The following is a 144,179-nucleotide window of genomic DNA, read 5'->3' as shown; positions in this document are numbered from 1 at the left end:
CTTTACATTATATAAAATGTAGGCAACTTTTTGAAAGCAGTAACTATAAATATTTTATTTTATTTTTAATATTACCCTTTCTACCATCAATACACAATGCTTCCTGCTTCCTGTGGATAATGGTTCTTGTTCTCAACAAGGCCCAACAACTTTAGCAAAGCTTGACTCCCAAGGACTCTTGTCATTTAATCCTCCACACTGGTCCCCAACCACTTGGCCCTATTTCTTTTCTACTGAAGTGCTATTCAGTCAAAAGGGCAGGTTTATAGGTGAATACGATTAGATAAGCTGGGTTTACATTGAAAGTCTTGACTTTCAAGAGGACATGTGCCTAAAACTCTAGGAAATAGAAGTCTGTGTAAGTTACCAGAATGATCTGAAGATGAACTGTAATTCATATTTCAAGTTTCAGTGTCAAATTAAAACAAAGCATGTCAGTTCAACTCATAAATGTTTCCTCTGGGCCAAAACAAGGATTAAAAATAAATGAAGTAAATTGAAGAGACAAAACCAAATCTATTTAAAGTAGAAACTAAGTGTGTATTCAAATTTTAGAAGTCATTTTGAAGTTCCCTCTGGTACTACTTTTTATTAGAAAATATCCTTATAAAGTCATGATCTCATTAACAACTTCTGAAACAATTCTGTTTTCTTGCCTTTAGGAAATTTAATAAATCTATCCCCAAGAGCCTGTAGGCTGACCCAAATTTTTAGATGTTTCAAAGTTACTGACCCTGACTGGCTGTTACTACTTTCATCTCTATTATAATGATTTGGACATGATTTAATTATTTCTGGGATTCCAACCTCAAACATTCTCCAAGTCACAATTTCATAGCACTAAAAAGAATTGCCTATAAAGAAAATGTTAATATTCAGGTTTTCCCATGCACCCCAAACTTTAGTATCTCATTGCCAACTTGATATGTTTCCTTGAATGCCCATCAACATGTCATGTCCTAAATTCAACAGGTCCCCAAGTATCTTGCAGTCCTTTCCCAACTCCTACCTTAATTATTATCAGTACATTCTTCTAGTTAGTTAAAGCCAAAAAACAAACAAACAAACAAACAAAACCCTTGCATTTATCCTTGACTTCCCTCTTCTTATGTCTGAACTGAATCCCTCTGAAAATCCCGTTGCGCCTACCAACAAAACACAATTGAAATCCGGCTGCTTCTCACTACTTGTGTTGCTACTGTCTTCGTGACGTGATTTTTAATTTTTTTTTATAGACATGTTCTGCTAATGAATCACTCTTTCTCTGCCTTCACCTCCAAAGGCAACATGAATGATTCTGTTCACACGTGAGTCATATCATGTCAGTCTGCTAAACCCTTCTGCTTAGCAACTGCTATAACCCGAGCCCTAAGGAAGTCTGAGAACGTCCTAAGTGGGCTGGTCCCTGCCTTCAACTTCACCTCTCATTTCAACAGTTCTCCTCCTAAGATTTTGTATTCTTATTGTCACCTTGTTGTGTAGAGTGACATTTCCTGAGCACATTATTTTAAAATAAACTGTGTGGCCCGACCTGAACACACCTTATCCTTTCTTTTGCTTGTTTTCCCTCACTGTCACCAATTAACTTGATATAGACTATGATAATAATAATAAGTATTTATGTACATATTTATTACTTTCTTCAATTCCTGGAAAACATTAATACCTTATGGGAGGAATAAGCTTATCTGTTTTGTTCATTTTTCTATCTCCAGTGCCTAGAAAAGCACCTGGCACAAAATAACATTATTAATATTGGATATTAATTTGGATATTAATAACTAACTCAGGGGAAAAAAACCTACTCCTGAAATTATTATTTAGATACTGTCTTATGAAAAGCTTACCATTCTGTGAAAACACTGCAATATTTCTTTAAATTTGCCTTTACAAATGTGAGTAATACTTATCTGCTTAGTTTCATAGAGCTAAAGATTTTGATTAAGTGGATTTGGAGTATGCCATAATTATTGGATGTCTTCTTGTTTTTCAGAAGGAATCTGCTGAGGGCTTTTTCTTTATTGTACTCCACATTAAAAAAATACAGTGAAAACAACTACCATAGATATTAGCTTAATGTTAAGTGTAAACATTAAGAATCATTTTTATTTGCACTTTGAAAATTTAGACAAGCTCATAAAATGTTGAAGTATATTCAATTTTGTAGTTATTTCTTCATGCATTTGAATGTTAGAGAGTTAGGCACTATTACTGAAATTACTAGTTCAATGTTTCCAAGCTAACTTTGACTTCATATTTCATAAAATTATAATATTATGGGTATTTAGAGATAATTTAGCCTTGATATTGCAATAATATTTATTTCTCAATCAGCATGTAATCAAGAAAATAGCCTGATCATTTTTTTTCTTAGCACTTGACAAGATTTCCACTAATAATACATTATTGTCATTTTTAATGACTGAACATATTTGATAAATATAAGAATTTTGAAATAATTGAAGAAACAAATCTACTCAGAAGAGAAAAACTGTAGCCAATATTGTGAAAATATATTATTCATCTTTTGTCATAATTATCATATGCATATTAGCTGACTCCCTAGGATATGGTAATATCATTCAAGGAGTAAACTTAAGTAGGATAAAACTGTTTTTAGCACAGAATATGGAGGGCTATAAAAAATTAAATTGAAAATGAAGTATGACGCACTTAGATACTGATATGAAGGCACTGAGAAGGAAAAGTGTAAGAGGTACACAGTTAAATTAGGAAGTTAAGGTGAAAGAGTGTTTAAAACATAGGATGTGGGAGTGACCTCAGAGAGACTTACTCCTTACAGCAAACTCCCTTTAGGAACAGTGGTGGTGCTTGCTATGGTCATTGCAGCTCCACAAAAATGGAGGAAAACACATAACCCTAAAAGGAAGAAGACAAGTGGAGCATGTGTATGTTAGTTGCTCAGTTGTGTCCAATTCTTTATGACTCCATAAACTGAATAATAGCCTGCCAGGCCTCCATCCATACATCCTCCAGGCAAGAATACTGGAGTAGAGCATACAGATCCATTAAAAAAAAAAAAAAAATTAAGAATTTCCCAGAATCTCTACCTGGAGTAATTGGTGAAGCCTTCTCCCTACCAAAGCCTATCTGTAAGGACTGTGAGAAGTGTCTGTTTCTACAAACATGTAGATAAGACATGAATGTCTCTTGTATTGACATGTAGAATAAGGGGAAAAGACACAACTGAAAAAAAAAAAAAAAAAGAAGAAGAAGCATCTCCAGCAACCAAGTCTAAAGAAATGAAGATGTATGAAATGCCAGAAAAATAATTCAAAATAAACATCTTCAAGAAGCATAGAGAAATTAAAAAAAAAGATGCACAATCAAGCAAAATCAGAAAAATGATAGATGACAATAAAACTATAAGAAAAGAGACAAAAGGTATAAAAATAAATGAATACCTAAATTCTGGAGTTGAATATAATCAAAAATCCAATAAAGAGCTTCAGTATTTGACTTGGTTGAACAGAGGAAGGAATCATGGAATTTGAACACAGTAATTTGAAATTATTCAGTCAGAGACAGAAAAAGAAAAATAGAACGAAATGAGTAAAGGAAAACTAAGAGTCTTATGAAAAACCTCAAATGAATAGATATGCACACTAATGGAGTCCCAGAATGGCAAGGAGAGAAGGTTTAAAAAATAAAAAAATAGTGTCCCTAGTATGCAGGTCAGGAGCAACAGTTGGAACTGGACTTGGAACAACCTACTGGTTCCAAATAGGAAAAGGAGTATGTCAAGGCTGTATATTGTCACCCTGCTTATATATATATATATATATGCAGAGTACACCATGAGAAATGCTGGGCTGGACGATGCACAAGCTGGAATCAAGATTGTCGGGAGAAATATCAATAATCTCAGATATGCAGATGACACCACCCTTATGGCAGAAAGTTAAGAACTAAAGAGACTCTTGGTGAAAGTGAAAGAGGAGAGTGAAGAAATTGACTTAAAGTTCAACATTCAGAAAATCAAGATCATGGCATCCGGTCCCATCACTTCATGGCAAATAGATGGGGAAACAGTGGCTGACTTTACTTTTCTGGGCTCCAAAATCATTGCAGATGGTGATTGCAGCCATGAAGTTAAAAGGCGCTTACTGCTTGGAAGCAAAGTTATGACCAACCTAGACAGCATATTAAAAGCATATAAAAAGCAGAGACATTACTTTGTCAACAAAGGTCCATCTAGTCAAAGCTATGGTTTTCCAGTTTTCATGTATGGATGTAAGAGTTGGACTATAAAGAAAGCTGAGCACCGGAGAATTGAAGCTTTTGAACTATGATTTTGGAGAAGACTCTTGCGAGTCCCTTGGACTGCAAGGAGATCCAACCAGTCCATCCTAAAGGAAATCAGCCCTGTGTGTTCATTGGAAAGACTGTTGTTGAAGTTGAAACTCCAATACTTTGGCCACCTGATGCGAAGAGCTGACTCATTTGAAAAGACCCTGATGCTGGGAAAGATTGAGGGCAAGAGAAGGGGACAACAGAGGATGAGATGGTTGGGTGCTATCACCGAATCAATGGACATGGATTTGGGTGGACTCCGGGAGTTGGTGATGAACAGGGAGCCCTGACGTGCTGCGGCTCATGGGGTCGCAAAGAGTAGGACATGACTGAGTGAGTGAAGTGAAATGAAGACTCTCTAAATTTGGGAAAGGAAGCAGACACCAGATTCATAAGTCCAAAGGACTGCAAAAGCAACACAGACGTCTACACTGGAGTACGTTATAACCAAGTTGTCAAAAGTCAAAGACAAAGAGTGAATTTTGAAAACAACAAGAGAAAAACCTCTTAGCATGCACAAAGGAGGTTCTTGTAAGACTATCAGTGCATTTCTTAGTGCAAATCTTGTAGGCTGGAAGATGGTGGAATGATATACTCAAAAAACTGAAAGAAAAACCAAAAAAACTGTGTACTAAGAATACTACCTCTGGAAAAACTGTCCTCCAAAACTGAAGAAGAGGAAAAAAAAAATTAGACAAAAGCTGAGGCAGTCCATTACCCTTAGAACTGATTTAAAGAAATACTAAAAGGAATTTTTAAAGTTGGTAAACAGCAAATGAGAAAGCACATGAAAGCACAAAATTGCTGATAAAGATAAATATATAGACAAACACAGAATACTGTAATATTTGTGTGTGTAAATCAGTTTTAATTTTACTATAAAGGTTGAAAGGAAAAGGTATAGATTGTTATATCTAGAATATGCTCAGGAAAGCTTCATGGTAGCTAGAGAGAAGAGGTACACAAAATGCATATAAATTGAGCTCCTTGATTATATAAATTAAATGATTGAATCACTAAAAATATAACTAATAGCTGTACGCTATTTATAAGAGACAGGGAAGCCTGACATGCTGCAGTCCATGGGGTCTCAAAGAGTTGGATATGACTAAGATAATGAACTGAACTATTTTAGATTTAAGTAAACACACAGGCTGAAAGCAAAGGGATAGGAAAAGACATTTCATACTAAAAGTAAACAAGAGAGAGTAAGAATGACATTACTTATATCATACAAGATAGACTTTAAGTAAAAACCTGTTACAAGAGACCCAGGAAGACAATACATAATGATAGAAATTTCAATTCAGGAGGACATTTAGACATCAGAGCACCTAAATATGTAAGACAAACTTAAAACTGAAGGGAAAAATGAACGGGGATATAATATTAAGATACTTCAAGACCCCACTTTCAATAACACATGGAAAAAACAGACAGTCAATAAGGAAATTGCTTTTTAACAATGCCACATCCCAAATGGGCCTATTAATTTAAGATATAAACAGAGCATTTCACCTCAAAACAGTTGTATACAGATTCTTCTCCCAAGAACAAATAGATCTTTCACCAGGAGAGGTCTCATGTTAGGACACAAAACAAGTATTAAAAAATTTTTAAATATTGAAATCTTTTTGTTTCAAATGTAGTTACTGATTACAGTGAGATGAAATTTGAAATTCACAGCAGAGGAAAGTTGGAAAAGTCACAAATATGTAGATACTAAAGCATCATGCTCCTGATCAACTAACAGATCAGAGAAATAAATAAATAAATAAATAAATAAATAAATAAATGAAAATCAGAAAATGTCTTGAGAAATTTGAAAATGAAAACACAACATATGAAAACTTATGGGATACATCAGAGACAGTATTAAAATGGAAGATTATATTGGTAATATGTCAAAAATGTAGAAAGATCACAAATAAACAACCTAACTTTATGTCTCATTGAACTAGAAGAATAAATTATTCCAAAAATCATGAAAGGAAAGAAAGAACAAAAGTAGGGCAAAAAAGAACAAAAGAAAGATAGTAAAAAATCAAAATAAGAGTTGGTTTTGTAAAAGATAAAATTGTCCAATCTTAGTTAGGCCAATATAAAATAGAGAAGACAAATAAAATCAGAAAGAACACTACAGCTGATATCACAGAAATGATAAGTTGAATAATCTTAAATTAATGGCCTAATTTATAGAAACAAATAACCAAAACGACTGAGTCATGAAGAAATAGAAGCTCTAAACAGAGTAATAGCTAGTAGAGATTTAATAAGTATTTAAGAAACTTCTAAACAAAGCAATCCTAGGTTCATATGGCTTCACTGGTTAATCTTATCAAACATTTAAAGAATTACTACCAAGGTTTTTCAAAGTCCTTCAGAAAGTTTAAGAGGAAGGAACAATTCCCAATGCATTACATAAAGGCAGTATTACCCACATACAAAAGACAGGCAAAGATACTGCAAGTAAAGGATATTGCAAAGTTTCTGATGAAAATATATCCAGATGAAATCCCATGGGTGGAGGAGCCTGGTAGGCTGCAGTCTGCAGGGTCATAAAGAGTTGGACACGACTGAGAAACTTCACTCACTCACTCACTCAAACTTCAACAAGGGAGCAAAAAGTACACAATAAGGGAAGCATAGTCTCTTCAACAGTGGGTGTTGGGAAAACTAGATCTCCACATTAAAAATAATAAAATCAGGCCCTTATATCATATTCAAAAAATCAACTTAAAATGGACTTAAACATAAGACTTGAAACTATAAGTCTCCTGGAAGAAAACAGAAAGAACTTTTTGACATTGGTCTTGGCAAATATTCCCTAGATATAACACCAAAACATAGGCAAATATATATACAAGTAAAATTACATTAAACTAAAAGTGTCTACACAAAGAATCAATGAATTTAAAAGTCAACTTATGGGATGAGAAAATATATTTGCTAACCATATATCTGATAATGTGTTCATATACATAATATGTAAAGAACATCTGTAACTCAGTAGAGAATATCAATATAAACTCTAATACTTTGCCCACCTGTTGCAAAGAGCTGACTCATTTGAAAAGGCCCTGATGCTGGGAAAGATTGAGGGCAGGAGGAGAAGGGGATGACAGAGGATGAGATGGTTGGATGGCATCACCGACTCAATGGACATGGGTTTGGGCGGATTCCAGGAGTTAGTGATGGACAGGGAGGCCTGGCATGCTGTGGTTCATGGGGTCACAAAGAGTTGGACATGACTGAGTGACTGAACTGAACTGAACTTGAGTAGATATTTTTCCAAAGAGGCTAATAGATATTTTAAAAAGTGTGTTCAATATCATTAATCATCAGAGAAATGCAGATCAAAAGAATGAGACATCAGACCACACTTTTTAGTATGGCTATAATCAAAGGAACAGAAGATAAGAGTGTTGGAGTGAATATGGAGAAATTGGAAAACTTGTACATTGTTGACAAGAATGTAAAATGGTACAGCTGTAATAGAACATAATATGAAGAACCCTCAAAAAATTAAAAATAGACAACTAAATGATTTAGCAGTCCTACTCCTCAGCATATAACCAACATAGCTGACACAGGATCCCAAAGTGAGTGTTTTAATTCCTGTGTTCATTGGGCAATTATTCACAAAAATAAAGACATGGAAACCACCTAAATTCCAACTGACAAATAAATGGATAAATAAAATATGGTATACACTTTTAGTGGAATACTATTCAACCTTTAAAAATAAGAAATCCTTCCATATATAGGTATATAGATAAACCTAGAAGAAATTATGCTAGGGAAAATAAACCAGTCACAGAATAACAAATACTGCGTGATTCCACTTATATGAAATATCTGAGATTGTCAAATTCAAAGAATCAGAGTGTAGAAGCATGTCTTCCAAATTCTGGAGGGAGATTAAAATAGGAGTTTTTCACCAAAGATTATAAAATTTCAATTTTGCAAAATGAGTAAATTATAATGGTTTGTTATAAAACACAGTGACCAAACTGAATAATATTGCATTGTATGTGTAAAACATTTCAGATAGTACAGCTTATGTTAACTGTTCAAAATTAACAAAATAGGGAGCAATTCACACTTTAATTGTTGCTCTCCTGGTAAGTCAATTACAAAAATACTGAACAAGTCATTGGATTCTGCAGTACGATGATTGTTAGTGATCTTGTTTGCAGCTGGAATTGGGGGAAGAAAATCCAGAGTTGAGGCAACGGAAGTGGAAAATTCAATAATTTGACTCTGAGTAGCAAAAGCTAAGCCAGTAACTTGGAGGAGGTGCAAGACAAAAAGCAGTAAGATCTCTGGTTAAACACAAGACTTACAGGTAGCTTCCTGTGTTTGACACGAGGTTTTTAATAATCAATTTAAGTAAATAACTCAACTTCCTTATGCTTCATTTTCCTAATTTATAATAATTGTAATACTACCACTTGACACAGCAGAGGATTAAAGCAGCAATCCATGTAAACATGATAGAAGTCTTCCAAAATTGTGGGAGAAGGCGAGGGTGGGATGTTTTGAGAGAACAGCATCGAAACATGTATATTATCTATAGTGAAACAGATCACCAACCCAGGTTGGATGCACGAGACAAGTGCTCAGGCCTGGTGCACTGGGAAGACCCAGAGGAATCGGGTGGAGAGGGAGGTGGGAGGGGGGATTGGGATGGGGAATACATGTAAATCCATGACTGATTCATGTCAATGTATGACAAAAACCACTACAATATGTAAAGTAATTAGCCTCCAACTAATAAAAATAAATGGGAAAAAAATCAACTAATATTTTCATTACAATCATTAAAATTCTTTTTGTTGCCTATCAAGTAGTATTTTCCAGGGTATTTTTCCTCAGCTACAAAGTAGTTTTACTTATTTTCTGGGAACTCATTCTAAGGAAAAAAGAATTCTTTACTCCTGATATTTCTCATGAGAGTGCAGATTATTTCCTTTGGCTTCCCTTATTCAAGTATCTGTATTGTCTTTTTACGTTGTAAACTAGATAAACTACTTCTGTAATTTATTCAGAGGTAAATTAGCAGACTGAGGAGTGAGTCTGTGGTCAGAGAAGTCACTATCTTAGAGAATATATTTTATTATCTGATATGTATCTTTATGGACATTGGAACTACTATGGTAAAGATCAGATTTCAGTAACTATCTTTCTCTCAATTGCTATTTTTTAGTCACTAAGTCTTATCTGACTGTCTGTGACCTCATACACTGCAGCATGCCAGGTTTCCCTGTCTTTCACTATCTCCTGGAGTTTGCTCAAACTCAAGCCCATTGAGCTGCTGATGCCATCCAACCATACACAGCTTCATTTCCCTGGCAGTTGGAAAATCCACCAAGTAACCCTGCATCATTGGATTTTTGTTTTTAACTTTGCAAATCCAGTAGAAGTGTCAAAAAAAAAGAAAAAAAATCTGGCTCTATATGCCACTATGTACTCTGTTGAGTTCTGGTGGCTGTTCAAAGGGGAATTCAATCAGCATGCCCTGCATGTACACCATTCTCTGGCTTCTGGTCATTTATCTCCCAATTAACAGTTGCCAAAAATCTGTGTCAGAGTGTCCTTTATTTATATCCATAATTCCATCTTGTTGCCTCATGAGGGGAATTTAGTAGAAATTCAGTAAGGTGTCTCTGATGCATTTGACAGGTATAGATATCTTTACAGCAATTCCATCCACCTTACATTATATTTAACAAAATACTTTAGTGATTCTGAGTTTGCAATAATGATGCAAGACTTTCTGTATTATGTATAACTGTGTTCACATTATTGAAGACCTACAGGAATGGATGGAGTTTAAGTCAAATAATGATTTTGTGTCTATGAGATAGTCAATTCACCATCTTGCCTCATAACAGGTAAACAAGGAGGACAGGGAGAAAGGGAAATGAATTTTCCATATAGTCCAGATCTACTTATGTCCTTCAGTAGTTACTTAACCTCAGTGTTTCTAGAAAATGAGCTTAATGACAGTGACTACTTTGCAGAAGAGATTTGAGATTTAAATGAGTTTAAATTTTTAGGTATCCATGTAGCTGTGACTGGCACATAATGAACACTATGTGAGTGTTTGCTTTAATTTTAACACTTAATGGCTACTGAATGTTCTATTATGTCAATATATTTATTTAGCCATTCTAATATGTATACTTTCATTTCTTAGATTTTGCTATTATCAATAATGCTACCATATAAATGCCAGTCTTTGGGGGTAGTGACCAAAATGGCAGAGGGGTAGGAAGCAGAGTTTACCACCCTCCACAGAAACATTGAAAATACATCTACAAGTGCAATGATTCATACATAACAGCTACTGGGTAGCAACAGAAGACTTCAGAAACCTGAAAGACAAGAAAGCCTCCACATAACCAGTGGAACAAGAAAAAGAAGGAATTAGGACACAGCCTGCACACTGCGGAAGGCACTGTGAAAGAGGAAAGTTTCCTGCACCTTGGGAAAGCTCTTCACTGGCAGAGAAATTAGACTGGACAGAGGGGGAGCTTCAGAGCCTAAACAGAGAAAGCATAAACTGATTTGTGGAAGGCAAAATGGAAAGTAGCCAGCACAGTGGGTTGACACTGCCACCCTGCCTTCTTCAACCTGAGACCATCCTCTGTAGATGAGGGTGAGTACTAGGTTCTAAAGCTTAGCTCTAAAGCCCTGTCCTAGGAAGAGAATCAGGGTTGGATGCTGAAACTGCCTGAAGAGTTTGAGCCCAGGCAAATGAGGATGTACTTTCTGAGGGTGTACTAGGAAGAAGCCTGGGCCCACCAAGCAGGTGAGATACCATTATTGAAAAGTGCATGATAAAAGGATTATCATAAAATCCTCTATCCCTGTGAATGCTCCCCAGGCAACAGACACCAAATATATGAGCTCTGGGGATGGGTGCTAGTCACCACCATCTTGGGCTCTAGAGGTTGGAACTGGTCACCTCTTCTAGCACCACAGGCAGATGCCAAGCCTCACCCATGCTGACATGGGTGGGAGTGGTCAGCTGTAGTCACAAGCAATTCTCACAGTGGGCCCCAGGACTGACTCTGTTATCCAAGGAGGATACAGATGGCTTCCATGACTAGGAAATCTGTCCAGAGGAAAGGCTGAAACCACAGCAGAGTCACAGTAATCATCTGAGTAATGAAGAAGAGGGGCTATCTCTACTCATGGCTCTGAAAACTGCAGAATTACACCTCTACTGACAACTTCCTAAATCCAGCACCTGTAAAACATCTGGAAAGACAAGTGGTTTGGAGTTGAGATGGGTTTGAACTTAGAGGCTGTCTCTACAGCTGACAGAGGTGCACAACAATTATTGCATGTCTACTGCAGTCCTGGGACTTGACCTCAGTTGCCTGAACTTGTGGTTGGGTGAAAACAATGCATAAGGGTCACCAGCACCTAATATTGGCATATCAACAGTTAAGGTGGGGCCAAGAGAAGTGCCAACAACCTTATACTTCATGAGCCTGCACAGTGGATGAAAGGGGATACAACAGAGCACATTCACAGGTGAACAACTTCAGAAAAGATATATTCAGTGGCTTCTGACCCAGTGGGAGTACTCTAATCTTGCCTACCTTGCACTTCAAATCAGAAACACAGCTCAGAAACAAATCCAGAGTCTCTACACCAAAAGGTAGGGAGCAGACTCTGCCCTGACAGAGCAACAACAACCTCAGAGCAAAGGGGAGGCCCCACTCAATGTCCAGAGCAGATTTTTGTCACTACAACACCAATCAAACTCCCTATTAAGGGGATAATAGCACAGGCCTGTGGACCAATCTTGCCAATCAGGGGACAGATACCAGAAGTGAGAGGAGGTATGATTTTGAAGCTTGAAGAAGGGAGAGTGCTAACACAGATATTTTAACAACATGAGAAGACAAGCAAATGTGTTGCAGACGAGGGATTAAAATAAAAATCTACAAGAATAACTAAGTAAAATAAAAACAATATATCTCTTCAAAAGTATTGATGGTTTTGAACTACGATGTTGGAGAAGACTCTTGAGAGCCTAATGTACTGCAAGACTGCAAGGAGATCAAACCAGTTAATCCTAAAAGAAATTGGTCCTGAAAAGTCATGATCACTCACCTAGACCCAGATTTCCTGGAATGTGAAGTCAGGTGAGTCTTAGAAAGAATCACTATGAACAAAGCTAGTGGAGGTGATGGAATTTCAGTTGAGCTGGAACCCTAAAATCTGATGCTGTGAAAGTGCTGCACTCAATATGCCAGCAAATTTGGAAAATTCAGCAGTGGCCACAGGACTGGAAAAAGTAGGTATTCATTTGAATTCCAAAGAAAGGTAGCACCAAAGATTATTTAAATTATCGCACAATTGCATTCATCTCATACACTAGTAAAGTAATGCTCAAAATCTTCCAAGACAGATTTCAGCAGTATGTGAACCATGAACTTCCAGATGTTCAAGCTGGATTTAGAAAAGACAGGGGAACCAGAGATCAAATTGTCCAAATCCGTTTGATCACTGAAAAATTAAGAGAGTTCCAGAGAAGCATTTTATTTCCTTTACTGAATATGTCAAAGCCGTTGACTGTATGGCTGTCTACAAACTGTCAAAAATTCTTAAAGAGATGGAAATAACAGACCACCATACCCATCTCCTAAGAAGTCTGTATGCAGGTAAAGAAGCAGCAGTTAGAAAAGGATATGGAACAACAGACTGGTTCCAAATCCGGAAAGGAGAACATCAAGGCTGTATATTGTCACCCTGTTTATTTTACTTATATGCAGGTTTCATTATGCAAAATGCCAGGCTGGATGAAGCACAAGCTGGAATGAAGATTGCCAGGAGAAATATCAACAACCTCAGATATTCAGATGACTCCACCCTTATGGCAGAAAGTGAAGAAGAACTAAAGAGCCTCTTCATGAAAGTGAAAGAGAGTGAAAAATTTGGTTTAAAACTCAACATTCAGAAAACTAAGATCATAGCATCCGGTGTCATCAGTTCAGTTCACTTCAGTCACTCAGTAGGGTCCTAATCTTTGTGACCCCATGGACTGAAGCACACCAGGCCTCCCTGTCCATCACCAACTTCTGGAGTTTACTCAAATTCATGTCTATTGAGTCAGTGATGTCATCCAACCATCTGATCCTCTGTCGTCCCAATCTCCTCCCTGCTTCAATCTTTCCCATCATCAGGATCTTTTCAATTGAATCAGTTCTTCGCATCAGGTGGCCAAAGTATTGGAATTTTCTCCAACATCAGTCCTTCCAATGAATATTCAGGGCTGATTTCCTTTAGGATGGACTGGTTGGATCTCCTTGCAGTCCAAGGGACTCTCAAGAATCTTCTCTAACACCATAGTTCAAAAGCATCAATTCTTCAGCACTCAGTTTTCTTTATAGTCGACCTCTAACATCCATATATGACTACTGGAAAAAGCATAGCCTTGATTAGATGAATTTTTTGTTGACAAAGTAACATCTCTGCTTTTTAATATGCTGTCTAGTTTGGTCATAACTTTTCTCCCAGGGAGTAAGCATCTTTTGATTTCATGGCTGCAGTCACCATCTGCAGTGATTTTGGAAACTAAAAATATGAAGTCTTCCCCTGTTTCCACAGTTTCTCCATCTATTTAGCATGAAGTGATGGGACTGGATGCTTTGATCTTTATTTTCTGAATGTTGAGCTTTAAGCCAAATTTTTCATTCTCATCAAGAGGCTCTTTAGTTCTTCTTCACTTTCTGCCATAAAGGTGGTGTCATCTGCGTATCTGAGATTATTGATATTTCTCCTGGCAATCTTGGTTCCAGTTTGTGCTTCCTCCAGCCCAGCGTTTCTCATGATGTACTCTGCATATAAGTTAAATAAGCATGGCGACAATATACAGCCTTGAAACACACTTTTTCTGATTTGGAACCAGTCTGTTCTTCCACGTCCGGTTCTAGCTGTTGCTTCCTGCCCTGCATACAGATATCTCAAGAGGCAGGTCTGGTGGTCTGGTATTCCCATTTCTTTCAGTATTTTCCACAGTTTATTGTGATCTACACAATCAAAGACTCTGACATAATCAATTAAGCAGAAATAGATGTATTTCTGGAACTATCTTGCATTTTTGACGATCCAGCAGATGTTGGCAATTTGATCTCTTGTTCCTCTGACTTTTCTAAAACCAACTTGAGCATCTGGAAGTTCCCGGTTCACATATTGTTGAAGCCTGTTTTGGAGAATTTTGAGCATTACTTTACTAGTGTGTGAGATGAGGGCAAATGTGTGTTAGCTTGAGCATTCTTTGGCATTGACTTTCATAGGGATTGGAATAAAAACTGGAAAAAGGTTTGGACCTTTTCCAGTCCTGTGTCCACTGCTGAGTCTTCCAAATTTGCTTGCATACTGAGCGCAACACTTTCACTGCATCATCTTTTAGGATTTGAAATAGTTCAACTGGAATTCCATCATCTCCACTAGCTTTGTTCATAGTGATGTTTCCTAAGGCCCACTTGACTTCACATTCCACGATATCTGGCTCTAAGTGAGTGATCACACCATCACGATTATCTGGGTCATAAAGATCTTTTTTGTACAGTTCTTCCATGTATTTTTGCCACCTCTTCTTAATCTCTTCTGCTTATGTTAGGTCCATATCACTTCTGTCCTTTATTGAGCCCATCTTTGCATGAAATATTCCCTTGGTATCTCTAATTTTCTTGAAGAGACCTCTAGTCTTTCCCATTCTATTGTTTTCATCTATTTCTATGCACTGATTACTGAGGAAGGCTGTCTAATCTCTCCTTGCCATTCTTTGGAACTCAGAATTTAAAATGGGTATGTCTTTCCTTTTCTGCTTTGCTTTTTGTTTGTCTTCTTTTCACAGTTATTTGTAATCCCTCCTCAGACAGCCATTTTGCTTTTTTGCATTTCTTTTTCTTAAGGATGGTCTTGCTACATTTCTCTTGTACAACGTCATAAACATCCGTCCATAGCTCATGATTCATTCTGTCTATCAAATCAAGTACCTTAAATCTATTTCTCACTTTCACTGTATAATCGTTAGCAATTTGATTTAGGCCATATTTGAATGGTCTAGAAGTTTTCCCTACTTTTTCAATTTAAGTCTGAATTTGACAATAAGAAGTTCATGATCTGAGCCACAGTCAGCTCCCAGTCTAGTTTTTGCTGACTGTGTAGAGTTTCTCCATCTTTGGCTGCAGATAATATAATCAATCTGATTTCGGTGTTGACCATCTGGTGATGTCTGTGTGTACAGTCTTCTCTTGTATTGTTGGAACATGGTGTTTTCTGTGATCAGTGTGTTCTCTTGGCAGAACTCTATTAGCTTTTGCCCTGCTTCATTCTGTACTCCAAGGCCAAATTTGCCTGTTATTCCAGGTGACCTCCTACTTTTGCCTTCCAGTCCCTTATAATGAAAAAGACATCTTTTTTGAGTGTTAGATCTAGAATGTCTTGTAGGTCTTCATAGAACCCTTCAACTTCAGCCTTTCCAGCATTACTGGTAGGAGTATAGACTTGGATTACTGTGATATTGAATGGTTTTCCTTGGGAACAAAGAGAGATCCTTCTGTAGTTTTGAGATTGTATCCAAGTACTGCATTTCAGACTCTTTTGTTGACTATGATGGCTACTCCATTTCTTTTAAGGGATTCTTGCTTACAGCAATATATATAATGGTCATCTGAGTTAAATTCTCCAATCCAGTCCATTTTAATTCACTGATTCCTCAAATGTTGATGTTTATTCTTGCCATCTCCCGCTTGACCACTTCTAATTTACCTTGATTCATGGACCTAACATTCCAGGTTTCTATACAATATTGCTCTTTACAGCATTGGACCTTGCTTCCATCACCAGTCACATCCACTACTGAGTGTTGTTTTCACTTTGGCTGAATCTTTTTAATCTTTCTGGAGTTTTTTCTCCACTGATGTCCAGTAGTATATTGGGCATCTACAAACCTGGGGAGTTCATCTTTCAGTGTCCTATCTTTTTGTCTTTTCATACTGTTCATAGGGAATAGTACTGTTCATGCTGTTATCTCTTCATGGCAAATAGATGGGGAAAGAATGGAAACAATAAGAGACTTTATTTTGGGGGGTGTCCAAAATCACTGCAGATAATGAAATTAAAAGACACTTGCTCCTTGGAAGATAAGTTATGACCAACCTAGACAGCATATTAAAAAACAGAGACATTACTTTGCCAACAAACTCCATCTAGTCAAAGCTATGGTTTTTCCAGTAGTCGTGTATGGATGTGAAAGTTGGATCATAAAGAAAGCTGAGCGCCAAAGAACTGATGCTTCTGAATTGTGGTGTTGGAGAAGATTCTTGAGAGTCCCTTGGACTGCAAGGAGATCAAACCAGTCAATCCTAAAGGATTGAATCCTAAAGGTCCTGAATATTCACTGGAAAGACTGATGCTGAAAGAAGCTCCAATAGTTTGGCCACCTGTTGCAAAGAACTAATTCTTTGGAAAGACCCTGATACTGGGAAAGATTGAAAGCGGGAGGAGAAGGAGACAACAGAGAATGAGAGGGTTGGATGACATCACCAACTCAATGTACATGAGTTTGTGTAAGCTCCCGGATTTGTTGATGGACAGGGAAGCCTGTCATGCTGCACTCCATGGAGCTACAGAGAGTCAGGCATGAACTGAAGTGAGGTTTGTCCTACTTTTTCTTCCAAAGAGTCAACATCTTTTAATTTCGTGGTTTCAGTGATTTTGGAGCACAAGAAAATAAAGTCTGTCACTGTTTCCCTTTTTTTCCCATTTATTTGCCATGAATTGATGGGACTGGATGCCGTGATTTTTGTTTTTTGAATGTTGAGTTTTAAGCCGGCTTTTTCACTCTCATCAAGAGGTTCTTTTCTTCTTCTTAACTTTCTGTCATTAAAGTGGTATCATCTGCATATCTGAGGTTGGTATTTCTCCCAGCAATCTTGATTCCAGCTTGAGATTAACACAGTCAGACATTTTTCATGATGTAATCTGCATACAAGTTAAATAAACAGGGGGACGATATGCAGCCCTGATGCACTCCTCTCAAGTTATGAACCAGTCCATCTATGGTTCTAACCATTGCTTCTTGACCTGCATACCAGTTCTTCAGGAATCAGGTAAGGTGGCCTGGTATTACCCTCTTTTTAAGAACTTTCCACAGTTTGCTTTTATCTGCACAGTCAAATTACACTCTCATCACATGCTACCAAAATAATCCTCAAAATTCTCCAACCTAGGCTTCAGTAGTTCATGAACTGAGAATTTCCAGATATTCAAGCCAGATTTAGAAAAGGCAGAGGAACCAGAGATCAAATTGCCAACATCTGTTGGATCATAGAAAGAGCAAGAGAATTCCAGGGAAACATCTACTTCTGTTTCCTTGAATACACTAAAGCCTTTGACTGTATGGATCACAACAAGTCATGGAAAATTCTTAAAGAAACTACCTTACAAATCTCTTGAGAAACCTGTATGCAGGTCAAGAAGGAACAGTTAAAGCTAGACAAGGAATAATTGACTGGTTTCAGAATTGGGAAAAGAGAAAGTCAAGGCTGTATATTGTCACCCTGCTTATTTAATGTATATGCAGATTATATCATGCAAAAACCAGGCTGGATGAAGCAGAAGCTGGAAACACTATCACTGGGAGAAACATCAACAACGTCAGGTATGTATCGGACACCATGTTAATGGCATAAAGCAAAGAGGGAACTAAATAGACTTTTAATGAATGTGAAAGAGGAGAGTGAAAAAGCTAGTTTAAAACTGAACATTCAGAAAACTAAGATCATGACATCCAATCCCATCACTTCAATGGCAAATAGATGGGGAAACCACAAAAACAGTGACAGGCTTTATTTTCTTGGGTTCCAAATTCACTGCAGATGGTGACTTTAGCCATGAAATTTAAAGATGTCTGCTCCTTGAAAGAAAAACTATGACCAACCTAGACAGCATATTAAAAAGCAGAGACATTACTTTGCCAACACAAGTCCATCTAGTCAAAGCTGTGGTTTTTCCAGTAGTCATGTATGGATGTGAGAGTTAGACCTTAAAGAATGCTGAGCACTGAAAAATTGATGTTTTTGAACTGTGATGTTGAAGGAAACTCTTGAGATTGCAAGGAGACCAAACCAGTCAATCATAATGGAATTCAGTCCTGAATATATTTTGGAACGACTGATCCTGAAGCTGAATCTCCAATACTTTGACCACCTGATGCAAAGAGCTCACTCACTAGAAAATAACTTGATTTGGGGACAGATTGAAGGCAGGAGGAAAAGGTGATGACAGCGGATGAGATGGATGGCATCACTGACTCGATGGACATGAGTTTGAGCAAGCTCCAGGAGTTGGTGATGGACAGGGCAGCCTGGCATCCCTGAGTTCACAGGGTCCCAAAGCATTACACACAACTGAGCAACTGAACTGAACACAGTCAAAGACTCTAGCATATTCAATGAAGAAGAAATAGACTTCTTTCTTTTTTTTTTTTTTATTTTATATTTTTAATTATTTTTGGACACCACAGCCATTTTGTATTGGGGTATAGCCAGTTAACAATGTTGTGATAGATTCAGGTGGATAGTGAAGGTCTCAGCCATACATATTGTTTTTCCTATGATCCAATGGATGTTGGAATTTTGATCTTTGTTTTCTGTGCCTTTTCTAAATTCAGCTTTTACCTCTCAGAAAGGTCTTGGTTCATATACTGCTGAAGCCTAGCTTGAAGGATTTTGAGCATTACCTTACTAGCTTCTGAAATAAGTGCACTTGTACAGTAGTTTGAGCATTCTTCGGCATTACCCTTCTTTGTGATTGAAATGAAAACACCTTTTCCAGTACTATGGCTATTGTTGAGTTTTCCAATTTTTTGTCATATTGGGTATAGCACTTTAACAGCATCACCTTTTAGGATGTGAAATAGCTCAGCTGAAATTCCACCACCTCCACTATCTTTGCTCATAGTGATGCTTTTTAAGGTCCCTTTGTCTTCACGCTCCACGATGTCTGGCTCTAGGTGAGTGACCATACCATCGTGATTATCTGGATGATAAAATCATTTTTATATAGCTCTGTGTGTTTTTCCACCTCATCTTCATCTCTTTTGCTTCTATTAGGTCCCTGCCATTTCTGTCCTTTGCTGCTTCTATCTTTGCCTGAAATATTCCCTTGAAAGTTGCTCAGTCATGTCCGACAATTTGCAACCCCATGGGCTATATAGTCCATGGAATTCTCCAGGCCAGAATACTTAAATGGGTAGCCTTTCCCTTCTCCAGGGTATCTTTCCCACCCAAGGATTGAAATCAGGTCTCCCGCATTATGGGCAGATTCTTTACTAGCTGAGCAACAAGGAAAGTCCAGGAATACTAAAGTGGTTAGTCTATCCCTTCTCCAGCAGATATTACCAACCCAAAATCAAACCAGGGTCTTCTGCATTGCAGGTGGATTCTTTACCAATTAATTGACCTATCCATTGGTATCTCCTAATTTCTTGAAAATATCTCTAGTCTTTCCCATTCTATTTTTTTCCTCTGTTTCTTTGTATTGTTCACTTAAGAAGGTTTTTTATCTCTCTGTGCTATTCTCTGGAACTCTGCATCCAATTTGGTATGTATTAGGAAAATATTATTTGTCTTTCCCTTTTTATAGGAAGTGTATAGCAAATTTCTTTCAATTACATTGCTTTTGCTTGTTTTTTTAATACCTTTTTGGAGCTAATTAAGATAAAAAATTATATTAGTTTCAGCTGCACAGCATAATGAATCAGTGCATGTATTTATTGTGAAATGATAACCACAAAAAGTCTCACAAAGCTACTTTTCATTTCTTTACAGTAATTCTCATTAAATTTGTGATTGTCATATTTTCCATTCTCCTATTAATGGAATCTCAATTCTTCAAACTCTATGTAGTTTGAAAATAGTGAATTATGTAGATTTGTGGGGGATATATAAGAAGATCATTCTATATATTTAGGCTTGTTTCTAAAAGAAAAAGATATTGTTTGGTGTATGGAGAGGGATTAATACACAATTTCCCTTCACTAGTATCACTCCTTTGCCAGATAAATGCTTAGAAACAAAAACAAACAAACAAACAAAAATAGACTTTTTATGGAGTTTTTAACTGATTGAAGTTAATTAATTCACTTATGGTATGTATAATAACTCATATATATATATAATATATATATAATGTCATATATATATATATGACATATAAGTTAAATGTCTGCAATAATCCTCATAATAGACAAAAGTTCAATAGCAGTTTTGTTTATTGTTCACATGAAAGGAATGACCTAAGGTTAACTATAAATAACACAACTTAGATATATCCAAGTTTGACTCAGATCCTTGTGCCTTTTCAAGTACAAAAGAAGTATAGCAGATAGATCCAAAAATAAAGGAAAGAAAGAAGAACTAGTAATAATAGAAGACATAAGAAATTTGAATGACAGCTGTCATTTCAACTGTAAGAGTGAAAGCTAGAAGACTGTGGAATAAGATTATCAGTGTGATGAGATAAAATTATTCCTAATTTAGAATTGCTTACTCTAAATATCTGTCTTTAAAAAAAAGTGAATGAGAGAGCGAGACATTATCAGAAAAATGAAAAATAAAAAAGAAAGATCATTCCACCTTTAATAAGGGCTTTCAAAGTATACACTCAGGAAGAAAGGACAGAACACCACAAGAAATACATAAGAACCAAGAAGGTATATTTTGTGTGAAGAATACAAATAAACCTCAAAATATAAATTGGATAAAGTAGTTTATAAGAGTAAGGGAAGATGCTATAATCTTATTATATATCAGTCAATATTATCTATACACTGTTAAATGTGTTGTTAGAACACACAATTTATAAAGAAATGTTTTGCTATATGAACAAAATATATAGACATTAAATATAGAACAAATCTAAGATTAGACGTACAAGACAGGCTAGAATATTTACATCTTAGAGCAGTCAAACAGTCTAAGTATATCAAGAGAAATAGCATATTTATGCACCAGGAGACTATCTTAATTGTCAATTTGATCTATAACTTCAGTGTAATTTGAATCAATATCCCAAAGGACTTTATCAAGAAATTTGGTAAAATGATTGCAAACTTTGATTGGTCAGCCAGGTGATGGCTGTGATGCTCTCCAATGAGAAATGGGTTGACATGACCTAATAGATGTCGACATCCATTACAAAGGCAGAATCAGAACACAGTTTGTCCCCACACCATTTAAAGAGGAAAAAGAGGCCAAAATTTAAAAATAGAGCAGAAGATTATGATGTCACTATGGCGGACACTTTTTCTAACACACAAACAAAAACAGAAGCACATACACACAAATGACATTCACATTCAAGATATGAAACCTGGAAGAAAACACTGGTATACTTGAGTCTCAGCAAGCTCCAGCAGTTGGTGATGGACAGGGAAGCCTGGAATGCTGCAGTCTGTGGGGTCACAAAGAGTCGGACATGACTGAGCAACTGAACTGAACTGAAATGAATGTGACTACATTAATATTAAAAGTTTATAATAGCTAAAACACCAACATTTAAACAGTCACCAAGTAGAACTTTCATTGTACATAAATAATAAAAATTAATAATTAGATTTTATATTAAATTATATAAAATAGTAAGAAAAGACTTGCAGCTTATTAATTTGTATTTAAACTCCTGAAACAAATTGTTGCATTATAATATATACTCTAATTTATTGCATATGTTTTTAAAAATATATATTACAGAAGTATATATGATGAAGAAATTCCAATTTATTTATTATATTTTCCTTGTTTCCTGCAATTCTTTCATAAAATCAGTTTTGATAGAGTCAGAAACAGGACAATTTAAAAAGTGGAGACAACAAAAGCAAAACTATACATGTATGTTGTGAACTACATACACTAAAAAGCTTCACACAAAAGGTAACCATCAATGAAATGAAAAGGCAAGCTATAGAATGGGAGAGATTATCTGCAGACACTGTATCTGATAAAGAATATATATATATATGAGGCTTTTACAGCTCATAGTCAAAAAATAATAATCCAGTGAAAAAGTGAGCAAAGGACCTGAACTGATGTTTCTCCAAAGAAAAAATGCATGCATGGGTGCTCAGCCATTCAGTCACATCTCAGTCATGTCCCACTCTTTGTGACCCTATGCACTGTAGCCCACCATGATTTCCTGTCCATGGAATTTTCCAGGCAAGAATACTGAAGTGAGTTGACGTTTTCTAATCCAAGGTATCTTCCTGACTCAGAGATCGAACCTATGTGTCTTGTGTCTCTTTCATTGGCAGGTTGTTTTTTTTAACACTGAGCCACCTGGGATTCCCAAGTTAAGACATGCAAATAACTAACACATGAGTGAAAAAGATGCTCAACATCTTTAGTAATTAGGGGAATCCAAATCAAAACCACAGTGAGATATCACCTTATGCCTGTTAGGATGGATTCATTAAAAATTAAGAAAAATAATGAAAACTAGATGTGACAACAGACTAGTCTTCTCACTGAAACATGCCTCCATGAGTATAGCATGGAAGAGTTGACCTGTTCTGTCTACAGGCATCCCATTGCATTGCCTGTGATCCACATTAGTGTTAGTTGTTCAGTCGTGTCTCACTCTTTGCTACTCCAAGGATTGTAGCCTGCCAGGCTCCTCTGTCTTTAGAATTCTCCAGACAAGAATACTGGAACAGGTAGCCATTTTCTTCTTCAATGATCCACATTTGGGCAACCATTTTTTAGCATGTCATTTTAATGTTAAAAATATGAGAATGTAATTTATTTAACTATAGACTTACTTCTATGCATGCGTGTGTGCATATTAAGTCACTTGAGTCATGACCAATTCTTTGCAACCCTATGGACGGAAGCTTGCCAGACTCCTCTGTCCATGGGGTCCAGGCAAGGATACTGGTGGGTTGCCAGGCTCTACTCCAGGGAATCTTCCCAACTCAAGGGTAGGGCTCACATTTCTCATGTCCCTGTATTTGCAGATGGGTTCTATTCTACTAGTGCCACCTGGAAAGCCCACTTCTATAGGTGAGTCACTAAATGCAAAGTTATTTCTGTATTTTATCTAGTAACCAGTCAAGTAAACAGCAATGCATTTGAATATGAGGAAAAAGTTAAAATAGTAGTAATAATAATAATATTAATAACAATGGGACTTTTGTTTAATTTACCTAAAAATCTATGTATTATAATCTTTAGTTTGTATGCAATTGGTTTTATAAATATAGTTATTAAATACCTTATATCTCTGCCATCAGCATTCCAGAAAGGAAACTGTACTGTCTTAAAGCCTCAAGTGTTCCAGTAGTTGCTGGAATGACCAGCCATATCCATGAATAGACCTTGGTGAAGACTGAAAAAGAAGTAAAAGTACAGTCCCTAACCAAGAACTGCAAACACCTATCCATCAAAGCCATCATTTTAAAAAGCAAAAGACCAGTATTTTATACAAGAGAATTTTGGCTTCTGTTCATTTTAAAAACTTTTTTTATGGAAGAAGGAAAGCCACATGAGAAGAAATCAAAGCAAACCAAAATTGATTTTAACACTAACTTTTGTTCCTGCCTCTAAAATGCATAGACTTGTAGTGAAGCTATCTTCTGTTATAAGGCACAAATATTACCCTCAACAGTTATACAAGCATAAACACTTAAATTACCTACTTAGTCTCCTTACTGTCATGGTTCTCTTGATTTATGGCATTCCTTAATATGAATAAATTATAGCTATTGTTTCAATATGGAGGACACAGTTTTGAACCTTAAGTCATATTTCAAAATTTTATTTGTAAAATGTATGTAACTTGTTCTCACTGCTTATAGAGAACATATATAGGGCATAATTAGTTTGTAATTGAATTTTTGTGTTTTTTTTAATATGATCTTTTTAGTCATGAGTCATAAAAAAGAGTGGCTTCCTACCTTTTTGAAAGAAAAGATAACAAGAAAAGATATCTTACTAACCAAACAAATGTATTCAACTAAAGACTTTGCAACGGACCAAGACAACTGTTCAGAGAGAGCTTTGTAACTGAAATGCACATTTAATTACACTAGCCATTCATTTTTGTTGGTTATAAACATTTAGGAAAACCATTCTTAGATATAGAGAAACCAAAGGAAAAAAATGATAACTTCATTTATGGCTCTCTTCCTGGAATGAATTATAACTGAGCAGAAAATATAGAGAAGTTTATAAGCATTCAAAGTTGGAGAGGCAGAAAAAGTGTCCCTTCCCCTTATTGATAATAGCTTCTAAATGTGAGAGGAACTGAAGACCTATTTCTGCAATATTCAGAAAAATGTGATGGACCCATTACCTATACACAGCCAAATTAATATATAACACATCATCTGAGTACCAAAATATCGGAATACTTCTGTGATAGAAACAAAATTGCAAAGTATTTGTAAAGCTGAGATATATTCCTTAGTGTTTCTCCTCTAAAAATGTAATTATATACTGATTCATTATATATATATATATATATATATATATATATATATATTTCTTTTTTTTTTTTACCAAAGGTTTTTCATTAAGCATAGAAAGCAAAATATTTTTCAAATGCAAGAGGATTACTGCATTTATGTAATAATATATACTAAAAACAGGTTTTGCTGACCCGGAAAAAAGATGGGAAAGGACATGGCAAGGAAGGCTTTGGTTCTGAAAGTATAGGATAAAGAACACAGTATAATTAGTTATTTTCTATGGAAGTGCTATAGTGGAAAGGTTAGCTTTGTTGTTTAGTCGATAAGTAGCTTCCAACACTTTTGAGACCCCATGGACTTAGCCCTCCTCTGTTCATGGGATTTCCCGGGCAAGAATACTAGAGTGGGTTGCCATTTCCTTCTCCAGAAGTTCTTCCTAACCCAGTGATTGAACACGTGTATCCTGCATTGTCATGTAGATTATTTACTACTGAGCCTCCAGGGAAGCCCAATAAAAGCTAGAATAAAGAAAAAATATATATAAGTCAAGATATTGAGAGAAGTTTTAAGAGCAAGGTTAGATGAGGAAAGGAGAGACGGAAAACGCAAATATGATTGCTGCAGGGCTAATGAAAGGAAAACAATGGATTGTTAATTTTCTGGCAATTTACTGAGAGAAATGGTGCCCTCAGCCAGGGCAGGATTTTATATATAGAAAAAAAACTTTTGCAATCGCCATCTGAGTAAAGCAGGAAGTTGTTAGGCACAAGTGTCATCAAGGTGGCTCAGATGGTAAAGCATCTGTCTATAATGCGGGAGACCCAGGTTCGATCCCTGGTTTGGGAAGATCTTCTGGAGAAGGAAATGGCAACCCACTCCAGTACTCTTGCCTGGAAAATCCCATGGAGGGAGGAGCGTTATAGGCTACAGTCCATGGGGTCGCAAATAGTCGGACTCGACCTTCACTTTCACTTTCACTTTAAGGGGAGAGGAGGAAGGGGGTCCTAAGAAATCTGAGTATACATTTGACTGAAAAAGATAGAACCGAAGACAAGAAGCCCAAGAACCCACAAGGAAAAAATTTAAGCCACAAAGAAATTTATGAACTCAATGAGATTTATTTATTTAACAGACAAAGCAAAAATCATTCTCAAAATTAAAATAAACACTAAAATATGCTGCTATATCGTGGAGAAATTAAAAACCTAGATAAAATGGATAAAAAAAAAATAAAATGGATAGATAAAATCTCCAAGGAAAGTACTATGGAATACAGGAGGTAGGGGTCATAGAAAGGGCAAGGAAAACCTAATTCATGTTAAGTTGGATCTGGATGAATGCATGGCTTCCCAGGTAGCTCAGATAGTAAAGAATCTGCCCGCCAATGTGGGAGACCGGAGTTCAATCCCTGGGTTGGGAAGATCCCCGCAAGGGCGATTCAGTTAGGTGACTAAGGATGGAGGAAAGTCTATTTCAAAGACAGTAGCAACACAAGTGCTTTACAACATGTGGTCCAGCATCAACACCATCAGCATTACGTGGGAAGTAACTGGAAACCAAAAAAAAACTCAAGTTTGGACACCAAATGCAGGCACAATGAATCACATGCTTTGGAAACAAGGTCCAGCAACATTTTCACAAACCCTTGGTTATTTTTAGCTTGACTAACATTTAATTACACAAGCAAACTAGAAACAAGTAAGAACATCTTCCTGTCACACATAATGAAAGTTATTCTTAATCATTTATTTTCCTTTTAATTTTGTACATGCTATCAGTGCACATATTTTTAAATTGTGTTTACTGTTACATAGACTGTCTCACAGAATATCTAAAATCCCACATAACTAGGACATAGATAAAGAAATAAAACATTCCCAGCAATCCAGGAACTGTCTTCATATCCTTCCACTAATTATTCCCCACCCTCAACTCCCAAAGACAAAGACTCTCCTGAGTTTTTATAATTTAACTTTGTTTCCTTTCATTTGATCCTTATATGCATGGGGCTTTGCATTACGTTCTCTCTTCTGTTTTTTCATATTGTTTGTGACAGTTTAGATAAAGGCATGACTCTGTGTTTTTAACTGTATAAACATAATAAAATTATATATTTATTCTAATGAGGATGGTCATCACTTAGACAGTTTATAGTTCAAGACTTATGAGTGATTCTGTTACAAATGTTCCTGCACTGTCTCTTATCACTTCCTTATAATAATATATAGGGACTTCTCTGGTGATCCAGCAATTGAGAATTGACTTCCACTTCAGGGGTCACAGGTTTGATCCCTGACTGGGGAACTAAGATCCAACATGCCAGCTTGGTGCAGCCAAAGGAAAAAAAAAAAAAAAAAAAAAAAAATATATATATATATATATATATATAATATTCACATATATATTACATTTGTATATATATTATATTCATATATATATTATATTCATATAAGTGTATATGTGTATACCTACTATACACACACACACAAACACATGCATATATATATATATACATATATATATATATATATATATATAGTCTATGAGCAAGCATCACTCTGCAAGTCACCCATTTTTATAACACTCCCTCCAGTGTATATATAATAGAATTTTGTTACTGGTTTAGATTTTATTTCCTTTTACTAATAATAGTTGGTAATTTGGTATATTGTTGTGAAGAAACTATTGGTCCTTTTTCCTTTATTATTTAGTTGTTATATATATATATATACATATATATATACTTAAATGTATATATAGAGTTTTTGCAGTATAAGCATAATATATGAATATACATATATACTTTGTATATTTCTATTCATAAGAAGGAGTTTCTGATATACTGAGCATTTGGTGCTTATAAGTGTGAGAAATGTTTTGTCCCATTCTCTTATTTAGTTTTCAATCTCTAATGTCTTTGAATTAATAGATGCTCTTCTTAAAGCAATTTTAATGATTTTCATCATCATGCAAAAAAAAAATCTTACCTTTCAGATTTTTTATTGCTCTACCTTTCACATTTAAATAAACAAACTGACTGGATTGATGGCTATTTTTACAAGATATGAGATAGGAGATAGGGGTTAGGAAATTGTGTCTGTGTGTCCCTGTGTGTGAAATATATATATAATGCATGTGTGAATATATAATTACTTCATCAAAATTTTTGAGATTACCATTCTTAGAACCATTTAAATTTATTGTCCCTTAAATATACAGGATCCTAATTCTATCGATGTGACATCATATTCAGTCACTCAGTCATGTCCAACTCTTTGCAACCCCATGAACTGCAGCTCACCAGGTGTCCCTGTCTTTCACAGTCTCCCAGAGTTTTCTCAAACTTATGTCCTTTGAATCAGTGATGCCATCCAACCAGTTTATCCTCTGTCATCCCCTTCTCTTCCTGCCTTCAATCTCTCCCAATATCAGGGTTTTTTCCAGTGAGCCAGCACTTCATATCAGGTGGTCAAAGTATTGGAGTTTCAGCTTCAGCATCAGTCCTTCCAATGAATATTAAGGGTTGATTTACTTTAGGATTGACTGGTTGGATCTCCTTGCTATTCAAGGGACTCTCAAGAGTCTTCTCCAACACTACAGCTCAGAAGCATCAATTCTTTGGCACTCAGCCTTTGTTGTGTCTAATTCTCACATCCGTACATGACTACTGGAAAAGCCATGTGGTATGTGTTAAGTCCTTTCAGCCATGTCCAACCCTTTTGACCCTATGAACTGTAGCCTGCCAGTCTCCTCTGTACATGGGATTCTCTAGACAAGAATCCTGGAGTGGGTTGCCATGTCCTCCTCCAGGGGATCATTCTAACCCAAGAATCAGACCTGAGTTTCCTATGTCTCCTGCTTTTTCAGGGAGGTTCTTTACCACTAGCACCACCACTTTGACTAGACGGACCTTTGTCAGCAAAGTGATGTCTCTGCTTTTTAATACGCTGTCTAGGTTGGTCGTAGCTTTTCTTCAAAGAAGCAAGCATCTTTTAATTTCTTGACTGCAGTTACCACGAGCAGTGACTTTGGAGCCCAAGAAAAAAAGTTCTATCACTGTTTCCATTTTTTCCTCATCTATTTGCATGAAGTGATGGGACCACATGCCATGTTCTTAATGTTTTGAATACTGAGTTTTAGGCCAGCTGTTTTGCTTTCATCTTTCACCTTCTCCAAGAGACTCTTTAGTTCCTCTTAGCTTTATGCCATAAGGGTTTGCATGTATAATTTTATTGATATTTCTCCCAGCAAACTTTATTCCAGCTTGTGCTTCATTTAGCTTAGTATTTTGTCGGGTATTAAATAAACAAGATGACAATATACAGCCTTGAGATACTCCTTCCCCAATTTTGAACCAGTCTTTTCTTTCACATCCAATTCTAACTATTGTTTCTTGACATGCATACAGGTTTCTCACGAGACAGGTAAGGTGATCTGGTAATTCCATTTATTGAAGAATTTTTCACAATTTTTTGTGATCCACACAGTCCAAGGCTCTAGTGTAGTCATTGAAGCAGAATTTTAATCTTAAATAGACCTAATTTGATTATGTTTTATTACTACTTTTCAATAATAATAATGTAGTTTAATTTCTCACATTTAATTCAAAATTCTTTCATCATTAGGCATGGAACTGGATGCTCCATAAGCTATTTGCCTTCAATTTCAGAATAATTTTCTGGAATGAAACTGGAACTTTCATATTTTTTTCTGTCCTCTAGAAATGTGTTATCCAGACAGAGCCAACCAGCCACTTAATGGTGATAAGTGCAAAAGACACATTTCTCAATTTAGCTACAAAGCTCAGTACAAAAAATGTCAAATATAATGTTAATAATATCTTATACTGATGATGATTGAAATAATTGTACTTGGGATCTATAGGGATAAATTAACTGTATTATTAAAATTAATTTCATTTATTTTGTTATATTTTTTAAAGTGGCTACTAGAAAATGTCAAATGTCATGTGACTTTATTTTCTTTGAATGTGGTTGTCCCACAACATAATGAATCTAATTTTGCAATTTTGACAGAGTTCAAAAATTCAGAAAATTCAAGATATGTGAAATTTTAGATGATTATCTAATTATTTTCTTTACATTTATGTTATGTTATTAGTATATTTGCTTCCCTGTTGGCTCTGCTGGTAAAGAGCCAGATTGTGGTTCTGCCTGCAATGTGGGAGATCTGGGTTCAATCCCTGTGTTGGGGAGATCCCCAGAGAAGAGAATGGCTACTCACTTCAGTATTCTGGCCTGGAGAATTTGATGAACTATATAGTCCTTCGGGTCACAAAGTTTTGGACATGGCTGAGTGACTTTATATATTAGTATATTCATCCATTCTGTATTTACCTGTGATAATTTTGGTACATTGTTTTTTCAGTTTTCTTGGCATAAAATTGCTAACTGTTTTATTATACTTTCAAGGAATATAATTAAGTATACACATATAAATCACCATTTCAGTACTCTTAATCTCATGCAGATCTATTCTCTCACTTGATAAGAATTATGAAAATATTGACTTTAACTTTTATTTTTGAAAAAAAGCTTTTTTTATTTATGAATCATGAATTGCAGATTTTTATTTATTCTATGAAGCTCCATAGAAAGGTGAAGAAATACACTGTTTTTCAAGTCTTCTTCTGAAATACTGACTTTTCACAACTGTGATTTCAGTTTCTTTGAGAAACATGCAAGTTTTTCTGGGATTTGCATATTGAGGTGCTTTCAGAGGTTAAGCAGATCTCTGTTCAAATATTTAAGGCTTTGATTAAACAGGAAAGTGAAAATAGGTATGTAGAGGCTTTACTCTCCTATGTAATTGAAGATCCACTAATTGGGAGCTTGAGGTTGACAGCTTTAGAATAAATGGCAAATTGTTTTTTCTTTTCTTTTTGTTAATGTCAACTTGTTGCTGCTCAAAATTAGTTCTCTAACTAGAAATACAGTTTCTCTACTAGAAAAACATGCACATATTAAGTAAAAACTTTGGCTGATGGATAGTACTTAGTCTCTTGCATCCAAATCTAAAACTACACACTAGAACATATTCATTATGTCCCTCTTTTCAAATCACACCTAAACCCTGATGCTTGGAAAGATTGAGGGCAGGGGAAGAATGGAGCAACAGAGAATGAGATGGATGGCATCATCAATTCACTGAACACGAGTTTGAGCAAGGAGATCAAACCAGTCAATCCTAAAGATAACCAATCCTGAATATTCACCAGAAGGACAGATGCTGAAGTTGAAGTTCCAATACTTTGGTTACCTGATGAAAAGAGTTAATTCATTAGAAAAGACCATGATGCTGGGAAAGATTGAAGGCAGGAGGAGAAGGGGATGACAGAGGACAAAATGGCTGGATGGCTCTACTGACTCAATGGACATGAGTTTGTGAGTTTGAGCAAGCTCCAGCAGATGGTGAAGGACAGGGAAGCCTGGCATGCTTCAGCCCAAAGGGTCACAGAGAGTTGGACATGACTGTACGACTGAACAACTGGGCCTGCAAAGATACAGACAAGGCTTAGTTACTGGACAACAATAACAGAATATTATTCGGGTTCCAAGAAGCAAGTTTGACCCCTAGGTTGGGAAGATTCCCTGGAGGAGGGCTTGGCAACTCACTCCAATATTCTTGCTTAGAGAATCCTGTGGACAGAGAAGCCTGGTGGTTTGCAGTCTATAGGATCACAAAGAGTTGGCACAACTGAAGTGACTCAGCATGTGTGCATGCACACCCTCTACATAGCTTCCCAGGTAGCTCAGTGGTAAAGAATTTAATTGCCAATGCAGGAGACACCAGTTTTTGATAAGAATTACTAAAAGATTGGCTTTAATTTTATGAAACAACTACTTTTGATTTATAAATCATAAGTTATAGATTTTTATCCCATTCTCCTGCTAGCTGGAGAAAGAAATGGCAACCCACTCCAGTGTTCTTGCCTGGAGAATCCCAGGGCCAGCGGAGCCTGGTGGGCTGTCATCATCTATGGGGCCGCACAGAGTGGGACATGACTGAAGCGACTTAGCAGCAGCAGCAGCATCTCCTTCTAGCAATATCTCTGCTCCATAGATGGGTGAAGAAATCACCCTACTTTTTGAGTCTTCTTCTGAAATGCTGACTTTTCACAACTGTAATTTCACTTCTCTGTTTTCTCAGTTTCTTTGAGAAACATTAAAGTTTATCTGAGATTTGCATGTTGAGGTGGTTTCCAAGATTAAGCAGATTCCTATTTGAACCTTTAAGGTTCAGGAAGATCCCCTGGAGAAGGAAACTGCAACCCACTCCAATATTCTTGATGAAAAATTCCGTGGACAAAGGGGGACGATAGTCCATGGGGTCACAAACAAGTCAAACGAGACATGGAGACTCAACAACAACAACACCCTCCACACACACTAACACAGTATTTTAGACACCATCCTAATTTATATTTCCTGCTACTTCAAAGTTGACAATTGGAAGACAATTTATTTTAAGGTCTTCCCAGGTGGCACTTAGTGGTAAAGAATCTGTCTGCCAATTCAGCAGATATCAGAAATGCCGGTTTGATCCTTGGCTTGGGAAGCTACCCTGGAGAAGGGAATAGCAACCTACTCCAATATTCTTGCCTAGAGAATTCCCATGAACAGAGTCTGGTGGACTACAGTTCACAGGGTGGCAAAGAGGCAGATACAACTGCAGTGACTTAGCACTCATCCCTTTGTTCCTGTGTAACTTATTTTGATCTTGGCATGACTCTTGTATCTTTGTGTTCTTATCTAATTCAGTCTTGCACTTTATGCTTCCTGCAGACACTGCTCACTTTCTGATGAATGACACAGCAATAGGTGTATTTATTGAACTGCCCTCCCTGTGCCTCAGTTACCTCACCAATAATGGACACCTCAGTCATTTCAGGCTGCTCTAACAAAAATACAATAGATTGGGTAGTTAAAAATGATAGAAACTTATTTCTCACAGTTCTGGAGACTGAAAGTCCAAGATCAGTGTATGGACATGGTCGGGTTCTCGTGAAGGTCCTCTTCCAGTTTGCAGAATGCCAAATATTCTTGATATCCTCACATGGTGGGCAGTAGAGAGAGGAAGAAAATGCTCTCAGGAATTTTATAAATCACTAACCCTACTCGTGAGGGTTCCATTCTAAAGAGCACATCTATTCCAAATTACGTTCCAAGGCCCTACCTCCTAATAGCATCATATTAGGGTAGCGTTGTGTGTGTATGCTCAGCTCTGTCTGACTCTTTTTAATCCTATATGGACTAGACCAACCAGGCTCCTCTGTCCATAGGTTGCCATTTCTTTCTCTAGGGCATCTTCCCTACCCTGGGATCAAATTCATATTTCCTGAGTGTCCTGCATTGGCAGATGGATTCTTTATCACTGTTCTACCTGGGAAGCACACTAGGGTAGGATTCAGTTCAGTTCAGTTCAGTCGCTCAGTCATGTCTGACTATTTTCGAACCTATGAATCGCAACATGCCAGGCCTCCCTGTCCATCACCAACTCCCAGAGTTTATTCAAACTCATGTCCATTGAGTCGTTGATGCCATCCAGTCATCTCATCCTCTGTCATCCCCTTCTCCTCCTGCCCCCAATCCCTCCCAGCATCAGGGTCTTTTCCAGTGAGTCAACTCTTCACATGAGGTGGCCAAAGCATTGGAGTTTCAGCTTCAGCATCAGTTATTTCAATGAACACCCAGGACTGATCTCCTTTAGGATGGACTGGTTGGATCTTCTTGCAGTCCAAGGGACTCTCAAGAGTCTTCTCCAACACCACAGCTCAAAACCATCAATTTTTTGGCACTCAACTTTCTAACAATATCTCTGAAATATCTAGCAATATCTAGCAATAACAGTCCAACTCTCACATCCATACATGACTGCTGGAAAATCCATAGCCTTGACTAGATGGACCTTTGTTGGCAAAGTAATGTCTCTGCTTTTTAATATGCTGTCTAGGTTGGTCATAACTTTCCTTCCAAGGAGTAAACATCTTTTAATTTCATGGCTGCAATCACCATCTGCTGTGATTTTGGAGCCGAAAAAAATAAAGTCTGACACTGCTTCCACTGTTTCCCCATCTATTTGCCATGATGTGATGGGACCAGATGCCATGCACTTAGTTTTCTGAATGTTGAGCTTTAAGTCAACTTTTTCACTCTCCTCTTTGACTTTCATCAAGAGGTGTTTTAGTTCCTCTTTACTTGCTGCCATAAGGGTGGTGTCATCTGCATATCTGAGATTATTAATATTTCTCCCTGCAATCTTGATTCCCGCTTGTGCTTCTTCCAGCCCAGCATTTCTCATGATGTATTCTGCATATAAGTTAAATAAGCAGGGTGACAGTATACAGCCTTGAAGTACTCCTTTTCTTATTTGGAACCAGTCTATTGTTTCATGTCCAGTTCTAACTGTTGCTTCCTGACCTGTTTATGGGTTTCTCTAGAGGCAGGTCAGGTGGTCTGGTATGCCCATCTCTTTCAGAATTTTCCAGAGTTTACTGTGATCCACAGACTCCAAGGCTTTGGCATAGTCAATAAAGCAGAAATACATGCTTTTCTGGAACTCTCTTGCTTTCTCAATGATCCAGTGGATGTTGGAAATTTGACCTCTGGTTCCTCTGCCTTTTCTAAAACCAGCTTGAACATCTGGAAGTTCATGACTCACGTATTGCTGATTCCTGGCTTGGAGAATGTTGAGCATTTCTTTACTAGCATGTGAGATGAGTGCAATTATGCAGTAGTTTGGGCAATTTTTGGCATTACCTTTCTTTGGGATTGGAACGAAAACTGACCTTTCCCAGTCCTGTGTTCACTGCTGAGTTTTCCAAATTTGCTGGCATATTGAATGCAGCACTTTCACAGCATCATCTTTCAGGATTTGAAATAGCTCAACTGGAATTCCATCACCTCTACTAGCTTTGTTCATAGTGGTGCTTTCTAAGCCCCACGACTTCACATATCAGTATTTAAATTTGACTGTTGGGGGCATAAAAATTTAGTCTATGACAAATGAGCATAATGACAGGATTTGTATAATAATAACTAATAAAGTGTATTTAGAAAGCTGTCTGCTTTCATCAAAGAAATTCAAGCAAAGAACACAACCATTCTCATGCATTTACATATAGTTCAACAGCTTTTTCCATGAAACAGTAGTACTGTGTGGTTCAAGAGATTCCATAGACCTCAAGTCTAAAATAATTGCTTTCTGGATGTTTAGAGAAAAGAATACAGATACTTTGTATAAAGGAAAAATATTAAGGATTCAACTCATTGTTGTGGGTTCAATCCTTTGTGGGGATTTGAGGAGAAGTTCAGTGTAATGAGAGCCACATTTCAGGAACTTAACAAAGTCAATAGCTCTTAAAATGTCATGGCATACATGGTTGAAACTGAATTAATAACACGAGAAAAAGAGTATTTAAATGTTATTTTTAAAGCACATATAAAGTGAATAATTTAAATATATTTACCATTTACCGGAAACACTTAAATATAATCTTTCCATACAATGACTTTTAACATGGATGAATAGTAATGCTTGTCTCAAATATCCTTTCTTATTTTGAAGCAATACTTCACTGTGACAAAGTTTTAAAGCTGTAATCAAACATTAGTCACCAAGTTAGCTGTCTTTCTTCAGTTCTCTTGTTTATTGTTTATTTCACTTTTCTTATCCTTAAGCAGAGCTCCTAGCAATCATTTCTTTTTCTTCCCATAAGAATGAAAGGGAAATTATTCTCCTATTTGGTGATGTCTTTGTGTTGCCTATCCTTAGAGTAGAATAACTTTATTCTTACATGAAAGTAGATTAAAATGAATTCATGTGAATAAAATATTCAACCAAATGCCATGCTTTCTTTTCTACAGAGTTGTTTTAGAAGTTTTTAGCGCTTCATTAGAGGATTGACAAGAAAAAAAAATACTGAAATAATAATAAAGCACCGTAGTATAAAATTATCTTCAATGCACTGTGATTTTTTGGATGTATACACCATATTAGAATAGCAGAAACTAGTTTGCTCTTAGAAACCCCTTATCATTGGCATTAAATAAAATATACTTTAGATTAGTTTAATAGGATTTCTGCTTAATATCCTACTTTAAATTATTTGGGTTATGTGTGTTATATATGCATGGTTATATGTGTATTTTAATCAGTTGAAAATGAAAATATACATCACCTGCTTTTGCATCTATCCTCCAGTAATGCTTTTTACATTGAACAGGCTTTTTTTAATGCCTGTTATATATTTTGATATATTTTCTGATATTATATTTGATATAAATATTTATATATTTTATATAAAGGGGTTTATTTTCACATGGAAACTCATGAAAACACTCCAGTGAATTGAATAAACAGAAAGAGAACCCAACTATTCTAAGATCTAGCAATACATGCTCCCAAATAGTCATAGTTTATTTTTCTTCTTAATAGTGGCCCCAATGTTTTCAGTATATCTATTATTTTATTTATGTGTGGACAATCTGTAGTATATCTCTTTGTGTATTTACCATCTTACCGAAAGCAGTAATAGTAACTGAAACATTCTGCTAACTCTATGTTTTCCAACCTGTTCTGCTATAGCAGTTGAATAAGCATGCATTTCAAGTCCTCTCAAGGTACTTTGGGTAATACTTGATAACGTGTATCCTCATCTTTTCATTCTTTCACATTTCCTCACTGCTCACCACTCAGTAAGCCAATACCACAAGTTTTAAATTCCTGTTATGAGAAAACCTCAATTTTGATAAAATATTCTGTAATTGTAATCTTAGAATAGGTTATGTCTTAGAATAGGTTATGTCTTTCAACAAATACACCTTAACAATGTTGTCCTCACACAACAGTCTTTGGACAATGTCTGATACCTCTGCAAGGTTCAGTTCTGTTCAGTTCCAACTCCCAGAATTTACCCAAACTCAAGTTCATTGAGTCGGTGATGCCATCCAACCATCTCATCCTCTGTCGTTCCCTTCTCCTCCTGCCTTCAATCCTTCCCAGTATCAGGGTCTTTTCCAATGAGTCAGTTCTTTGCATCAGGTGGCCAAACTACTGGAGTTTCAGTTTCAACATCAGTCATCCCAATGAACACTCAGGACTGATCTCCTTTAGGATGGACTGTTTGGATCTCCTTGCAGTCCAAGAGACTCTCAGGAGTCTTCTCCAATACCACAATTCAAGAGCATCAATTCTTTGGCTCTCAGCTTTCTATTTAGTCCAACTCTCACATCCATACGTAACTACTGAAAAAACCATACCCTTCACTATATGGACCTATGTTGGCAAAGCAACGTCTCTGATTTCTAATATGCTGTCTAGGTTGGTCATAACTTTCCTTCCAAGGAGTAAGCATCTTTTAATTTCATGGCTGCAGTCACCATCTGCAGTGATTTTGGAGCCAAATAAATAAATAAATAAATAAAGTCCGTCACTCTTTCCACTGTTTCCCCGTCTATTTCCCATGAAGTGATGGGACCAGATGCCACGATCTTAGTTTCCTGAATGTTGAACTTTAATCAACTTTTTCACTCTCCTCTTTCACTTTCATCAAGAGGCCCTTTAATTCTTCATTTTCTCCCATAAGTGTGCTCTCATCTGCATATCTGAGGTTATTGACATTTCTCTCTGCAATCTTGATTCCAGCTTGTGTTTCCTCCAGCTCAACGTTTCCCATGATGTACTTTGCATATAAGTTAAATAAGCAGGGAGACAATATACAACCTTAAAATACTCCTTTTCCTGTTTGGAACCAGTCTGTTTCATGTCCAGTTCTAACTGTTGCTTCCTGACCTGCATACAGGTGTCTCAAGATGCAGGTAAGGTGGTCTGATATTCCCATCTCTTGGTAAATCTTTCCGAGTAGAGACTCAGGGATTCAATCTCCTGAAACATTTTAGGTCCACCAATTGGCACACATGGCTTCCAAGTGGTCCATGAAAGAAAGGTGAGAGATAGAAAAGCTTTGACCTGAACTTAATGCATAGATTCTCTACTGGAATCTCATTGACTAGAACACATATGGCATATGAAGATGGCTTCAAATTACAGGAAACCTTTGGGATAATAGTTGAACTTACTGTCTGCACCATACTGTCCCCAAAATCGTGACTGTCTTTAGTGGGATTTCAGCTGACAAGCTGGTTGACTCCTTCCTCAACACTTCTGGCTCCTTTTGACTCTGTGCCTTCATGCCCTGCTATCTGTATTTACAGAACTAATCTAGTAGGCATATATTGCTGTTAAGTATAATAGGGTTAAGGAGAATGCATGTATTTGTATTACTTATCCACCATTAACTAAGCAACTATGTGATATGTTGTAAGTTGCTTAACATCTAGTAAAATGTTTTTTTTTAAGTTAAAATTCAATTATAAAACTGGATAATAATGACCTTTTGTAAATTCCAATTTTGTCTTAAAGATTTTCTAAAATACACACATATGAGGCAGTATCACTCAAACATAATCTTACCATGTTATTAATTAAAATTGATGTCTTAAATATTTTCATCTGTCATTCCTTATAATTATTAATAGGATAATATGTTATACATTACAATGCTGAGGAATTTATATTCATTCTTGTTCTTGCAATCAAAATAATTACTCAAGTACTAGTGCCCTGAAATTAGAAACTGATTTATTTTATTATAATAATGTCAATGGTGTGGCCATTCAGCATTTTATGCTGCCTTTATACCTTTATATTTCAGAATTGAACACAGAACTCAAGCTTCAAATCAATTATCAATTAATTGATATCATATTTTCTAAGTGAGTTTTTGCTTTGGTTGCTTTTTTTTTTCCCCTTTTGGTTGTATACTGTTGCTAAATAACAACTCTTCGTAGCTGTTTCTTGATACTCTTGTTCACATAATAATTAACGGATTTTATACAAAGATTTTTTTCAATGAACATGTTATATACTTGTTGACCTTGGGTTACAAATTGTCTGGTTGACAAAGTTAAGAACTTGAAGTATTCATTTTTAAATTTCATTTGAAAATTTCTGGAGACCAGTTGTGCCATTTTTAATAGGAATTCAAATGTTTCTCCATTTACCCCTTCCCAGCAAGTATGAATTGTTCAAAGACCCATTCATTACCCAATAGGGAATAAAAGAATAACTTTTGCTTTTAAAATAAAAGATTAAACAGTTATGGCAAGAAATGTCAGGCCAGTACTGCAAGTACCTTTTATTGCCACTAGGAGGTGCCTAGTAACAATGTGCCAAAGGAATCCAAGAAAGGTCTCTCAACCTTGCAATGAAACAGGTGTTTGTTTATCCAGTTTCATGAAATTTACAGTCAAACTGCCAGACTTGAGACTTATCATGGTTACATTATTTGTTCTTTTTGCATGATCTTAGGGTTGGGACTAGAGGAAGGCAGGTGCCTTTCCTAACGCACAGGCCTTAAGGAGTGCTCACTCATGTTGCATCCAGTGCCGAGTGTGCAGACACAACTCTGCTGTTGATAGACATTATACAATATAAACATGATCATGGACAATACACAATATAAATTATTGTGGATACAAAACCAGTAACAATAAATCTGAAGGAAAAAATCATATGATATACACCCTCCAATCCTAATCGAATTAAAAGAGAAATTGACTGTCAAAAAAAAATTATGAGAAAACTCCAAATATTTGGAAATAAAACATATTTCTAAAATAACCTGAGTCAAGAAGAAACTAAAATTGAATACACATATACACAGCACATGAAAATTTACAAAATGCAGCTAAAACAATGTTTGCAAGGACATCTATCATTCTAAATCCCTATGTTAAAAAGGAAAAAAAAAAATCTTAAATCAATATTACAAGTTTCTACCTTAAATAACTAGAAAAAGCAGATCAACTGAACCTAAAATACACAAAATAATGAAACAACAAGATTAATGCAAAAATCATTATAACTTCTAAGAAAAAAATGATAAAAAAAATTTTTTTTGAGAAAAACAAAACTGATGTGGCTTCAGCTGGACTGACCAAGAAATAAACAAGGTAAGACAAATACTAACAAAATCAGAATTTATATTAAATAATATAATTATTATTCAAAATTAAAAGTATAAGGAAATACTATCAACACCATTAGGCCAAGAAATTAGACTATTTAAATGAAATGGGCAATTTGGAAAGATGCAAATTACTAAAATTGTCCAAAGAGGTAATAGAAAATTGATGCCAGTTTGCCAAGTAGTTAATCATAACCCTTGCAAAATGTACAAAAAGTAGAAGAGAAAGGGAGACTTTTGAACACATGTTGTGAGGCACTATTACCCTTATACAAATGGCAGGCAAAAACACAATACAAAAAATCATTATTGAATATACACAGAAAATCCTTAACAAAATATGAGCACAACGTAAAAAGCATGTTTTTGTTACAAAGTGGAATTTTTTTTTCAAGAATGCAAAACTGATTTAACATCTAAAAACTAGTGAAAATGCAATACACCACATTACTAGAATGAAGAACAAAACCACACAAAACCCAGGCAAAAACCGTCAATAAAATCCAACACACATTCATTATAAAAACTCTAAAATAGCTTAGAAAGAGAACAAAATTCTCTCAAACTGATGAAAAGCATCTGAGAACATTGTCTAGTTAGCATTACCCTAATGAAGTCATACTGGCAGATTTTCCCTGAACAAGAACAAGACAGTGATAGCCACTTTCACTATCTTGTCAAGGTTAAACAGGATGTTTCAGGCTTGGATAGGGAGAAAAAAGATATAAAAATCATACAGATTGAAAAAGGAAAAGTACAACTACCTTTATTAACAGATGTCATAATCTTATATAGAGAAATCCTTAAGAAATGCAGAAAAGAACTGCCAGACTAGTGACTATGTCTATAAAGTTTTAAGGATACAAGACAAAATATAAATGTTAATTGTATTTTGATATACCACCAACAAAATTTCAAAAATAAAAATTAAAATTATTATATTTTCTAACAGTATTAACATGATAAAATGATTACATATAAATTTAACTAAATAAATGCAAGAATTTAACCGCAAATGATATAACATTGAAAAAGAAAAGAAATAATATCTAAACAAATGAAGAGATATTATGCATTCATTGGTTGGAGTTTCATATTGTTGAGATGGTAATTATTCCCAGTTTAGCATATTGATTCACTGCCATCCCTATCAATAGTTTAGCAAGATTTTCTGAAGAAATTGACTAGCTTATACAAAACTTTATACAGGATTGAAAAAAAAAAGAAAAGACAAAGTTGCTGACTACCAAAATTCACATAGGCTTGTGAGAGAGAATGAGAACTCCATATTGACAGAAGTCAACTCATGTTTATGATCAGTTGATTTTTCACATTAGTGAAAAAAGCAATTAAATACAAAAAGAAAGAACACTTTTTTCAAAAAAATTTTTCTCAGGACTCTTATATACCAACATGTAAAGCATCATATCTATAGATATATATTACATAACACATTTTTCATATATACAACTTATGTCCTTATATCAACTTAATGCAAAAAAATTGATTCAAATGGAATTTAGCTCTAAATTATTCACTAAAATGATAAAAGATTGTGATAAATCATAAGAAAAAAATCTTTACACTATTGGTTAGACAAAGTGTTTAGACATAAGAACAAAATCATTATATATAAAATAAAAGTTGCAAGTTGAACTTAATAAAAATGAAAAAATAGTGATAATTTAGTTTTAATTAAGACGAAATTTTTCATATCCAAAAGTTGTTAACTGAAAATATGAGAAGTCTGTGGGGTCTGCATGGATGCACCTACAGCACTTGGCACATGAGTCTATGGCTCAGACAAAGAATCAGACTGTGATAAGGGATATCATCGCTGGATCCCTGGGTAGGGAAGATCCACTGGAGAAGGGAATGGCAACCCACTCCAATATTCTTGCCTGGAAAATCCCATTCAGTGAAGATCCGGGCAGTCTACAGTCCATGGGGTTGCAAAGTGTGGGACATGAATGAGAGACTAACACTTTCACTTTCATGAAAAGTAAATGCAAGAGAAGAAAACATATTTGAAAGTCACATATATAATAACAGAACTGTACTCAGAATATTAAAAGAGCACTCACTACTCAATAAGAAAATACATAGGACAATTTAAAAGTTATACATACATGAAGAGAAATATCATTATAAGATATATACAAATGACTAATAATCATGAGAAAATGTTCAAAATCTTTATTCTCGTGGGAATACACATTGAATTGAGATACTATTTCACTTCCACTAGAACAGGTGTAAGGAAATGGAAAATGTTAAATGTTGGCAAGAATGTGAAGCAATAGAAATTCTGGACTTTGCTGGTGTTAAGGTAAAATGGCACATCTACTTTGCAGAATTACTTGACAATTTTTTTTTAAGTTGCATATAAAATTACAATGAAAATGAAAGTAGCTCAGTCGTGTCTGACTCTTTGGGACCCCATGGACTATACAGTCTATGGAATTTCCCAAGCCAGAATACTGGAGTGGGTAGCCTTTCCCTTCTCCAGGGGATCTTCCCAAACCAGGGCTCGAATCCAGGTCTCTCACACTGCAGGTGGATTCTTTACCAGCTGAGCCACAGTTGCAATACACCTCAGCAATTTCACTGCTAGATATATATTTTATGCAAGAGCTACTAAAATATATATCCACCCAAATACTCATGAGTGTATTAGTAACTCATAAAAGTTAGTTGCTAAGAGAATAGATCTTAAATGTTCTCATCAAGAGAGAGAAAAAAAAAAGCAGTGACTGTGTGTGGTGATGAATGTTAACTAGACTTACAGTGGTGATGCTCTCACAATATATACATACACTGAATCATGCTGTTATACTAATATAATGTTATATATCTGTTACATCTCAATAAAAATGCTAAAAAGTGGAAACAACCCAAATGTTTGCCAACTTCTGAATGAATAAGCTAAATATTATATTGAATATATTTTGAATTGTTTTCTGACAAGAAAGAGTAACAATATAGTGATGCTGTTGTTCAGTCACTCAGGTGTGCTCTACTCTCTTTATGATTCCATGAACTGCAGCACACCAGAGAGACTTCCCTGCCCTTGACTATCTCCCAGTTTGCTCAAACTCATGTCCACTGAGTCAGTGATACGTCATCCCCTTCTTCTCTTGTTCTCAATCTTTCCCAGCATCAGGGTCTTTTCTAATGAATCAGCTCTTCACATCATTTGGCAAAAATATTGGAGCTGATATATGCATGAAAAACCCTCAAAAACTGTATTCTAAGCAAAAGAAACCAATCACAAAAGACAATATATAATAGCATTCTATTTCTCTGATTGCAGAAATTGAATATGGAGAGACAGGCTAATGGTTGCCTGAGGCTGGAATTGGAGTTGGAGACAATGAGCCCTGTTTTGGTAAAGGAGATGAGCTAAAATAGGATCCTGCTGGTGGTTCAATAACTGTATACACTTGATAAAGTTATTGGATTATCTATTTGCAATGCCTGAATTCTATGAGGCATAAATTATATCATGATAAATGTGCTTAAGGTGATTTTGTGGGAGGGAGGATCGGGATGGGGAACACATGTAAATCCATGGCTGATTCATGTCAATGTATGGCAAAAACCACTACAAAATTGTAAAGTAATTAGCCTCCAACTAGTAAAACCAAATTGGAAAAAAAAAAAAAAAGACGATTTTGTGAACTCTAGAGACTTTCCTTGTTAAGTTTTGCCACATGCCTACGTTCATATTTTCTTCATCTCTGTATGTATGTGTGATTTTTTAAGGTCCATTCTGTGAGAAGTCACTGAAATATTGTGTTTCTCAGTTTTGTTGGAAAGGATCAATTAGTCAAAACTGAAACTCAGCATATATCTGGGAATGTGCAAATGTGAATCTAACTCACAAAAAAGTGGTTTTAAAATATATTTCAACATTACTAAACTGTTTGAAGAGTATGAATAAAATTCTAATTAATGTATCATAAATTTTAAACTCAGGAACATCAGAAAATCTACTTAACTTGGGTATGTTCGTTTTTCTCATTTTAAATATAAACCCCAATCTCAAAAACACAGGTCAATTTCATTTTATATTATTCTGACAGAATCCTCCCTTACAAACATTGTGCTTTCATAAAGTTTTCATTTTTAGTTATTTAAAAATATTTTCTTCATTATTTGTGAAAGGTTGTTGCTGGGATTATCTGGAATCCCGGATAAAACGCTGGGATTATTGGCCTCCGGAGGAGACTAATTCAATCCGGGGCCAGAGACAGGCTGGATCGCTCAGAGCTTTTGTGTAATAAAGTTTTATTAAAGTATAAAGGAGATAGAGAAAGCTTCTGACATAGGCGTCAGAAGGGGGCGGAAAGAGTACTCCCCTCCTAGTCTTTAGCTGTAAGTTATATAGTCACTCACAGTCTGTTAATTAAAAGAAAGGAATGTCTTGGAATTTAGAATGGCACCAGATAATTCATCCCCGGCCATAAAACGATTGACTTGAATCTTGTAGAAGGGCAGATTACCAAACAAATAGTTTTGCTTACATAGATTAGGGGAACAATATCTGAGTAAGTAGGTTAGGCCATTTGGCAGAACCAACTTGAAGACAGTCTGGGGTACATTAACATAGCTTAAGACAAACATTTCCATAAGAAAAAGAAATGTATTGGCTAACTCAAGGTTTGAGAATAGTTAGCTTCAGGTGAAACCAGGTGTCAGGGCAACACAGCATTTTAAGAGAAACCTCCTTTTAAATTTGCATAGAGAAGAAAAAAAAAATATTGCTGGTTTGTTTCCTCCTGCACTTAAGAGAGATAAAAATGCCTGGCACCTGCAGCCTCTTTCCTCCATTTGGAGACCCCTGGCCTTCCTGCCTGTTAGCCTCTCATTACCCCCTTTTCTTTTAGGAGAATTATGTTGCCTAGGGGAAAGGGGCGTCGTTCTCATTCCATAACTGCTTCCGAGCTGACAAGAGGTTTTGTCCCTAAATTGGTGAGGCAACATATTCTCCTAATCCCCAGAGTGAGGACATCTGATCCAGGGGCCCCAAATAGTAGTCAGAAGAAGCTGCAGTGATAGCAGGAGTTTGAGAAACCATTTGTAACTTAAAAGCTTTCATGCGACTAGAAACAAATCCAGTTTACACAGTTACAGATGCGGGGAGCAAACAGCAAAATCAAAACAATCAGAATTATTGGAATTAAGATAGTTTTCCACTATGGGGAACTAGTTAACGTCTCCCAAAGTAAGGCAATTGAGGCTTCAGGAGTATCCATGGCCCCAGTTATCTTGTTCATGTGTTTAGTAAAATGAGTAACATTAGTGCTCATATCAGGTATATATGTACAGCACTGGGTATGAATGATGGCACAAGTTCCTCCTTGCGCAGCTGTCAGAATATCTAAGGCCAATCTGTTTTGTAAACCCACCTTTCTAATTTGTGATTAATCAGCATAAAGAGCTGAAATAGCTTTTTGAGAATCTTGTAATGCCTGCTGAGTAAAATTAGTCAAAGCATCTACTCGTAGAATAACATCTGTAGTTCCCAAAGAGGGGACAAACACTGCAGCCAAATAATCATACCAGTGAAATACAGACCTTGCCCACCGAGTTTTAACGTGGGCTAAATTAGCAGGCTTCTCTGGAAGCTCTGAAAATATAAAGCCGTGGGTAAAGGCTAGACCCAGGGTGCCTCTCCCTAACCAGCCAGGGGGAAGCCAAGCCCATAGGTAAGAGCCACATATCCAATAAGTCCCGTTTGGAGGAAGCCAGCGTGACTGGGATACCCAGTCCCAATTAGTGCCTGGTCAGACAAAGGGAGATCCTGAACTGGGGTTGAAAAACACGGGAATGATTACGTTACATATTTCCTGAGGCAAAAATCCCAATCGTTTCCAATAATTGTAATTAAGTTGTTGGCTAATTTTCGGGGATGGCTCTGTTTGTTCCCAGCATATAGAGTCAGTAGATATTAGACGTCCTTTTTCAGGAGTTAGCCATATAACCTCATCCCATATTTGATAAACGTCAGGTAAAAACCATCAGATCTAGACCTATTTGTCTTATGCGCAGCAAAATAGTCATTAAACTGAGACAGTGTATAATCAAAATTAAAGTCATGTTATATCCATAGTTAAGGTACAAAGTATTGCACCAGTCCATTCTAGGGTTATTAGATGTCATCAGAGGAAGAAGAGGCATCACATGTGATTGTTGTCAAAGGTATTCGCAGACTTGGAGAAAGTATTTTCCTTGTAGTGGAGATGTCCACCACGTGAAGCCTTCCACTGCTGAAGAGGGGAGTGCTCCGCAGATCCAGCAGTTAGACCGATTGTGGAATGCAGCATAGGAGGGAGCCCAGGACAGGAAGGCATTGTCTTGAGGATCAAACGACAGACTCAGGACCTTTGGAGTTAGCAGAAGTAGGCTCACATAGATTATCAGGCCCATCTGAAAAGTACAAAGTCAGAGCATAGAAAGTAAAGGCATAAAATGACATCACTTAGTTCTGATCAGGGTGCCACCTCTTAACTCGAGTGTGATGTACCCATGAATCAATTCCTGGGACTTTGACAGCTGTGGGAGAAGAAAGAATGACCTGGTAAGGGCCTTCCCAGAGGGGCTCGAGGGATGGGCCACCAGATCCCAATGTTTTTATGAGGACCTCGGTTCTTGGCTCAAATAGAGGCTTGCTGAGTTCAGGGGCTGGGTCAGGAGTCGTCTCCCGGAGTTCTGTTAATGCCTGTTGAAAAGCTGAGAGCTAAGTTACATAATTAGTTAACTCCAAGGCTTCAGGGTCTATAACAATGTCTGTGCGTAAGAAACGCCTTCCATAAATACATTCAAAGGGGGACAGTCCCTCCTTTTTGGGGGCAGTTCGAGCCCTCATTAAAGCTACGGGTAGGACTTTAATCCAGTTGTCCTGCGTTTCTTGAGTTAATCTGTGCAGATGTCTTTTGATAATGTCATTAGCTTTTTCAACCTTTCCTGAGAACTGGGGTCTCCTGGAACAGTGCACTATCACTTAATACTCTATTCCTAGAGCTTTAGACACCCCCTGAGTTACTGCAGCTTTAAAGGCAGAGCCATTATCACTCTGAAGGCTCCGTGGCAGCCCAAATCTGGGGATAATTTCATGGGTTAAAATCTTTATAACCTCCTTAGCTTGTTCACTACGGCAGGGGAAAGCCTCAATCCATCCAGTAAAAGTATCCACCCAAACTTGTAAGCAAGAATATCCACTAGCTTTTGGCCTATGAGTAAAATCAATTTCCCAGTCCTCTCCAGGATACTTTCCCCTTCGTTGTAATCCAAATTTTGGTAGCTTTTCAGTCTTTGGGTTATTTTTCTGACAAACCTCACACCATTTGATAATGTTCTTTAAAGTTTTCATTACATTTTTACCTTCAAACAAACGAGAAGCCATCTGGTAGGTACTTTCTACACCCAAGTGAAAACTCTGATTTAAACCCTTAAGAATTTTCCGCTGAACATTTTCAGGAATCGTCCATCCTCAGACTGTAACCATCCTTTATCAGTAATCTTTGATCCTCTTTTTTCATATCTTTCTAATTCTTCCACAGTATATTGTGGTTTTTCCTGTTCCACAAGACCTGTCCAGATCAAAGGCATCCGTATGGAGGGGGTTTCATAAAGTGCCGCTTTTTTGACTTGAGAGTCAGCTAACAGTTAACCCTGGAGGCTACTTTACTCCCATCCCTGCTGTGCCCTTTGCAATGCATAGCTACTTCTTTAGGACAATAGACAGCAGTTAAAAGTCTCTGGGTCTCTCTGAAATGCTTAATATGTTCTCCTGTTGCTCTTTTAAGCTGTCTTTCTTTCCATGTCGCCACATGAGCATGTTAAGTTAAATAAGCATACTTAGAATCAGTGTAGTTATTTACTCGCTGCCTTTTGCTTAACTCTAGAGCTCGGATCAGAGCCACAAGCTCCGCTAACTGGGCACTGGTTCCCTGGGGGAGAGATTTTGCTTCTAAAACCTGTTCAGCCGTCACCACAGCATAACCTGCTTTATGCTTTCCATCCCGAACAAAACAACTGCCATCTGTAAATATTTCCATGTCAGGATTATCTAATGGGGTATCCATTAGGTCCTCCCGAGCTGCATAGTTTAAAGTTAGGAATTGGGAACAATCGTGATCAGGTGTTTCATTTTCCTTCTCAGGAAGGAAAGTAGCAGGATTTAAATTTCCACAAACTTTAAGCTTAGTTTACTGGTCCTTCTAACAACAGTGACTGATATTTAAGAAGCCTACTGTCTGTCATCCAAATATTAACCTTAGAATTTAAGATTCCACTCACATCATGAGAAGTCAGTACAGTAAGATTTTGTCCATTAATTATTTTTAAAGCTTCAGGTGCTAATAAAGCCATGGCCCCAGTTACTCTTAGGCAGTGGGGCCACCCACATGCAATTACATCTAATTCTTTGCTTAGATAAGCAATAGGTTGCTGGTGAGGCCCCCGGGGTTGTGTCAAAACTCCCAAGGCCATATCTTTTCTTTCCGTGACAAACAAGTTAAATTCTGACCCTGTGGGCAAACTCAAAGCTGGAGCTTGCCGGAGAGCAGTCTGAAAAACCTTAAAAGCCTTTTGAGTATCTGGAGACCAAACCAGTTTGTCAGTTTGGGCCTGCTGAGTTTCAGGTATAAGTTTATATAAAGGCCGGGCAAGTTTCCCATAGCCCGGAATCCAAATAGTAGTCTGTGATTCCCCAAAGTCTTGTCTTAAAGTCATAGGTAGGGGATGGTTTAGGATAGTTTTAATTCTCTCAGGGCCTATGGCCCTTGTCCCTTCTGATATGATTAGGCCCACATATCAGATTGCTGACAAAGCTGAGCCTTTTCTCTTGATGACTTGTAACCGCAGCCTGCCAGAAAGTTTAAGAAATCTTCTGAGGCTCGTGAACAAGCTTCCTCTGTCTCAGCACAGAGCAAAATATCATCTACATATTGTAACACCGCTTCAGAACTATTAAAGTTTTGTAGATCCCGTGACAAACTTTGTCCAAATAAGTGAGGACTGTCACGAAATCCCTGGGGCAAAACTGTCCAGGTTAACTGAGAAGCTGGCTGAGTGGGGTCTTCAAAGGCAAATAGAAATTGACTTTCCTCCGCCAAAGGCACGGAATAGAAGGCATCTTTTAAATCAATTACTGAAAAATATTTGGCTCTTTCAGGAATTTCAGACAATAGAGTATAAGGATTAGGCACCACGGGGTGTAAAGGAACCACAGCCTCATTTATTATTCATAAATCTTGAACTAATCTCCATTTATCGTTTGATTTCTTTATACCCAAAATAGGAGTGTTGCATGGACTGTTACAGGGAACTAATAGTCCCTGCCCCTTTAAATTCTCAATGATGGGTTTTAACCCTTCCTTAACCTCAGGTTTCATTGGATACTGCTTCTTCTGTGGAAACAGGAGCGGGTCTTTGAGCTTGACAACTACAGGAATAGCATTTTGTGCTTGACCCACAGATTTTCCATCAGTCCTTACTCTAGGATTTACATTTTGTTCAACGAAAGGGAGAGAAAGGGAGGGCTCCATATTCATGAAAACAGAGGCATGGACCTTACTCAGCATATCCCTCCCCAAAAGGGGTGAGGGTGATTCTGGCACAATAAGAAACTCGTGTGAAAATAGCACAGAATCCCATTTGCATGATAGAGAATAGCTGAAATAATACCTTTTGGCTCGTCCAGACAATCCCATTATGAAAGCGGATTGGGAAGAAAGTGGGCCAGGGGCTTCAGTAAGCACGGAGTTAAGTTGCCCCAGTATCTAAAAGGAAATTGACCGATTGGCCTCCCACCCTCCCACCGTTATCAATACCTGGGGTTCCTCAGGTGTAATTAGGACGGGAGCTTGTGTGGGGACCCCCGGGCACCTTCAGTCCTGATGGTCTTGAGAGTCAGACCCCTGAGAGGGGCAGTCTCTACTTCTGTGTGGTCCCTTGCAGACCAGACACGGAGCCGGGGGCGGCTTAGATGCCTGAGGGCAATCCCTCTTGAAATGCCCCTCCTTTCTACAGCAATAGCAAGCCCATCCCTTTTCACCTGGGTCCCTCTGGGCATTTTTTTCAGGCTGTTTAAGAACGGTTTTCACAGCCATTGCGAGGGTTTCCGCCTTTTCCTTTGTCTTTCTCTGCCTTTCTTTCTTTTCTTTATATTCCCTATCGTAATAGACTGTCTGAGCTAGTTGTAACAGATTGTCTAAAGACTGATTTGGTCCATACGCCTGTTTTGGTAACTTATGGCGAATATCTGGAGCCGACTGAGTGAGAAATCTATCCTTTAAGATCACTTTTCCCTCTTCACTTTCAGGATCAATCTCAGTGAATCAGCGAAGAGCTTCTCTCAGTCTGTCTAGGAATTTACCAGGAGCTTCCCTCTCCTCCTGTTCTATGTCTGCAAGTTTGCCATGGTTTAAAGGCTTAGAATGTGCCTGCCTGAGTCCTTCAAGAATACATCTGACAAAATGACTCTGATCGCATCTTCCTTTAGCAGTGTTATAGTCTCGGTCTGGTCCTGGTAGCTGGGACCGCCTGACTCCCAGTGGGTGCCACGGCCATGCAGTATCACATAGGAAGACCAAGTGTGTCTTCTTTAAGCCCTGGGGATCAAATCGATCCCAGTTTTTCAGGATACAGTGCAAAGGAGTGAGGTTAGAATTGTTAGCTCCCATCTGTAAGAGAGAAAAAAAGCGACCAGCGCCATTTTTTCTACCAGAGGCGTCCCTCCCTGCTCTAGATGCGGGTATAGACAGACTTTACACCAAAAGCACCAGGGGTAGACCTGATGGCATCCCTGACTGATGTCCAGCTCTTCACCTCACTTGCCTCTGATGCCACCTGGGGTACAATCAGAGTAACCTTCGGGAATGCCTCCCAAGCTAAGACCTCTGGGGGAAACATTCATCACCTGAGTGCCTGTGCATGACCCTGAATATATTCCTGACCGCAATAAGACCTGCATGAACTTTAAACTGAGATGTTCCTTCCAAGCATCACCACACAAGTATAAGAGCCTCCTCTGGTCCACTAAGAGCCAGTGTTACCAAAGGGGGAGAGGGGGGAATTGCAGTTCCAATCTGAGTAGTCTTTAACCTCAGAGATGCTCTTGGAGTTAGAGCTCCATCTAGTTTCCAAACTTTTGAGTCCTAGCGAGGCTAGTCGCTTCCTGACTACCAATCCCAGTTTGAGATCTAGGCCACAGCACAATAGCAACATAGATTACAAGACCCTGGAAAGCCTATGATCTGATAGATTAGGTTAGTACTTCTAATTCCCAAAGAATTATGAAATGGTGAAAGAGACCGAAAAGTTTGACCCAGAAAGGAGAGTTTGGTCCACACGATTTGCCCATTTCTGATCGGTTCTTGAAGGAGACATTGGGTGCCTCTTGGCACTGGCAGGTCGGTGTAAACCCCTGACAGGTTTCTGCCATAAGCCTTATGAGGTCACTGCAGAACCACAGAGCGGGCTCCTCACTTACTTCGCGCAGGGCGTTTCATTCATTCACACAAGCACACCGTAGAGTTAGTGAAGTACAGTCTGTTACCCTCTCATTCGGTTATTTTATATTGTTGCATATATTTTAATATTTCAATTTAATACTCAAATAAGACCAGAGGGTGATTTAGGAGTTCCCACAAATGATTATCCTCATTTTGGTAAAATTCATATCCGAATTCATAGTATGAATTCGTATTTATATCTTAAGAAATTCCTTACCCACAGGTGCAATGGATGATCCTGACTATTAAACAGGTTCTCAGCTGGAACTATCAGCCAGAACCATAAATATAATTCCTCTGTATGGCTTGGCTTTATCCTATCATGACAGCTGGGTTCTAACCATCCTTGGATAACTAGACACTGTATGACCTTTTTAAACCTAGTCTTTAGCAATCCCACTCCTGGGCATACACACCGGATGTATGGAAACCAGATCTGAAAGAGACACGTGTACCCCAGTGTTCATCACAGCACTGTTTATAATAGCCAGTACTTGGAAGCAACCTAGATGCCCATAAGCAGACAAATGGATAAGGAATCTGTGGTAAATATACACAATGGAATATTATTCAGCCATTAAAAAGAATTCATTTGAATCAGTTCTAATGAGATGGATGAACTGGGGTCCATTATACAGAGTGAAGGAAACCAGAAACATAAAGACCAATACAGTATACTAACGTATATATATAGAATTTAAAAAGATGGTAACAGTAACCCTATATGCAAAACAGAAAAAGAGACACAGATGTACAGAACAGACTTTTGGACTCTGTGGGAGAAGGCGAGGGTGGGATGTTCTGAGAGAATAACATTGAAACATGTTATCAATGGTGAAACAGATCACCAGCCCAGGTTGGATGCATGAGACAAGTGCTCAGGGCTGGTGCACTGGGAAGACCCAGAGGAATGGGATGGAGAGGGAGGCGGGAGGGGGGATCGGGAAGCGGAACACATGTAAATCCATGGCTGGTTCATGTCAATAAATATTACTAAAAAAAAAAAGTTGCATAAATGCAATCATCTAACATGTAGCCTTTTGCAATTGGTTTTCATTCACTCACCATAATTCCCTTGAGTTCCAACCAACTTATGTTTATAAACTGTGCTTTTCTTTTTCATTGCTGAGTCATATTCCATGGTGTTGCTATACCATAATTTTTCTTCTTCTTCTTTTGCTATTCATGCGTTGTAATTACAGCTGGGTAACTTCGAAATCTGTAGTCTTGATTACAGATAAAGGTACCATGAATATTTGTGCAAAAATAAAATAAAATAAAATAAAGTCACAGAATATTGTTTCCCCATAGTTGCAGCTTGCTTACATTCAATGGGGGAATTGTAGGCCCCAACCCTCAATTAGGGGAATTTTGAAAAAAGATAGTAAGAAGAGCATGCAACATAGAAAATAATGCTGTGATACTTTGGAAAATAGAATCTTCTGCATTGGTGTGCTGAGAACGTCTGTTATATACTTATGAAAATAATGTCTACCACTCCACTCCCCACTTAAGAATCCTTTCATTATATTTGAGGTATACACAACTTTTGTATAAAAATAATTTTCATTTTTTTTACATGTGTATGTGTTCACCAATAGCTACAAACAAATTTCATAAGCAGCTTCAGACACTACAGGAGTCTTTTCCTTGCAAGACTAGTGCCATAAGCATGAAATATGAAAAAAAGATTTTGAGTGCATGTATAATTAAAAATTAGATGCAGAGAAAGATTGAAGACGAGGGGAGAAGGTGATAACAGACGACGAGATGGTTGGACGGCCTCACTGACAAAATAGACATGAGTTTGAGTAAACTCCGGGAGTTGATGATGGACAGGAAGGCCTGGCGTGCTGCAGTCCATGGGGTCGCAAAAGTCAGACACGACTGAGTGACTGAACTGAACTGAACTGAACTTTTAAACAAAAATATATGAATTTTAAATCCTGTTGACAAAAATAAAACAATGTTCTGTTTTAAGTTTAAAATTTTAGTGACATAATATTTCCAGTTAAAGTAGAAAACTCTAAATGTGTTTTTAAATTGTTGTGGAATTGGTTATAAATAAATACTTGAGAAATTCTCAATCATTATATAGATATAAGTCCTAAATTGTCTATTTTGCTCTATAATGAGGATTTTTGGATAACTGAATATCAGTGGATGTGTCTGGTGATGAAAGAAAAATCTGATGCCGCAAAGAAAAGTATTGCATTGGAACTTGGAATGTTAGGTCTATGAATCAAGGGAAATTGGACGTGGTCAAGCAGGAGATGACAAAAACAAACACCGATGTCTCAGGAACTGGTGAACTAAAACGAACAGGAGTAGTGAATTTAATTCAGATGACCATTATATGTACTACAGTGAGCTCGAATCCCATAGAAGAAATGGAGTAGCCATAGTCAGAAGAGTTCGAAATGTAGTACTTGGAACCTCAAAAATGACAGAATCTTCTTTCATTCCCAAGGAAAATGAGTCAACATCACAGTAATCCAAGTCTACACCTCAGTAATCCAAGTCGACACCTCAACCTCTTATGCTGAAGAAGTTGAAGCTGATCAGTTTTATGAAGGCATACAATACCTCCTAGAACTAGCAGCAAAGCAGAAGATGACCTTTTCATCATAGTGGATTGAAATGCAAAAGTAGAAAGTCAAAAGGTACGTGGAGTAACAGGCAAGTTTGGCCTTGGCGTACAGAATTCTGCCAAGATAACACTGGCCATAGCAAATACACTTTCTCAACAACACAGTTCAGTTCAGTTCAGTCTCTCCGTCGTGTCCAACTCTTAGAGACCCCGTGAATTGCAGCATGCCAGGCCTCGCTGTCCATCACCAACTCCCAGAGTTTACTCGAACTCATGTCCATCGAGTCAGTGATGCCATCCGACCATCTCATCCTCTGTCGTCTCCTTCTCCTCCTGCCCCCAACCCCTCCCAGCATCAGGGTCTTTTCCAGTGAGTCAACTCTTCTCATGAGGTGGCCAAAGTATTGGAGTTTCAGCTACAGCATCAGTCCTTCCAATGAACACCCAGGATTAATCTCCTTTAGGATGGACTGGTTGGATCTCCTTGCAGTCCAAGGGACGCTCAAGAGTCTTCTCCAACACCACAGTTCAAAAGCATCAATTTTTCAGTGCTCAGCTTTCTTCACAGTCTAACTTTCACATCCATACATGACCACTGGAAAAACCATAGCCTTGACTAGACAGACCTTTGTTGGCAAAGTCTCTGCCAACAATGTCGCTGCTTTTTAATATACTATCTAGGTTGGGCATAACTTTCCTTCCAAGGAGTAAGCGTCTTTAAATTTCATGGCTGCAATCACCATCTGCAGTGATTTTGGAGCCCAAAAAAGTAAAGTCTGACACTGCTTCCACTGTTTCCCCATCTATTTCCCATGAAGTGATGGGACCAGATGCCACAATCCTAGTTTTCTGAATGTTGAGCTTTAAGCCAACTTTTTCACTCTCCTCTTTCACTTTCATCAAGAGACTTTTTAGTTCCTCTTCACTTTCTGCCATAAGGGTGGTGTTATCTGCATATCTGAGGTTATTGATATTTCTCCTGGCAGTCTTGATTCCAGCTTGTGCTTCTTCCAGCCCAGCATTTCTCATGATGTATTCTACATATAAGTTAAATAACCAGGGTGACAGTATACAGCCATGACATACTCCTTTTCCTATTTGGAATCAATCTGTTGTTCCATATTCAGTTCTAACTGTTGCTTCCTGAAAATGAGTTGAGTTTGCAGTAATGTGTAGCATGCTCAAACCTTGTGTAGTTACTCATATGCTCACATGAAATAGCTTGTATGTTGAATTAAACTACATCTGGGTCTTCACCAGGATGCAATAGTGGAGGGATAAAGACAAGTGACTTGAAGGTATATGCAACAAGTCAGTATAGAATGGACCATGCCATTTAATTCAGTAAGTAAAGAAGTGAATATATGAAGGGACCAGCAGATATTGAAGAGTAGGTAGGCCAGTGGATTGTGGGGTTTAAAATTTGATGTCAGTGTACTAAAAGGATTGAGCTGAAAAAGAGAATGAGTCTGTCAATTGAAGTACCACATGATGCTTGAAATTAAGATTATGGAAGGAATGCCACTAGATATGATGTATGGTATATAGAATACTGCAGTGGGAGTAGTTTGGAAAATTACAATGAAATTCAGATCTTGAGTCAAGACAGTCTCCTCCTCTGAGAAGTGAACCATGCAGATGTTGAAATAACTCAGTAAAATTGGGATTATATCAGAGAAAAGTATGTAATAGTCCAGGTGTCAAATGCTGAAAAACTAGAATGAGAGGGAATCCCCAGGAGGGTTAGCTGTGGATACTACAGGAAGAAATACGAGTAGCACCATCTTCAAATGACTGAGATGTTTAAGGAGGAGGATGGGGCACTATCTGCAAGTCACATGAGGAAAATAAGGACACCTACTAAGAGTCACAACTGATGTGAGTGGGGAAGGAGAGAGAGCAGCCATCACATGAGATTATGTTAAAAAAGTTTTTATGAGTCTATTTCTGTTTTATAAGTATGTTCTTTTGTATCATTTTTCAGATTGCATGTATAAATGATATCATATGATCTTTGACTTACTATGAGTGACAATCTCTTTACAAAGTTAGGATGAAGATATAGATCCATGCTTCTGCAAATAGCATTATTGCATTTTTCTTATGACTGCATAATATTTCATTGTATATATATACAATATCCTCTTCATCCATTCCTCTGTCAATGGACATTTAGGTTACTTCTATGTCTTGGCTATTGTAAATAGTGCTGCAATGAACATTGGGGTGGATGATGGTTGAGTCCCTAAGTCATGTCCAACTCTGTGACCCCAAGGGCTATAGCCTGCCAGGTTCCTCTGTCCATAGGATTTCCCAGGCAAGAATACTGGAGTGGGTTGCCATTTCCTTCTTCAGGGGATCTTCTCAACTCAGGAATTGAACCCAGGTCTCCTGCATGGCAGCCAGATTCTTTACCAAATGAGCTACAAGGGATCGGGGTGCATATATCTTTTCAAATGATGGTATTCTCCTGATATATGCCCAGGAGTGGGATTGCTGGGTCATATGGCAGCTCTGATGCTGAAGCTCCAGTGTTTTGGTCATCTGATGTGAACAGCTGACTCATTGGAAAAACCCCTGATGCTGGGGAAGATTGAGGGCAGAAGGAGAAGAGGGCATCAGAGGATGAGATAGCTGGATGGCATCACCAATGCAATGGACATGAACTTGGGCAAACTTTGGGAGATGATGAGGGACAGCGAGGCCTGGCATGCTGCAGTCCATGGGGTTGCAGAGTCAGACATAACTAGGCAACTGAACAGCAACAACAATAACATGGCAGTTCTATTTTTAACTTTTTAAGGAACCTTCATAGTGTTCTCCATAGTGGCTGCACCAATCTATATTCTCACCCACAGTGTCGGGGGCTTCCCTTTTCTCCACATCCTCTCTAGCATTTATCATTTGTAGATTTTTTGATGTGATTATTCTGGGTGGTGGAGAGGATACCTCATTGTGGTTTTTATTTGCATTTTTCTGATAATGAGTGATATCAAGCATCTTTTCATATATTTATTAGCTATCTCTATGTCTTTGGAGAAATATCTGTTTAGGTCTTCTCATTTTTTGATTGGCTCATTTCTTTTTCTAGTATTGATCTGTTTGAGCTGCTGAATCACTCAGTTGTATCTTTTAAAAGTAACATAACAATGCAAATTAACTATACTTCAATTAAATATATATGTGTGTGTGTGTATATATATATATATATATGGCTTAAAGATGACACAAAGCTTAAAAAAATGATTAGAGGAAAGATCCACATAGTGAGGAGTGAGCTGGATAGGTGTCTGGCTTCTTTAGGTGCCTGTGGTATATGATGATAAGAGGTTCCCCTTGAAGGCCTTGAAGGTGGCTCCTAGTGGGGCAATTGCAAGTGCTAGCACTGAGTTAGAGGTGTGAGGGCTTGTCAGGAGCTCATTGAAAAGCCCAGGAGCTGCTTCAAAGGCAGTGCAGAAGCTGCAAATCTCTGACCCCATTTCATATATGTGAGAGGCAAGGTTCAGGATTGCAGAGGCCAGCTATAGTGAAACCTTTCAAAGTCTGGGCCTGCTCTCTGCAGGAGATGCAGGGCAGTGAAGGAAAAGGTACCTTGCTCTGACAGGAAGGAGTCTGCATTCTGCATTACACATAAGAGAGGGGAATGTTTGTGTCACCAGACTACACAAGGGCTTTGAAGACTGTCATGACTCACAATTCTGATATTGTCATCATGTACAATTGCACAATCACATACATGGGAAGATAAATGTAGACACATACACACACCTATCTATTTTAATATTTAAAAGATGCAATGCCTCTAATGTTGTCTAATGTAAAGATGATTGCCGGGGTCCAGCTTCGGCAGGATCCAGGGGGTACCCTCAGGATGAACGGCGTCGGCGAGAGAGAGAGAGACGTGAGACTAGCCTTGATGGGGCCAAGTCCGCGAGGGAGAGAGAGAGAGAGAGAGAGAGAGAGAGAGAGAGAGAGAGAGAGAGAGAATGACCAGACGGGGGTGCAGAGAGTCTGGAAGAGTCTGGCAATGCTTTATTTTTTACCGTGGCTTTTATACCCTACATTAGTACATTTCTAAGGGGAAGATAGTTTAACATTACATCAGCTTGTTCTTCACAAAAACCAGGGTGTTTTCTGCATACTTCTTTGTTTATGAGGGTCTTGTACATTATCTTTTGGCCTTCTTTGTTTATGAGGGTCTTGTACATTATCTTTTGGCCTTGGGGCCTATCAACAGTTTTGCAGGTCAGGTGATTGTAAACCTATTTTCTGTTTCTATGGTGACCTTAACTGAAAGGTAGCAGTCTCATAGGGCAATAGTACAGAGTAGAATTATATTCTTGTTAATACAAAAATTAATCTTTCTGCAAAAGTTGTCAGTTGCGTTTATCTAAGAAGTTTACCCCATACAGACTCTGTGGCTTCAGTTAGGCAGCTTCTACCTAGTACTCCTGGCTGACAATTAACAACCATCTCAATGTTACCACACTAGGGCTAAGTTTTTATTTCCCTAGATCTTCAACTATATTAACAATGGTTTTTATAACACAACCTTAGCACATCAAAGGCAAAAATACAGCAAGCAAAAACACAGCAAGTAAATCACAACCCAATAACCACCTATAGAATAATTTTCTTATGTTTTCTAATAGGACTCCTTTACCCCTTAAAAAGGGCTCTCTATCTATTAGGGCTTTTATATAATCAGGTTCTTTATGCTATTTTATGATTAGGATATTATAAGCAATCATGCATATTAGTACCAAGGGCATAAAGGTATTTGGCTAACAAACTACCAGCAAAGGAGTTTAAATTAAAACACTCCTTTCACCCTAAATAATTTCATAAAATACCACCACCTGGGAAACTTATTGATTAAAATTCTAAATTGATTCTTATTTGGGAAGAGATCAGGGAAGGCCTTCCTGCCTGTGTCAGAGAAATTAGGGAGTAGTCCATTGAGGCAGGCATCAGAAAGACAGATATCATCTTTAAGGTGAGAGCCGGGGGCAGCTTTCCGAAATCCCTGAAAACCTGATTTGCCTTGCGTATCAGGCTTTCTCCTCATGACCTTGTCATGGGTGGGATCTCGTGAGCTGGCCTTTTCAAAAAACCCCTGATAACCTGATTCGCCCTTGTTAGGGGCAGGGTCTCATGAGCTGACCTTTTCGAAATCCCTGATAACCTGATTCGCCCTTGTTCGGAAGGTTTTTCTCCCCTATGGCCTTTCCAAGGGTGGGGTCCCGTGTGTTGGCTCCCGGCAGACGATCACATTTTGAATATGCAAAATGAAATGAGAAAACACAAATAAGGGAATAGATGGTAATGAAACCATGTAGTATCTTTCCCTTATAATATTTTTTTTTCCAATTTGAAAATCAACTGTTTAAAAAATATTTGAGAGTTATCTTTGTAAAAGATACTATAAACTAGATATTAGAAAAATAAGTATGTTTTTTAATCAGAAATTATGCTATATGGAAATGTTTTTGCTTTTTAAAATTTTCACTTTCTCTACTCAAATTCTAAGACATTTCATGGGATAGTAATATTTTATTTTATTTTCTTAGCCTGTTTTTTTTTGTTGTTGTTGTTTGTTTGTTTGTTTCCTACTCAAAGTTGCAATTACAGGATTCCCCCCTTAAGACACAAATCAGTATATTAACATACTTTTTTTTTTTTCCTTCTCAAGTTTGTTTCAGCATTTCCTTTATGTGATATCTCACCACCTCAGCCATGGATGGGGTTAGGGTTTTCAGTATCTGTCATGAGTAAACCTACTTAAGCATAAATTGTAACTTTGAAATAAAACATCATGCCTTTCAAGTATATAGATCAACATATTTCCTTTCAAAAAGTAATAAATTTATATTTTCACATTAATATTGAAAATTTCTTATAAAGATAGCAATCACACATTTGGATAAGGAATTTGTCAATTAATGGAAAGTTTCCAGTTGGTCACTTAATAATTTTTAACTAAAAAGACACTTCAATCTCTTGTAGTTAATTATCTAAAAAACTACATTAGTTGATTATCTAAAAAAATTCTCTTTCCTTGGAATCAATAGCCATGTTTATATACTAGCTTTTCCTTTTGAATAAATATTTCTGAAATTTTAACATGGAGGAAAGTTTGCTACTGTTTAAAAATTCAGATTATGACTATAAACTCTATTACAATTGAAAATACCTGGGACACTGTTGACACTTCATCATCAAGAGCATCTTCTACTCTGTTAATATTCATTTTTTATTTTCAGAGACTGTTACAGTTTACATAAGTAATATTTAAATTTGGACCACTAAGTGCTTCAGTATGAGAATATATGTACAATTTCTACTAGTCCTGAACCTCTTAATTCCCTTTTGAATAATAACTAATAAAACATAATGACAGAAGTCACTACAGAAGTACATATAAAGATTGAATTTGCATCATGTAACCTCAAAGTCTTCCAGCTCATACCAGATCCAATGGATTTATCCCCACACTGCTCTGTGCAACCTCTAACACTTCAGTGTCCACTGCTCTCCACTATGCCCTTGAGATCTCCAGCGGCAAATGCTCCAACACCATGCTCTTTTCATACCTTCCTTTCTTGCTCTGACTGAAGTCTGACGACTTGGAGTCCTCTTTGGTGGCATTATCCGTTCACCCACAACCTGTGTACATCTGATGAGAAAGGGTGTGGATAGCCTTGCTCTGGTTGCTGTGCCCAGATCATTCTCCTTCCCCATGAAAAGCCTATCTTGAGAACATGACTATATCATAGACCATTCTCTCCCTAATTGCATTCCTCTCCCTCCAGGCTCCTTTCATTCATCTCCTTTTCTCTCACAGCCTCTCCATCCCCTATTGTATCTCTGGCATCTGGCTTGTGTCCTTTTCGCTACCACAATAGTCATCTTTCTTGATGATTTCAGTGTCTATCTTGGGAAACTACCCACCTGGTTGCTTAAATTTTTTGACAATTTGTATCTCCATATCTCTCTTCCTTCATGTTCTGTTGGGCTGAAATCATGAAAGCTGCTTACTCCTGTATCCTACCAGGTTAACCTGCATCTGTTTTCATGCCTATCTAGTATGGCAACTCACACTTAATATATTACATAGCAATGATTGATTTTTCAACCCCTGGATAAACCTGATTTTCTGTAAGCGTTCTTTACTTAATCTTTGATTTCTTTATCTCTCTACAAGTGTATTTCTAGTCTATCAGTAAATCTTTTAATTTTGCTGTATCTATATATCATGGATATGAACACTTTTATCATTATGAAGTTAACTCCGTTGGTAAAACCACCAAAATTTCTCATCTGGGAAGTTCATTAACATCCCATTCTGCCTCTTTGATTTGACTCTCCATTCAAGTGTATATAGGTGGTGAATGAAAGTTTCATTGAGAAAGCTTGTGTTTGGGCAGTGATTTGAGTGAGGTGATGGGACTTATAAATATTTAGAGAAGAGTGTCCATAGAAGAGGGAATACCCACTGTAAATCACCCTGGCCTGCTCAAATCATACTAATGAGGTTAGTAGAACTGATCTGCAGGAGAGGAGCGGGTAGTGAGGATATACAAAAAACGGGATGGAAACAGTGCTGACCATGCCTGACATTTTGAGATCTTTGAATTTTGCTGTACGCTAAATACAAAGTATTGCAGTATCGCCGCAACTGAGTCACAGTATCTTGCTTATACTTTAAAATGACACTTTGGTTGTTGTGTTGAAGAGAAACTGTAGGGAAACAGATGCAAAAAGGCCACTTAGGAGGTAATATAGTAATCTACCTTATTATCAGTTTGAACCTGGATGAGACATGGTAAGAAATGATTGAATTATGGATGTATTCTTAAAATTGAATTAAGAGAATATATTTTCTTATGCTGGACTGAGTTAAGGAGAAAATGAGTAGATAAATGACTCTATAGCTTTTGGCTGAATAAGTAGAAAACAGAGCTGTTATCATTATATGATAAAAGCTGTGGGTAAAGAAAATTGACTTTTCCTTCCTTAATCACCTGTTTTCTCACAAGAGAGTGTATTTGTGATAAAATCATGTTATCCCCTGGTACTCTCTTTAAATGGGTTCTTATTATATTTAAATAAAATCTAAATTGTTTTAAATGCTCAGAAGACTAGACACATTTTGCATCATTTCCTACTATGATCCCTTTGATTACTCATTTCCTGTCACTTTGGTCTTCAAGAAGTTCCTTGAATACCTTAAGCATCTGCTTCAATCCTCTGTCTGTGTTGATTTTCTATCTAAAGAAAATTTCTGCTAGAAACTACACCAACTCAATGTTTATTCAATTAGGGCTTTACTCAAATAACATCTCCTCAAATATATCTTTCCTGTTGATTTTAATAAAAATTCCTTAAATAGCTCTCCCAGCCACTCTAATTTAACTCATTCTTATTTTTAAAATTTTGTAGCATTTATCACTATCATTATATTTTTATATATTTTTACTTCTCTCAGTCCCATAGTCTAGCATATAATAATCCAGAGAAATTACTGTTTTAATTTTTAATTTGAGGATTAAGTTTTATTCAGTAGATTTGCTGAGGATTTAAGCCAGGGAAACAGCCTTCCAAATAGCTCTGAAAAACTGCTCTAAGGAGCTAAAGGAGGAGGCAGGGTATATAGATGTTTTTGCAAAAACAGTCAAAGCCAACAGGTGTTTGGGATATCAAAAGATTACCATTCTTAAGTTTTGTTTTTGTTTGTTTGTTTGTTTTTAATATTGATGTGTTTTACAGTGTTGTGTTAAATCTGTTGTACAATAAAGTGACTCAAAGTGACTCAGTTGTACACATTAACACTTTAATATTTTAAAACTAATTTTCTATTTTCTAAGATTGAAGTATATCATGTTAATTTTAATGACCACACCTAGAGACATTTTTGTATAATTATGTCTAATTTAGTCTAATTTTGTCTAATTTAGTCTAATTTAGACATTTTGTCTAAAACTTTGTTTTAATGATTGGAGAACTATGAAATATGAATCATTTATGTTGAGTCCAGACAGTGACAGAGTAGTCCAGTTTATGCAAAAAAGATAAACAGATGAAATGAATAGTCTATGGTTACACATTTGTCTGTGCCCATATATGTCACAGAGTAAGCATCTAGCAGTATTGCAAAGCTTCGATTGTTAGAATAAGTCTTTATTTACATCAAAGGTCTTTTTCCAGGAAATGGAACATGATGGTGTTAAAATTGGTACAAATGATTCTGTATCAGAATCTCCATCTATACAGGAAGAATCTACAGAACATAAAACTGAAGACAATGTTTTATTTAAGATAAAAATTACAACTTAGTATGGTCAAGCCCTGAAAAAAATAATGTAGTAAAAACTTCCTCCAAGTTTTAAACAAATGATAATAGTATTTCTAGATAACAAAGTCAGGGAAAATAATTTTGAGCTACTTTATGAATTTCTCATTTCCATTTCCTAGAATAGCATTAAGTTTGAAACAACTGTTTCAGCAGCTGGAAAATGTTAAGCAAGTATATACTAAGTATCCAAATGTGGCATTGTTTTTGAAGCATATTGTTTTTGAAGCTAGCTCCTTAAAATATCAAATAATGTTGAATTTTCAAATTTTTATTTGTTTATAGAATGGGGGAGTTATTATTTTAATGCACTGCTTTAAGAGTTTTCTCTCACTCATGTGTTATAATGGAATTGAACATTTTAAAAAATTTTATCAAATTTATTATTTGATATTTAGAAAAATATATATTTTTAAAACTTGTACTTGAAGTGTACTAAATATCTGTTCACTGATTTTATTTTATTTTGTGAATTTTCTATACTTTTAAAATAAACAACTGTAATAAACACCAGACTTTCTGAAATACAGGAAGTATTTACCAAAATGTGGTTATAAAATTTTACTCTGGAATGGCTCTCATTATTCTACTTTGTTCAATGCTGTGACCCAACAGAACCTGACACTTCTCTAAAATCAGTAGCATGTATTCCATAGGAAATTGAACAAAGTTTAGGATAATCTGTTCCAGAAATAGAGTAAAGCTATTTGTCTCATAAATATTAGCCTAATTGACAAAATGCAACCCAATGTTGGAGATACACTTAAGGCAGTTACAAAAACTTATTCTAAGAAAAGAAAAATGTGAGGGTAAAAGTGTGTTTTCTTTTCCCACTAAAATATTTTGTTTCCATTATCTTTATTTTCTTTCCTTATGTGTATCTTTTCAGTTCATCTCAGCTTTTCTATGCGTTATCTCTCATTTTACCACTAAAAACGATGCCATAAATATTTTTATTACAATTATTTACATGCCTCTCACCCTCCAGTTTCATGAGATAGTTCATCTTTCCTAACACCATCATGTTTATTACAAAAGAGTAGTTTATACAAAATATAACTATACATTGGATGTTATAGTGAAAAATATCAGCTCTAAAAAGAATAAAAGCAACATGTAAAGGAGAAGCAATAATTAATCAAAGTGTAGACTATTTCTCTGAGTTGGAGAAACAGTCTGCATATTGAAAAGGCTCTCTATCAAAACTAAATTGATACATACAGAAATATCTGTCAAGCTTCAAGGCACAAATGGCAATATACTTACAAAAGAAAAAGTGATCAGAGCAGTATCATATTATTTATTTGAAATACTGGTAGCTCCAAACAGTGGAAGCACATTGATAGCCTCAGAAAGCATGTGGAGTATTCGTAGATCAAGAGAATATATCGCCATCTCCAATATTGTACCAACCACTGTTTATTCATTGGTGAGAGAAATATTGGTATGCAGGCAAACTATTGCCTATATATATATATATATATATATAAAACCCAGGTAATCTAGTTGAAGAAAATAATAATAATAATAAAAAAATCTTACTAAAGATACACTGTACAAGAATCAGTTCAGTTCAGTTCAGTCGTTCAGTCATGTCTGAATCTTTGCAGTTCCATGGAGTGCAGCACACCAGGCTTCCCTGTCCATCACCAACCACTGGAGTTTGCTCAAACTCACGTCCATCGAGTGGGAGATGTCAGCAAACCATCTCATCCTCTGTCATCCCCTTCTCCTCCTGCCTTCAATCTCCCAGAATCAGGGTCTTTTCTAATGAGTCAGCCTTTCACATCAGATGGCCAAACTACTAATGTTTCAGCTTCAGCAATAGTCCTACCAATGAATATTCAGGACTCATTTCCTTTAGGATGGACTGGATGGATCTCCTTGCAATTCAAGGTGAATCTCAAGAGTTTTCTCCAACTCCACAGTTTCAAAAGCACCAATACTTAGGCGCTCAGCTTTTTTTATGGTCCAACTCTCAAATCTACACCTGACTACTGGAAAACCACACCTTTGACTAGACAGACCTTTGTTGGAAAAGTAATGCCTCTGCTTTTAATATGCTGTCTGAAAAGTGAAAGTTGCTCAGTCTCCTGTAACTCTTTGCAACCCCATGAACTATACAGTTCATGGAATTCTCCAGCCCAGAATACTGGAGTGGGAATTTGTTCCCTTCTCCAAGTGATCTTTCCAACACAGGGATTGAACCCAACTCTCCCACATTGCAGGAAGGTTCCTTACCAGCTAAGCCACCAGGGAAGCCCAAGAATACTGGAGTGGGTAGCCTATCCCTTCTCCACTGGATCTTCCCAACCCAGGAACTGAACTGAAGTCTCCTGCATTGCAGGTGGATTCTTTACCAACTGAGCTATCAGGGAAGCCCCAATATGCTGTCTACATTGGTCATAGCTTTTCTTCCAAGGAACAGGCATCTTTTAATTTCATGGCTGCAATTACCATCTGCAGTGATTTTGGAACCCACAAAAATAAAGTCTGTCACTATTTCCCTTTTTTCCCCATCTATTTGCCATGAAGTGATGGGACCAGATGTCATGATCTTTGTTTTATGAATGTTGAGTTAAAACTCTTAAAAGCCAAATTTTTCATTCTCCTCTTTCACTTTCATCAAGAGGCTCTTTAGTTCTTCTTAGCTTTCTGCCAAAAGGATTGTGTCATCTGCACATCTGATGTTATTGGCATTTCTTACAGCAATTTTAATTGCAACTTGTGCTTTCTTCACCCCAGCATTTCATGTGATGTACTCTGCATAAAAGTTAAATAAACAGGGTGACAATATACAGCCTTGATGTATTCCTTTCCCATTTTTAAACCAGTCCATTGTTCTATGTCTGGTTCTAACTGTTGCTTCTTGACCTGCTTACAGGTTTCATAGCAGATAGGTTAGGTGGTCTGGTGTTTCAATCTCTTTAAGAATTCTCCACAGTTTGTTGTGATCCACACAGTCAAAGGCTTTAGTGTAGTCAGTAAAGCAGAAGCACATGTTCTTCTGGAATTCTCTTGCTTTTTCTATGATCCAACGGATGTTGGCAATTTGATCTCTGGTTCCTCTGCCTTTTCTAAATCCAGGTTGAACATCTGAACTTCTCAGTCCACATACTTTTGAAGCCTAGCATGGAGAATTTTGAGCATGGCTTTGCTAGCATGTGAAATGAGTGTAATTATGCAGTAGTTTGAACAAACTCAGCAGTGGCCACAGGACTGGAAAAGGTCACTTTTCATTCCAATCCCAAAGAAGAGCAATGCCAAAGGATGTTCAAATTACAGCACATTGGCCAGGAAGCGATTTTTACTTGTCCTTCTCTCTTCCCCAGTATCATATTGCCCACCTAAACTGGGTAACCTATCTTCTGTTGTCATACTTTTTTTTTTTTCCTTTTTGTAATCTTTATGGAGTTCTCCACTAATGAATACTGGAGTGGGGTGCCATTTTTTCTCCTGTAGACCACATTTTGTCAGAAGCTGTCACTATGAACCATCTGTCATAGGTGACACTGCATGGCATGACTGATAGCATCACTGAGCTTTGAAATCTCCTTCACCACAAGATTGTGATCTATGAAGGGGAGTTTAGTTAGTCTTGGCCAATTTAATTCATTCAAATGAAAAGACACACTGAGGTCTGATAGCCATAACTCAACCTAATTTTAGGATTTTCTGGTGCTCCCCCTTTCTGTCATCCACATCTCAAGTAAGAAAAGGTTAAAATGATACCTTTCATAGCAAAATGGTATTTGGAATGATTTCTGGATCTGTGGCTATTTCCTCAGGATGAGAAAAGCAAGGTAAAGACACCTTAACAAATTTCATCAGTGGAGTATCAAAATACATTTAGAGTTAAAGCATACTTAAGTTTAATAACTGCTCCAAAACTAGTCATATTATCAAAGCAACTAACTTCACTGAGTATGTTTCCTTATTTATTATATATTCAGTTCAGTTCAGTCGCTCAGTTGCGTCCGCCTCTTTGCGACCCCATGAACCGTAGCACGCCAGGTCTCCCTGTCCATCACCAACTCCCGGAGTCCACCCAAATCTATAGCCATTGAGTTGGCGATACCATCCAGCCATCTCATCCTCTGTCATCCCCTTCTCCTTCTGCTCCCAATTCCTCCCAGCATCAGGGTCTTTTCAATGAGTCAGCTCTTCACATCAGGTGGCCAAAGTATTGGAGTTTCAGCTTTAATATCAGCCCTTCCAATGAACACCCAGGACTGATCTCCTTTAGGATGGACTGGCTGGATCTCCTTGCAGTCCAAGGGACTCTCAAGAGTCTTCTCCAACACCACAGTTCAAAAGCATCAATTCTTCAGCAGTCAGTTTTCTTTATAGTCCAGCTCTGACAATCATACAAGACCACTGGAAAAACCATAGCCTTCACCATATGGGCCTATGCTAGCAAAGTAATGTCTCTGCTTTTTATATGCTGTCTAGATTGGTTATAACTTTCCTTCCAAGGAGTAAGCATATTTTAATTTCATGTCTGCAATCACCATCTGCAGTGATTTTGGAGCCCAGAAAAAGAAAAATTATCATGTATTATAGTGGCAATAATAAATGTCACACAAGAATTATGAAAATTGAATTGGAAAATAATAATTTATAAACGTAATTAATCTAGTGGCTGACATAAAAAAAGTGCTAGTGCTGAAAACATGTATAGTTACTCATGATATAGATGAAGCAACACTTCAATTCTCAAGGTGAGAGTGTAAAACTGAGCCTGGAACAGCAGGACAAGTGAATTACTAAAGTTTTTTCTGACATTGTTTTACTGGACTGTGTCAGTGTGGTCTTTGGTTCTTTCTTTATGAACTTATCCTCTGTGCTTAGCAAATTTAAAGTAATGGATATATGGTTCAATTCATTTCATTATTAAATCAACTACTAACAACTGAGTCTTAACAAATATTATTGTGGGTCTTAATCTGTAAGTGTTTAGTGAGATGCATTATCATTTGCTTTGGTGTCTCATTCACTTGACAACAGAAATTTACTAAATGTTATTTAAAAGACTGGAATATTTCTCACAAATTAAGAAGATTGAGGACAAATAAATCCTGAACACCTGTATGTGTTCTTTAGCACGTTATTTATTGCAGCTAAAGCACTGCAGTGGACTGGAATCAAGATTCATTTCTTGAGTTTCTCAGTCTTTAGATAGTGGTGCCATTGGTTAGCAACGCCAGAGCCCTTCCCCTGGCCTACACTGACTGTGGCAGCCCCCACTGAGAGCAAGTGCTTTGGCTGGGCTGTCCCTTGAACGTCTTATTATGCTTGCAAGACACACCTCAGGAACAATCATGAAGGAACTTAGGTAAAATAAGGCATGATAGTATTCACGGGGCATGGAGACTAAACAACATAGAGAACTCCGTACCAAGGTGGCAGAGAGAGAGAGAGACCTGGAGCTTGGGTCTTTATTGGTGTGTAAGGTGAGACCTAGGATTTCTGAGGGTCACTTACTATTGGTGAATTTAACACGTGACAATAGGAATAAAAGAGCAGGAAGCATAAGCGTAAGGTCAGAAGTTGGGGTTGCTCAACAGTCGAGTTACCCAAGTCACTCAAGTTCTCTGAAGGCGGACTCCGTGGGAGGGCTGCCTGTCTAGTCCCAGGCAGACTCACACAGCAGCGATGTGTTTATTCTAAATGCACATCTGAAATGGATGCCATGGCAACCAAAAGCTTACTGCCAAGCACTTAGATTACACCATAAAAGGCTTACTGTGAGGCGCTGACATTACAAGTTTGCTTTATTAAGAATGCAAATATAACAACTGACAAAGAAGCAAAGCTTTATAACTAGCCTATCTATGATCATACATTGTCCACTATAGCTATGTGCACTATGTTTAGAATTCCAGTACGTCATCATTACCTCCTGATAGCATATCATCAGTATAAAATGAGCTCAGTTGCTCAGTAGTGTCTGACACTTTACAACCCCATGGGTTGTAGCCTGTCAGGATCCTCTTTCCATGGAATTTTCCAGGCAAGAATACTGGAATGAGTTGCCATTTTCTACTCCAATAGAATGACTCTGCTGAACCTTTAAAACCTCTTCTTGTCATTTTATTTTTCATGTTTCAATAAGAGTTTCACTTATTCCAGTAGCTTCCTAAAACCCATGTTTTATGATATCATTATTTAAGAATAATATTATTAAATAATAAGATGGTTAGATGGCATCACTGACTCGATTGGCATTAGTTTGAGCAAACTCCAGGAGTTGTTGATGGACAGGGAAGCCTGGCATGCTGCATTCCATGGGGTTGCAAAGAGTCAGACATGACTGAGTGAATGAACTGGCCTAATTATTAAATATCCATTTAGTCCAAGCTTGATTTTACTTTTACTCTCAAAATATTAAGACCACTCAGGAAAATATAGCTTATTCAAATTCCCTCTAAATAGATAAATTTTTTCTCCATTGTTAAGAACACAACTATGCATGGACCAAATCAATGATTGAAAACATCATGTGACAATAAATGCTTTATTTGATTTAACAAACCATTATTATTTTGAGTAGCCTATTAACAGAATCCTGTGAAAATATTTAGATTGCAGGTTTTCTCTGTTACACTTTTTTTACAGTTGTATGCCAAGATTTATTGGGAAAAACTGTGAGAAAATAATTTACCACTGCAGACTGTTCACCATCAACTGTCTGAATGAAAGATGTTGTTTCAACATAATTGGAAGATTCAGAGTGAGTAATTTAATACATGGGAAAGTAATTTAGCACGTCAAAATACAGCAGCTTCTGACAATCTCTATTTCAAATGCTTGTATTAATATAAGCTAGAGAAATGTATCCTTTTCTGTATATTTAAACACGAGTTTAAAAAGTTTAGTAATAGGAAATTTTTAAGTCATAAGAACTATGTTGGGAGGGCATCATTAAGTCTTTTAGGCCCTGTTTCCATTATAAAATAAATGTATATCTAGTTGAATATTGATGATATCTCTTTTTATATACAACCACAATTACTAATGGCTCAAGCTCTTGAACAAGCTGGGGAATAAAGTTAGCCTGGTAGTTTTTAAGGCATAAAACATATTTTTGGGGGGGATAGTTTTTAAAATGACTTTAAAAACATAGAGTATGTGTGCTACATTAGTTAGGTATATCCTACAACTCAGAAATTCCATTTTTAGCTAGGTCTGTTGGAGAAATAATCAAATTTGTACTAATAGAGAGGTATAAAAAATTTTCACTCCAAATGTAGATCAAACTAAAGCCTATGGATAAGAGAATGGATCAATCTGTCATAGCATAATCATATCACAGAATGGTAAAGAATGATCAAAATAGTGGTCATGTTTTAAAACTTATAGGATTTCCCAGGTAACACCAGTGGTAAAGAATGTGCCTGTCAATGCAGGAGACATAGGAGATGCAAGTTCAGTCCCTTTGCCTGGAAGATCCCCTGGAGGAGGAAATTAAAATATTATTAAAATTAGATATATACAGCATGATAATGATTAATTAGACTTTTGACACATAAATAAATCCATATTTGTTATGATTCCAATAATCTATAGCAAAATTGTGAACACATCCATGAAAGTTATTTATACTCATTGGCTTTGCTAGGAAGACAGCCTAGAGGGATAGGTTGGGGAGTGAAATGGGGCAGTCAAAAATTCCAACATATCTTTAATGGTTTATTTTTTAAAAGTTAACTTTTAGTGAATAAGGATTATATGATCTTGTTGTTTATTTTATTAATTTCTCTGCTTTTCTATATTATAAATTATTTTATTTTTTATTTTATTTTATTTATTTATTTTTTTATTTTTATTTTTCAGTGGGTTTTGTCATACATTGATATGAATCAGCCATACAGTTACACGTATTCCCCATCCCGATCCCCCACCTCCCTCTCCACCCGATTCCTCTGGGTCCTCCCAGTGCACCAGACCTGAGCACTTGTCTCATGCATCTCACCTGGGCTGGTGATCTGTTTCACCATAGATAATATACAAGCTGTTCTTTCGAAACATCCCACCCTCACCTTCTCCCACAGAGTCCAAAAGTCTGTTCTGTACTTCTGTGTCTCTTTTTCTGTTTTGCATATAGGGTTATTGTTACCATCTTTCTAAATTCCATATATGTGTGTTAGTATACTGTAATGTTCTTTATCTTTCTGGCTTACTTCACTCTGTATAATGGGCTCCAGTTTCATCCATCTCATCAGAACTGATTCAAATGAATTCTTTTTAACGGCTGAGTAATATTCCATGGTGTATATGTACCACAGCTTCCTTATCCATTCATCTGCTGATGGGCATCTAGGTTGCTTCCATGTCCTGGCTATTAAAAACAGTGCTGTGATGAACATTGGGGTGCACGTGTCTCTTTCACATCTGGATTCCTCAGTGTGTATGCCCAGAAGTGGTATTGCTAGGTCATATGGCAGTTCTATTTCCAGTTTTTTAAGAAATCTCCACACTGTTTTCCATAGTGGCTGTACTAGTTTGCAAAAATATGGAACGCTTCACGAATTTGTGTGTCATCCTTGCGCAGGGGCCATGCTAATCTTCTCTGTACCATTCCAATTTTAGTATATGTGCTGCCGAAGCGAGCACTATATTATAAATTATTTTAATAAAATATCTTGAGAAACATGTGAAATCAACTTATGGAATGGAGAATGGACACATTTATATGTGTACTTTACAAACATGTACTAAATATAATAATATTACTATACAACAATATATAGTGTAAAATACAATATTTAGTTAACACCTATAATACATTTAACATGATACTGTACAATGTATGAATATTACCTCATTTGATCTTCACACAAATCCCATTTAGTTTTATAAAAATAGTGAAAAATAAAATTAAATAGGATTTATGTTTTGAATATCTCCTAAAGTTAGTATTCATCGATAGGGATGAATGAAGGGAGGTATGAAAGTACTCTGACTACAGAACTCTTACTTGCAAGTGCTACACATATCTATGTATGTTCAGTATAAAGAATATATCACCATTTCTTTTTCCTTTAAAATGTATCTACACTGTCCTTAGACAATTAGGAAATTGTCTAATCAAAATGCTCTCACCTCCTCAGTTTGAATTTGGTTCCTATGATCCTATTTATGTTTTGGATTTTGGTTCCTGTTTTAGTTCAGGATAGATTCTGAGTAATTATCCCTGACTTTTATAAGTTTTTCTTCCTCCACCACCAACTTTTTCTGGGACATCTCACCATTTCTAATGTCTCAACAATTATTGGTACATTATTGACTGTAAATCCAATTTGAACTTTTCCTCTAAGAAATTTAATTGTACTTTTCATCACCTGGCAGACTTTGCTTTAATTTTTTTATTCAGTAATTCTACTTTAAATATAATGATTCAATTAAATAAAATATTGGCAAGAAAGAAATGCTATTGACCTTCCCTTGTGGTTCAAATTTAGATGATGATGAGGATAATATGCATAACATTCTAGTGATGTTCAAACTTATACTTTTCTATATCCATTAATGACCCAACTTTTGGCTATACTGAGTTTTGAAATAATGTATATTTAAATTAATTTAATATTAAATTTGGCACTCATTTATAAGTACATTGATTAGATTATATAATAGATTATATATGGTGGGATCATTGTCTTATTATATTTAATATCAATGTACTAGAGAAGAAATATATATAAATGCATTTTGTTATTATAATAATTTTGGAATTCTATAATTGATATTTTTTTCTGCTTTGGTGATTGCCTTAATAGCTTTGAAATATGTCCAATTTCAGAGAGTATTTGATGAGTTATAGTATTTTAAAAAAAGATATGAACTATTCCCCTTCTTATTTAGAATAATTGAATGTATTCCTGCATTCAGTATGCCAGCATATTTGGAAAACTCAGCACTGGCTACAGGACTGGAAAAGGTCAGTTTTCAAACAAATCCCAAACAAAGGCAATGCCAAAGAATGTTCAAACTACCACACAGATATTCAAAGGTATACTGGTGGAACATTGTTAATAAATTTCAGTGTGAAATTCAGATGAAAAAGGAAATATTAAAGATAAAGGATATCATTTCAACATAACTGAGTCAGCTAATCAAGGGAAAGTATACATTTAATAACAGAAATTCAAAGACATGCACAGAAATTGATAGACCACAAAGGAGAGTAAACAAAACTGTGATAGTAGTTCAGATCTGAATTATTTCCTTTCAGTAGTTGCCAGAACACATACAGAAAAATTTTGGATACACAAGGTCTGAATGACACTCTTAATCCACTCATTTATTATCACAGCACAATCAACCCGCAGCTGAGGATTGTTTTTTTCTCAACACCAGACAGGATGCCCACGCAGATTGACTCTATCCTTGGGCATAAACGAGTTTCAATACATTAAAGGTTTGAAATTGCAAGTATAATCTCTGACCACAGTTTTTTAAAAAAATGTGAAAAATCACCAAGTATTTCTAAAATTTAAAATCTACTTGTAACTATCACATGGTAAAAATTTAAAAGTCACAAGGGAAAACATAAGATATTTCAAATATTGGGTTAGCCAAAAGCTTTATTCAGTTTTATTTTCCTTCTATAAGATGGATCTAATAGTGCTTAGCTGTCCTTACTTTCATTTGAAACTATATTTTTTAGATTGTATTGTTACAACTGTCATATCAGCATCCGTTAAGAAAAGTATCAAAATGGATGAATTTGTGTCTACCCATTTTAATATTGAAGATGGAAAAAAGTAACATTTCGGGCATATCATGTTCATTATTTCAAGAAAGGTAGAAATGCAACTGAAACACATACACAAAAAAAATATTTCTGCAGAGTATGGAGAAGGTTCTGTGACTGAATGCGTCCCATGTTTTGTGAAGTTTCTTCATGGAAGTTTCTCACTGGACAATGCTCCATGGTTTGGTAGTTTGAAGTTGCTAGTAACCAATTCCAGATATTAAATGAGAGCAATCAATGTCATATCACACAGGAGATTGTCAACATACTCAAGATAGCCAAATCACTTGTTGAAAATTATTTGAATCAGTTTGATTATGTTCATTGTTTGATGTTTGGGTTTCACATAAGTTATGGGAAAAAAAAAAAAAAAAAAAAAACCCACCTTCTTTTCCATGTTTCCCCATGCAAGTTTTTACATAAACATAACAAGAACATTTCATTTTCCGTGACAGCCTAGAGAGGCAGGATGGGGTGGGAGGTGAGAGGGAGGTTCAAGAGAGAGGAAGCATACATATGGCTGATTCGTGCTGATGAATGGCAGAGACCAACTCAACATTGTAAAGCAATCATCTTCCAATTAAAAATAAATGAATCTAAGGAAACAAGCAAAGTCAAAGCAAATCATGATGGGCAATAAAAAATAGACGTTGTATGATAATGTGGGATGGAAGAGATCATGGGGCAAGTGAAATGAACCCCCACCAACCACACCAAAAGCTAATCTTCTTCCAAAGAAGGTGATATTATGTGTGTAGTGCAGTTGGAAGGGAGTCTTCTACATGAGCTCCTTCCAGAAAGCCAGACAACTAATTTCAACAAGTATTGCTCCAAAATAGGCCAACTGAAAGCAGGACTTGATAAAAAATGTTTCTGGAATTAGTCAACAGAAAATGCACAAACTTCCAACAGTATAAAGAGAGACTATATGTTTCCTTGTTGATCAGGCAAAACCTGTTACAACTTGGGTGGGAAGTTCTGATCCATCAACTGTATTCATTAGACATTATAAGTTTTGATGTCTATTTATTTTGTCTTTTCAGAAATTATCTTAATGGAAAAAAAAATCAATTCTCTGGAAGATTGTGAAGGAACCTGGAACAGTTCTTTGCTCAAAAAGTTTAAAAAAAAAAAACAAAAAAAAAAAAAACAAAACACTAAGAAGTTGGAACTATGAAGTCACCTGAAAAAACGGCAGGTGGCAGTGGAACAACTGGAGAATGAAATAGCAACCCACTCCAATGTTCTTGCCTGGAGAATCCTGTGGGCAGGAGAGCCTGGTGGGCTGCTGTCCATGGGATCGCACAGAGTAGGACATGACTGGGGTGACTTAGCATGCATGACTGCATTGGAGAAGGAAATGGCAACTCACTCCAGTGTTCTTGCCTGGAGAATGCCAGGGACGAGGGTGCCTGGTGGGCTGCCGTCTATGGGGTCGCACAGAGTCGGATACGACTGAAGCCACTTAGCAGCAGCAGCAGCAGCAGTGGAACAAATCAGTGAATATGTTGTTCAATAAAGTAATTGGTGAAAATGAAAAATATGTCTTTTATTATTACTTAAAAAACTGAAGGAAACCATAGACCAATCCAATAAGTGATAAAAATCACAGAATATAAAAGTGGGTGTGATACTGCTAAATGTGTACTTATATGGAATTTTAAAAACACATATTAGAAAAGAAAAAAAAATAATTGTATTCTAGTCTTCTGCCATTGAATCTCTAAATGCAACACAATAAACATAATGCAACTAGAAGGTGCAATATATTAAGGTATATGCAGAAATTAGTGAATTAGTAGCCAACCCCAAATATAATTAATATTTGTGTATTCAAAATACACAATACACAATATTTGTGTATTCAAGATTGACAAAATGTGTAAATCATTCACAAGCTTGAAAGTGAGAGTGCAGAAATCACCAAGATCAAGAACATGGAAGCACAATGATAGATTCTACAGAGATTAAATAGTAACATAACATTATGAAAATGTTTATATATATTATGTTGACAACTCAGAGTGAAAATTTCTTGAAAAAACAAAAAAAGCTTACTGAAAGCAAAAGAAGGGAAAACCAATCTGAATAGTCTAGTCCTATATCAAGTTAATAAAATATACAATAACAAACTGTCCTTCTTAGAAAGCTCCCAGACCAGATGATTCAGTGGTAACATATATCAAATATTTCAAGAAGAAATAGTTAAATATACACAAACTACTTCAAAATAATAATAATAATAGTAATATAGGAGGAAGGAATAAATCACTCATTTTTATGAGGCTACATTAAACCTGATGCGATTCTGATAGCGATAAGGAAATAAAAGTGCATCTCATTATTTTAATATAATTCATTATTATGAATATTTTCTATTTATTGGGATATAGTTAAGTTATACTATTATGTTAGTTTCTGTTGTACAACAATGTGAATCAGCCATATGTATACATATATCCCCTCCCTTTTAGACCTCCCTCCCACCCCCTGTTCCACCCCTCTATGTCATCACAGAGCACTTAGCTGAGCTCCCTATGCTATACAGTAACTTTCCACTAGCTATTTGCTTTACACATGACAATGTATATGTGTCAATCACAATCTTCCAATTTAGATAAATTGAGGGAAGACCCCCTCTTCTTCCCATCCTATTTCCAGACATCCATTCTCTGTGTCTAAGCATCCTGTATTAATACATGAATGTAAATATTTAGTAATAACTTGAATATAGAAGTAGATTAAAATGTCTCAAGCCCAAGAAAGCGTGTTCCTAAGGATGCAATATTTATTAAGAAACCTAAATCAATTACTATATTTCACCATATAACAGATTGCAAAAGAAAAATTATATGATCTTCTAATTACCTTCAGAAAAAAACAATTGACAAAACTTACCAATCATTCATGATACAAACTCAGCAAACTAGGAATAAAAGAGAACTTCAGTTTGATAGAGGTTATCTAAAAATTCCAAAGGTAACTTCAAATGTACAGGTGAAAATCTTTTTGATTTCCCCTTAAAGTTGGCAAAGATATGCACAATTCAAAATGTTACTAGAAATTATCATTCCAATAAAGTGAAATAAATTAAATATATATATGTAAAGATACAAAAAATAGCAGTAAAGAGCTTATTTACATATCTTTTATCTATTCATTAAAATATACCAAAAAAGTTATATTTAACAAGAGAGTTTAGCTAAGAGTAAAAATTAAAAAAAAATTTTTTTGAAGCTCCTAGGGAATAAAAACAAGATGGGGAAAAAAAGAAAAAAAGACTACTCTTCATGGCCTTGCACTGATGCATCAGTGCATCAAAGGATGCAAAACCAGTTGATTGTGATATCAGGTAACCTCAGCTTGCAGCAGCTTGAGGCAAGGTTTCAGTTCCCCAGCCAATGACAGAAGTCAGCACAGGGCAGTGGGAACAATGAAACCTAGCCACTAGACCACCAGAAAAAAGTGGCCAGTGACAAGGCCTTGGCACATCAGATTTGTAGAAATAAACTTCTACAAGATGGAAACCAGTGACACAAAAAAAGTGTTTATTAGGAGGAAAAAGAGTACATGTGGATAGACACGTAGGTGAGCTCAGGAAACTTTCTCCCTCATGGTAGTTTGAACCACTTTTATGCAGCATTTCTTTCAGGTTTCCTTTGGCCAATTATCTTGATTTGCCTGGTTCTGGTTCCATATTTGGTTTATCTCAGGATCCTTTCAGGTTTGTGCACACATCTCTTAGCCAAGATGGTTCTAGTTAAGAGGCCTTTGCGTAGGTTGACATCACTCCTTTTTTAACCTCCAAGGAACATTTTTGCATGTTTATAGTCAGGAAGCTTTTTGAGAATGAGAAATGTGTATTCTCTTTATCTCTCACCTGGGCAGGGCTCAGTTTCTCCTCCCTCCTGTTATTGTCTTCATCTTCGAGCATCTGTCCACAGGAGACTAACTCCAGCTGCTCAGCCTGGTGCCCATCTATCCTGTTTCAAATGGACTTCATCAAGTTTACAATGTCTGTTCATCAAAACACAGAAAACTACAATCATACCCAAAGATGATCAAACTAAATTTACGTTAAAATGAAATAAAATCTCTTTATTGCTTACATGAGGCAATCTGAATCCTTTACTGAAATAAAATGATGAAAAAATAAACCAGTGAAATATCAATCAAAAAACTGATCATGCCTTTATTAATTTAGGGCTTCCCTGGTGGCTCAGTGGTAAAGAATCCACATATTATGCAGAAGGCATAGGAGATGCAGATTCGATCCCTGAGTTGGGAAGATCTCCCAGAGAAGGAAATTGCAACTCACTACAATATTTTTGCCTGAAGAATTCCATGGACAGAGGAGTCTGATAGGCTACAGTTCATAGGGTCACAAAGAGTTGGACATGACTGAAGGCACTAAGCATGCATACATGCATATTAATTTAATGCAAAGCATATTTTAAAGCATAAATAAGAAATTTATGATTTTTAATACAATTTTCAATAGAGGAAAATATGAAAATTATAAACTTTCACATACTTACAAAAGATATTTATGAAAAAGTTGACTCATTGGAAAAGACCTTGATGCTGGGAGGGATTGGGGGCAGGAGGAGAAGGGGATGACAGAGGATGAGGTGGCTGGATGGCATCACCGACTCGATGGACATGAGTTTGTGTAAACTCCGGGAGTTGGTAATGGACAGGGAGGCCTGGCGTGCTGCGATTCATGGAGTCACAAAGAGTCGGACACGACTGAGTGACTGAACTGAACTGATAAATATTAACATATATATGAAAAATATATTGGGAGATACTTAAGGAGAAATGCAATTCTAGCTCTAGGCCAAAATTATATATATGACTTCTCAAGTTCACCACTAGAGGATTAGGAAGCATTTCTCGGCAGACTTCCTAGGGGAAATAACTAACCCTGAACCGGGTGCCCAGCCAGTGCCCCTCACTTGCCTGGAAGGAATTGTAGTCAACACTCAGCCATGTCCCAAACCCCTCTCAGCCAGGCTCACATGCATTTTCTTGCCGTTCCAAACCCCCTTCTTTGAGGGGCATGTGACTCTCAGCTGAGACATTCCCAGAAGCCTCCAGGGAGACCTCCTTATGGAGGGGCCTTGGCTGAAAGTTTTCCTGCTCACTGACAGTACTCCTCCACTCCCAGCCCAGCTTTCTGTCTCTCCATCAAGTCCAATAAAACTCAAAAGTCTTTTGCTCAGGATCTTTGGTATCCTTTGCATTCCATATGGAAGAATGAGACAGAGTTTTCATACGAAAACAGGGAAAATAGAACTTGATATAAAACCACTGCATGACAATTTAATAGAATATGCCCAAGGTTTTCAATCCATAATCATTCAAAATCTAGAAAAAACTGAAGAAAACAAAATTATATAAAATGTGTAAGAAATATTCACTGTATTGTTACTTACTTTAGAATAAAAGTAATCAAATAAAGTGAAAAAATTGTTAAAAATTATAATGTACACATATAATAAAAAACACATCTGATACAGGCTATACTTTTGAAATATTTGTGATTCTTGAAAAATGCTTAACTAGAATGTTTATTTAAATTATCGACATTAGTTTAACTAGAATGTGTTTATATTTATATATATACATATATACATATATATATACATTTATATGATATTAGCATGTTATTTATGAACTTTCTGGCTAGTGGGAAAGGTCAGCAGTTGTAGCAGCTTTTTCCCCACAGCACTCATCCTTCAGAGTGTTCAGACATCAGGAGAGCTTGTGTATCAGGCAGTGTAATGAACAAGAGACAGGGTGAGTCATCTGGCACGAAGTGATGTAGCTTCTGATGTCTTCCATTTCTATAATCATTTAGGAAATTATAATACTTCAATAAACATAAAATTTCCCTGAGTATATTTGAATTGCTTTTTTCGAAACAATGAGGTCGGTGACCTGCATGATCCAGGTACAAATTAACATACATAGGGACAGAGAAGCAGGGAACCAAAGAGGAACATGAGAAGTTTTGAGGATTCACAGAGAGGTTCTGGGTTAAGGTTGGATCTAAGGAAAGACCAAGACTGATGAGAGTTTTCATGACCAGTGGGTTCTGGATGATATGTGCTTTATATAGATGTGTATGTAGTCTAAAAGGAAGTAAACCAACAGTTTGACAGTGGTAAACTCCAATTGCTCCCAGGTAGCTCAGCTGGTCAAGAAGCTGCCTGCAATGGAGCAGATCCTGGTTGGATTCCTGGGTCAGGAAGATCCCCTATAGAAGGGAATGGCTACCCACTCCAGTATTCTGGCCTAGAGAATTCCACACAGTCCATGGGGTCACAAAGAGTCAGACATGACTGAGCAACTTTCACTTTCATTTTTCAAACTCTAATTAATCATATTAGACTAAAATTATAATCAGAAAAAATTATTTTAAATATTCATTTAATTGAAGTAATATGAAGCATATCCCATAATGTCTTAAATATTAAGAAGTTTATATTAAATTCAGCAGGTTGAACCATATTAGGGGTAAAAAACCCTGTAGGTCAGAACCCTATTAATTCTAAGCCGTGCTCTTCATCATGAGTTAAATTTGTCTATTTTCAATTCATTTTCTTTCTAATTGAAGTGGCATGGCATGATGAACTTTCTCATTGAGTTTGTGATGAAGAATTTCTACTTCAGCACTTCATAATGCCAACTTCATTCTCAGTATTAATAATATAAATGCCCTTATGATAAAACAATTGTTGCTTCCTGATTGAGTCAGATTTCTAATGATTACTATGTATGAATAAATCATTGAAGAAATTATTAACTCATGGCAAAAAATCTTACTGTAATTTTTATGTTTATAAAAATAAGTGACAGCCAGCCACTAAATTTTAAATTTGATTGATACGCACATTATAAAGTAAAAATATAGGCACTTTGTAATTATATACTGCTTATATTGCCTCACAGCAGTGACTCATAATTTTTTTTTCCTTAGAGTTCAGTGATTTACTAGTAACTTTAACCTTATTTTTAATAGTCAATGCACATAGAAGCAAAATTTTTGATTTGTGTCTATCAAATACTTTATAGCTACATGACACCATGACAGAATTGTTGGTTGCTGCTTGTTACATTAATACCACTAAAGAAAATGTCCCAGAGCTTCATATACAATCTTTTGTTTCTCTCCTTTTACAACCAGTTCAAGAGTATATATAGAAGGATGCAATTTATGTTTTATCTTGTCTATGTGTATAAGTCCTTATATGGCTTCATTGGCAAACCAACAGCAAAATTAAAGCTCAACTGGCTTAACTTTACCATCTGTATTATTTTTTTCTCTTCTACTCCATTTATTAGTTAAATCTTTTTTTAAAAAACAAGTATTTTCAACAAGGGTGACTTACGCAAATTTGCACTGATAGATGTAAATATCAAATTATAATTAAATTAGTACAGATTGTATCTGGGATAGAACTTAGAATTCTGCAATAAAAAATCTAAACAGAATCTCTTTTCATCTTTCTCTCTCTATCTCTATCACACACACACACACACACACACACACAGAAGAATGTGAAAGCTCATGTAATTACACTTTCCTGGGCAAGAGCAGGTAAATGTTTAATCAGAGGCTCAATTAATATTATTTTTTTTCTGGCTCCCTCTAAGGCACAGTGGTGATATCTTTGAAGTCCCTAGAAGAACTGCAGCATGTTTTGCCTCAGGGCCTTTGAATTGAACATTTTGACCTAAATGTCTTGTTTGTGCAGTTCTCCATTCTGTTAGGCCTTTGCTCAAATGCTTGCCTTCAGTGAGACCTTTTCTAGACACCCAGTTTAATATGTTGGCATTTTCCCTAGCCATACCTATAACCTCCTTTTTCTGTGATTCCTATTAATAGCTGTTGACATCCAACTTCCCAGACAACAAAAGGCCTTCATATCTCTCATTTATTATTTGTCAGATAAGATTAGGGTGAGATGTAAGTTCTATGAAGGCATTTCTCCTTGTCTCTTTGTGTAAGACTAAGCTTCTTCCCAAAAATATAGGAAAGTTTCAGGAAAGGCAAATCAGGCCAACTGAGTGGATCAAATCTCTTTGAAAAGTTTCTATAAAGGAAAAGCCTAGATACCATAAACTAATAGAAGACATTTCTCTTCATAATGGAGTTGTCAAAGCTAGCCTGACATGTGATTGGGAGAAAGATACACTTGGTGAAAGAAGGAAGAATTATGTGAAAAATAAAATAGCTTCCAATAATTTGTATAATTAGTTCAGTCTCTCAATCATGTCTGACTTTTTGTGACACCATGGACTGCAACAACCAGGCTTTACCATCACCAATACCTGGAGCTTGCTCAAAATCATGTCCATTGAGTCAGTGATGCCATCCAACCATCTCATCCTCTGTCGTCCCCTTCTCCTCCTGCCCTCAATCCTTCCCAGCATCAGGGTCTTTCCCAAGGAGTCAGTTCTTCCCATTAGGTGGCCAAAGTGTTGGAGTTTCAGCTTCATTATCAGTCCTTCCAATGAATATTCAGGACTGATTTCCTTTAGAATTGACTGACTTGATCTCTTTGCAGTCCAAGGGACTCTAAAAGAGTCTTCTCCAATACCACATTTAAATTCTTCCACATTCAGTTTACTTTATCTTTCAACTCTCACATCCACACACGACTACTAGACAAAGTTTTGACTAGACAGACCTTTGTCAGCAAGTAATGTCTGCTTTATCACATGCTGTCTAGGTTGGTCCTGGCTATTCTTCCAAGGAGCAAGTGTCTTTTAATTTCATGGCTGCTGTCATCATCTGAAGTAATTTTGGAGCCCCCCCAAAATAGAATCTGTTACTGTTTTAATTGTTTCACCATCTATTTGTCATGAAGTGATGGGACCAGATGCCATGATCTTAGTTTTCTGAATGTTGAATTTTAAGCCAACTTTTTCACTCGCCTCTTTCACTTTCAAGAGGCTCTTTAGTTCTTCATTTTCTGCCATAAGGGTGGTGTGGTGGTGTCATCTGCATATCTGAGATTATTGATATTTCTCTTGGCAATCTTGATTCCAGTATGTGCTTCATCCAGCCTAGCATTTTGCCTGATGTACTCTGTACACAGATTAAAAAGTTGGATGACGCTATACAGTCTTGATCGACTCCTTTCCCAATTTGCAACCAGTCCATTGTTCCATGTCCAGTTCTAAATGTTCCTTGTTGACCTGCATATAGATTGCTAGGAGGCAGTTAAGGTGGTCTGGTATTCCCTTCTCTTTAAGAATTTTCCAGTTTATTGTGAGCCACACAGTCAAAGGCATTGGCATAGTCAATAAAGCAGAAGTAGATGTTTTTCTGGAACTCTTTTGTTTTTCCTATGACCCAACAGATATTGGCAACTTTATCTTTGATTCTCTTCCTTTTCTAATTCCAGCTTGAGTTAACGTACTGTGGAAACCTAACTTGGAGAGTTTTGATCATTGCTTTGCTAGTGTGTAAAATGAGTGCAAATGTGCGGTAGTTTGAGCATTCTTTAGTATTGACTTTCTCTGAGATTGGAGTGAAAAGTGTCCTATACAGTCCTTTGGCCACTGCTGTGTTTCCAAATTTGCTGGCATATTGAGTGCAAAATTTTAACAGCATCATTTTTTAGAATTTGAAATAGCTCAAATGGAATTCCATCCATAGCTCTTGAGGCATTTTGTTTATCAAATCTAATCCCTTGAATCTATTTGTCACTTCCACTGTATGATCATAAGGGATTTGATTTAGGTCATACCTGAATGGTCTAGTGGTTTTCCCTATTTTCTTCAATTTAAGTCTGAATCTTGCAATAATGAGTTCATAATCTGGGCCACAGTCAGCTCCCAGTCTTGTTTTTGCTGACTGTATAGAGCTTTTCCGTCTGACTGCAAAGGGTGTAATCAATCAGATTTCAGTATTGACCATCTGGTGACATCTATGTGTAGTCTTCTCTTGTGTAGTTGAAAAAGGGTGTTTGCTATGACCAGTTCATTCTCTTGGCAAATCTCTGTTAGCCTTTTGCCTTCTTCATTTTGTACTCTAAGGCCAAACTTGCCTTGTTACTCCAGGTATCTCTTGACTTCCTACTTTTGCATTCAAGTCACCTATGATGAAAATATCATCTCTTTTTTTGGTGTTAGTTATAGAAGGTCTTGTAGATTATCATCAGTTTGGTTCAGTCACTCAGTCGTGTCCTACTCTTTGTGACCTCATGAATCACAGCATGCCAGGCCTCCCTGTCCATCACAAACTCCCAGAGTTCACTCAAACTTATGCCCATTGAGTCAGTGATGCCATCCAGCCATCTCATCCTCTGTCGTCCCCTTCTCCTCCTGCCCCCAATCCCTCCCAGCATCAGGGTCTTCTCCAATGAGTCAACTCTTTGCATGAGGTGGCCAACGTACTGGAGTTTCAGCTTCAGCATCAGTCCTTCCAATGAACACCCAGGACTTATCTCCTTTAGGATGGACTGATTGGATCTCCTTGCAGTCCATGGGGCTCTCAAGAGTCTTCTCCAACACCACAGTTCAAAAGCATCAATTTTTCGGTGCTCAGCTTTCTTCACAGTCCAACTGTCACATCCATACATGACCACTGGAAAACCATAGCCTTGACCAGACGGACTTTTGTTGGCAAAGTGATGTCTCTCCTTTTTAATATGCTATCTAAGTTGGTCATAACTAGACATCATAGAAATGTTCAATTTCAGCTTCTTCAGCATTAGTGTTTGGGGCATAGACTTGGGTTAGTGTGTTATTGAATGGTTTGCCTTGGAAATGAACAGAGATTATTCTGTCACTTTTGAGATTGTACCTAAGTACTGCATTTCAGACTCTTATTGACTATGAGGGCTACTCCATTTCTTCCAAGGATTTTTTTTCCCCACAGTAATAGATATAACAGTCATCTGAACTAAACTTGCCCATTCCTGTCCATTTTAGTTCACTGATTCCTGAAATGTTGATGTTTACACTTGCCATCTCCTGTTTAGCCACTTCCAATTTGCCTTGATTCACAGACCTAACAGTCCAGATTCCTATGCAATATTGCTCTTTACATCACTGGACTTTACTTCCAACACCAGTTACATCCACACCTGAGCATTGCTTTCACTTTGGCTCCGTCTCTTCATTCTTTCTGCAGTTATTTCTCCACTCTTCTCCAGTAGCATATTGGGCACCTGCCAACCTGGGAGTTCATCTTTCAGTGCACTATCTTTTTTGCCTTTTCATACTGTACATGGGGTTCTCAAGGAAAGAATGCTGAAGTGGTTTGGCATTCCCTTCTCCAGTGTACCACATTTTGTCAGAACTCTCCACCATGACCCATCCATCTTGGGTGGTCCTACATGACATGACTCATAGTTTCATTGAATTAGACAGGTTATGATCCATGTTATCAGTTTGGTTAGTTTTCCCTCATTGTGATTTTCATTCTGTATGCAAAATATCATACAAGTCAATATATCAAAGAAAGAAACATTAGATAAGCTAAATAAGATATGAACATTCAAAATATTGCTTTACACAAATAAAAAATAACACAAAATTTTAAATTTGCACTGTGCTCTGGCACTAATTTCAAAATAAGCACAAAAGCTAAAACCATTTCTTATTGACCCAAGAATCACATTCCTAGCTTTCAAAGGTGCTTGCTGATTATTCCCTTCACCAGATAAATACACTAATATTTTCATTCCTTATCAGTTCTCAGAGATACTCTCCTCATTTTTAAGGACTGAATCAGTGGTTGTCATAATTTATACCAAGATGTCCAGACATCTGTGGGAAAGAATTTTTAAGATCAAAAGCAAGAGATCCCTAGAGGAACTAAATGCGATTTTGCCTACTAGGGGGGCACTTATCAATATCTAGGGACCTTTTGGTTGTCACAATTAGAAGTTAAGACTTCTACTGATGTCTGGTGTATAGAGGCCAGGTTTGCTGATGATCATTCTACAATACACATGACAATCTCTTGCAAAAAAGAAATGTCGCGTCCAAAAGACCTATTTTGCTGTGGTTGAGATACCTGTCTCAAAGGGGGTTTAGGATGTGGAGAATGGAAAATAATAAAACTTGTGCAGAAACTTTATGAAAGTTTCAGTAATCTCTAACTTAAAAAGAGAAACTTCTGTCTCACACTGCTGCTGCTGCTGCTAAGTCGCTTCAGCCCACCAGATTCCTCTGTCCATGGGATTCTCCAGGCAAGAACACGAGTGGGTTGCCTTTTCCTTCTCCAATGCATGAAAGTGAAAAGTGAAAGTGAAGTTGCTCAGTTGTGTCCGACTCTTCGTGACCCCATGGACAAGAGTACTGGAGTGGGTTGCCATTTCCTTCTCCATCTGTCTCACACTAGCAGATCCATAACATGATACATTCCAGACTGAAAGCCTTTTCAGTTGGAGTAGATCTGGTTAAGCCAAGATTGTTTTCCTACTATTTCCTTTCCTTTCTTGGGAACAAACTAGGTACTGGTGTTTCAGAAAGGGGAAAACATACTGTTTGATAAAAAATTCTGCTTCTCAGTCTTTCCCTCTGAAATATTCAGATCCAATTTATATTATTGGATATTTAGATGAAAAGTTTGCAGCAGCTATGTTAGTGCTGTAAGAAAGTTTTTTCTTCTTTGTTTTTTAAGTAGAGAGAGCATGAGTAGGATTCCAATAATGACCAATAAGGGAGCATAATCTAAAAAGGGATCTAAAATAAGATTTATGTATAATTAATCACTTTGCTGTGCACCTGAAACTAACACAACATTGTGAATCAGCTATACTCCAATATTTTCTTTAATGAGTTAAAATAGATTTTAAAAATCATAATAAAGCTACATTAAAGAGTTATTGACTGCTTGCAGTAGGCTTTGAAATACCATTTAATTAGGATTCATTTATATTCTGTAGATCTATATCTTCTACCTCAGAGGTGTTTGCTCCTCTGCTCTTCTCTCTTTCTTAGGTTTTTTTTTTTTTTTTTTTTTTTTTTAACTTTTTTGAAGTATAGTTGATTTTCAATATAGTCTTAATTTCTGCTGTGTAACAAAGTGGTAGCTATATATTTATGTTTTTGAATCTGTTTCACAGATAAGTTCAACTGTGTCATATTCTAGATTCCACATGTAAATAATACAATATAGTGTTTTTCTTTTCCTGACTTATTTCACTTAGTATGATAAACTTTATGTTAGACAGATTTATTGATGGTTTCTGAGTTTCCTTCATTAGTCATATAATGTATCTTGCTCTTGTTCAAATTCTTGTCAAGGAAGATTCTTGACTCTTGCCTAAAATGGGTTTTGACAGAGAATAGCAACCTCTCACTAGGTTTTAGCTATTAAATCCTTTTCATCAGTGTATGTTACTTCTTTATTTTAGTTCTTCAATATATGTTAATCATTTGAATCACTGACAGTATGTTTTGACTTAGAAGAAATTTTTCAAGAAACAAAAAATATTTTCTAGATTTCAGGTTTATACAATTTTCGAGCAGTTTTATTGCTCAAACATTGCTAATCACAAAAAATATTAGAAACTTTTTGATTATCAGATTCATATAGTATTATCTGGGTGCTCTTGACCTTGCTCTCATAGACAGCAAACAGTAACAAAGCAACAAATGATTCCAACTTAGAAAGGTTAATAGAAATTAAAGTTACCACACAGCTCCTATTATTTGTCAATAAATTTGGATACAGGAAATTTACATGTGTCTCAAAAGTTGTCCTAGAACAAAAATTGAAATATTCAGAAATTAGTGTTTATGCCCATGACACATGTACATGCAGGTGTAAATTAACTGGTATAAAATTAGTATTTTGTAATTAACCATAATCATATCAGTTAGCAGGAAAATCTGTGAGATTTAAATGATGAATATATTCAAAAAGTTCTTCTTGCACACTTATAAAATTTAGCTTGACTTTATTTCATACTATTAACCATTTATAAGAATAAGAATGGAGAAGCTATTAAGCATATATTTTATAATTTCTCTTGCTTATTTTCAGCAGAATTTCTTTATCAAGTGAAACAGTAGATTAAAATAACTTTATCAGAAATGACAGCTTAATTCATTTAAATTAGTGTAATTTATATAAATGGTTGAAATATTCATATTTAAAAGAAGCAAATATAAACACTTTAAGTGCCTCAGATAAGCTAAAAGTGCTAGTATGTCTCCATTAAAAATGAAATGAAAAATGAACAGAAAAAGTCATGCTTGAAGACATCTTTACAGTTTAAAAGTTGCCTGTTAAAAATCAAGGAGAAATCACTGGTTAAACTATTTTCTAAAGTGTATATGAAGCTCATTGCATTATATTTTGGATGTTTAAAATAGTTACTTTCCTCTCAAAATGCTCATCTTAAATTGTTAGTGCATATACGCATATCAGAAGTAGATGTTAAATAAACTGAAAGCAAAAATTTCATTCACAGTTTCTGGGAATCCAAAGTATGGTTATCTAAACAACAGCACCAAAAATATCCCTTGTCCTAAGCCCAAGAACCTACAAATGTCATCTTATATGGAAAAAGGGACTTTGAAGATGTGACTGAGACAAAGATCTTAATATAAGGATAATATCCTTAATTATCCAGATAAGCAACACAGAGATCCTTAATAGAGGGCTACAGAGGGAGTGAGGGACAGAGAAAGTGACAGACAGAAATTTAAGTGATATTTTTGAAGATGCAGGAAAAGTCCACAGGCCAAGGGATATAGATGACTACTGTGCTCAGTCACTCAGTCGTGTCTGACTCTTTATGACCCCATGGACTGTAGCCCATCAGGATCTTCTGTCCACGGGATTTTCCAGGCAAGAATATTAGACTGGATTGCCATTCCTTTCTCCAGAGGATCTCCCTGATCAGGGATTAAAGCTACATCTCTTGCATTGGCAGGGAGATTCTTTACCACTGAGCCATCTGAGAAGGCCTAATAGATAGCCACTAGTTGTTGGAAATCATGGAAACAGTCTCCTCTTTTAACTGAAATTCAGCCTCTGTTCACCAGTGCTAAATGAGACATGAAGACTGAGTTTGGGGAGAAGTAGAAAACTATAGCTTTATTTGCCAGGCAAAGGGGGCCACAGTGGGCTTATGTTATCAAAACTGTGTATTCCATCTTGGAGGGGGTGATGAGGAGTCTTATAGTTTTGAAGGAGCAGGGTGTGATCAATTTATAGACATTCTTCCGATTGGTAGGTGTTGAGATGATCAGGAGTCAGCAACATCGACCTTCTCTTTCCAATGGCTCTGGGATCTAAGTACTTGTAGGCAGCAGACAATTAACTTCTTCCACCTAGTGTGGTTTCTGTATCTGCAAAATAACTCAAACTACCTGGCTTAGAATATTATTTATTGTCCTTCAGGAAGAACTGAAAATCCTTGACTATGTTTAATGACTGAGGTCTATTTTCTTTTTTGACAATTTTTATTTCTTTCTGCATCTTCTCAGTTCTCTAATTAAATTTATTATTTGACTAAAACTTGACTTGATCCTGGTAGAATAGATTTCAGATATCTGACCTCTGGAAGGATAAAGGAATATATGTTTTAAACAACCAAGATTATAGAAATTTACTACAGCAGCAACAGAAGATAAATACACAAAGATTTCAATAAAATTTATTTTAGCACAAAAATAAATGTACCAGGTAAAATTGATTTAAAAATATCTCTGAGCCACATCACTCAAAGTTCAGGTATATTAGTGTGCATCTATGATGAAGAATGATTATTTTCTCAGACTGCAGAGAAAATAAGAGAGAGAAAGACAGATTCAGTTCCTTAATTATATTTAAGTAGACTCAAATATAGTATGTGCATATTCTATCTCCTTTTCTCAGCTCTTTATCATCATTTCTGAGGTAAATCTGTGATTGGGAAGAAAAGGAAATAAGAATTGCAGGCAAATGATGGCCACTATAGAAATGTACTACAAGAATTGGAGTGTCAGTGTTTTGTTGGTTGTTGCCATTATATTTTGAATAGGTTTACTGTCTCAAATCTGTTTATTTTTGCATCTGTTATGAGAACCAAGAAATGAATTTACTTCACTAATTCTTTGTCAGTAACAAAATTTCCTCAGCCAAGTATCACCTGAGTTCTAACTCCATTTATGTTTCTAGCTGACCTTCACAAAGTCAGTATGTCTTTGGAAGCATTTCATCTCAACTTGCAAAATTCTGACAATGACTGGGACTCTTAAAATCAGGTGCAAAATTTAATTACATAGTTGTACCCAAAAGGTGTGATATTACCTAATTAAATTTAAATTAGGGCAGAAGTAAATGCAAAAGAAACAAAACAGATCATAGCCAAAATCAACAAAGCCAAAAGCTTGTTCTTTGAGAAGATGAATAAAATTGACAAACCACCAGCCAGAATCATCAAGAAACAAAGGGAGAAGAATCAAATCAACATAATTAGAAATAAAAATGGAGAGATCACAACAGACAACACTGAAATACAAAGGATCATAAGAGACTACTATCAGCAACTATATGCCAGTGAAATGGGCAACTTGGAAGAAATGGACAAATTCTTAGAAAAGTACAAGTTTCCAAAACTAAACCAGGGAGAAATAGAAAATCTAAACAGACTCATCACAAGGCCAGAAATTGAAACTGTAATCATAAATCTTCCAGCAAACAAAAGCCCAGGACCAGATGGCTTCACAGCTCAATTCGACCAAAAATTCAGAGAAGAGCTAACAGTTATCCTACTCAAACTCTTACAGAAAATTGCAGAGGAAGGTAAACTTTCAAACTCATTCTATGAGGCCACCATCACCCTAATAACAAAACCTGACAAAGATGCAACAAGAAAAGAAAACTACAGGCCAATATCACTGATGAACATAGATACAAAAATCCTTAACAAAATTCTAGCAAAAAATAATCCAACAACATATTAAAAAGATCATACATCATGACCAAGTGGGTTTTATCCCAGGGATGTAAGGACTCTTCAATATCCACAAAATAATCAACATAATACACCACATTAACAAACTAAAAAATAAAAATGATATGATTATCTCAATAGATGCAGAGAAAATCTTTGACAATATACATCTTCCATTTACAATAAAAACCCTCCAGAAAGCATGAATAGGAGGAACATACCTCAACATAATAAAAACTGTGGCAAACATTATCCACAATGGTGAAAAACTGAAAGTGTTTACCCTAAAGTCAGGAAAAAGACAAGGGTGCCCACTCTCACCACTACTATTCAGCATAGTTTGGGAATTTTTGGCCACAGCAATCAGAGCAGAAAAAGAAATAAAAAGAATCCAGATATCAAAAGAAGTATATCTCTCACTGTTTGCAGATGACATGATCCTCTACATAGAAAACCCTAAAGACTACAACTCCACCAGAAAATTGTTAGAGCTAATCAATTAATATAGTAAAGTTGCAGGATATAAAATCAACACACAGAAATCCCTTGCATTCCTATATACTAACAATGAGAAAACAGAAAGAGAAATTAAGGAAACAATTTCAATCACCACTGCAACGAAAAGAGTAAAATACTTAGGAATATATTTACCTAAAGAAACAAAAGACCTATATATAGAAAACTATAAAACACTGGTGAAATAAATCAAAGAGGACACATATAGATGGAGAAATATACGATGTTCAAGGATCAGAAAAATCATTATAGTGAAAATGAGTATACTACCCAAAGAAATCTATAGATTCAGTGCAATCCCTATGAAGCTACCAATGGTATTTTTCACAGAACTAGAACAAATAATTTCACAATTCGTATGGAATTACAAAAAACCTCAAATAGCCAAAACAATCTTGAGAAAGAAGAATGGAACTGGAGGAATCAACCTGCCTGACTTTAGGCTCTACTACAAAGCCATAGTCATCAAGACAGTATGGTACTGGCACAAAGACAGAAATATAGATCAATAGAACAAAATAGAAAACCCTGAGATAAATCCATACACCTATGGACTCCTTGTCTTCAACAAAGGAGCCAGGAATATACAAAGGAGAAAAGACAATCTCTTTAACAAGTGGTGCTGGGAAAACTGGTCAACCACTTATTAAAAAAGTGAAACCAGAACACTTTCTAACACCATACACAAAAATAAACTCAAAATGGATTAAAGATCTAAGTGCAAGACCAGAAACTATTAAACTCCTAGAGGAAAACATAGGCAAAACACTCTCTGACATAAATCATAGCAGGGTCGTCTATGACCCACCTCCCAGAATATTGGAAATAAAAGCAAAAATAAGCAAATGGGATCTAATTAAACTTAAAAGCTTTTGCACAAAAAAGGAAACTATAAGCAAGGTGAAAAGACAGCCTTCAGAATGGGGGGAAATAATAGCAAATGAAGCAACTGACAAAGAATTAATCTAAAAAATATGCAAGCAACTCCTGCAACTCAATTCCAGAGAAATGAATGTCCCAATCAAAAAATGGACCAAAGAACTAAACAGACATTTCTCCGAAGAAGACATACAGATGGCTAACAAACACATGAAAAGATGCTCAACATCACTCATTATCAGAGAAATGCAAATCAAAACCACAATGAAGTACCATTTCATGCCAGTCAGAATAACTGCTATGCAAAAGTGTATAAGAAATAAACGCTGAAGAGGGCATGGAGCAAAGGGAACCCTCCTACACTGCTGGTGGGAATGCAAACTAGTACAGCCACTATGGGGAATAGTGTGAAGAGTCCTTAAAAATCTGGAAATAGAACTGCCATATGACTCAGCAATCCCACTTCTGGGCATACACACTGAGGAAACCAGAATTGAAAGAGACACGTGCACCCCAATGTTCATCACAGCACTGTTTATGATAGCCAGGACATGGAAGCAACCTAGATGCCCATCAGCAAACAAATGGATAAGAAAGCTGTGGTACATATACATCATGGAATATTACTCAGCCTTTAAAAAAATACATTTGAATCAGTTCTAATTAGGTGGATGAAACTGGAGCCTCTTATGCAGAGCGAAGTAAGCCAGATAGAAAAACATCAATACAGTATACTAGTGCATATATATGGAATTTAGAAAGATGGTAATGATAACCCTGTATGTGAGACAGCAAAAGAGACCCAGATGTACAGAACAGTCTTTTGTACTCTGGGAGAGGGCAAGGGTGGGATAATTTGGGAGAATGGCATTGAAACGTGTATATTATTATATGTTAAGTAATTCCCAGTCCAGGTTCAATGCATGATACAGGGTGCTCAGGGCTGGTGCACTGGGATGACCCAGAGGGATGGGATGGGGAGGGGGGAGGGGTGGGGGTTCAGGATGGGGAACACATGTACACCTGTGGTGGATTCATGTCAATGTATGGCAAAACCACTACAATATTGTAAAGTAATTAGCCTCCAATTAAAATAAATAAATTTATATTAAAATTTTCCTGGAAAGAAAATTAAAATTACTCCTTCCATTTAAATGGTAAATTAGGAAATGTAAATAAGTTCCAGTTTTAAAAAATTAGATGCCTCTCTTCTTCTTACTCCACAACATTCTAGTAGGCTAATCACATACTTTTTATACATATTTTCAATTTCTTTAACAATGATGTTAAGAGCTCAGTGGTGTCATCCAGGGTAAATGAGCTAAACTCCAAATGATTGTAATTGACCTAAAGGAGCACATTTTCTTGAATTTCCTCATTTTCTCCTGATATAAAAGTAGATAAAAGAAACACCTGAAGGGAATATAATATTACCTAGAATCACCCCCAAATAGAATGCTGTCATAAAGAATTTTGGTATTTTTAATATGGTTCAACTTGGTCTCTTTTATGAGGACTAAGAGTTAGAATAGGTCTTAAACTCATATCCAACAAGAAGTGGGTAATTCAGCTCATGACAAGTCTTCATATTTCAAAGCTTTATTCATTTTTTATTTCACTACTATTAACCTAGCACATCTATAATTGTTTTCAATTTAATAGTTAATCAAATGCATATATTTGTTTTTTGAGAATAATGCTTTTTTAATTTTTTTATTTATTTTAATTGGAGAATACATAGATTTATTTTTAAATGTTTTTCATGTAAAAAGATTTTTTAACTACTTTAAAACTTTGTTTATAAATAATACAATTTAATCAAATTTCTAAGGCTAGAATGTTTCCTTTTGAAAGACTGCCTCAAAATATCCAGCATAGCTTAAAAAAAAAAAAGTAAAAGTAAAAGTAAAACCATTTGGTTGATTATATTTTGAGCCAAAATCAGAGGAAAATCATATTACTCCAATGGCAATTTATTAGATGGAATACCCAATAGTTGCAGAGGTTTATATAGACAAACTCAATGTTCACATGATGTTATAATAATTGCTTAAATACTTGACTTATAAAGTACATTTACAATTTTCATAATTTGGGAAAACAAGCTTAATTATTAAGTTTCTGGACATAAAAACTGAAATCAGTGAGATAAAGATTAATTATTCAAAAATATTACTGGTATTTTAGGAAAATATATTTATATAAATATATATATATATATATATATATATATATATATATATATATATAAACAGTTGGAAAAGATGTTTAACACAAATAATATATTTGTGGTAGCAAAATGCAATGCAATAATAGGTAAGCTGAAACAGCAAAATGCTAAAACAAACAAACAAATTTGATTGTATTAAAGCAGATGAATGATTACATATTAACTAAGTTTCCAACTACTTGAGCAAGTAAAAAAGGTTATTTCAGCCACTTTCAGCCTGTTAAGGATGCACTCTTCCTGAGATGATAATCCTATCAGAAATGTTTGGTTTTGCATGAAAATCAGTGTCAGTTAGGAAATTGAAAGTGCTGTAGGAACAAAAATATATTTTTAGAGAAGTTGAAAGATTTCTCTTTCACTATCAAAGGTGCAATTTAGCTATAGCAAAACAAACAAACAAACAAAAAAATTGAGTAAATATATTATCTTGAAAATTAAAACTTAAACTATTTAAAAAATTAATTACTTTATTTAATGTTATACCCTATTGCAAGAAGTTTACACTAGAAAGTTGAATAAGGATGCTGGATTTCCATACTCATTTATTTGGTCAAATTTAAGACAAATTAATGTTATCTAATCTATGAAGAAAAAAAAAAAAAGATATCCACTTACAAAAGGAAGAGTTTTAAGACTATTGTAAATGGTAAGGGTAATCATTTCTCCTCTCTCTAAGACTATCAAATACCTTTCTGAAACAGTGATATTTGGTATTAAAGGACATAAAATGTGTAAGACATAACCACTGGGTTAGTATCAAGGCAAAGACATTTTTGGGGCTTCCCATCTGGCTCAGTTGGTAAAGAATTAGCCTACAAAGCAGGAGTCCGCCTGCAATGCAGGAGGCCCAGGTTCAATTTCTAGGTCCGGAAGATCCCCTGGAGAAAGAAATGGCAATCCATTCCAGTATTCTTACCTCGAAAATCCCACGGACAGAGGAGTCTGGCAGGCTACAGTCCATGGGGTCAGAAGAGTTGGACGCAACTTAGCGACTAAACCACCATCACCAAAGACATTTTTAAACTGACAGATGGAAGTTGATTTAGAAGTGAACGGTCATATCTATTTAATACTTTGAGACTAATTTGATTCATTGCTTGAATAAAAAAGTGTAACACCACTCTGAAGATTTTCCATGCCTTTTCTAATTTTCCTTATTTATTTAAAGCAATTGTAGGAGTTTAACAATAGACTTTGAGTTAAAGAAACGGAAACAAAGTCTGTTAAATGAGTAAATACAAAAGTCAATTGGAAGATGTTATGCTTCCCTCATACTCGTTTAAATAATTGATATGGAAAAAATGTTAACAAAATTCATGCATTATAAATGTATACCTCAAAGCTTTTGACATGTATAAATTTAAAATTTTTTAATGCATAAAATTGATGTTTTATAAATTTTAACAAAATGTATTCATTAACTGTTTGGATCACAACCAATTGTGGAAAATTCATAAAGAGATGGGAATACCAGACCACCTTTACTGTCTCCTGAGAAACCTGTACACAGATCAAGAAACAACAATTAAAAGCAGACATGGAAAGACAAACTGGTTGAAAATTAGGAAAGGAGCATGTCAAGGCCGTATATTGTCACCTTGCTAATTTTAGACTATATCATGTGAAATGCCATATTGGATTAATCATAATCTAGAATCAAGATTGCCAGGAGAAATATCAATATCCTCAGACATGCAGATGACCACACTCTAATGGCAGAAAGTGTAGAGGAACTAAAGAGCCTCTTGATGAAGGGGAAAGCAGAGAGTAATCATGCTGCCTTAAAACTCAAGCCTCTAATTAAAATTAATTAATTAAAAAAAAAACTGCATTCAGGGAATAAAAAAAAAAAAGATCATGGCATCCAGTCCATTACTTCATGACAAATAAATGGGAAAAAAATGGAAACAGTGACAGATTTTACTTTCTTGGACTCCAAAATCACTGTGGGTGGTGACTGTAGCCATGAAGTTAAAAAATGCTTGCTCCTTGGATGGAAACCTATGGCAAAACTAGACAGTGAATAAAAAAGCAGAGACATTACTTTGCCAACAAATGTCTACATTGTCAAAATTATACAAAGTTCCAGTAGTCACTTATGGATGTGAGAATTGGACCGTAAAGAAGGTTGAGCACCAAAGAACTGATGCTTTGAAATTGTGGCACTAGAGAAGACTTTTGAGAGTCCCTTGAACTACAAGGAGATCAAATTGGTCAATTGTAAAGGATATCAATTTTGAATATTCATTGGAAGGACTGATGCCGAAGATGAAGCTTTAATACGTTGGGTACCTGATGTGAAGAGTCGACTCATTGGAAAAGACACTGATGCTGAGAAGATTGAAGGAAAGAGGAGAAGGGGGCAACAGAGAATGAGGTGGTTTGGTAGCATCACCAACTTAATAGATACATGTTTTCAGCAAATTCTGGGAAATAGTGAAGGACTGGGAAGTCTGGTGTGCTGCAGTCAATGGGTTGCAAAAAGTCAGACACAACTGAGTGACTGAACTGAAACAATTGCAAAGTGAAATTATATGTTTGCAATATGTGTATATTAAATTTATATTTATACATTTAATAAATATGCATTTATTTAATTTATTATATGTGTATATATATACTATTTATAAGTTAGATATTTGTTAACTCTCAAATAGGCATTTTTGTGGCTTTATTGACATATAATTGACATGTAGCATTGTACAGATTTAATATGTACAGCACAATTATTTGATACATGTATATGCAAGTATACCTCCAGAGTTTAATAGATTTGCTTCCAAACCACTGAAGTGATGAAAGTGTTTGGATGTGATGGATGAAAAATTTTGGAATATTGGGAGAATTACCGAATTGTGACACAAAGACTGGAAGTGTGCTAATACTGTTGGAAAAGTGGTATTAATAGACGACCAATTCAGGTCTGCCACTAATCATCAATTTGTGAAAAGCATACATCATGAAGCATAGTTAAGTGCAGTATACAAGGAGTACCTGTATTGTGAAACAATTTCCATGATAATGTTAGTTAGTACCTTCACCAACTCACATATTCACATTTTGTGTGTGGTGAGAACTTTGAACATCAACTCACTTAGCAAATTTCAAATATACAGTAGAATATTGATGACTATATTCACCATAATGACCATAATGTGCATAACATAAGTACATCTCCAAAGCTTATGTATCTTGTATCTGGAATTTTGTACCTCTTGACCATTTTAATCCATTTTCCTCTCCCTATCGCAGGAAATCAACACTAACCTCTGCACTTCTGAGTTAATTTTTTTTCCTTTTCTTTTAGATTCCCCATCTAAATTAGCTTATACAGTATTCATCTTTCTTTGTCTGACGTATTTCACTTAAAAAAACACCTTCAGGTTCATCCATGTTGCTGCGTATAGCATAATTTTTTTCACTTTTATGATGAAATAATATACATGCTTTATTAATACTAATATATAATATTGTTATATAGAGTATGTCATAAAAGCTATCATATATAATGCATTGTTATTTATCTCATATACAATAGATATTCTACTAGTGTGTTGTATATCATATGTAAGTATCTTAATTACAATATACAATTTATATATTATATATAAATTATTATAACATATTATAATCTTGTATAATTAATATTGACATAATATAATGTTCTAGATTATATATATGATTATGTAGAGTACAGTTCACTATAGTATCATATAATATCATATGATATGGTATAATACATGCTATATATAATGATATATATTATATTGCACTTAAAATATCTATAAATATTCACATATAATTTATATATAATTATACACTTTAGTGATGTGTGTAATTATACATAATGTATATGGAAAATATATGCACACATATGATGCAATATATATTATCATATTTGATGAGATACATTTTTCATACTTTTAATTATGTAATATATGTAAGTCACACATGATTTACATATATTATTTTATATAGTATATGACTACATATATTATATCAGTTTAGTTCAGTTGCTCAGTCATCTCTGACTCTTTGAGATTTCATGGACTACAGCATGCCAGGGTTCCCTGTCCATCACCAACTCCCACACTTACTCAATCTCATGTCCAATGGATCAGGGGTGCCATCCAACCATCTCATCCTCTGAAGTCCCCTTCTCCCACCTCTAATCTTTCCCAGCGTCAGGGTCTTTTCCAATGAGTCAGTTCTTCGCATCAGGTGGCCGAAGTATTGGAATTTCAGCTTCAGCATCAGTCCTTCCAATGAATATTCAAGACTGATTTCCTTTAGGATTGACAGGTTTGATCTCCTTGCAGTCCAAGGGACTCTCAAGAATGTTCTCCAACACCACAGTTCAAAACCATCATTGCTTCACCACTCAGCTTTCTTTATAGCCCAACTCTCACATCCATACATGACTACTTGAAAAGCCATAGATTTGACTAGACAGACCTTTGTTGGTAAAGTAATGTCTCTGCTTTTTAATATGCTGTCTAGGTTGGTCATAGGTTTTTTTCCAAGGGGCAAGTGTCTTTTAGTTTCATGGCTGCAGTCATCATCTCCAGTGATTTTGGAAACCTGCCCCCCTCCCCCCCCAAAAAAAAACAAAGCTGGAATCAAGATTGTCAGGAGAAATATCAATAACCTCAGATATGCAGATGACACCACCCTTATGACAGAAAGTGAAGAATAAAAGAGCCTCTTGATGAAAGTGAAAGAGTAGAGTGAAAAATTCAATATTGGCTTAAAATTCAATAGTCAGAAAACTAAGATCATAGAGTCCAGTCCCATCACTTCATGGCAAATAGATGGAAAAATAATGGAAACATATTATATAATTATATATATTAAATATACTGCATTATACATATAATATTAAATATGCCTTCAGAGTCGTGTTTGACTCTTTGCAACCCTATGGACTGTAGCACACTCGGCTCCTCTGCCCATGGGATTTTCCATGCAAGAATACAGTCTTCTGTTGTTTCTTCCTTCAGGAGATCTTTGAGACACAGGATCAAACCCACATTTCCTGTCTGTTCTGCATTGGCAGGCAGATTTTTTACCACTGATCCGTCTGAGAAGCCTTAATAGTAAATAAATTATTTATAAAATGTATAATATTATTTAATTATTATATATGACTATGGCATATAACTATTATATATAAAATATCATTACATACTTAAATGTATAATAACAAATTATATACAATTATATGTGTATTAGTAGAACATATATATAACATACAATATTACAAATTATTTAGGCTTTCCTGGTGTCTCAAATGGTAAAGAATCTGCCTGCCATGCAGGCAGAAGTATATATATATATATATATAATTTATATATATATATAATTATATGTAACACAGTTATATAATGCATAATGTATAATATTATTTTATATATTATTTGTTTAATACATAATTATAATATTTTGTGTTAGGCATCATATTAAAATTTGTGACATAAGATTTTATCATGTGGAACACATGCAATATTTATCACATATTTATTTCTTATTACTAATATGTGCAATAATATATAATATGAATCATATATATTCTTTGTTTTTGAGTAATAGTGGACACTTAGTTTGCTTTCATGTCTTTGCTTTTGTTAATAATGCTGCAATGGACATCAATGTGCATATGTCTCCATGAAAGATAATATCTTTTATTTTCCTTTGTATGTATACCAAGAAATGATATTGCATGAGTACAAAATAGTTCTATTATTAAGTTGTTTTTCATTTTTTTTTAGGAATGTTCATACTGTTGTTCATATTGAATATACACGTTTACATTTCCATCATCAAGTGCTCCCTTTTCTTCACATATCACAGACACATAGTCTCACTGTGTTTTTGATTTGCATTTCCCTGGTAACTATTGATGCTGAAAAGCTTTTTATGTATGTAATAGCCATTTAAATATTGTCTTTGAAAAAAAAGTCTATTTAAGCTATTTTTTCTGAGAGAATAGCATCAAAACATGTATATTATCAAGTGTGGAACAGATCGCCAGCCCAGGTTGGATGAATGAGACAAGTGATCAGAGCTGGTGCACTGGGAAGACCCAGAGGGATGGGATGGGGAGGGAGGTGGGAGGGAGGATCAGGATGGGGAGCACATGTAAATCCATGGCTGATTCATGTCAGTGTATGACAAAAACCACTACAATATTGTAAAATAATTAGCCTCCAACTAATAAAAATAAATGAAAAAAAATATGTTACTTTTTCTCTTTTTAAAATGTGATTTCTTTTCTACATGTATGGGTTCTTTACATATTTTGGATATTAGCCTCATTAATTATGCAGTTCACAAACATTTTCTCCCATTCCAGAAGTTGTCTTTTCTTTTTGTATGATGTATCTTTGCTGTACAGAAGCTCTTTCATTTGATGGACCTCAGTTGTTTATTCTTTCTTGTTTCTTTTCTTTTTTTTTTTTTAATGGTTCATTTGGGATTATATATATCAAATCATTGCTATTGCTATGACCAATATCAAATATGTTTTTATCTTTATTTTCTTCTAGCAGTTTTGTTTTTTGTTTTAGGTCATATTTAAATCTTTACATAATTCAGATTAAATTTTTTTAATGGTAAAGTATAGGGGTCCAGTTTCATTCATGTGCAGATGAATATCCAGCTTTCCAAATGAATTATTGAAGAGACTATCTTTCCTGCCTGAATAACCTTACCTCCCTTGTCAACTATTAGTGGGTCATACACGGATGGGCTAATTTCATGACTCTCAATGTTCTTCCATTGTGCTATCAGTTTTTAAAACAGTACCACCCTATTTTGAGTACTGTTCTTTTGTAGTACAGTTTGAAATCGGGAACTGTTATGTTTACAGCTTCATTCTTTCTCAGGCTTGCTTGGACTATTTGGGATCCTTTGTTCTTCAATACAAATTTTAGGACGATTTTTTCTATTTCTACAAAAAAAATGATAATAAACCTTTGAAATCTTCATAGAGATTGCATTGACTGCATAGATAGCTTTGGGTAGTATGGGCATTTTAACTGTTTATTTTCCAATCCATGAGCACAGGTGTTATTTCCATTTACTTGTGTCTTTTAATATTTCTCTAATCAATGTCTTATAGTTTGCTGCATACAGATCTATGATCTTGGTTAAACTTATTTCAAAATATGTTATTATTGTAAATGGGATTGTATTTGTTATGATAATTTATTGTTAGCATACAGAAGCATGGGTTTTTGTATGCTGATTTTGTGTCCTGTAACTTTATTAAATTTGATTATTATTTCTAGTGGTATTTTGGTGGAGTCCTGAGGATTTTCCTTATATAAAATCATGTCACCTGAAAACAGACACAAATTTCCTTTGCAATTTTGGAGAGTCAAATTTCTTTTTCTTGCATAATTTCTCTAGTTAGAACTCTCAGGAGTATGTTGAATAAGAGGATTGAAATTGAACATACTTTTCTTGCTTCTGATCTTAGAGAAAATCTTTCAACCTTTGACTATTGAGTATGTTAGTTATATGCTCATCATTTATGGATTTTATTATTTTAATATATATTTCTTCTGCACACAGTTTTTGAGAGTTTTTATCATAGAAGAATCCTGAATTTTGACAAATTCATTTTTACGCATCTTTTGAGATGACCATGTTAGTGTTGTCTCTCATTCTGTTAATGTACTATATCACATTTATTGATTTCCATACATTAAACTATCTTCATATCCCAAGGTTGAATCCCACTTGATTATGGTATATGATCTTCTAATGTGTTTTTGAATTTGGTTTGCTAATAATTTGTTGATAATTTTTTGCATCTATGTAACATCCTTGTTTGTTTTTTTGGTATCACGGTCACATAAAATGATATTGAGAGGATTCTGTTCTCTTCTTTTTTGTGTGTGTATGAATTTGATAAGGACTTGTATTATTTCTTTTTGTTTGGTAGAATGTGAAGCCATCTAGCTTTGAAAATCTATTTTTGGGAAGTTTTTAATGGCTCACTCAAAGTCCTTACTATTTAATTTTTTTCTGCTTATATTTTTTAATTATTCATGATTCCTTCTTGGTCAGTGGCATGTGCTTAGGTATTTAACCATTTTGGTTTATCCTATGTTCTTCAGTTTGTTCACATACACTTATTTATAGTAGTCTCCTATGATTTTTTGTTTGCATCCATTTTATTTATCCAATTTATTTGCATCCATTTTTATTGGGCTTCCCTTATGACTCATCTGGTAAGGAATTTGCCTGCAATGCAGAAGACCTGGGTTCAATCCCTCAGTTAGGTAGATCCCCTGGAGAAGGGAAAGGCTACCCACTCCAGTAATCTGGCCTTGAGAATTTCATTGTGTTCTGTAACATAATAATCCATAGGATTAGAGAGAGTTGGACATGACTGAGTGACTTTCACTTTCATTTTATTTACATTTGTAGCTTTTTTTTCATTTATAATTTAATTTATTTGAGTCTTTTTTTTTTTTTTTTTTGGTAACATTTTGGTTCATATGTCTAAAAGTTACTGACTTTGCTTGCTTATTCAAAAAACAACATCTTAATTTTGTTCTAACAATCTCTTCTACTGTTTCTTGATTCTCTACTTTATTTATCTCTCATAATCTTTATTATTAATTTTCTTCTGTTAACTTTGTTCTTATTTTACTATTTTATAATTCCTTAAGGCATAAAGTTAGGTTGTTTATTTCAGATCCTTTTCTTGTCTTATGTGTTTATTGCTATACACTTCTCACTTAGAACTGTTCTTGCAGGATCCCATAAGTTTTGGTATATTGTGCTTCTATTTTCAACTATTTCAGGATTTTAAAAATTTGCCTTTTGATTTCTTCTTATGATCCATTAGTTGTTGAAGAGTGTGTTGTTTAATGTTGCTATATATATATATATATATATATATATGGAAAATGACTTTTTTTTCCTCCTGTTACTAATTCTAGTTTTGTATCTTTATGCTCAAAAAATACTTGGTATAATTTCCTTATGTTTGAAAATAGTGAAACTTGTTTTATGGTCTAACATATGATCTATCATAGAAAATGTTTCATGTGCACTTGAAGAGTTTTTCTGCCATTCTGGAATATTATGTAGGTGTCCAGTAGATCCAATTGATCTATAATGTTCAAATCTAATGTTTTCATACAGATTTTGTATCTTGATCTATCCACTTTTGACAATGGGTTGTTAAAGTCTCCAAGTATTATTGTTTTGTTATTTATTTCTCCTTTTAGTTATTTTTATACTTTCTTTTATACTTACTCCAGTGTTTGGTGCAGAAATATTTATGAATGCTATATCTTCATAATGATTTGATTCAATATTATATAAAGTTTGATTTTTTTTTAACCAGTTTTTATTTAAACTCTATTTTGTTTGACATAAGCATAGCTACTCTTTCTTTCTTTTGGCTACCATTTGCTTGAAATATTTATTCCAATCTCTTCCCTCTCAGTGTGTGTCTGTCCTAAAAGCTAAAGTGAGTTTCCTGCAGGTAGCATATCATTGGATATTTTCAATTTTTTTCTGTGTATTTATCACTGCTTTTTCAAAATCACTATTTTTTAAAACTAGCTGGAATAAGACGTTTTACATATAAATGGGATGTCAATAAGGTTCTTTATTACTAGCTCAAGAAGAATGAGTGAAAAAGAAATGGTACTATAAGAGGAGAGTGTGATGAAAACAATACAATTTCAGATTCATATGATTTTAGTGATGATATATCTTTAGTGCCAACTAATTAAGTCTTGTACAAGTAATACTTCTATTAGAGAATTACAAAAGAGTATGAAAAGAAAGTAAAATGATCTGAAACCTGAGTATATGGGTTTATGTCCTGGCCTTTTGAGAACTGAAGTATATGAACTTTTAACAAATCTCATAAGTGTTGCATTTTTATCTGAAGTATAAAAGGACTTTATCAAGGATGCTGATAATTCAAAAGAAATGAATTAGACAAAGCTTTTGAACTGATTTGAATAATGATAACTTATGCATATTCAAAGTGGTCCCTTTCTCTCTGCCTCTCTCTCGCTGTCTCTCTCTCTCTCTCTCACGCAAACACAAACAGTGCATTGGAGGGAGAGGGAGAGAGATGTGGCAGCCTTATTATTAATATCTTGGTTACAAAAAGAGAAGAAAATATCTCTATATTTTTAATACAGTTTCTAAATCCTGGTATATATGCTTAAAGTGAATATACATAGAATCATTAGGGATTCCATATGTTGCAATGATAGCTATAAGCTATGATTTGGGGTTGCAGTATCTTTGAAAGGGAGCAGTTGAAGATACTTGTCCAGCACAGGAAGCAGAATATCTAAAATAAATCATTATCTTCCCCAAGAAATATAACTGTTAAATCGACAGCGAATTGTTTTTAAATCCTCTTCATGCCATCAATCAAAATTATTTCCCCTTATAAAAAAATAAAAGCCTTAAGAAATATTCATCAAAGCTGTGTCACATGATATGTCAAATCAGTTGGTTAGGGCTATAAAACTGTATGAATATGTATTTTGTGTCAGTCAAGTAGAAGTCACAAAACTTTGGTACCGCAAAAACTTGTTCTCACTAATGTAACATATACTGACATGTGATATAAGAAATAAATTGCTTTCCTTTTTATAGACAGTTTTCTTGATTCTCTTGCTTCTTTTTATTGTCATTGTGGAACTGCTTCATCATTGTCTTAATTTCACTGTTTGCTTACCAAAATTATACTTTCACAATCTGATTGAATTTCAGAGTCAGTGCAAGTTTAGTTTTGTAATATGTGACAGTTAATTAGTTCGGTGTCAACAATAAGATAGATGTTCACTTTCAAATGAATGTTTGTTTATCTCCACCCCTGGCACCTCACTCAATTCCAGAAGAAATAACACAAATGCTGGATTGCTTTCCATTTTTTAATTTTTATATATAAACTGGGCAGTTAACTACAGGAGGGACTAACACTGCTATTTTCCATGTTTGCTTTATTAGCAATTTGTAAACACCTATAGTTAGCTGCAATAAATGTGTTAATTTTCTTACAGATATGTGAGCTGTTAACTTTATAAGATTAGAGCTAGCTTAATACCATTGATAGATATATCATATGTGAAACAATGTTCAGCAAATGTGTTTTACCTCACTTATAGAAAGAGAAAACTTTTAATAAGTGTATTAGGTTTTGCCATGGTAATCCCCCACAAGGATGTGTATTGATACACAAACACATACTTCAGAGGTCTACAACAACAGAAGATCATTTTTCTCTCTCTCATCACATATCAAATGTATCTCTGTTTTTCATCTTTCTTCATTTCAAGAATAATGTTTTGAATATAATTAGTTTAGGGCAGTCAACCATCCTACTTTGCTGAGGACTGAGTGCCTTCACTAGACACAGGGATTTCAATGCTAAAAAATTAAGTCCTAGACAAACAGGTGAGTTGATCACTGTAAATCCACTTTAGCAATGCAAGTGAAATCATTTTAATTCAGAGGAGTCATATTTCTATTTCTGGGGTCACAAAGAGTCAGACATGACTGAGTGACTGAACTGACTGACATTTCTATTTAATGATGAAGCTTGAGACTTATAAGTGCTGAGATATACTTGTAACTTAATCCATTAATTCATTCGTAAAGTATTAATTCCAACAATTAATTTGGAGAGAATTAAAGTATCAACTAGCTAAAGGATCATTTCCATGTAAAATTGTGAGTCTTCTTTGGTCCAAGTAAAATTAACGGAGAAAAATTAGTATTACCTCAGTACCTGGGATCAACCTAGAACTCTAGATAACTTAACGGCAGAGAGTATTGTTAATTCTACTGGAAATTAACTTTGATGTTAAAAAAGAGGTAACCTTAGAGCAACTGAATTCACAAAGACACTGATCTTGTCATACAAATGATTCTGAATTGTTAAATTATCTTTATCTTAGGCTTGTGAGAATTATTAAAGTAGTGTTTTAATGGACAATAAGTATTATGTTATTCACCTTGTCCACATGAATTTAGAATTATTAACTTCCTCCATTAATGACATTTTCAAAACTTTCTCCTCAAAAAGAAAAGAAACAATTTATTTAAAGCCATTTTACTTGGAAAAAGTACCACTATGGAGAAAAATGTTTATAAATTCATGGTCAAATCAGTAAATAATTTTCCACAAAAAATCATCTGATCATTACAGTGTTGTCACTTGTATAACATTCTCCACAATATGACAATTATCCCTAAGGAGTTCGTATGGAAATATGGTTCTTTCAACAAACTAAAATGAATCCACCAAAATGCAAATTCACCTCTTCTAATAAGAAGAGCTACACTATATTCTCATGGTTTCTATTTTGACTTGGCTGATAGAAAGCTCAGAGCTATTCAGAGATGAAGATTTTAGTTTACTTTCCTGAAAGCCTCCACTCTTCAATCCCCCTATTTTACTTTATGTTCATGCGTGCTCAATCATGTCTGATTCTTGAGACACTATGAACTGTAGCCCAACAGGCTACTCTGTCCATGGAATTTTCCAGGAAAGTATACTGGAGTAGGTTGCCATGTCCTTCTCCAGGGAATCTTTCTGACCCAGAGATTGAACATACCACATCTTATGTCTCCTGTATTGGCAGACAGATTCCTTATCACTAGTGCCACCTGAGAAGTTTGTATTTTACTTTACTAATGCTCCATCCAGCTGCTTTCTTTTATGTCCTTGTCGTTGTTGTTGCATGTATGTTAGTATGAATTCTGACATGAACACACAAGTATGACACAAATCCATTGATACTGAAGTTTGATTAATACCATTTTTAGAGTTTAAATTCTGTATCTTAGTATAAAAATGATGGATTGATGCTTTTGGTGATCTTAAGTCATAGACATGCATTATACAACTGTGTTCTCTTGGTAGGCACTCAAAGTAATGAAATGATATTTTTTTTTTCAGATTATTTCTAATTGTTAGTGTTGATTTTGGTTAGGTATATGGTTATTTATTAATTTATATAAAGACTAATACTGTAAGATTCATAGTTTGTCTAGCCATTAGGAATTATATATTGTGAATCTAGGTAGAAGACTGTCATAACCTGAAACAATGATAACAAAGCTTGCTTAGTATAATAATTGCATTAAAGGAAATGTCAGATGCTAGTGGTTCCTTGTGTCTCATGATTCAGCTGTGCTTCCCTCTCCCAAACTCACGGAGAATTTGCTTGTTGGAAATTAAGAGAAGTAGAAATGATTTATGGCATGTTCTAACCGGAATATATGGCCATAGTCTGTCTCCAGGGCTAAAATTTATTTTTGGATGTCTTATGTCATCCTAAGTTTTCAGTGAAGTACCATGTGTTTAAACTTAATGATGGCTTGTGTGTGTGTGTATATGTATGTGTGTGTGTTGTCCAACTCCCTGCCACCCCATGAACTATAGCCCACAAGGCTCCTCTGTCCATGGAATTTTCCAGGCAAGATACTAGAGTGGGCTGTCCTTTCCCCTTCCAAGGGATCTTTCTGAACCAGAAGTTGAATCTACATCTACTGCATTGTAGGCAGATTCTTTACCACTGAGCCACCTGGGAATATAATGATGCCTTGAGTGTGACTTAAAATTGTTTATATTTAAATAATTTTATCTTTGAAAATACTAGAGATTGCTATATACAAATCATATTATTAGAAGATATGACCTGATCATACTAAAATATTTTCAAATAATATACATTTAAAAAACCAAGTTTGAACAGTAACCATGAAGAAAGATGGTATAGAAAGAGAAGTGAAAGGAAAGAAAAAGAAAAGTGATTTAAAAAACATGTCCTATAGACATTTATTAAAATCTTAGTGGTTGTCAAAATTAGCTGTGTGTTTTCCTATGCAAAAATGTCTATACTAAAACATGTTTCAATAAAGTTTTTAACCAATTTATTACTTCTCTTTTCTAGTATATATAGACCCCAGGATGCACAAGAAATTCATGTTGGTTTGTGAAGAACACTTGCTTACTTCATCTGTATGCCTGGTACTGTGATGCCATCAGCCATGATATTTATCAAGATGAAGTTACTAGCCCTCCTCATTTTAAATATGTATGGCAATTAATATTTACAAGTAATCCAGTTAAAGTGTATTTTCTTTTTAGTTTGTTTAAGTCAGTTAAAAATTTACAAAGTAGGTATATGTTTTCTAATCACACAAAACACTATAACTCAGAACACAAAATAAAGTAAAAATGCATTTAATACTCTATTCTCTGATGTGCTCCATTAAAAGACATGCATATGCTTAACATCTAAAATATCCCAGGAATTCTGCTTGGTGAAAGGTATATAACTGTGAAGAAAATTAGAATTTTCCCCTACTTACACAGATGTAACTATTTTTAGAGGGACTTATTAGGCAAATAGTCACAAAGATATGTGTGTGTGTGTGTGTGTGTGTATGTGTGTGTGTGTAACTGAAGTAAAATTTCCTAGAGAATGTGTGTGTGTGTGTGTGTATGTAATTGAAGTAAAATGTTCCCACATAAAGAGCTGGATGATCCTGAGCAGGTCAAGGCAGGTCAAGCTCCCAGGAGCCCCAGCTACAGAACTGGAATTGGGCATCCCCAAGGTCTCCAGTGCTAGTTCTGGGTAGGGTTTTGTCCCTAAGCAGGGGTGTCAGATGGGTCTGAATGGAAGAACTGGCTCACCTCAGCTGGGAACAAAAACCAGTCCAGACCTATGCTTTGAGACTTGGAACCTGGCAAAATAATTATTCATTTCTTCCCCCAACACCTTATAATAACAGTTGAAGTGTTCTAATGTAGACTGGGTGGAGTTACATCACCTGCAGAGAGGCTGAAGATTCCAAAGACAGATCTGTATTAGTTAAACTCACAAACTTAAATCAGACAAGCTGGTTACTACAGAACCGTCAGAGATCTCACAGTTTTCCTGCTTGAATTTAAAATAGCGTTTTTTTCCTTTTCTTTAGTTAGAGGAATTGCAGATGAATCAGGCAGTTCCTGAGAACTCAGGGAGAATAGTTACATTGCAAAGACAAAGAAGAAGATATAAGCCCTGAATCTCTAGAGGGATCGAGGTGTTAAATGGTGAATTGGTGGAAACCAGTAGCCCACAAGTAAGAAACTTATTGTTAGAGGTTGCAGTCCTTTCTCAAGCTTCTTTTAGAGGAGGTATAGCTTCTGATTTGGAAACTGAGTGGGATCTCAGAGGAAAGTGACAATCAGTTTAGTTTGGTGTGCTCATCTAGGAGTTGGTCCCACACCTGGAGGTTCAACTTTTCTTCCCATAGTTTTACTATTGGAGAAGCCACAGTGAGTTCTTCAGTAGCAACTAGGAGTTGTAGAGCTCTGGGGGCTGAAAAGATTCCCACCACAAGGGCGGTCCCCAGCTTATTAAGTATATCTCTTCCCAATAAGGGAGTAGAACACTCAGGGGCCACCATGAACTGATGCAAAAATATCTGTCCATCCCATCAACAAACAAGGATGAATATTTTTGTAACTACTTTCCCTATAGCAACCAAAATAGTACAGGTTTGGGGGGAGAAGTTTCCAGAGTAAGAAGTCAGGACAGAGTGGGTAGCCCTAGTGCTGACAAATAAATTCTTGGACCTACCTGCCACATTCAGTTGCACCCTCGGCTCCAGCCCCATGACAGTTATCTGTGACAGGGTGTTGGCTGGAGTGGGCTATTCAGTCATGTTGAACCATCTTGGGGGAAGGAAATCTCAAGAATCTTGGGTCATGAGGGTAGAGTGCCACCCAATATCCTGAATGTTGGCTTTTGTAGCAAGCAATTTTAAGAGGCTGGCCACTATGTGGACTGTCTCTAGCCCAATACCCTTCCTGCTTACAGATCTGGCATTTACCCTGTGCCCTGTGCTTTAAGGACTCAGTTCGTCATAGGGCATCTCTGGAGGGTGACCAGCATCTGAGCTAGCTTAGTTTCTCTTCTTTCCTTTTCCTGATCATTGACTTCCCTCTCTTGTTCTCTGTTATTAAAGGTATTGGTGGCTGTCTGGGCCCGTTCCAGAAAGGCAATAGGGTTCTTCTTGGGCTCCTGAGTAATTGCTGAGACCCAGGCATAGCTAATTTTTTTGGGCCTCTTTTCATCCTGCCTTTACACAAGTTAGAAAACAGTCTATTTCCCAAATGTGCTCAGGATCATTAGAGTTCCAGTTGGGATCTGAGGAGATTACAGTTTTCCCACTGAATATGTATTGCTTGATGTGTGAAGGCCTGTAGCATATTTGGGGGGCTTCTTTTAAGATCCTACTGTACTTGGGGTCAGATAAGGTTTGACTGAAATGACCATGACATCTTTCCATGTCAAGTCAAAAACCTAAATAGGGTGTTGAAAGGTATCTATATATTTGCCTGGTTTGTTTGTATAATTTCTCAGGTCTGGCTTGATCTGTCTTAGGTATAGGAGGGAGAAGGGCTTATGGACCTGGTCAGTCCAAATTCCCTTCTCGTTTCAACCATGGGATATATCTGGGCTGACTTTTGTGGAGGGAGTGCTCTGGGATACAGGGGCGATTTGAGGTACAATGAGGAAAGAGCACCAGGCACCAGGCACCTTGGCAGCCATAGGAGGTGAGCCTTCCAGGGGACTTCCTTCTCTTGGTTGTATGAGGTCTAATGCCTTTTGCCTAGTAGCTTCATTTTTAGGGTATGCATTAATCCCATACTTAAGGCATAGTCCCCTCATGTCCTTAGTTGAAAAAAGTTGGACATAGGGGACCTCTATCCATTTCCCTGCTTTTTGCAGAATAGTTCTATCTGCAAGATGGGGGACTATGGCAAATCTCTCTCCTGAGAGCCAGTCAGTGGCCTGCCTCACTTTGTAGAGGATAGCATAGATAAAAGGAGGAGCAGAAGGATGTGAAGGTAAAAGCAGTAGAGGTAAGTGCAGGGGAACCAACTTTATAACCTATCAGCAAATGGCAGTCGGGGAAAAGGGGCTCAGTGCTTTGCTTGAACCAGTATGTAACTGGCATGCAGCACAAATGTTGTCTTGCTTGAGGCAGACAAGTCTGGTCCATTCTGTGAACCCATTATCCTTTCACAGGAGCCTTCAACCAGCAGACTCCCTAATGATTTTGAGTGCCTGACAACTGGCCTTTTCCTCAGCACTAAGGAGACAGAGGAGAGAGTCCCCTCACCAGCTTGGGCAACCGCTATTGGGGCAGAGCAGACAGTGGAGCCTTCGGAGCATACCAGGGAGTAGTCCCGGCCAGGGCCCTTCAGTTGCATCTAAGTCTACCTACCTGTTAACAAAGGGTTTGCACTCTCACCACTACTATTCAACATAGTGTTGGAAGTTTTGGTCACAGCAATAAGAGCAGAAAAAGACGTAAAAGGAATCCAGATAGGAAAAGAAGAAGTGAAACTCTCGCTGTTTGCAGATGACATGATCCTCTACATAGAAAACCCTTAAAGACTCTTCCAGAAAATTACTAGAGCTAATCAATGAATATAGTAAAGTTGCAGGATATAAAATTAACACGCAGAAATCCCTTGCATTCCTATATACTAACAATGAAAAAACAGAAAGAGAAATTAAGGAAACAATACCATTCACCATTGCAACAAAAAGAATAAAATACTTAGGAGTATATCTACCTAAAGAAACGAAAGACCTATACATAGAAAACTATAAAACACTGATGAAAGAAATCAAAGAGGAAACAAACAGATGGAGAAACATACCGTGTTCGTGGATTGGAAGAATCAATATCATCAAAATGGCTATTCTACCCAAAGCAATCTATAGATTCAATGCAATCCCTATCAAGCTATCAACGGTATTTTTCACAGAACTAGAACAAATAATTTCACAATTTGTATGGAAATACAAAAAACCTCGAATAGCCAAAGTAATCTTGAGAGAGAAGAATGGAACTGGAGGAATCAACCTGCCTGACTTCAGACTCTACTACAAAGCCACAGTCATCAAGACAGTATGGTACTGGCACAAAGACAGAAATATAGATCAATAGAATAGAATAGAAAGCCCAGAGATAAATCCACGAACCTATGGACACCTTATCTTTGAAAAAGGGGGCAAGGATATGCAATGGAAAAAAGACAATCTCTTTAGCAAGTGGTGCTGGGAAAACTGGTCAACCACTTGTAAAAGAATGAAACTAGGACACTTTCTAACACCATACACAAAAATAAACTCAAAATGGATTAAAGATCTAAATGTAAGACCAGAAACTATAAAACTCCTAGAGGAGAACATAGGCAAAACACTCTCTGACATAAATCACAGCAAGATCTTCTATGACCCACCTCCCAGAATATTGGAAATAAAAGCAAAAATAAACAAATGGGACCTAATGAAAATTAAAAGCTTTTGCACAACAAAGGAAACTATAAGTAGGGTGAAAAGACAGCCCTCAGATTGGGAGAAAATAATAGCAAATGAGGAAACAGACAAAGGATTAATCTCAAAAATATACAAGCAACTCCTGAAGCTCAATTCCAGAAAAATAAATGACCCAATCAAAAAATGGGCCAAAGAACTAAACAGACATTTCTCCACAGAAGACATACAGATGGCTAACAAACACATGAAAAGATACTCAACATCACTCATTATCAGAGAACCTGCAAATCAAAACCACAATGAGGTACCATTACACGCCAGTCAGGATGGCTGTTATCCAAAAGTCTACAAGCAATAAATGCTGGAGAGGGTGTGGAGAAAAGGGAACCCTCTTACACTGCTGGTGGGAATGCAAACTAGTACAGCCACTATGGAAAACAGTGTGGAGATTTCTTAAAAAATTGGAAATAGAACTACCATTGACCCAGCAATCCCACTTCTGGGCATACACACTGAGGAATCCAGATCTGAAAGAGACACGTGCACCCCAATGTTCATTGCAGCACTGTTTATAATAGCCAGGACATGGAAGCCACCTAGATGCCCATCAGCAGATGAATGGATAAGGAAACTGTGGTACATATACACCATGGAATATTACTCAGCCGTTAAAAAGAATTCATTTGAATCAGTTCTAATGAGATGGATGAAACTGGAGCCCATTATACAGAGTGAAATAAGCCAGAAAGATAAAGAACATAACAGCATACTAACACATATATATGGAATTTAGAAAGATGGTAACGATAACCCTATATGCAAAACAGAAAAAGAAACACACAGAAACACTACTTCTGTACACAGAAGTACAGAACAGAGTTTTGAACTCTATGGGAGAAGGCGAGGGTGGGATGTTTCGAAAGAACATCATGTATACTATCTATGGTGAAACAGATCATCAGCCCAGGTGGGATGCATGAGTCAAGTGCTCGGGCCTGGTGGGCTGGGAAGACCCAGAGGAATCGGGTGGAGAGGGAGGTGGGAGGGGGGATTGGGATGGGGAATACGTGTAACTCTATGGCTGATTCATATCAATGTATGACAAAACCCACTGGGGGGAAAAAAAAAGGAAACAAAGGGTTTGAGGAGAATAGAAGCAAGGAATCATAGAGGAGGACTCAGCAAGAATTATGGTCCTTCCAGACAGAAGAGTGAGGACTCTTATCTTTTTCAAAGACAGTCAGCAATCCAAGTCACATACTCAGAGCAATCTGAGTCAGGGCACCAAATGTCAGGTTGGCTAATTTCTCTTCCACAGTACTTGCATTGTCACAACAAAAATTTGAAATGATGGAGTAAAGGGTTTTCAGCAACAAATTACAGCTCAGTTCAGCTCAAGCAGATGGGTATTTTATTATACAGACACTCCCAAGACATGAGAGCCCGTTGACCTCAAATGAGTCATCCTCCTTATGCCGATCCCTCTTGGCTTCCCCTTTTTATGCTTCCTTTCTCCTTCTTCTGGATACGCCCTATACAAAATAGGGCTTATACCCACCACCAAGCAATGAAAAGGAAAGCAAATGGGCATGTGCTCAAGGCCAATTGACACTTCCAAGTTATATAACAGGCTCTGTTGTTTATATCTTCCCAAAGTTCAGTCTGTTATAATCAGGTGAGTATATACTATATTTATGAATATAAATCAATAATGTCTATATTATATTTACAGATATTTATAAATGCTTAATGGATTCCAAACTGCCTAAGGTTACTTAGAAAACCCCTGTGGTTAGTTTGTTTCACTATGTGTTTAGGGCGCATGTGCAGGTGTTGGAAAAGTCTCTGTGGTCATTTTTGCAGCATTATCTGTGAGCTCTCCTGGGTTTGTCAGGGATGGGGTTTAGAGATAAACTTGCATCACTTTCAGTCAGGCCTACCCTCATTTCTCATGCCTAACTTCCTATTTAATACTTCCAAGCAACCCAACCAAAGCAACTGTTAAAAAGAAAAAGAGAAGAAAATATGGGCAATTAAGAGAGTAGGTTGGGAGATCAGATAAAGTTTCTATTTTAAAAAATGACACTTTAATAGCGATATAGAGAATGAGACCATGACAGAGAAGTTGAAATCCTCACTCTAGATTGAGGGAATTTTATTTTAAAAATTAAAATCTTTCAAAAGTTACAAAGTTTCAGTTCTGCAAGATAAGTTTTAGATATCTGTTATAGATATGGTCTTTGAGGAGCAATAATATATTGTATGTTTAAATTTTTTCTAAGAGGACAGATCTTAGGTTGAATGCTCTCACAACAAAAAGGGGGGAAAATGAAACAAACAAACAAACAAAAAAAGAAGAGAATGGGAGGAAATTTTCGGAGGCGATAGATGTTTACGACATTGATTGTTTTTTTATGACTTTATGGCTGTATACTTATGTCTAAAGACATAAAGTTTATATATTAAGTATCTCCATCTTTTAGTATGTCAATCAAGCTCCAACAAAGTACATTAAAGAAAAAAAAAAATCCTAGGAAGAGACGTTCCTTTGAAGTCCTGGCTGAAACTCTGAGAAGAAAAATAAAAATAAGACTTGGGGAAGAAAGCAATGCACAAACTAAAATGTTGGGTTAACTTTGACTATTTTTAAAAAGGAATAGAAAGCCCTTGTAAACTAGGAAAAAAAAAAAAAAGATCAAGCAGAAAAACAGATGGGGGGATGGTGGATTTATTAATACTTGTGGTCATACTGTGAGGTGATGGAAGGTATTGTTCATGAATTGCATACAGAGAGCACATGATTCAACCATCAAGAGGAATTCTGGTTTCTTGGCTTTAACTCTTGAAATAAAATAAATGCAACACTTATTTGATTAAATATATTGCTAATTATTTTATACAAAGACAGTTCCTATTCAAAATCTATTTTGACAAGCATAATCTTCTGTTTGATTACACTTTGGATGCTATTTGACTTAACAGGAAAAGTGATCCATATTCTTGAAACTGCATGGCACTTCAACTAATTATTTTGAAAAAAAAATATTTCCTCTATCAATGATTATTTGGTTTTATAGTTTACCAACAATCAGCATATTAATGTTGGTTAAGGTTGTTATCAAGCAATGACTAATTTTATTCAACCTCCAACAGCTGCACTTATATGAGTACCATTACATTAAAACAGTGCTAATGATAATTAACAGATCAGTCTTTTAAACAGAAAACATGGTAATTTATTTCAACATTCTCATAAAATGGTGTGCTGGAGAGTTAACAACACCTCATGACAGAAACAGTTAGTGGTTAATTAAGCAAATCACACTCAAAACCAGAAGTGATGGAAAAGAGCAATGACTTGTTGATTATATCATCATAGTGCAAAAAGGACCTTCAGAGGCTCTGGTATCAGTTCAGTTCAGTTCATTTCAGTTGCTCAGTTATGTCCGACTTTTTGGGACCCCATGGGCTGCAGCACACCAGGCTTTCCTGTCCACCACCAACTCCCAAGCCTACTCAAACTCATGTCCATTGCAATGGAAATGCCATCCAGTCATCTCATTATCTCTGGTATGAATACCTACCATTCACAAGTATAATGTGAATCACAATCAAACCAAACAAACAAGAATAACATATGATGCTGGAAAAGTTACCTGAAATATCTGGTCTCAGGACTGTTCAGGGATTTTTAAGATTTCAGTGGTCTTCAAATTTTGGTCACGTAGCATAAGCACCCAAAATGTTTTTAAAACATACTCCTAGACTTTCACTATGAAGGAGTCAAACTGGAATTTTGCAGCTGTGAGGTGGACATAGATCTTTAGGTCTCCACAAAATATATCTTATATGCAGGGCGAGAAACATACCCTACTATTACCAGCAAAGTCAGTTTATGAACTTAAGAATCTGCAATGTTTTTATACTCGATTTTCCTTTCTCTCGAAGTACAAATAATGCAATATGAACAATCACTTAATTTTAAATATTAAAAATATTTGAGAACTAAAAATGGGTAAAGAGAATATACAACAATAAAGTAACAAATACAGATTTTAGGAAAAATAAGGGGAGTAATAGGAAATCTAATCACTAGTGGAATAGTCATCTCTGAGCAAATGTAGTTATTTTATGAGTGAGAGTGGTATGATGTATATTTCCTAGGACACAGGGCAATATGAAGTCAAAATTGCTCATGGGTAAATCAGTTTAGAGCAATTATCATAGAAGTAATGAAATCATATTTAGTCATTACCGCTTCATGAATCTAAGTTCTGAACTTATGGAACATAGCTAATTATCACAAAATAAGAATTATATGACATCCATGTGTGAGTATTTAATGCCCTGGGCTGTCCAAGTGAAAGAAACCAGGGTGATAAAACTCAATAGTCAAAAAAATATTTGAGAAAAGCCGTCCAAATTCTTTTAAATATCAGTACAGACAGTGTAATTATTTTCAGTAAAGTTTTGAAAGTAAAACACAATTTAGGATAAGATTTTTTTTAATATGTAAACAGAATTACACATTTTATGTAATTCATATATATATATATATATATATATATATATATATATATATATATAAATTTTCTGGTTGTTCTTAAAAATTTATTTTAGGATAAATCATCATTGAAAAGGAATATTAAAAATCAAACTGGTAAATTTGCATGGGGTGCATTAATTTTACCAGCAATAAGATTACTTTAAATAAGAGATTTTTCTACCAACTAAATGAAGCATCTTACATGCCCAATCAATTCTTGACAATGTGACTGCTCCACAAAGAAAGGCTGGTAATTAATTAGAAAAAGCCCCTTCAAGGACAATCGGTATATAGTGCACGACTTGGGAAAGAGCTGACATGCACTGTTTCTTTTCAATGTCATCATCTATGTTCATTATATGTATTATTAGATTTGAAAAAAGGACATACTGACAGAGTGGATAATGAGTTGTGAAATGAAATAAGATAATTTGAATCATGGTTAGAAAAAGATGAAATCATAGCAAAAAACACAGAAAGATAAGTTCACTTTGAAAATCTTTCTTTTTAAAGTTTGTGATCCTTATTGGTTAACTACATTAAACATATACATTTACAATATGTAATATATGCCAGTCAACTGTTCCTAAATGAATAGTGATGTATTTGTGAATTGATAATGCAAACCAATATCTACTTTGAACTCTCTCTCTTTTCTTTTCTTCATGAAGTAGTGGATCATATTTGTGATAGAAGATGCATCAATATATTAATTATAATCAGCTCATTATTAGTTACTTTGCAGTTTTACAATGATTACTGTGAAAGTAAAAGATCTTGAATCTCCAAAGAAGTCTTTATCAAAAGTATTTTTTCTCAGCATACCGCTCCACTTTTAAGCCTGTTTTTGTTAATTACCTTCTGTTATTTCTATATATATTGAAGATGTTACGTCCTCATTTCAAGAATGAAAAAAAAAATCTCAGTTTTAAAAACCAAATATAGTTTACTTCTTTTCACATATATTACATATAATAATGCTTTCAAAACATTTTTAGTAACAGAATTATGTCAATTGATTAATATATTTTTTCTCCTGTAAGTCTGGCAAAATTTTAAGATTTTGACAACTTGTTGATTTTCTTTATTGTTGATGAAATATAAAATCACTGTAATATCTGAGCAGAGTAATTCTGAAGTATTTATTAGTACTATAAACATATATTTTGCTTAACCTAGCTCTCCCACCACATGTGTCCCATCCACCTGCTGAGGAACACAGGTCCAAGGGTGTCATTGGTTCTTTGATCAAAAGAGTGAACACAGATGTAGAAATGGCTGTGAAACACTCCTAATACTGATTTGACAGTTTATGAGATGTATGATACAGGAAGAAGAAAAGAAGTCCTACAATACTGAAGAAATGTATGTGTAATATACTGCCCCATGATTCTTTGTATTCCATTTGGGGATTATACTTCTTGAATATTTTTGTGTGCTCTTTGTCTCAGTGTTCTAAAATTTCACACTATTGAAACTTTTGAGGATTATATTTTTTTAAAAAGAATGAAATATTATTGAAATATAACAGTATATTAGTTTCAGGTGTACAACAATACTCTTCTGTAATTTGTATGTATTATGAAACCGTCAGCACAAAAAGTTCAGTTAGCATTCATCACAACACAGTTATATTTTTTAACATAAGATTTACTTTAACAATTTTTAAAAGTTCAGTTATCATTCATCACAACACAGTTATATTTTTTAACATAAGATTTATTTTAACAATTTTAAAATGTGCAATACAGTTCTATTAACCGTAGTCACCATACTGCACATTGCATCCCTGGTACCTATTTATTTAAAAAATGAAGTTTGGACCTTTGACCATCATAGCCCATTTCACCCATTCCCAACCTGCAATTCTGGCAGTCACCACCTTGTTCTCTGTATCTATGATTCCAATTTTTTGTAAAATTCTGTATGTAAATGAGATCATACTGCATTTGTCTTTCTTTGACTTATTTCACTTAGCATAATGCCTTTGAGGTCTATCGATGTCAAATGGCAAAATTCCATTATTTTCTATGGCTGAGCATATATTAGATTGATGGAAAAGTAATTGTGATTTCAGACCATGTATTTTAAATCATTGTAACTAGGCTCAAACATTTTTATTAATCAAAATAGAAATCATTACAATCAACACATTTTTTTTTTTTACATCAAGAAATAAGTATGCATGTTCCTGTAGCATGAAAATCCATGCTTAAGAATTCAATGAACTCTTGGAAAGTATTTTTGGCTTCCCTCTTGTGGAAGCATCATGGAAATGTTTTCCCCACAAAAAGCTTTTGAGATGCGTGAAGAGATAGTTGGATGATGAGAGGTCAATTGAATATGGTGAATGAGTCAAAACTTTGTTAGCCCAACTGGTTCAATTTTTTGAAGTGTTGATTATGTGATCTGTGGTTGGGTGTTATCATAGAGAAGAATTGGGGCCATTATGTTGACAAAAGTCAGCTGCAGATATTGTAGTTTTTGGTGCGTTTCTTTGATTTGCTGAGCATTCTTCTCAGATATAATAGTTTCACTATTTCTAGCTGTACTGGATCAGACCCACAGCAGACCACGAAACGGTGACAATGACCTATTTTGGTGTAAGTTTGACTTTGGGAAATGCTTAGGAGCTTCTTCTTGGTTCAGCCACTGAGCTGGTCATTGCCAGTTATTGTATGCAATCCACTTTCCATAACACATCACAATCAAATTGAGAAATGATTCTTGGTTGTTGCAGAGAATAAGAGAAAACAACCCTTCAAAATGAGGGATTTTTTGATTTGTTGTCAGTTCCTGAACCAGACACTTATTGAGCTTTTTCACTTTTCCAGTTTGCTTCAAATGCCAAATGACTAGAATGGTTAACATTGAGTTTTAGGCAACTTCTCGTGTAGCTATGAAAGGATGAGCTTCAAGGATGGCTCTTGGTCATTGTCAACTTCTGATAGCCAGTCACTATGCTTCTCATTTTCAAAGTTCTTGTCTCCTTTGTAGAACTTGTTGAGGCACCACTGCATTGTACATACATTAGCAGTTCCTGGATCAAATGTGTTGTTTTTGTTACTTGCTGTTATTGTTACTAGTTTATGACCCATTGCTTTATGACCCATGTTGAACTCAAATAAGAAAATCACTCGAATTTGCTTTAAGTCTAATATAATCTTCCATGTCTAAAAAAAAACTTTAAACAAACAGCAATAACTCATTATCCAAAAAAGCATAAAGCAAAATGAACATTAAAATTAAATATAAAAAAAACAAGGAAAAAAGTATAAAATGTCTACATTAACTGAGAATATATTCTAATATCAAATGGGAAATTTCTTCTTTTTTTTTTTTCCACATTCTTTTTTTTTTTTTTAATTTTTCAGTGGGTTTTGTCATACATTGATAAGAATCAGTCATAGAGTTACACGTATTCCCCATCCTGGTCCCCCATCCCACCTCCCTCTCCACCCGATTCTCTGGGCCTTCCCAGCCCACCAGGCCTGAGCACTTAACTCATGCATCCCACCTGGGCTGGTGGTCTGTTTCACCACAGATAATATACATGCTTTTCTTTCAAAACATCCCACCCTCACCTTCTCCCATAGAGTTCAAAAGTCTGTTCTGTACTTCTGTGCCTCTTCTTCTGCCCTGCATATAGGGGCATCATTACCATCTTTCTAAATTCCATATATATGTGTTAGTACACTGTAACGTTCTTTAGCTTTCTGGCTCACTTCACTCTGTATAATGGGCTCCAGTTTCATCCATCTCATTAGAACTGATTCAAATGAATTCTTTTTAACGGCTGAGTAATATTCCATGGTGTATATGTACCACAGTTTCCTTATCCATTCATCTGCTGATGGGCATCTAGGTGGCTTCCATGTCCTGGCTATTATAAACAGTGCTGCGATGAACATTGGGGTGCATGTGTCTCTTTCAGATCTGGATTCCTCAGCGTGTATGCCCAGAAGTGGGATTGCTAGGTCATATGGTAGTTCTATTTCCAGTTTTTTTAAGAAATCTCCACACTGTTTTCCATAGTGGCTGTACTAGTTTGCATTCCCACCAGCAGTGTAAGAGGGTTCCCTTTTCTCCACACCCTCTCCAGCATTTATTGCTTGTAGACTTTTGGATAACAGCCATCCTGACTGGCGTGTAATGGTACCTCATTGTGGTTTTGATTTGCAGGTTCTCTGATAATGAGTGATGTTGAGCATCTTTTCATGTGTTTGTTAGCCATCTGTATGTCTTCTGTGGAGAAATGTCTGTTTAGTTCTTTGGCCCATTTTTTGATTGGGTCATTTATTTTTCTGGAATTGAGCTTCAGGAGTTGCTTGTATATTTTTGAGATTAATCCTTTTTCTGTTTCCTCATTTGCTATTATTTTCTCCCAATCTGAGGGCTGTCTTTTCACCCTACTTATAGTTTCCTTTGTTGTGCAGAAGCTTTTAATTTTCATTAGGTCCCATTTGTTTATTTTTGATTTTATTTCCAATATTCTGGGAGGTGGGTCATAGAAGATCTTGCTGTGACTTATGTCAGAGAGTGTTTTGCCTATGTTCTCCTCTAGGAGTTTTATAGTTTCTGGTCTTACATTTAGATCTTTAATCCATTTTGAGTTTATTTTTGTGTATGGTGTTAGAGAGTGTTCTAGTTTCATTCTTTTACAAGTGGTTGACCAGTTTTCCCAGCACCACTTGCTAAAGAGATTGTCTTTTTTCCATTGCATATCCTTGCCCCCTTTGTCAAAGATAAAGTGTCCATAGGTTCGTGGATTTATCTCTGGGCTTTCTATTCTATTGATCTATATTTCTGTCTTTGTGCCAGTACCATACTGTCTTGATGACTGTGGCTTTGTAGTAGAGTCTGAAGTCAGGCAGGTTGATTCCTCCAGTTCCATTCTTCTTTCTCAGGATTACTTTGGCTATTCGAGGTTTTTTGTATTTCCATACAAATTGTGAAATTATTTGTTCTAGTTCTGTGAAATATACCGTTGATAGCTTGAGAGGGATTGCATTGAATCTATAGATTGCTTTGGGTAGAATAGCCATTTTGATGATATTGATTCTTCCAATCCACGAACACGGTATGTTTCTCCATCTGTTCGTGTCCTCTTTGATTTCTTTCATCAATGTTTTATAATTTTCTGTGTATAGGTCTTTTGTTTCTTTAGGTAGATATACTCCTAAGTATTTTATTCTTTTTGTTGCAGTGGTGAATGATATTGTTTCCTTAATTTCTCTTTCTGTTTTTTCATTGTTAGTATATAGGAATGCAAGGGATTTCTGCGTGTTAATTTTATATCCTGCAACTTTACTATATTCAATTATTAGCTCTAGTAATTTTCTGGAAGAGTCTTTAGGGTTTCTTTGTAGATGATCATGTCATCTGCAAACAGCGAGAGTTTCACTTCTTCTTTTCCTATCTGGATTCCTTTTACGTCTTTTTCTGCTCTTATTGCTGTGGCCAAAACTTCCAACACTATGTTGAATAGTAGTGTTTAGAGTGGGCATCCTTGTCTTGTTCCTGATTTCAGAGGAAATGCTTTCAATTTTTCACCATTGAGGGTGATGCTTGCTGTGGGTTTGTCATATATAGCTTTTATTATGTTGAGGTATGTTCCTTCTAATCCTGCTTTCTGGAAAGTTTTAATCATAAAAGAGTGTTGAATTTTGTCAAAGGCTTTCTCTGCATCTATTGAGATAATCATATGTTTTTTATCTTCCAATTTGTTAATGTGGTGTATTACGTTGATTGATTTGCGGATATTAAAGAATCCTTGCATTCCTGGGATAAAGCCCACTTGGTCATGGTGTATGATTTTTTTAAATATGTTGTTGGATTCTGTTTGCTAGAATTTTGTTAAGGACTTTTGCATCTATGTTCATCAGTGATATTGGCCTGTAGTTTTCCTTTTTTGTGGCATCTTTGTCTGGTTTTGGAATTAGGGTGATGGTGGCCTCATAGAATGAGTTTGGAAGTTTACCTTCATCTGCAATTTTCTGGAAGAGTTTGAGTAAGATAGGTGTTAGCTCTTCTCTAAATTTTTGGTAGAATTCAGCTGTGAAGCCATCTGGTCCTGGGCATTTGTTTGCTGGAAGATTTTTGATTACAGTTTCGATTTCCTTGCTTGTGATGGTTCTGTTAAGATCTTCTATTTCTTCCTGGTTCAGTTTTGGAAAGTTATACTTTTCTAAGAATTTGTCCATTTCATCCAAGTTGTCCATTTTATTGGCATAGAGCTGCTGGTAGTAGTCTCTTATGATCCTTTGGATTTCAGTGTTGTCTGTTGTGATCTCACCCTTTTCATTTCTTATTTTGTTAATTTGGTTCTTCTCTCTTTGTTTCTTAATGAGTCTTGATAATGGTTTGTCAATTTTGTTTATTTTTTCAAAAAACCAGCTTTTAGCTTTGTTGATTTTTGCTATGGTCTCTTTAGTTTCTTTTGCATTTATTTCTGCCCTAATTTTTAAGATTTCTTTCCTTCTGCTAACCCTGGGGTTTTTCATTTCTTCCTTCTCTAATTGCTTTAGGTGTAGAGTTAGGTTATTTATTTGGCTTTTTTCTTGTTTCTTGATGTAAGCTTGTAATGCTATGAACCTTCCCCTTAGCACTGCTTTTACAGTGTCCCATAGGTTTTGGGTTGTTGTGTTTTCATTTTCATTCATTTCTATACATAGTTTCATTTCTTTTTTGATTTCTTCTATGATTTGTTGGTTATTCAGAAGCGTGTTATTTAGTCTTCATATGTTTGAAATTTTAACAATTTTTTTCCTGTAATTGAGATCTAATCTTACTGCACTGTGGTCAGAAAAGATGACTGGAATGATTTCAATTTTTTTGAATTTTCCAAGACCAGATTTATGGCCAAGGATGTGATCTATTCTGGAGAAGGTTCCATGTGCACTTGAGAAAAAGATGAAGTTGACTGTTTTGGGGTGAAATGTCCTATAGATATCAATTAGGTCTAGCTGGTCCATTGTATCATTTAAGGTTTGTGTTTCCTTATTGGTTTTCTGTTTAGTTGATCTATCCATAGTTGTGAGTGGGGTATTAAAATCTCCCACTATTATTGTGTTACTATTAATTTCCTCTTTCATACTCGTTAGCGTTTGCCGTACATATTGCGGTGCTCCTATGTTGGGTGCATATATATTTATAATTGTTATATCTTCTTCTTGGATTGATCCTTTGATCATTATGTAGTGTCCTTCTTTGTCTCTTTTCACATCCTTTATTTGAAAGTCTATTTTATCTGATGTGAGTATTGCGACTCCTGCTTTCTTTTGTTCTCCGTTTGCGTGAAATATTTTTTTCCAGCCCTTCACTTTTAGTCTGTATGTGTCTCTTGTTTTGAGGTGGGTCTCTTGTAGACAGCATATATAGGGGTCTTGTTTTTGTATCCATTCAGCCAATCTTTGTCTTTTGGTTGGGGCATTCAACCCATTTACATTTAATGTAATTATTGATAGGTGTGGACCCGTTGCCATTTACTTTGTTGTTTTGGGTTCACGTTTATTCAACCTTTCTGCATTACCTGTCTAAAGAAGATCCTTTAGCATTTGTTGAAGAGCTTGTTTGGTGGTGCTGAATTCTCTCAGCTTTTGTTTGTCTGTAAAGCTTTTGAATTCTCCTTCATATCTGAATGAGATCCTTGCTGGGTACAGTAATCTAGGTTGTAGGTTATTCTCTTTCATTACTTTCAGTATGTCCTGCCATTCCCTTCTGGCCTGGAGGGTTTCTATTGATAGATCAGCTGTTATCCTTATAGGAATCTCTTTGTGTGTTATTTGTTGTTTCTCCCTTGCTGCTTTTAGTATTTGTTCTTTGTGTTTGATCTTTGTTAATTTGATTAATATGTGTCTTGGGGTGTTTCGCCTTGGGTTTATCCTGTTTGGGACTCTCTGGGTTTCTTGGACTTGGGTGGCTATTTCCTTCCCCATTTTAGGGAAGTTTTCAGCTATTATCTCCTCGAGTATTTTCTCATGGCCTTTCTTTTTGTCTTCTTCTTCTGGGACTCCTATGATTCGAATATTGGGGCGTTTCACATCGTCCCAGAGGTCCCTGAGGTTGTCCTCATTTCTTTTGATCCTTTTTTCTTCTTTCCTCTCTGCTTCATTTATTTCCACCATTCTAACTTCTACCTCACTTATCCTATCTTCTGTCTCCGTTATTCTACTCTTGGTTCCCTCCAGAGTGTTTTTGATCTCATTCATTGCATTATTCATTTTTAATTGACTCTTTTTTGTTTCTTCTAGGTCTTTATTAAACATTTCTTGCATCTTTTCAATCTTTGTCTCCAGACTATTTATCTGTAACTCCATTTTGCTTTCAAGATTTTGGATCATTTTTATTATCATTATTCTAAATTCTTTTTCAGGTAGATTCCCTATCTCCTCCTCTTTTGTTTGACTTGGTGGGCACTTTTCATGTTCCTTTACCTGTTGGGTATTTCTCTGCCTTTTCATCTTGTTTAGATTGCTGTGTCTGGTATGGACTTTCTGTATTCTGGAGGTCTGTGGTTCCTTTTTATTGTGGAGGTTTTATCCAGTGGTTGGGGTTTGGTGATTGGCTTGTCAAGGTCTCCTGATTAGCGAAGCTTGCATCGGTATTCTGGTGCATGGATCTTGATTTCTTCTCTTTGGAGAGCAATGGAGTGCCCAGTAATGAGTTTTGAGATGGGTCTATGTGTTAGGTGTGACCTTGGGCAGTCTGTATGTTGATGTTCAGGGCTATGTTCCTGCGTTGCTGGAGAATTTGCGTGGTATGTCTTGCTCTAAAACTTATTGGCTCTTGGGTGGTGGTTGGTTTCAGTGTAGGTATGGAGGCTTTTGAACGGTCACTTATTACTTAAAGATCCATGTAGTCAGGAGTTTTCTGGTGTTCTCAGGTTTTGGCCTTAAATCTCCTGCCTCTGGATTTCAGTTTTAGTCTTCCTGTAGTCTCAGGACTTCTCCAACCATACAGCACTGATAATAAAACTTCTAGTTTAATGGTGAAAAGTTTCTCCCCCGTTAGGGACACCCAGAGAGGTTCACAGAGTTACATGAAGAAGAGGAGAGGGAGGGGGGAGATAGAGATGAGCAGCAGGCGAATAAGGGGGACTCAAGAGGAGAGAGACAGATCTACGAAGTTGTCTGATCCCAGAGTGTTCTCCGTAGCCCAGACACCCACAAAGATTCACAGAATTGGATTGGGAAGAGAAGGGGAAAGGAGGAAATAGAGGTGTTCTGAGATAGAAAACAGAGAGTCAAGATTGGGAGAGAATAATCAACACACTCCTGAATAAAAATGGGAGCTGAATATTGGATTCTTAAATGTTCACAATTTATATCATATACTGAAAAACAAAAATTAAAAATCTAGAGTAGAGGTTAGACTCTTAAAAATACTATATTAAAAACAAAAACCAAAACATAAAAAAAAAATTTAGAAATATATATGAAGTTTGGTTTAAAAATAGGGCTTCTCCTCTTTTTTTTTTTTTTTTTTTTTCTTTCCTGTAAGGAGTGTATTGAAAATTAAAGTTAAGGAGTAGTAAGAGGAGTACTAGAGGACTTCAAAAGAAATAAGAGAAAAAGAAAAATAGAAAATAGAAGAGAAGTAAAAAGAAAAGAAGAAAAAGAAAAAAAGAGAAAAAAAAATGTTTTACCTAATTTAAAAAATCGTAAAAATCTATGAAAATGAAAGTTAAGGAGTAATGGGGGAGTAATAGGGAATTTTAAAGGAAAATAAAAGAGAAAAAAGAAAAAAAAATTTTTTTCTTACTTAAAAAAAAAAAAGAAAAAGAAAAAATATAACTAGGAATTTCTCTGGAGCTGTTGCGGTCAGTGTGGGTTCGGCTCAGTTTCAGATAGCTCCTCGTTCCAGCTTACACTTCTCGATATCTACAGGCCCTTCCGGTGAAGTAGGTGTTTTCTTCAGGGATTTTAATCTGTTGCACCGGTCCCTTCTGAAGCAGTTCCCTTTGTTTATTTGGCTTCTGTTGCCGGTTTCTTCCGCGCCTAATTTCCGCCCTGACACAGGCGGGCGGAAGTGGATTCTTATTTAGGTAGCTAGTTCCGTTGCGTTACGGGGAGGGGCTGGCGCTGCAGGGAGGGGCTGGCGCTGCAGAGGGGGGGCTGGCGCTCCGGGGAGGGGCCGGGCTATTTTCTCCGTCTGGGCTGCTCAGGCTCCCGGCTGCTCTGCATGGAGTGCGCCCCAGGCTGTGCACGGTTCCAGCCCTTGGGTGATTCACAAAAGCGCAGAACACAAAGCTGCGCCTGCGTTTTTGTCCCTACGCACCACCCGAGTGGCTCAGGCAGCCAGGCGCTTGTCGGGCGCTCTCTCCCCGGGTGTGGCGCGTCTTCTGTCCTGCTCTCTCCCAGCCTCAGTTTCCGCCCGTGACAGTTGGGTGCGTGCGCCTTCTGCCCTCAGCGTCCCCAGCCCCAATCCCCGTCGGCACTGGCTGGGCGCGTGCACCGTGTCTAGCCATGACCCTCCAGGCAGATGTCGACCATCCAGAATCTCGGGAGGTCTTTTACTAGAAGGTGGAGGCCCGTTTGCAGTGCGGTAGGGGATGCGGTCCTTGGGGCAGAGCCTGCCCCCTTCCCCTCCCCCCTGCCTCCTGCCTCCGGCGGGGCTGGGCCGGTCCGCCTGCGAGCTCTTCTCAGGACTTTCTCGGTCCCTTTGTTCTGCGAACGGCCGGCAGTGTGTTCAGGCCGGTTAATTTTCTCTCTCTCTCTTGCTCTCCCACAGTTCAAGCTGGGAACTCACAAAAGCTCCCTCCGATTGTCCTCAGGGCACTCAGGCCCGGACCCTGCCCCAAGCAATGCCGCCCGCTCCTCTCCGTTCCGCCCCTACTTGCTGGTTGCGGATGCGGGCGTCTGGGGTACTTTTCTGCTGGGAGTTGCTTTTAGGCTCGTAATCTGTGGGTTTTATTTATTGTATCCCTCCCAGCCAGATTAAAACTCAGATTCAAACACTTCCCCCAGGCCCGCCAGTGCGAGGGTTTCCCGGTGTCTGGAAATGTCCTCTATTAAGACCTTTCCCGGGACGGATCTCCGTCCTTAGCTCTTTTGACTCACTTTTTATCTTTTTATATTTTGTCCTACCTCCTTTCGAAGACCATGGACTGCTTTTCTGGGCATCTGATGACCTCAGCTAGCGATCAGAAGTTGTTTTGTGAAGTTTGCTCTGCGTTCAGTTATTCTTTTGATGAATTTCTAGGAGAGAAAGTGGTCGGGAAATTTCAATATTGCAAAATCTGAAACACATTTATACCAACCTAATATATGTATGGGTGTTTCATATATTAGGTTGGTATAAATGTGTTTTATGTGGTATAAATGCATATATATGTGTATACCATATATATAAATGTGGTATAAATGTATATATATGTATACACACACACACACACACACACACACACACACACATATATATATATATATATATAAATATATATATACATACATACATACATATGAGAAGGAAGTAGCAACCCACTCCAGTATTCTTGCCTGGAAAATCCCATGGACAGAGAAGCCTGGTAGGCTACAGGACATGGGGTCGCAAAGAGTCAGACACGACTGAGAGACTTCAGTGTTTATATATATATATATATCAATTGTGGAAAATTCTTCAAGAGATGGGAATAGCAGACCTCCTGACCTGCTTCTTGAGAAATCTGTATGCAGATAGGGAAGCAACAGTTAGAACTGGACATGGAACAACAGTCTGGATCCAAATAGGAAAAGGAGTACGTCAAGGCTGTATATTGTCACCCTGCTTATTTAGCTTATATGCAGAGTACATGATGAGACACGCTGGGCTGGAGGAAGCATAAGCTGGAATCAAGATTGTTGGGAGAAATGCCAATAACCTCAGATATGCCAATGACACTACCTTTATGGAGGAAAGTGAAGATGAACAATAAAGCTTCTTGATGAAAGTGATAGAGGAGAGTGAAAATATTGGCTTAGAGCTCAACATTCATAAAACTAAGATCATGGCTTCCAGTCCCATCACTTCATGACAAATAGATGGGGAAACAGTGGAAACAGTGACAGACTTTATTTTATTTATTTATTTTTTTTTGGGGGGGGGGGGCTCCAAAATAACTGCAGATGCTGACTGCAGCCATGAAATAAAAAGATGCTTACTCCTTGGAAGGAAAGTTATGACCAACCTAGACAGCATATTAAAAAGCAGAGAAATTACATTGCAACAAAGACCATCTAGTCAAGGCTATGGTTTTTCCAGTAGTCATGCATGGTTGTGAAGGTTGAGCTATAAAGAAAGCTGAGCACTGAATAATTGAAACTTTTTTTTTTTTCATTTATTTTTATTAGTTGGAGGCTAATTACTTTATAATATTGTAGTGGTTTTTGCCATACATTGACATGAGTCAGCCATGGATTTACATGTATTGCCCATCCTGATCCCCCCTCCCACCTCCCTCTCTACCCGATCCCTCTGGGTCTTCCCAGTGCATCAGGCCCGGGCACTTGTCTCATGCATCCAACCTGGGCTGGTGATCTATTTCACCCTAGATAATTGAAGCTTTGAACTATGGTGTTGGAGAAGACTCTTGAGAGTCCCTTGGACTGATAGGAGATCTAACCAGTCCATCCTAAAGGAAATCAGTCCTGAATATTCGTTGGAAAGACTGATGTTGAAGCTGAAACTCCAATACTTTGGCCACCTGATGGAAATAACTGACTCATTTGAAAAGACTCAGATGCTGGGAAAGATTGAGGGCAGGTGGAGAAGGGGATGGCAGAGGATGAATGGTTGTTTGGCATCACCAACTCAATGGACATGAGTCTGAGTCAACTCCGGGAGTTGGACAGGAGTTGGACAGGGAGATGGACAGGGAGGCCTGGTGTGCTGCAGTCCATGGGGTTGCAAAGAGTCGGACACGACTGAGTGTCTGAACTGAACTGAATGTATATAGTTGGGAGAGATACCAATAACCTCAGATGGCAACACCCAAATGGCAGAAAGTGAAGAGGAATTAAAGAGCCTCTTGATGGAGGTAAAAGAGGTGAGTGAAAAGTTGGATTAAAAGTCAGCATTTAAAAAACCAAGATCATGGCATGCAGTCCAATCACTTTATGACAAAAAGGTGGGGAAAAATGAAATAGTGAGACTTTATTTTCTTGTGCTCTCAAAATCATTGTGGACTGTGACTGCAGCCATGAAATTAAGAGACTTGCTCTTTGGAAGAAAAGCTATGACCACACTAGACAGCATATAAGAAAGCTAAGATATCACCCTGTCGGCAAAGATCCACATAGTCAGAGCTATGGTTTTTCCAGTAGTCATATATGGATGTGAGAATTGTACCATAAAGAAGGCTGAGCACTGAAGAACCTATGTTTTCAAACTATGGTGCTGGAGAAGACTACTGAGAGTCCCTTGGACTGCATGGATATCAAACCAGTCAATTATAAGGAAATCAACCCTGAATATTCATTAAAAGGACTGATACTGAAGCTGAAGCTCCAATATTTTGGCCACCTGATGCAAAGAGCTGACTCACAGGAAAAGACCCTGATGCTGGGAAAGATTGAAGGCAGGAGGAGAAGGGGCTAACAGAGAATGAAATGGTTGGATGGCATCACTGACTTGGAGGGCATGAATTTGAGCAAACTATATGAGATAGTGAAGGATAGGAAAGCCTGGCATTCTGTGGTCCACGGGGTTGCAAAGAGTTGGACATGACTGAGCTACTCAACAAATATATAAGTTTTCCACACTTTCTTTATGCATTCATCCACTTAGGTTGCTTCCATGTTTTTGCTATTATAAATAATGCAGAGCATGAGGCTGGGCTTCCCAGGTGACTCAGTGGTAAAGAATTCACCTGAAATGCAAGGAACTCAGGTTTGATCTCCGGGACAGGGACATCTTTTGGAGAAAGAAATGGCAACACATGCCAATACTCTTGCCTGGGAAATCCCACGAGCAGAGGGCCTGGTAGGCAACAGTCTATGTCTAGGGTCACAAAGAAGGTAAACACGACTTAGCAACTAAATAAAACAGCAAAAAATATGAGGATGCAGAGGGGTTTTTGAGTTAGTGTTTTCATTTCCTATGAGTAAATGCCCAGAAGTAGATTTACTAGGTTATATTGGCTTCTCTTCTGGCTCAGAGAGTAAGAATCAACCTACAATGTGAGAGACCAGGTTCGATCTCTGGGCTGGGAAGATACCCCTGGAGAACGGAATGGAAACCCACTCCAGTATTCTTGCCTGGAGAATTCCATGGACAGAGGAGCCTTGCAGGCTACAGTTTCTGGGGTCAAAAAGAGTAGGAAAGAGTGAGCTACTAACACTTTCACTTGCATGATAATTCTTTTTTTTTTTTTTTTTTGGTGTGGAATCTGTATACTAATTTTCAGTGACCACACCAATTTACATTCCTTTATTGTATTCTTATGAGCGACTGAACTGAACCGAACTGAAAACATATCTTGTTTAGGTCTCTTGATAATCTTATTTAGAGGTAGGTCTTTATAATTTCAGGTAGTCTCTGTACAGCATAAGTAAGAATTTTCTTCTCTGCTTTACTTTTTTATATCTCTAAGTCTAAAATTTTGATATATATCTCCTAAATTGATTTTCTCATAATCTCTTATCTATTTCCAATTATTTTATCCTGTTTTCTTCTCTATTCTCCTAATTAAGTGTCTCAAAACTAGTGTTGATTTTTTGTTTTGTTTTGTTTTATTATATTTGTAATTTTCTGGACCATTTTCAGTGTTCTAAACTATGCATTTTCATTTTAATATTTTTATTTATTTATTTGGCTGCACCAGGTCTAACTGCCAGCATGTGGGATCTTTTTGACCTTCACTGTGGTCTGTGGGATCTTTAGTTCCTGCATGTGGGATCTATTTCCTTGACTAGCAATTGAACCAAGATGTCTGGCTGTGATTACTCACCTACAGTGGTCTTGCAGTGTTAAGCCAATTGGGCCTTAGGAAGCATCACTATGAACAAACAGTGAAAGTGATGGAATTCCAGCTGAGCTATTTCAAATCCTAGAAGATGATGCTGTTAATATGCTGAACTCAATGTACAAAAATTTGGAAAACCAATGAGTGGCCACAGGATTGGAAGAGGTCAGTTTCAATTCAAAACCCAAAGAAAGGCAATGCCAAAGAATGGTCAAACTGCCACACAATTGCATTCATGTACAGATGTACAGAACAGATTTTGGGACTCTGTGGGAGAAGGTGAGGGTGGGATGTTCTGAGAGAATAGCATTGAAACAAGTTTACTATCAAGGGTGAAACAGATCACCAGCCCAGGTTGAATGCACGAGACAAGTGCTTGGGCCTGGTGCACTGGGAAGACCCAGAGGGATCAAGTAGAGAGGGAGGTGGGAGGGGGGATCAGGATGGGGAATACATGTAAATCCATGGCTGATTCATGTCAATGTATGGCAAAAACCACTACAATATTGTAAAGTAACTAGCCTCCAACTAATAAAAATAAATGAAAAAAAAAAAAAAAAGAATGAGAAAAAACCAAACAGACAAAACTCAACATTCAAAAAACTTAGACCATGGCATCTGGCCCCATCACTTCAAATCAGATAGATGAGGAAAAAAATGGGATCAGTGACAGACTTTATTTTTCTGGGCTCCAGAATCACTGCAATTGGTGACTGAAGCCTTGAAATTAAAAGACATTTGCTCTTTGGAAAAAACGTTATGACCAACCTTGACAGCATATTAAAAAGCACAGAAATTGTTTGCCAACAAAAGTCAATTTAGTCAAAGCTATGATTTTTCCAGTAGTCATGTATGAATGTGAAAGTTGGACCATAAGGAAGGCTGAGTGCTGAAGAATTGATACTTTTGAACTGTGATGTTGGAGAAGACTCTTGAGAGTCCGTTGAACTGCAAGATCAAACCAGTCAATCCTAAAGGAAATCAGTCCTGACTATTTATTGGAAAGGCTGATGCTGAAGTTGAAGCTCTGATACTTTGGCCACCAGATGCGAAGAGCCAACTCATTAGAAAATATCCTGATGCTGGGAAAGATTGAAGGCAAGAGGAGAAGGGGACAACAGAGGACAAGATGTTTGGATGACATCATTGACTTAATGGACATGAGTTTGTATAAGCTCTGGGTGATGGTTAAGAACAGGGAAGTCTGGTGTCCATGGTGTTGTAAAGAGCCAGACATGACCAAGTGACCGAACAACAACAAGGAGGAGAAATTGAACCTTGACCTCCTGTATTAACAGCATGAAGTCTTAGCTGCTGCTACACCAGGCAAGTCCCCCAAATTACATATTTTCATGATATTCTCATATCTTAAAAATAGCTTCTTATAATTCTATCACATTTTGATATATTTTTACTTTTCTTCAGTTCCATTCAGTATGTCAGTTTTCTGCCAGTTGAAAAATGTCTTTGCTTCCATTCTCATTTTGAATCTTTCTGCCACCTTTAGGCAATTGTATTTAGTGATGAGGGCTTATAAAGATTCTCTTCCTCCAAAGAGTAAATCTTAAAAATCATTTGTTTTTGGGTCTGGAGAAGTGATCAGAGAGTCAGAAATAATATCCAAATTTGTGATTTGGAGAGAAGCTGTGTGACTATTCTCACTGTTTCCAGAAACCACCTCAATGCCACATTCTTGGATATCTTTGTTTCTCAAGATTTTCTAGGTAGATGACTTTTTTTCATAAACATATTTTCAAATTAAACTTTTGTGTTTTGACTGTTCTCATTCTGCTAATGCAGTCACCACATCTCCACTATCTTTTTAGTTTTTCAAAATTGGTTTTCTACACTATTCTTCTCTTCCTGGCTTTACCTTTTGTTTTTCATTTACTTATTTATTTTTGCTACCTTCTTTTTGAAGCCTTGAGAGGAAGAGACAAAATACCTCAGTTAAATCCAAATGTTTAATCAGATAGCTCACTTAGAGAACTTTCTAAATTAGACATCTCAGATTAAATGAATTAATCTCTAGAAAAATACTACTTGGAAAACTGACTCAATAATAAATACAAAATCTGAATAATCCTATAAGCTCTGAAATAAATAGATAAAATAATTTTAAAAATATTTTCATGATGAGGAATACTGGAAATATATGGTCTTATATATAAGTTCTCTCAAATATTGAATAAAGTGTAAAATGTAATATTATTTTCTTCAGAAAATAAAGGAATTCATTGTACCAGACTGGCATAATCATATAAGTTATTTTCACTCAGCACAATGAAGATTTGATTTTTATTGACTTCACTGCATTTATTTCTCCTTCTTGTACCTTCTCTAATAATCCTATCCACTGATATTTTATTCTAATTTAGTGATACTTTTTTATAATTTTAAGAATATAAGCAATTAAGCTACACTGGTAAGGTTGGAAATGTTTAAAATATTCTGCATGACTTCCTCACTTCTTCCTTTTTTCTCCAGAGTGACAGGTGAGATCTCTAAATGAGGTATGCACACAGCAGGGAGATTTCAGATTGCAAATACCCTCTGTTTCATAATTCAGGTGTAAGTCATATAGTTTAGATGGCATTTTGAAGAAGTTGTGTCTCACAAATCATAGGTTTCCAACCAAAAGCAATTCTACAACAGGGCTATCAGCCAGAGGATTTTTGGATAAATACTATCTCCCTAAGAAATATTATTGTCTCCTTAACAAGGGATTTAGTTATAGGTACAAGGGGATTGTAACAGGCCCCCCACGTTCTTTCATTACCTGGATATATCACATTCAGTAATGAAAGATAACAAGTGCTCAGCTCGACTAAATTAACTCCTTTATCCCTATAATTCTAGAATTTCCACACTTGAGTTTTCGTTTTTTTTAACACTTCCCAAAACTCTCATTCCATAGTTCCCTTTTTACACATTTATCATAGATATTTTGATAAATGTGTTGAAGTGTTCCTAGGAAAAGATGAATATAACTAGTAAACAGATATTGTACAGTCTTTGTATATTTTGAGATGGCTGGATGGCATCACTGACTCGATGGGCATGAGTTTGAGTAAACTCTGGGAGTTGATGATGGACAGGGAGGCTTGGCATGTTGTGATTCATGGGGTCGCAAAGAGTCGGACATGACTGAGTGACTGAACTGAACTGAATTGACACCTGAATTATATGTGTATCTGCTTTTATTGTTTCCTTTTGAATATATGGAACATTCTTTTATTTGTTTATTTGTTTTTTTTGTAATTTCACTGTGTATTGTATCATGATTATGGTATTTAACATCAGAAAATGAAATAGCTGTATCATATATGTGTATACATAAAAGTGTTTACATACGTCTACACCTATGAATGCATACATACACACAAATTCCCTTTCTTCCTTCTGGTGAGGAGACTAGGATGAGGTGCTGACTATTTTTCTAGTGTAAATATTTTAGGGATTTTTTTCAAATTTTAGTTTGAAATGTTTCCACATACAGCTACCATATATAAAAAATAAATATTTTTGTGCAAAAATAAATATTTTGTGCAAAAAATATTTTTTGTGCAAAATATTTTGTACAAAAAATAAATATTTTTGTGCATTATGTTCATCATCATTACATTATTTTTATAATCTTTAATTTGAAATTTGTTTGACATTTGATTATTTTCAAAGAATATGTGGCCTGGAAAATGTGTATTTTTCTGTTATATTTTTTAGTCCATTTTTTAGATGAGAGGATTGGGCCTTACTCTGTTTTAGGTCTCTTTCAAATCTAATATTCTACAAATGTAGCAGCTATTTTAATGGCACACCACTCCATTACTCTTGCCTGGAAAATCCCATGGACGGAGGAGCCTGGTAGTCTGCCATCCATGGGGTAGCGGAGTCGGACACTACTGAGCGACTTCACTCTCACTTTTCACTTTCCTACATTGGAGAAGGAAACGGCAACCCACTCCAGTGTTCTTGCCTGAAGAATCCCAGGGACGGGGGAGCCTGGTGGGCTGCCGTCTATGGGGTTGCACAGAGTCGGACACGACTGAAGTGACTTAGCAGCAGCAGCAGCTTATTTTGTTTTAGGCATTGTCAAATTGATTTTATCAAGTATTGTGACAACTGCCTTTAATAATTCAATGTGAATTCAAGTTTGTGAACGGTTATTCAATGTTTCATCTCTTTGTTTGAAAGGATCTGAAGGAGAAAATCATGAATTGGTTACTGGTGCCTACTTCTTTCTCACTCCCAGCTGCACTGAAGCCACCATCTCTCTGAACCAATGAAGTCCTTGGTCAGGTACATTGGTTCCTATATGAAGCAGAAAGGGAGGTAAGGTACATTTGTGTAGTAGCTTCTCATTGCCAATTTAGCTCTTAATTGTCTGATTTGAAAAATGCTAGAAATGTGAAGGCTGCAGATTCAGTGTTTGAGATGTGAATAGCTTAAATATAACTTCATAAACAAATTCTCATGAATGTACTTGGATATCTTCTTTGTAGTTTTTCAGTCACTAAGTCATGTCTGATTCTTTGTGACCCCATGAACTGCAGCTCTTCTGACTGACTCATATGCATTGAGTCAGTGATGCCATCCAATCATCTCATCAAGATGTGATAAAGTCACAGTTTTATTTAAAGATCACAAAGAATGATCATTGTCTCTGGAATTCAATTAAATCTCTGGTCCTGTCCCTGGTCAAGCTTACCACTAATAATTGTGGGGCCTAAGGCAAGAATGGAATCAAGATTGCCGAGAGAAATATCAATAATCTCAGATATGCAGATGACACCACCCTTATGGCAGAGAGTGAAGAGGAACTAAAAACCCTCTTGATGAAAGTGAAAGAGGAGAGTGAAAAAGTTGGCTTAAAGCTCACCATTCAGAAAATTAAGATCATGGCATCTAGTCCCATCCCCTCATGGGAAATAGATGGGGAGACAGTGGAAACAGTGTCAGACTTTATTTAGGCTCCAAAATCACTGCAGATGGTGACTGCAGCCGTGAAATTAAAAGATGCTTTTTCCTTGGAAGGAAAGTTATGACTAACCTAGAGAACATATTAAAAAGCAGAGACATTACTTTGCCAACAAAGGTCCATCTGGTCAAGGCTATGGTTTTTCCAGTGGTCATGTATGCATGTGAGAGTTGGACTGTGAAGAAACCTGAGCACCGAAAAATTGATGCTTTTGAACTGTGGTGTTGGAGAAGACTCTTGAGAGTCGCTTGGACTGCAAGGAGATCCAACCAGTCCATCCTAAAGGAGATCAGTCCTGGGTATTCATTGAAAGGACTGATGCTGAAGCTGAAACTCCAGTACTTTGGCCACCTCATGCGAAGAGTTGACTCTTTGGAAAAGACCCTGATGCTGGGACGGATTGCGGGCAAGAGGAGAAGGGGACAACAGAGGATGAGACGGCTGAATGGCATCACCGACTCGATGGGCATGAGTCTGAGTGTACTCTGGGAGTTTGTGATGGACAGGGAGGCCTGGCATGCTGCGATTCATGGGGTCGCAAAGAGTCGGACACGACTGAGCAACTGAACTGAACTGAGCTGAAGGCAAGAATACAAAGTGACGCTCATCTGCACCATCTCACTTTTATCTTGTACAACTTAGATATTTCCAAACAAAACAGTCATAAATAGTAATTTTATAATTTAATTAGATAAGGAAATTTTTGTCCAAGTGATTAAGGAGTTTTCCAAAATTCTTAGAAAGTTAGCCTAATATTTGTAAACTTTCTTGTACTGAGGCAAACTAATGTGGTGAATTTATAGAAACAAAAAACAAATTTTAATTTTGTTTGGTGTATCATTCATATATAATTTTCAATAAAGATTTATAAGTCTTTTCATTATGTATTTTTTTTTTTTAGCATTGAGCCAACTTTATAAAAAAAAAAAAGCAAATTATTGTTTACTTAAAATATACCCATCTAGAGAGACATTACAAATAGACTTCAAACTCCTCAGATCTTTTAATTTCAAGTTTGCTTTCAAAGATATTTTTATAATTTTTAAAAATTTATAAACATGCATTAAGATTAATATAATTTTACACATATGCAGTTAGATAATTAAAGATAATCAACAATATATATTACTTTAAATGAACTAATTTAGTAACTGTTTTAGGAAACACATAAGCAAGTCATTTATCTTATATATGTATTTTTATTTTTCTACTCTTTTAAAATATTTACCAACTTTAAATAAAGTAATTAAAATTTACTTTTTGTATTTAAGAGAAAACACAAAGCTAGCAATCTAGTAACTTTTTAATTATTCTATTTTTTCCATTTAATATCATTTTCAAACTTCTTTATTAGGTAAAATAAGCATAAATATAACTGCAAATCATAAATAAATGTACCTGTGTGATATCTATGACATCATTGGCTCAATGGACATGAGTTTGAGCAAACTCTGGGAGACAGTGAAGATCAGGTGCAGTTCACTGGGTTGCAAAGAACTGGACATAACATAGTAAACAACAACAAAACGTAACTACACATCACTTAATGACTTGTACACATTTTAATTTCCGTTCTATAAGAAACATGGTAATTTAAAACTATATTTAGAGAGTAATATTTGTATATATATGTTAGTCACTCGGTCATCTCTGACTCTTTGCGACACTATGAACTGTGGCCCACCAGGGTCCTCTGTCCATGGAATTCTTCAGGCAAGAACACTGAAGTGGGTGACCATTTCCTTCTCAGGGGTTTGTATATATATTTCTTACTTTAAAAATTGTCTATGTATCCAAATATAACTTATTAATTCAATTTAGAATCAGTGCAAAATCTTCCAAAGACTTGGAAATTGCAATTTACAATATTATGTTGTTTTTATAATTTGTGGTATTATCAAACACTCCATTATATTGATGTTGTAAAGTCAGTGAAAATGAACAATATTGAACTTTTAAGTTATATTCATTATTAACATTTCAAATATTTTTTCAATTATTCAAATTCATTTTTATAATTATAAACAATTGAAGAAACAATAATAGAATGCTTTTTTTTTTTGTTTGTTTGTTTAAGTTAAATCAAACTCTTCTAATTTGCCTAAAAAATCATTTCTATGTTGGGAAATTTCATAAGAAATTTCATAAGGGCCTAGTGTTCTTTTCATCTAAATGATTAATTAAATTACCTGCAAAACAGGTATGCTTTTTCTACTTTGTTTAATTTTGGGCAAATGGAAAACAGAAATAAAACAGTTAATCATTTTATGTTCCTTGTATTTTTGACTATGTGAACAACAGTCCTCTAGTGCACATACCATTATAGAAAATTATTTATGATGAATTAATTTTAAAATTTCCCAAGCAAAAATAGAAAGGAAGAAATAGTAAAAATGAAGTGAAAGAAAGGTAGCTTCAGTCAGATACACAATCATGATAGTTAAAAATTAAGTTTCTTCTCACTGCAAGGATCAATAGACTTAAATACAGAAAACATTTCACACACACACACATTTTTGTTAGCAATCATTTACACAATAATATATCCTAGACAATACCATCAGTTCAGTTCAGTTCAGTCACTCAGTCATGTCTGACTCTTTGTAACCCCATGAACCACAGCATGCCAGGCCTCCCTGTCCATCACCAATTCCCAGACCACCCAAACCCATGTCCATTGTGTTGGTGATGCCATCCAACCATCTCATCCTCTGCCATCCCCTTCTCCTCCTGCCCTCAATCTTTCCCAGCATCAGGGTCTTTTCAAATGAGTCAGCTCTCCTCATCAGGTGGCCAAAGTATTGGAGTTTCAGCTTCAATATCAGTCCCTGCAATGAACACCTAGGACTGATCTCTTTTAGGATGGATTGGTTGGATCTTTTTACAGTCCAAGGGACTTTCAAGAGTCTTCTTCAACACCACAGTTCAGAAGCATCAATTCTTCAGTGCTCAGCTTTCTTTATAGTCCAACTCTCACATCCATACATGACCACTGGAAAAACCATAGCCTTGACCAGACGGACCTTTGTTGAAAAGTAATGTCTCTGCTTTTTAACATACTGTCTAGGTTTGCCATGACTTTCCTTCCAAGGAGCAAGCATCTTTTAATTTCATGGCTGTAATCACCATCCACAGTGATTTTGGAGCCCAGAAAATAAAGTTGGCCACTGTTTCCACTATTTCCCCATCTATTTGCCATACCATATAAACATATAATTTAAAATCTAGTGCTTAATCCCAGATATGTAAAAATTAAAGACAGATTCTGTGTATTAAACTCTCTATCAGACACAGGAGACACAGCTCCTGAGACCTTTTCTCTTTTTGTTCTAAAGAATCTGTCAAATGAATAGTCTTATTCATGTAAAAATTCCCCCAGAGTGACCACTGCAGTTTCACATTGTCGTTTGAGAAATTTTAACATTTAGAGAGATATCTATGGCTTACAACAGGAAGGGAAAAGTGCGTATGTCAAAGCCTGAGGTGCCAAGTGGACCCTTGAAAATGTATCAGTCATCTGTGCAGTGTCATATTTCCAGAGCCTGTCCAGAGAAGCCAACAAAAAATTTTAATGATATTTTGAATAAGATGACCCAAAGAATACTGTTTTTAAGGAATATAGCCTGATGTGACCATCTGAAATCATCACCCATATGATGACCTAAGGTCATCTGGATGCTGAAGTTACATGACTTAGATATATTTTTATGGTTTCCCCTCATTAAACTATGAATATTCATTGGAAGAACTGATGCTGAAACTAAAACTCCAGTACTTTGTCCACCTGATGCGACGAACTGACTCATTGGAAAGGACCCTGATTCTGGGAAAGACTGAAGGCAGGAGTAGAAGAGGACAATGGAGGATGAGATGGTTGGATGGCATCACCGACTGGATGGACATGAGTTTGAGGAAGCCCTGGAAGTTGGTGATGGGCAGGGAGGTGCTGCAGTCCATCTGGTCGCAAAGAGTCGGACACAACTGAACAACTGAACTGAAGTGAAGTGATGTTGACAGAAAGGAACTTACTCTCTTTACATTCAATTAGAGCACATAATCAAAAAATTAATAAAAGGTATCTGTATTTACCTATGATACTGTCACCGTTCGAGAGTAGAAAATCCAGAGCTTTCAGAGTAGGGCACAGTTTGCAATTTGGGGTCCTGAGCTTGGGTAGTGAGACTATTTCAATTGGATCTTTGCAGAATTTTGTGTTTCTTCACTTTTGACTCTCCAGAAGACCACCAAAAAATTCTGCTGATGAAGAAAAACTAACTTCAGTGAAAGCAATTAGCAAACATAGAAGGCTCACTCATAGAACAAAATATTGCAAACTCAGGAATAACAGTGTCCACCACACATTTCATTGGTCAGGCTCTCACCTAATTCCTCTAGTAATTTGCCAGTGACTCATGCCAGTGTTTAAAAGTGTACCTGGGTATTGTTTCTGCAGAGTTGTTCTGCTGAGTTCTCCTATTGCAATAATCTTGAATAAAGTTTCTCCTTCCTGTTTAACTTTGTACAATGAAATTTTTACTTTGACTAATACTTTTTCTAAGAATCCAGGTTTCTATATCTTGCAATAAACACAAGTCATTCACTGCTATCTCTGAAGTCTCTTTGCCTATCTATTTAGTTAACAAAGACCAAAAAATTATTAAATATGAGTCAAATATTAAGTTTTAGGTTTTTTCCCCATAAGATCTATTTTCTGACTGACTTTATTTAATGTAGAGATGACAAAATAATTTATAGAGACATACAAGATATTCTACAAAATGATGGTCAACATTATTTAAATAAAGTTGTTTATTCTCATATGCAAATTATTTTCCCAAAGTATGTTGTAAATAAACATGTAGCTTCTACCCAGCAGAAGTTAATATCTGTAGCAATATTCTGTTATATATATGTGTGTGTGTGTGTGTGTGTGTGTATACACATATATCATATATATGCATGAGTAATAATGAATTTCCAAAAATGAAATTCCACAAGCTTTGTTTCCCTCTATTCTCCTTATAAAGAAAAGATCATCCACAGCCTAGATTAAAATTTTATTACATTTCTTCATCAAATAAATGGTGTATAATATTAGGAATAAAATAAAATATTCCATTTTGGTGTATTTTAATGAAGGTTTTTTGTATCATGATACAAGTTAATCATTGATTATAATTTAATTATAAATATTTTATAATACAAGTTAAGTTTAACTGTATCATAATATAATAATTCCTAGAATAACATTTATTATATGTAGTATTATGTATAAACACCTAGTTTTCCAGAGTAATTTACAGTTACAGTTATATATTTTACTCTAATCATAAGCATATATGTGTAGATCTCTTTTTTTTTTTTTACTAAAATGCTCATTGAGAATCTGATGAAAGCTGGAAACAGTTCCCTCACAATAGCTTATCCACAGACTGTTTTTCAAAAATTCCAGAAGGTTACCAGACTCCATTTTAGTAGATTCCTTGATTTTGTATAAATTTAAAAAGGGAGGTGGGAGGAGGGTTCAGGATGGGGAACACATGTAAATCCATGGCTGTTTCATGATAATGTATGGCAAAAACCACTACAATATTGTAAAATATTTAGCCTCCAACTAATAAAAATAAACAAAAAAAAAGTGAGAATTTTTTCCACTAAATGTCCAAGGTTGATTCAACTTTAAGGTTTTTTTTAACTTATATCCACTGATATAATTTACTGTCTTTTAAGTTTTTCTGAGAGAACTTTTCTGACTTCTAAATTTAATTATAGAAAGCTAAAACTCTAATAGAAGACTAGACTTGAATAGATGAGAAAACCTTGAAATACCAGGTTAAAATAATTCTTAGTGTCAGTGACTACTCTCAATAATATTTAGGCTTAGTAAATAATTGTAGTAAAGAGTTCAGAGTGATCAATGTATGATGAAAACAGTTAACAAAGATTTAAATACAACTTAGATGTTTAGATCAGTGGCTTAGATGGCAAAGAATCTGTCTGCAAATCAGGAGGCTCAGGTTCATTTCCTAAGTTGGGAAGATCCCCTGGAGAAGGTAATGGCGACCCTCTCCAGTATCCTTGCCTGGAGAATTCCAAGGACAGAAGAGCCTGACAGACTACAGTCCATGGGGTCACAAAGAGTTGCACACAACTGAGCAACTAACACTTTCACTTTTTTTCTGCATCATATATTATACTTTAGAATCCACAGTCCTGTTAAACTGTATGTGCAGTCTGTATGTATAATGTATATTTGGGTCAAGAAGCAACAGTTAGGGCCAGACATGGAATTCCTGACTGGTTCAAAATTGGGAAAGATGTATGACAATGCTGTATATTGTCACCTTGCTTGTTTAACTTAAATGCAGAGTACATCATGTGAAATTCCTGGATGGATGAATCAAAAGCTGGAGTCAAGATTGACAGGAGAAATACCAGCAACCTCAGATACGCAGATGATACCACTCTAATGCAGAAAGTGAAAAGGAACTAAAGAGCCTCTTGATGGTGAAGAGGAGAGTGAAAAAGCTGGCTTGAAACTCAACATTCAAGAAACTGAGATCTGATCCCACAACTTAATGGGAAAAAAGAGGAAACAGTGACAGATTTTATTTCTTGGGCTCCAAAATCACTGCAGACAGTGACTGCAGCCATGAAATTAAAAGATCCTTGCTACTTGGAAGGAAAGTTATGACAAAACTACATAACGTATTAAAAAGCAGAGAGATCACATTGCCAATAAA

The 144,179-nt window shown here is 36.2% G+C and overlaps 1 non-coding gene across 1 annotated transcript; it reads right to left on the bottom strand.

The window, feature by feature from the left end:
• Positions 1-71,833: 71,833 nt before the first annotated feature.
• On the bottom strand, positions 71,834-71,940 carry LOC136150981 (U6 spliceosomal RNA). Its single transcript, XR_010659969.1, has one exon. It is a non-coding gene; the product is annotated as a U6 spliceosomal RNA (small nuclear RNA).
• Positions 71,941-144,179: the final 72,239 nt, after the last annotated feature.

This window comes from Muntiacus reevesi, chromosome 19, assembly GCF_963930625.1.
Source record: "Muntiacus reevesi chromosome 19, mMunRee1.1, whole genome shotgun sequence".
In the NCBI taxonomy this organism is placed as follows: domain Eukaryota; kingdom Metazoa; phylum Chordata; class Mammalia; order Artiodactyla; family Cervidae; genus Muntiacus; species Muntiacus reevesi.
Note: the sequence above shows the minus strand (reverse complement) of the source record. Positions and strands in the feature narration are given on the sequence as shown.